Source organism: Crinia signifera, chromosome 8, assembly GCF_055691185.1.
Source record: "Crinia signifera chromosome 8, ASM5569118v1, whole genome shotgun sequence".
NCBI classification, from domain to species: Eukaryota; Metazoa; Chordata; class Amphibia; order Anura; family Myobatrachidae; genus Crinia; species Crinia signifera.
The window spans coordinates 100,035,616-100,179,794 of record NC_139224.1 but is presented as its reverse complement, the minus strand read 5'-3'; the positions used below and the strand labels follow the sequence as shown (position 1 = coordinate 100,179,794).

The 144,179-nt window shown below is 43.6% G+C and overlaps 1 protein-coding gene across 2 annotated transcripts; it reads left to right on the top strand.

Moving 5' to 3' along the window:
• Window positions 1-31,319: 31,319 nt before the first annotated feature.
• On the top strand, window positions 31,320-133,465 carry NEK7 (NIMA related kinase 7). 2 transcript variants are annotated; one of them, XM_083156871.1, is made up of 10 exons: window positions 31,320-31,464; window positions 31,694-31,779; window positions 50,796-50,936; window positions 67,723-67,785; window positions 74,592-74,702; window positions 98,672-98,780; window positions 101,355-101,462; window positions 108,218-108,312; window positions 129,251-129,364; window positions 130,944-133,465. In XM_083156871.1, the coding sequence occupies exons 2-10, from the start codon at window positions 31,723-31,725 to the stop codon at window positions 131,052-131,054; spliced, it is 909 nt and encodes a 302-aa protein (XP_083012997.1). In that variant the 5' UTR covers window positions 31,320-31,464; window positions 31,694-31,722; the 3' UTR covers window positions 131,055-133,465. The 2 variants fall into 2 exon arrangements, with proteins under 2 accessions (XP_083012997.1, XP_083012996.1); XM_083156870.1 differs by lacking the exon at window positions 31,320-31,464 and adding an exon at window positions 31,471-31,613.
• The last annotated feature ends 10,714 nt before the right edge of the window (window positions 133,466-144,179 follow it).

Below are 144,179 nucleotides of genomic sequence, written 5' to 3'. Positions count from 1 at the left end.
TGGTGCTTGTATTCAGAACTCCTGAAAGAGAAGACAATCCATCAGGGAATTATTTCAGGTGCAGGAATCATTGTTGGCGGCTGTGTGGAGTGGATTAATCCGAAAGAGTCAAAAGAAGATCCAGAGACTTTTCAGGTATCTGGTAGCAACTTAAAACTAGGAAAAGCAAAAGCGTAATGCCTACTATGCACTGAGCAGGAAATTGAATTTCCTGATCTCTGAGCATGGAGATGATGGAGAATTCTCCAGAGTGAATTCTCAGATGAAAGAGTTACAGTATAACCGACTCTCTTTTTTAAAGTACTACTCACCTGATTATTACCAGACCTGTAGGAGGATGATTTACAGTAGGGAAGAGAGATAAGGGGTCTGTATAATAAAAAGGGTGTCCTGAAGGTGGGGAGAGAGGGTATTCTGGAAGTCATCAAATCTTGGGGGAGATTCTCTAAACTAAAAATGCGGCAAAAACCCCGTTATCTGGGTTTTTACCTCATTTTGGGGTGCTCTAAGCATCCCCCGCCGGTTTACTGCGGCGGGGGGCATCACCAGAAAAATCTGGGGATGCCTGGTCTTGGGAAACCAGATGCCTCTCTTGTATGTTTAGAGAGCTAGATATTGGTAGAGGAAGTCATAGATATAATTGACAGCTTAACAAAAATAAATCACCAGGCCCAGACGGCTTAATAGCTTAGTCTTATAAAGAATATTGTATTTTCCTGGCCCAGGTGTTTTTGTGTAGGTTTTTAAAACCAGCTTGGCAGAGCGAGAACTCCCGCCCTTCATAAGAGTACCGACCCCTATCTTTCTATCCAAAGTAAAGACACAGCTCCTGTGGAGAACTGGTGCCCCCATAGCCCTTTTCAACTAGGACAAGAAGATTGTGTCAAAAATACTTTACAACAGGCTAAAGGAATTTTCTGATCTGTTGCTCCCGTCTTCTCAGTGCTGGATGGTGAAGGGCCAAAGCACTTTTATTGCTGTCCTAGGTGTCTGGGAGGCTAAGGAGTGGTGTAGGGCTGAGAAGTAAAGCAAATACCCAATGACACTGGATCAATCTAAGGCTATTGACTAAGTCAATCAAGAGTAATTATGGGCTTTGCTGGAAACATAGAATCCCAGTAAGGGTGGTCAATTGGCTTTGTATACACCCAGGATTTTGTACTCGGCTTCAACCTGGCTTGTGACCCCTTTTACATTGCCCTCACCACCAAGCATAATGCCGGGCAAGTGATGTCACTGGAGGCGGGTCCTGGGCCAGCGCTTGAAGACGAGAGCATCTTCCAGCGCCCGCTTTTGCAGTTTACACTGCACAGCGATCTGTGTTGAACCCGTGTTCAACCCTGGTTGAAATGCGGGGTCTCCCTGGTTGAAATGCTGGGCCTATGGGGCATTTAAATGGTATGAGGGTTTTGAGTTGAGCACTATTTTCTTAGCCAGCCTAGCTGTTAGCTATCATACATGGAATGCATATTGTCAGGTTTCTCTGTAAGTTAAAGTCCCATTCCATCTGTCTGTCACCCTCTACTCTCTCCCAGCCACAGGAGGCCCTGCTGGCGCATAGACCCACCAGGGATCTTCCCTGTGGCTTTTATTACCAATCCAACCCTGATGATCAGGCTGTGTGTACAGAATTCTAACTGTTTGGTTCCAGTTCTTGCCAATATTTAATGTTAAAAGATCACCTGAATGGGGACTGTATTTAAAACAGCAATGACAAGCTTCTTCTCTTCTCAATTTTTAGTGTACACTCAAAAGATATTCCCTGGGTCTTTTTAACTTAAAAAAAAAATATCTAATTTCTAGCATTGTTTGGCAACTCTGACAATGGCATGCCGGGATGAAAAAGGGGCATGGATATACATAAAGGGGGTGTTGCCTTGCAGATGCACACTGACATCACTAAAGGAGATTCAGCTTCACGGGGGAAGACCAGAATTACCTAACTATCGGGAAATACACACTGCCCCCATAGACAAGCACTGCCAGCTTGTTTTCAGTGACAGAACTGAGTACTGTAGCTTAATGTCACCACTGCAGTACTCGGCTCCTGTCACTGTGGAGGAGTCAGAATTTTGGTGTCACCCCTGGAAGGGTCATACCCAGGAGCATCCCCCCCCCCCCCCCCCCTCCTGTGATGCCACTGTTATGAATTTCTCTATTATACTTTGTTTTTCCTTTTGTGATTTACTGCAGGCTATTCAATTTTTTGAATATGGTAACATTTAGCAGGGTCTGGTAAGAAGTGGTGGTGGGGGGAGTCACATTAGGAGGTGCATTGGGTATGTTCTAAGTACTGTACAGCTTCAAACTAAAGTAATGCTGCCCATACACTTCTGAGATATTGTATACAATCAAATGATTTCGTCCAATTCTGGCCGATAAATCGAATGATTGTATGCCTTTTTAAGGGACTTTTCGACGGGATGCGCGGGCACGCCGTCGAATGTCGCGTCGACAGATATTATGTGCTGCACATAATATCTATCGAATTGTAGGAGCAGTCGCATGTGGATTTTAACCACATGCGATTGCTCAAATACAATCTGGGGGTGGGGGGCAGAGGGGACGCATTCAGCGTTGTGGGGTTCGCATACCTCCCAACAGTCCCGAAAACCGTGGGAATGTCCCGGTTTTTGGGGACATTCCCGCGTCCCTCCCACGGCCGGCAGTGTCCCGCGGCGAGAGGGGGGGGGGCTGTTGGGAGTTCCCCGTCGGCTGGTGAGCAGCGGTGAATAAACGCTGTGCGCATGCGCACAGTGTCTACTCCCGCGGCCAGAGGGGGCTGGGTGCATGACTAGAGGCTCACAGAGCCTCTGGGTCATGCCCCCATAGCGTCAAAATGTATAGGCCACGCCCCCAAAATTAGGCCCCGCGAGTATAGGCCACGCCCCCAAAATTAGGCAACGTCTCGAAATTTTCTGATGCGCCTGCGGCACGCAGTCCCCTGTCCCTCCTCCGGCTCACAGGAAGTTGGGAGGTATGGGTTTGGTGAGTGGAGGCTCTAGAGACCACTGGCGGCATACCTGCATCTCGTATCAGGGGGCGACGGAGTAGTGTAGCGCTAGCAGTAGCGCTTGCGGGCGGCGGGAGTTAGTGGTGATGTGAGAATTGTTTAAAATACTGGGCTGCCCTGTGATTGGTTGAGAGCTCAGCCAATCACAGGGCAGCCCAGTGTTTTAAACGGTACTCTTTACCTAGCACGGCGCCCACGATTTTGATCGTGGGCATCGCAGGTAAAAAAGTCGCGGGCATCGCGGCCATTGAATGCACTAAAAATCGGGTGCGACGCGACCGACGCGATTTCCCATAGGGATCAATGTTAAATTTCTCAATTGACCCGATTTTACTGTTCAATGCCTCAATTGACCTTCACAGGTAAACGCGTCCCTTCGCGGGCTTCACAGGTATCCGCGTGCGCTCGCCACGCTTCGGGCTCGGTGGCTCGCCACACTATTCTATTCTCAACTCCACGCCGACGTGGATAGTGGGGGTATGAAAAGGTCGTAGGACGCGTAATGCCACCCCTCGCGGGCTCGCTGCGCTCGCCACGCTTCGGGTTGGCGTTGATCGTGGGGTGGCGTTAACAATTGTGGGGGCCATTTCTCACTTTAGGGTGCCTATTTGGCCTCTGTGGGCCATTTAACATTGTTTCCTATGGAAAAATCGGGTCAATTGAGGCATTGAAAAGAAAAATCGGGTCAATTGAGAAATTTAACATTAATCCCTATGGGAAATCGCGGGCATCGCGTCGGTCGCGTCGCACCCGATTTTTTAGTGCATTCAATGCCCGCGATGGGCGCCGTGCTAGGTAAAGAGTACCTTTTAAACAAATCTTCTGCCACTGCTGACTCCCGCCGCCCACAAGTGCTACTGCTAGCATACACTACTCCACCGCCCCCTGCCCGCCGGCCCTCTTTCAGCACCCGATGTGCCATCGGAAGATGGCATTTGACATCGGGTGCTGACTTTTGCACCCAAAAATGTGATCGGATTCGATGGACATCGGTACTTCGATGTTGCATCGAATCCCATCGCATAAGTGTATGGGCAGCATAATTCACAACTTTACACAACTTTATTGCCAGGTCAGACATAAAGCAGCAAGCACATTCTGCTTATTAACAGTCATTACTCCCAATTTTACTCATTGACATTTACAATTTATTTTCTATGAAAGCCTATTCATTTGAGTATTGCGTTCTTATCTTTCTGTGTAGTTATTTTGATATTTCCACTTTGTAATTAAAATGCAATATATAAAAAATATAACAAAGTTATAAATTTATTGTACACAATTTGTCATACAAGACATACAGTACCGTACTGTAAATACAACTATAACACCTGCGATGCAGTGACACCTTTTTGTGTAGAGGAAGGGAGTGCTAGTTGCTAGGTGTTGTATGCACAAACCTGACATTTTGTGTGTTGTGTACACAGAAATGACAATGGAAAGTGGCTTAGATGTCACGCAAGAATGCTGAAAGGCATGCTGCAAGGCTGTAGATAGTGGACTGTGACTTCTGAAAGTAAAAATAAATTATATGTAATCTACAGAATGAGAAGAGAGTTACTGATATATATGGAGGAGGAAGGGAACATATGAGTGGTGATAAAGAAAAGAAAAATATTACGAGTGGCATGATACTGGGATAATGTGGATATCTACATAAGTATAATTGAATGATGTTTGTGTGCGTATGTATGGATGTTTCACAATCACTTTCGAACGCTTTAACGAATCATCTTCAATCTTTGCACACTACCTTATCATCTAAAGGGACAATCTAAAGTCAAAGATGGGTTTATTCGGACGAGCCCTTAAAGTGTGTTCAATCCTGTTATAAAGGCCCCCATACACTAGCCAATTTTGGACATATTTCGGCCAGATCAGTCGGCTAGTTTTGATGTCCCCTCAGATCCGATGCGCGGTCCCGTGCGCATCGGATCTGCGTCGGGTGGTCGGACCTGCTGCACGTCCGACCACCCGACTTGGGACCTAGTGGGGCGGCGCGGCGGTGGAGGGAGCAGGGGGGGCTGGGGACGCTGCGGGGGACACAGGCGGCATAGAGCCGGGCAGGGGGAGCCGGGAGCTGTCAGCACTGATTAAAAAAAAAAAGCCCATACAATGAATGGGCGGCCTGTGATTGGCTGAACGCTCTCTCAGCCAGTCAGCAATTGGCTGAGAGAGCGCTCAGCCAATCACAGGCTGCCCATTCATTGTATAGGCTTTTTTTTCTAGCACTGACAGCTCCCGGCACCCTCTGCCCAGCTCTATGCCGTCTGTGTACCCCGCAGCGTTCCCAGCCCCCCCTGCTCCCACCAGCAGCCCTGCTCTGTAGCCACCCCCCCCCCCCCCGGGTTTTTTACATGTGATAAATCGAGACGATTTATCACATGTAAAAAATGGCACAACAAGTGCCAATCTAATCAAGCTCCCCCGGGGAGCAGCCGGGGAAGCTCAGGGGGAAGTCGGGGGCGACTTGTCCTAAGGACAAGTCGCCCTAGTGTATGGGGGCCTTAAGGGTCCATGCTATTTCTGTTGTTTTCATGCATTGTGATATGTCGCTGGAAAGCTTATAACTTTCTGAATGCAACACAATAAACAGACTCCGTTAAGTGGACCCTTAAAGACCTATAAGGGTCCATTAAATGAAAAACATTTTCACTTCACAAAACTTTTGACAAACTGAAATGAATAAGCGACTCATCTGCAGAGTGGTCTGTGAATAGAACACTGCAGATTTCGTTGTGAAATCCATGTGAGATCGATCCCCAGTCAGTTATTTTGGTACTTGTTTCTTAGAAGGGCGCCCATCGCGGGCATCGCATGTACATCGCATGCCATTATAATGGCATGCGATGCGACCAATGCGATGGCAGCGATTTTACAAAGAAATGCATGGTAAAATGTAAATCGCGTCGGTCGCATCACATGCGGCCAAAAAATCGCATGCGATGCGACCGACGCGATTACCGATTTTACATAGGGAACAATGTTAAATGGCCCAATTGACCCGATTTTACACAGGGAACAATGTTAAATGGCCCACAGACCCCAAATAGCCACCCTGAATTGTGAAATGGCCCCTATAATTGTTAACGGCACCCCACCATCAACGTCAACCCGAAGCGTGGCGAGCGCAGCGAGCCCTGCGAGGGGACGCGGAATACATGTTAAGTAATCCGTGTCCGCTCGCCACGCTTCGGGAGCGTGTTCCGCGTCCACTCGCCACGCTTCGGGCTCGGTGGCTCGCTGCGCTCGCCACACTTTCTATTCTCAACTCCGCGCCTACGTGGATAGTGGGGGTATGAAAAGGTCGGAGGACGCGTACCGCCGCCCCTCGCAGGCTCGCCACGCTTCGGGTTGACGTTGATGGTGGGGTGGCGTTAACAATTGGGGGGGCCATTTCACACTTCAGGGTGGGTATTTGGGGTCTGTGGGCCATTTAACATTGTTCCCTATGTGAAATCGGGTCAATTGGGCCATTTAACATTGTTCCCTATGTAAAATCACGGTAATTGCGTCGGTCACATCGCATGCAATTTTTTGGCCACATGCGATACGACCGACGTGATTTTTTACATTGCGATGCCTAAGATCAAAATCGTGGGCGCCCTTCTAGGAAACAGGTACCGTTATTTTTTCTCTGAATTGTTTGCTTATTCATTGAGGATTCTTGGGATCTTCTGTACCTGCTGCAGCAGCGTCTGCCCTGCTGTGGTTGGTTAGGGAAAGTGGATAGTTGGAGACTTGCTGTGCCTGCTGCAGCAGCTTCTGCTCTGCTTGGATAGGGTAGGTGAATAGTTGGAGACCTGCTCTGACTGCTGCAGCAGCTTCTGCCCTGCTGTAGCTGGAAAGGGTAGGTGGAACAAGAACTACATAAGCTTAACCTTCAACCTTTTCGGCCTTACGATTAGTGTAGAAGAAAGTAATTGTTCAGATAATAACTTTGTATACTTTTGCTTGTTTGGTTACATTAAGTGGAAATGTCTCAATGCAATCTCTGCTTGTGACAATGCAATTAGGAAGCTATGTGCCTAATTCAGACTTGATCACAGGGCAAATTCTCAAAATGTCCAATACCATATCCACTTCAGGTGGGGCAGATCTAAATTGCAGTGTAAACATGATGCAGCCAGTATTTACTCTGCATGTAAACAAAATAACTAATCCAAATCTAACTCTCTGTACATGTTACATCTGCCCCACTTCCAGTGCAGCATGGTTTTGCCCATTTTGAGAATGTGTCATGCGATCAGGTATGAATTAGGCCCTATGTATCATGGAAACACAGCTACTTTCTTAGCCAAATAAACAGTGTCATTTGAAAACCAGCGCCTGAGGTTAGTTTTTGTATTTTAGCAATTAATGTTTTAATATTAAAGAATCTCTGTACTACACAATGGGGGTCATTCTAGTTGACCTGCAAAGCTACCTCTCAGCAACGCCCCACGCCCACACTACTATGTGCGTCCAGACCGGCGAATAAGCAATCCGCCACGGCTGCACATGCACATAAAAGTTTATGCGCATGAGCAGTTGGTAAACATAGCTTGTCCGAACGCGCTGGGGAGCGAAGCAAATAGAATGAGGGCCAATATTTTTCATTAAACGTCTTCCTGCTCCCGTTCTAGTGATCCACCTCTCTCCTTTATTTGCCTTGCTGCCCACCATTTGTATTCTCTGTCCATGAATTACACCCCATTATATGATTATTCCAAATTGGGGCCCAAGTAATATTTGGGAATAAAGTAAGAAAAACCTTGCTGCAAATCCATAGGGTAAGATACATATATTCTTTTGCATTCTGGGTAAATATTGTTTGCTTTTGCGAGTAGCCCACAAATTTTGATTTCAGCTTAGATACACTCCACTGAAATCTAAGGGCATAATTCAGACCTGATCGCTGCTATGTGAATTTACAGTGGACCACGATCAGTTAGTTGCTGCCCAGAATGATATCCCATCTGGCGCACATCTGTGAATGAGTTGCTAATGGATCCCCGATCACATGCCATCTGCAAATCCATTCGCAACTCACCATTTCATGATTTACTGAGTCTTTGCAAGTTTGCTTAAGTCTGACCCTTCCACAACTGTGCGATAGAATCAGGCCGATTAAGGCAAGAGCTGACATCACACACACCCTCCCTGAATATGCCTGGCACGCCTGCAATTATTCTGATAGTACCAGAAAACAGCAGGTGTCCATCCCCAAACCCCGGCTTCCTGTTAGTCAAATTGTGAGGGGATTGGGATTAGCTGTTTTTTGACGTTGTTAGAACTTGCACATTCGAGCTATGATCCATATGCATGCGTTGTCATTCAATAATCGATAGGATTGTGAATTCACAAAACAGCAATCAACTCTGAATAGCCCCCAAAATCACAGGGATGTGTCAGCACTGTGTGCTGAGCGATCTGTCAGGGCCAATGATCTCTGGTGAGAACACTGGCAATGACCAGAAATTAAGTAGATTTATCCAGCATGCTATGGCCCCTACACACTGAGCGATTTCAGGGAATTTTCTAAGCGATCTAGTGAGATTGCTGAGAAAATGGTCCGAAATCACCCCATATGTAGGCCTCATTTCACAGCACTTACAAGCAGGGGCAAATCATTCCAGGGTGAACACATTAGTCGGCCGTGCACAAGGGCTGGATGAGAGGGGGGGGGGGGGGGGGGCGTTTACCTGCTCGCTGGGCTCCAAGCACTTGCAGCCCAGCGAGCCAGGCTGAACCGGGCCCTATATGTAGAGTTAAATCAATTAGGCATAACCTAAGCTCAGGGCCGGATTAACAATGGGCCTGATGGAGCTACAGCTCCAGGCCCACTCTCAAAATAGGCCCATTTTGTAGCTGAGGGTCAGGGCTTTACAACGAGCCTGGCCCTGCATTGCTAGCCTCCGGGAACCGGAGATACCGCTAGGCAAGGCTGGAACGTTTTCCCCATAGGATAACATGGGACCCGCTAATTCCAACCCCACCCTGTTCCAACGGCTGCCAGTTCCCCCTCCGGCATCACAGAAGCTTGAGGTTGATCTCAAATCGCTGGGCCTTCAATCTGATACCAGGCTGGTCCATATTGGTTCATTGGTTCTAGAGATATTGCGGGTAAACCGATTTTTTTCATTTCTGAAATGTAATTTCATGGCTGTTCATGTTGTTTGAGGGCAGATTTCTCTGGAACCAAATGGCCCAGATTCACGGGACCAAAATCATTTGAAGCCCACATGAAAATGGGTCAGTTGGTTCCGAAGATATAGCTGGTTGTTTAAAGGAGGGGTTATCTCCCCCTCACACCAGAAAATGCAGGGACTATGCTGGTATAAAAGGGGCCAGCCCGGGAATGGCCCTGAATGATCGTGGGACCATATTACTGGGTAAGTCCCTGCATTTTATGGTGTGAAAGGGGTATTATTTCAAATAGCCGGGACCTGCAGTGCTCTGAATACAGCCGAGCATCCTCCTGTTCTCTGCCCGGCTGTCCTTTCTGCCCGCAGCGGCTGTCCCCCAGTTACAGCGAGCATGTATTCCCCTTTGGTAATGAGCATGTAATCCCACATGGCAATGAGCATGGAACCCCTGGCAATGAGCATGGAACCCCTGGCAATGAGCATGTAGGTAAGCAGCATTTATGTAGCATCATTTTTAATAGGCATTATGGTGTTTGGCATAATACGTAATGGACATTTTGGTGTGTGGCTTTAACATGTAATGGGCATTATGGTGTAAATTTTTAATGCCCAATGCCCCGTTTGTGGAACATATTGTGCATTATTGCTTAATCTGTTTGGTATAGTGTTATCAATCCATGTGGCAAAATGTGAATTTTGCCTTAATCTGTGTGATATAACGTGAATTTTGACTCAATCCATGTGGCATATTGTGTAAGAGGCAAGTACAGTATAAGGGGGTTACTATTGTGTTGCATGATTAGTATAAGGGGTACAGTATATGGTGTGGTAAACTTAGGTGACCACATAAAAGGTGCTGAAATGTTGTCTACCAAGTTTCAGCTTTCAGTATTTTTTTTATGACTGGAGTGCCGCCTCACCCCACAAGTATCTTAGGACATCGGCATCCTGCGGGTGCACCTTTGGAGGGCACCCTGCAATATATCTCCCTGCATTTTTCCTATGCCAGCAGCCTGCCTTTTCCAGGCATATATTATTAGTTGAAAGTATTTACACAAATAGAGATACACCCATGAGCAGACCACCCAAACAGAACACTGGTCACGTCCCCTACATTATTAGGTGCTGGCCACAACCCCTATCATTACGCATAATAGGCCCTTGATAATTTTCAGCTCCAGGCCCACTTAGACCTTAATCTGGCTCTGCCTAAGCTACATTCAATGTTGCACTAAGGGATTATTATTATTTAATTTTCAGTAACAAAAAACAAATTACATACATACATGCCATCAAATATATAAAAAGTTTGTTTACACCTTTATGACACTAACACGTTCACAGCTCTGAATACCATACCTAAACTTTTAGACCTCTCCTACCTTACCTAAGAAGCTCTTCCTTTCCTACCTACTAGCCGCACATGGCCCCTCCGCTAACGACCCTGCCTTTTCCCTTCCCGCCCCCTATCCCCCGTTCTGGCCCGCTTACCCTTTTGCCTCTTCAATTCTATTTGCTATCCAATCCCATTGAGTTCCCTAGGGCTGTTCCCATTTCCCCTCACTGTTCATGGGGAACCACTGGACTCTGGCATACCGTGCGCTATAAAACATAAACAACTTCGCCGCTGTAAAATTAAAAAATATATAAAAAAAACAACAATGTGCCACTATCTACTTATTAGTGTCTGTATTGCCACACATTAATTTGTGTTTATATTACTGTGATCACTATTGTCTTCTTTATATACAGATACCTCTAAACAGAGAGGATACCTACACGGAGAGAGACAGGAACCCTCTAAATATGGAGTCCCATCTTGTGCCATCTTATCCTATCATGTGCACTATAAGTGCCCAAGAACTATACTATCGGATTTTTAGCCTCCCCTTTGTGCATGAAGGGGGCTCAACCCGGATTCAGTACTGAATCCCGGCGGTCGGGATCCCGGCGTTCAGAATCCCGACGCCGGAATCCCAAAAGCCAAAATCCCGACAAGGGGGGGACGAGGATCGCCCCCCCTTGCGGGCTCGCTGCGCTCGCCACGCAGCGGGCCCGGTGCCTCGCTACGCTCGGCACACTAATTTTTTCTCCCTCCAGGGGTGTCGTGGACACCCCAGGAGGGAGAATGTGTCGGGATTTCAGCGGTCGGGATTCCGGCGTCGGGATTCTGACCGCCGGGATTTTAACTGCATCCCCTCAACCCTCCTTCGTGAAACTCTAAATATAAATGTTTCTACCTTCAATGTGCTTAATTATTTAAACTCAGACTGTTGCGAACTTTATAATTTACTGACCTATTCCAGTGTCCCCATATCCCCTGGTACTTCTGAATCGAGCCCCGGGATGCATATACAAATTTCTCATGTTCACTGGTCTGATTAACCAAATTAATCCATTCAGCAAGGAGCGGGCCCTTGGGAGACATCCACTGACGGGCAATTATTACCTTTGCTAGGGCCGATAAGTTCTTTGCCAGCTGCTTCATCTCCCGGGTGATTACCCCTTCTTCCCAGATCCCCAATACCATATTTAATTTATTCAAAGTTAACCTTGGGAAGCCTATTTGCACTAGAGTTTTGAATATCCCGTCCCAAAACCTGCTTACATTCCTGCAGCTCCATAATAGATGGTCGAATGTGGCCGCCCCTTCTCCGCACTTTGGGCATCTATCGGACTCTGATCCCGTATATTTTTTCATTCTAACCGGCGTTATATAGGTCCTATGCAGGATATGAAATTGGACCTGCTGTGTCCGCATTGAATTAATCGCATACCTGGGGCCTGCCATTGCCACCCTCCACCTAGACTCGTCCAGCTGAGGAATATCCTCTGCCCATTTTGACCATAGAGCCCCCAGCTCCTCAGATTGTATAAATGAATGTACAGATGGAGCAGGTCCCATCCTGGGAGGGGATGGCGCTGGCGACGCCAGCCGCCATCCCCCGCCAGCGCCATATCGATGGCGAGAAGGGGACGCGCGCGCACGAGAGGCGTGCGCCTCCCCTTCCGACGGAGCTTCCATCCGCTTCCACAGCGGCTTGTCGGCGGTAACCCGGGGTCCCCGCCGCCTGCCCGCACCCCCCCCTAACCCTGTCCGTCTCCCTGAGGCGGAGACGGACAGGGTTTCCGTCGCCCCGCCGACGGAGACTGAGACGCGCGTGCGCGTGAGACGCACGCGCGTCTCAGTCTGATGGATGGCGAGGCTGCTGGCGGATCGCCAGCGGGGACGTTCTGGCGATCCGCCAGCCAGGATGTAGCCTGGCCCATCTGTTGTCCCTAGTTGTTTAATAATTTTTTTGCAGGGGGCTTCCTCCATCACCCACAGCTCACCCTTGCAGTATTGGGCCATGGCACTTCTTACTTGTAAATATCTGAAAAACACTTCCTTCTGTATGTTAAACTCAACTTGTAACTGGGAGAATGATTTTAGCACCCCATATTGATACCATTGACCTATTGAGCTAATTCCAAAAGAATTCCACATTTTCCCTCCCTGTTGTTCCTTAAGCTCCTTCATTATTGAAAGGGAGAAAATAAAAGTGTCTGGATCCAGACCGACAAATTTTGTTAATTTACAAGTCCATCTCCACACCTTGACGGCTCTTTTGATAATTGGAGGGAGGTCCTGATGGGGCCCCCTCACAAACAGTCTCTGGAGAGGAGTGATTTCTGGATCCACACCCCCCATGCACAGATTTGAGCCATTTGTGCAGCCATATAATATACTTTAAAGTCTGGGAGGGCAATACCTCCGTTTTCTCAATCCCTGCACATGGTGTCCAATCTTACTCTTGGCCGCTTGTCCCTCCAAATAAATGCAGAAACTAGGCTATTTATCTTCCTAAAATACTCATCTTTAATAAAGACTGGGGAGTGTTGCTCAATGTACAGAAATTTAGGCAATATTGCCATCTTGACCAGATTAATCCGGACAATTTGTGAAATCTGGAGTTTGGACCAACTCCGACATTTGGTCCTTAGTTCTTTAATAAATGGGATTAGATTCTCAGGGATGAAGTCTACTGAGTTTCTGGTAAAGCAGATACCCAAATAGCGAAATTTATCTACCCGTTTTAATTGGACATCAACCGCATGGTCGATCCTATCTTCAATACCTATTTGGATATAGTTTGATTTATTCCAATTCATCGTAAGACCAGAATAAACCCCGAAATCTTGTATGAGTTTCATCTTCGGTAGATCCCTAGGCACTGCAAGACCCACCAGGTCATCCGCATACAATGAGACTAAATTTCTACTGGGGCCCCCTCCATCCCTCTCTCCCCCCAGGGCAGTTTTTAATACACACGCCAGGGGCAAATAACAGTGGGGATAGAGGACATCCCTGGCACGTTCCTCTGGAGAGAGAGAATGAGGGAGATGTAAACCCATTAATGGTTAATCTGGCCTTTGGATTCTGATAAAGCAGCGAAACCTGCTTAATAAACCTTACCCCAAACTCAAAAGCCTGTAACACTCGCCATAAAAATGGCAATTCGACTGAATCGAATGCCTTGTTCGCGTCAAATGACGGGAGCACTGCACCCGATTCCTTTAGCTCCACACTTTGAAGGTAAGAATAAGCCCTTCGGAGATTAATCATTGTGGACTTCCCTGCCATGAAGCCCGTTTGGTCGGGGTGAACTATTTGATCTATTACTTTCTACAATCTATTTGCTAATATTTTAGCATATATCTTTGCGTCAGATGTTATTAGTGATATAGGCCTATAAGAGTCAACCCGAGTCGGATCTTTTCCTCTCTTCGGGATCACAATTATTGCGGCGTCTGTCATTGACTGAGGTACACTCTCCTCCGTCTCCATATACTGAAAAACACTTAGCAACTGCTGGCCCAATTTATTAATGTATTTCTGGTACACCTCCCCTGGAAGACCATCCTGGCCTGGGGCTTTTCCCCCTGGGAATGAATTAATTGCGGTTATCACTTCCTCCAGTGTCAAGGGAACCTCTAAAAGATCTCTTGAGGTGGGTGACTTGGGAGATCTATCCCCCCCAGATACTCCCAAATTTCTTCATTACTACAGTTTAATTTAGATTTGTACACCTCTTCAAAATATGTGGAGAAAAGCTCCGCTATCTCGGGGGTTTTGATCACCATTTCGCCTGATTCTAACTTAATCATGGGGATTATGTTGGATGGTCTCTCCTGTTTCATTATGTGTGCCAAGAATTTCCCAGTTTGATCAGAGTTTGCATACCACCTATGTGCCCCTGAGGCCAGCCTCCAGTAGGTCACATCTTGAAGGTGCTCTACCCACTCATTTTGGGCGGCCTGCCATGTAGATCTAGCTAGATCTGACTTACTAGACAAAAATATATTTTCAAAATTAATCATTTTAGCTTCCAATTTACTCGCCCTCTTACGGTTCGTCTGCTTCAAGAAGGCAATCCTCTTGATAAAAACTCCTCTCCAAAAGGCCTTAAAGGCGTCCCACACAAAGATATTTGGTGATGACCCTTTATTCCCTTAAAAAAACTCTTCTATCATCCCCTCCATTTTTTCCTGTTCCTCCATTTGCGACAGCCAATAGGCCTGCAGTTTCCAATATTTGAAACCTGTCTGGGTCTCTAAGTCAATCTCCATTGTCACCGGAGAGTGATCTGAGATCCCTCAAGATTTATATTCCACATGACTAATTTTAGTAAGGACCTTCTCAGAGACCAGAATCATGTTGATTCTTGAGAAAACTTTATGGGATGAGGAATAACAGGATAACTGTTGAAGGTCTGGGTCCCTCAATCTCCAAGGATCCTTCCATCCTATCTCTATAAAATCTGCAAACCTGTTTCCTTCATTGAGGATTTATTTTTCCGACCTATTCCATCTATCTAAATGGGGCAAAAGTACCTTATTGAAGTCTCCTAGGCAAATTACCAAACTGTCTGGGTATGATGCTGCAAATTCCACCGCCAGTCTCACTACATCATAAGAGAATGGGGGTGGAATATACACTGTAAGTATACAAAAACGTATATGATCAATAGCACATTCCAAAAATATATATCTTCCCCCAGTGTCAATCTTCACTGAACCCACTTCGAACACCACAGATTTCTTAATCAACATTGAAACCCCCCTAGATGATGAGGATAAGGGGGCGTGAAAGATATGACCAATCCAAGGGCGTTTCAGAGAGGCCAAGCATTCGCTAATCAGGTGGGTCTCTTGCAGGCAGATAATATCAGCATCCATGTTCCTACACTGCTCTTTTCATCCTGCAATTCAGGCCTCTAACATTCCAGGTCATAAACCTAACCATGTAAACTACGCATCATTGAGGAACGTATTGTCAACGCAGGCGGGTTTTGTGTTCCCGGCTGTGACCGTGGTGGACCAGTGGAGGGCGCTGGAGAGCCAAAGGCAGAAGGTTTGATGTAGGACATACACGGGGAGATCAGGGCACAGCGAACCAGAGAGTTGACGGAGACCAGGAACAGGGGCGCGGAGTCTAACCTGCCAGCGGTATTCACCAGGGAGCCCCGCAAGGAACTTTGGACTTAGCTGCGTCTGACAGGCAGGTCGCGGCCCCCTGCCCTGGTCCTCTGGACGCAGGCAAGGGAGATGATACTGGAGGTAAATGAAGAAGAGAGGGCAATCTGGAGACTGCGGAGGATTGCACAGGATGTCGACAACTGAGGTAGACTGTGGTGCCGACAATGGTGCCGACGGCTGGTAAATGACTCAGGTATATGCTGGAGCAATAGGACGTAGATGGTAATGTCTCTATAGAGCACAGCAGCTGAATGTCGACGCTGGTGTCGACGGAGCCAGTCGCTAGTTCAGGACAAGATGGAGAATGTCTCTGAAAGGCTTGGAAGCCAATGGTGGTAATGGCGAGGCACCTGTACTCGACTGCAGAGATGGAAAGGCAGGAGTCTTCTGGAGATGGATAACCCAGGTATGAATAGCGGGTGCAGGTAACGCTGGAGAGAATCACAGGGGAGCCTGGAGATCTCTTGAGTCTTGGAACTTCTCTGTCACAGGAGAATACTGAGAGCAGGTAAGCAATTGTTCAAGACAAGGAAGGAAGGCCGCAGGCCGGCTTTATCCCCCTTGCTTGTCTGGGATTGGCTGCCGGCTGCAGCACCAATCAATGCTGGGGAAAGAAGCACACACCTTGATCCAGGTACAGGTGTGTGGGTCAGAGGTGAAGTGAATGGACAGCGGGGATTGGTCTGGGGAATCAGCTGACTTGAGAGTGTCATGGCGGCACCCATGCTGCCCGGGAACGGCGTGCGCTTGGCAGGGAACTATGGCAACGGACCGTGGGGGCACAGGGGACATCGCGCCACACATCGGAAGCCATGCGGATGACAGGCCTCTCACGCAGTACAGACCATCGAGATGGTAATGAGCGATGTTTCCGATGGTGAGATCTGCGGTTTGTGACAGTACCCCCTCCTTTTAGGGTGGGCACCGAACACCCTTTGGGTTTGGAAGGATGTTCCTGATGGAATTTTTCCCTTAGACGAGGAGCATGAACGTCTTCAGCGTTAGTCCAACTTCTCTCCTCAGGACCATATCCCTTCCAGTCAATGAGATACTGAAGGCGTCCATAACGATGGCGAGAATCCACGATCTTTTTTATCTCGAATTCAACTCCTCGCTCAGTTCTGACTTGCGGTGATACTGGGGACGAGGACTGGAAGCGGTTAAGAATTAGAGGTCGTAGCAAAGAGACATGAAAGGAGTTGGGAATGCGCAAAGACTTGGGTAATTTTATTTTGTATGCTACCGGGTTGATCCTCTGTTCGATAATGTATGGACCTATGAATCGAGGTGCAAATTTCATCGAGGGGACCCTCAGTCGTATGTTTCGGGTAGAAAGCCATACTTTGTCACCAGGACGGAATTCTGGTACTGCACGCCTCTTACGATCCGCAAAGAACTTGTAACGAACAGAAGCTTTTTTCAGATTGAAGTGCACTTTCTTCCAGATTTGTGAAAAGTGTCTCAGGGCTGCGGTAGCTGCTGGCACTTCGATGGTTGCTAATGCCTCGAAGGAGGGTGGCCTGGGATGTTGGCCATGAACAATGAAGAAGGGGGAGTGACCTGTGGATGAATGGTACCTGTAATTATGGGCAAACTCAGCCCAATGGAGTAGCTTGGCCCAATCATCTTGTGAGGAAGAGATGTATAGCCGTAGGAATGTCTCGAGGTCCTGATTGACTCTTTCTGTCTGGCCATTGGACTGCGGATGATAAGCAGATGAAAACTTCAATTTAATTTGAAGGGCTGAAGACAGTGCTCTCCAAAAGCGTGCCACAAATTGCACTCCTCGGTCAGAGACGATTTCTGTAGGCAGGCCATGGCTTTTGAAGATATGCTGCACAAATAATTGCGCCAAACTAGGAGCGGAGGGTAACCCGGAGAGGGGTATGAATCGGGCCATCTTCGAAAAACGATCAACTACCACCCAGACGGTGTTGTATTCTTGGGACTTGGGTAACTCTGTGATGAAGTCCATTGAGATGTGCGTCCATGGACGTGTTGGGATAGATAAGGGGCACAGTTTCCCAGCAGGAATTTGACGAGGGGTTTTATGCTGGGTACAAACAGTACACGATGCCACAAAGTCTTTGAAGTCTTTTCTCATCTGGGGCCACCAGTAAGAAAGTTGAAGGATTTCAAAAGTGCCCTGGATGCCAGGGTGTCCGGAGAATAAGGACTTGTGAGCCCAGGACAGCAGTCTTTGGCGGAGCTCAGGGGGTACAAGAGTTTTGCCAGGAGGAGGTACCGGAGACAGTTGCGTGGGAGCAAATGCGATGGGGTCAATGATGGGATGATTCTCGGGTACTAGAGGATCCTCTTCCATGGAACGAGATAAGGCATCGGCCTTTACATTTTGAGAACCAGGACGGTACAAGATCTTGAAAGAGAATCTGGAAAAGAATAACGACCACCGGGCCTGACGAGGATTCATACACTGAGCCGACTGCAAGTACAGGAGATTTTTATGATCAGTGTATATGATGACTGGAAACTTGGCACCTTCCAGGAGATACCTCCATTCTTCGAGTGCTAATTTAATAGCCAGTAACTCCTGGTCGCCTATGGAGTAATTTCTCTCTGCTGGTAAGAATTTGCGTGAGAAAAAACCACAGGGATGCTGTTTCCCATCTTCGGATGTCTGAGACAGTACTGCACCTACCCCTATGTTAGAGGCATCGACTTCTAAGGAGAAAGGTCGTTCCATATCAGGCTGGGACAGGATGGGTGCAGAGATGAATGACTGTTTCAGCAACTGGAATGCCGACAAGGCCTCTGGGGACCAGACAGACGGGTTGCTACCCTTGCGGGTGAGGGCTGTAATAGGAGCAATCAGAGTGGAGAAACCCCGGATGAATTTTCGGTAATAGTTGGCGAAGCCAATAAAGCGTTGTACGGCTTTCAATGTAGTGGGTTGAGACCACCCAGTGATGGCTTCCAATTTCTCGGGATCCATGCTCAATTGTGACCCGGAAATTAGGTATCCTAGAAATGGGACGGAAGGTACCTCAAAGGTGCATTTGGAAATCTTGCCGTAGAGTCGATTTTTTCTGAGACGGAGGAGGACCTCTTTGACTTGGGAACGGTGTAAATGTAAATCTCTGGAGAATATTAGAATGTCGTCCAAGTAGACCACAAGACAGACGTACAGCATGTCCCGGAAGACCTCGTTAACGAATTGTTGAAAGACAGCTGGGGCATTGCAGAGGCCGAAGGGCATCACTAAATACTCGTAGTGACCATCCCTCGTATTGAATGCAGTCTTCCACTCATCACCCTTGCGGATACGTATCAAGTTGTATGCCCCACGGAGGTCCAGCTTGGTGAAGACGGTGGCACCTTTCACTCGATCGAATAATTCTGTAATCAAGGGGAGCGGATAGCTGTTTTTGGCTGTGATGTTATTTAACCCTCTGTAATCAATACAAGGTCGCAGACCACCATCTTTTTTTTTTACAAAAAAGAATCCTGCGCCCGCTGGGGACTTTGAGGGTCTGATGAAGCCTTTCTGTAAATTCTCACGAATATATGTAGACATGGCTTGAGTCTCAGGGACCGATAGGGGGTATGTACGTCCCTTGGGGGGAGTTTTTCCAGGAAGGAGGTCAATTGGACAATCCCACTGACGGTGGGGCGGCAGTGTGTCGGCTGATTGTTCACAGAACACGTCAGCAAAGTCTCTGTAAACTTCGGGGAGGCCAGGCACAGAGGTGGCCACAGCAGAGCGCACAGGTATCACAGGATTAATGCAATGCTGATGACAATGATGACTCCATTGCTCTAATTGTAAAAGCGACCAGTTGATGGTGGGGTTGTGGAGCCTGAGCCAGGGAAGGCCCAATACAATATCATAAGACGCTTTAGGAATGACAAAAAATTTAATGTGCTCTTGATGTAATGTGCCCACTTTCAGCAGAACCGGTTTGGTACAGGCACGTACCTCACTGCCCGGAATTTTACTGCCATCCACTGCTGTGACAATGAGATAAGGATGTAGAGGCATCACGGGAATTTGTAACTTGGTAACAAGATGTTGAGAAATGAAATTTCCTGCCGACCCGGAGTCGACCAAGGCGGAGCTTGATCTGAGTCCAGCAGGGGTCTCTAAGGACACTGGAAGGACAAAGTCAGTACAGGGAGGAGACTTTGAGACATGACCTAACCTAACTCCTCCGTTACAGGTTAGGCCCTGGAGTTTCCCGACCGCTCGGGACAATCATTGATGAAGTGACTGGGAGCAGCACAGTAAATGCAGAGTTTGTTGCGCTGTCGACGGGAACGCTCCTCAGGAGTCAGGCGTGATCTACCTATTTGCAATATACGGCGGAAAGTCTGTAAAAATTTGCCATAGTCTGACAACAGGGGGTCAGATCTCTCCCATAACGGTGATACCCAATTGAGGGCGGAGCCAGTTAGCAACGAAACCATGTAGGCTATTTTAATTCTGGCGGTAGGGAAATTGTGTGGAAGAAGTTCAAACTGGATCTGACACTGGTTGATAAACCCCCGGCAGAGTTTTGGATCGCCGTCATATTTGCTGGGAACAGGTAGCAGGAGACGAGAAGGTAAAGCAGCGGGTGGAGACAGATTCCCCTGGGCAGTTGACACAGGAGTCGGCAAGGACTGCTGCAATGTGTCCAATCGATTGGATACCTCTTGAAGGAATTTTATCACTCGCTGCTGTGTGGCTTCTTGAGTCTCTATTCGGGCGGTAACATTTTGAATGACTGCTGGTCCCACACTGGGGTCTTGAGCCGAGTCCATCGGTCTTGAACAAACTGTCAACGCAGGCGGGTTTTGTGTTCCCGGCTGTGACCGTGGTGGACCAGTGGAGGGCGCTGGAGAGCCAAAGGCAGAAGGTTTGATGTAGGACATACACGGGGAGATCAGGGCACAGCGAACCAGAGAGTTGACGGAGACCAGGAACAGGGGCGCGGAGTCTAACCTGCCAGCGGTATTCACCAGGGAGCCCCGCAAGGAACTTTGGACTTAGCTGCGTCTGACAGGCAGGTCGCGGCCCCCTGCCCTGGTCCTCTGGACGCAGGCAAGGGAGATGATACTGGAGGTAAATGAAGAAGAGAGGGCAATCTGGAGACTGCGGAGGATTGCACAGGATGTCGACAACTGAGGTAGACTGTGGTGCCGACAATGGTGCCGACGGCTGGTAAATGACTCAGGTATATGCTGGAGCAATAGGACGTAGATGGTAATGTCTCTATAGAGCACAGCAGCTGAATGTCGACGCTGGTGTCGACGGAGCCAGTCGCTAGTTCAGGACAAGATGGAGAATGTCTCTGAAAGGCTTGGAAGCCAATGGTGGTAATGGCGAGGCACCTGTACTCGACTGCAGAGATGGAAAGGCAGGAGTCTTCTGGAGATGGATAACCCAGGTATGAATAGCGGGTGCAGGTAACGCTGGAGAGAATCACAGGGGAGCCTGGAGATCTCTTGAGTCTTGGAACTTCTCTGTCACAGGAGAATACTGAGAGCAGGTAAGCAATTGTTCAAGACAAGGAAGGAAGGCCGCAGGCCGGCTTTATCCCCCTTGCTTGTCTGGGATTGGCTGCCGGCTGCAGCACCAATCAATGCTGGGGAAAGGAGCACACACCTTGATCCAGGTACAGGTGTGTGGGTCAGAGGTGAAGTGAATGGACAGCGGGGATTGGTCTGGGGAATCAGCTGACTTGAGAGTGTCATGGCGGCACCCATGCTGCCCGGGAACGGCGTGCGCTTGGCAGGGAACTATGGCAACGGACCGTGGGGGCACAGGGGACATCGCGCCACACATCGGAAGCCATGCGGATGACAGGCCTCTCACGCAGTACAGACCATCGAGATGGTAATGAGCGATGTTTCCGATGGTGAGATCTGCGGTTTGTGACACGTATATTTTACATTTACCCGGCGCTCTACAGGTCGCTTGGCATATATACAGTAGGCGGCTCGTATTACCGAGTGTTTAGAGCTTATCGGGTACATACTGTGGATCGATCTTATCATATTCTTGCTGTGAACATACATAAACAAACACACACACCCCCTCCCTGTATAACCTATTTCCTAAGGCATACCTATTTCCCTGCCCCCCTTTGCCATGAACCCCCCTTCACACTGTCTCCAACTCGGTTGACTCCTGGAGCAATAAACTAATGGCCACCAAAGAGGTCTTCCCCCGCCCTCCCCATGCACCCTCCGCCACCTAACATAAAATGTATTATATCTTGATAACTTCAAATCCCCCCATGTTATACCCATAGGTTTAGTTCCTTCATAGACTTAGAAATCAGTTTACACTGAATACCGCACTTGTCTTAAGGGACACATCAAAACAACAAGGAAAAAGACTAGTCATAACTTCAGAAAAAAGAGAAAGAACCAAAACAAAAAAAGGAAAGAAAAAAAAGGGTCCTTTCAGTTGGACATTTTAACTTAGACACCTGTTTCCTGCCAGGAAATGTGCCGTCTAACCATCTCGCCGCCTCCCCTGGAGTGAAATTTTTTTTCGTAGCCCCGCCCGCCACTAATCTAAGTTTGGACGGATAGAGCATAGAATATTTCAATTCCAACTCCCTAAGGCGGATTTTTATATCCTTGAATTTTGCACGGTCCTTCTGTACGTCTAATGGAAAGTCCGGGAAGGCAGAAATCCTCCTACCATTATAAGCAAAGTCCACCATATCTCTAGCCAACCTCAGCACACAATCCCGGTCTTTAAAATTTTGAAACTTGGCAATTAAGGTGCGCGGTGGGGGAGGGGGCGCACGGCCTGGAATTCGATTGGCTCTCTCAATTACAAACTGTGCGGAGAAGGCTTTATTGCCAAACATCTGGGTTAGCCATTCTTCCAAGAATTTTTCTGGGGCATTTCCCTCTATAGGCTCCTCAAAACCAATAAAACTAATGTTATTCCGTCTAAGCCTTCCTTCCATGTCAGACATTTTTTGGCGCATATCAGTCATTTGACCGCTCAGGGATTTAACCTGTGCTTGAAGAGGGACGACTATATCTTCCACTGCCACAATACGATTTTCAGCCTCTGTTACGCTTTCGCTGATTTTTTGCGCATCATTCCTTAATAATGTAATATCTGACTGTACTTTATTTATTTGTTCAAGGAGGTGGGTTAACAGGTATTAATCGCCTCGAGCACTTGTTGAAGTGTTACCTCTGGGGGTTGCGGATTTTTATTCTCCTTAGTAGGAGTTGATTGAGGGGTGCCTGTCTGGGAGCTACTGCCTGCTTGCGAGCGGGCATATTTCTCCAACCGCCGCAGTGTTTTGGCCTGTTTTGCCCATAGTGTTATATTCACGTGCAGACTTTATAGTAGGAGAAAAAGAGAACAAATAATTCCACTGGCCTGGCAATTCGCAAGTCTTATCTTAATCTGCTGACCACAGCACCTGCTCAGCTTAACCCAGGCTGAATGTACCATGAATGCTTTAGTGCATACAGTTCCTTTTTAGTGCCCACTTGTTTTTTAAGGGACACCGCCAGTCACATACCATATGCCACTGGTTATAAGCTGCATCAGTCTATGTAAAAACAAACAGGACTTTAGTCGGGCTTCGCCCAGCAGGACTCACCCACAGGCACCTGTACTGCGTCTGCTCCTCTGTTAGTTCAGGCTGTCCTCCTCGCTGAAGAAACCTCAGGCTTATATCTTCAATAGCCCTGTACGTGCTGGAGTATTGATGTGTCCTACCCGGCAGCCTGTCTCTCACCCAAGCCCGAGCAGAGTTCAGTATGCACTGGGATCAGCTATATCTGGCGTCTTCTTGAGCTCCTTGCCGCTTCTGTGTGGCTGGCCGGTCACCACCAGTAGGCACACGCTGGAAAGCACCTCCACAATGACAGGCTATTCCGCCTGCCCTGCCGCCTGGCCGCGGGTTGCTGGCGAACATTTTCCCCGGTTGCTTCGTCTCTCACCCGCAGCTACCTGGAGCGCTGTGCCTGCGCCTCGCTGGCGTCTTGGTCCTGCAGGAGTCTTCCGGTCAGGCACTGCTGGAGGCAGCTTCCACGAGGACACCTGCTGCTGCATCTGGACGCCGACTCTCACTCGAACACACCGGGTCTCTCCACAGACTGGCCGCACAAGACAGCAGGGGCACCCGTCAGGTACTCTCAGTAGGGAGCGGCATGTGGAGGCAGTTTTTTGGAGCTTGCATATCTGGGAACACCTGCTAGCACATGGGGAAGAGCTCCATTGGCAGCGATGTGCACGGGGAAGTTAGGACACACACTCTCACTCATGTCCTGCCATGGCCACGCCCCCCAATGTTGGTCTCCAACTATTTATATACACTTTTTTTTGTTTGCATATCTTGTGGCATACTTATCTTATTTCTAAGCCCAGGATTTTGAGGATCAAAAAAATTAGGTTTCAATCCATGCTTTAGGATTTTATAGGTTTTAAAAATGTCAGTTTAGGAATTTATGCATTGTATAAAAATAAAACACAACCACTCAATTCATCATTCATTATGTGTGAAACATTGCACTTTTATTACAGATTTGCTCTGGCATCACCCCTTCCACACCTGTTGGGACAGACTATATAGTTATTATGGCTTCAAGGGATGGGGTGTGGCTACATAGGAGGGGCATGGCTAAGTGGACCTCCCCTCTATGTAAGTCCGGGAGATGCTGGCCCCAGCCTGAGACTGTATGTCTGCAGTGCTGTCTCCTGCACTGTGACATTACGTGCAGCACTCAGCTCCTGTCACTGAGCAGGAGCCGGTATATTGGGGTCACCCATCATTGGATGACACTTGGGTGCAGCCTGCACCCCCCTTGTGATGCCACTGCAGTTGTGTCCTGCAACTGCCTTGCAGTGTTTGCTGCTGTGATGTTTATCACTCTCCAATTTATCACTTTTCAAGCGTACATCTGGTCCTAGATCTCCTGCACGGCCCTGAACCGGCAGCAGGGACATCTCCACCCTGCAGCTGTCAAAGTCGATAGCTGCAGGAGGTGGAACAGTCAGCGCTGCTCACTGTTCATACATTTTCCCCACGGGTTATCTTTTAGATAGCAGTGTCGATATGGACAGTGCGCCCCTGTTATTTAACCTGTGCAACCCCTTCATACATAGGGGAGAAGCGGTACCACTGCACATAACGTGCGCTGTTACCACTTCTCCCCCATACCAAAACTTTATACATCTGTTACAATTAAAGAAAAGGCTAAGAGGGCTGGGTGAGTGGACCAAAAGATTAGATGCATTACATATCACATTAGATCAAGATAGCAAACTAAAAGCATACAGAGTATTATTATCTTGGTTCAGGGCTGGCTTTATCACTAAGCAGCATTAGCAAAATTTCTTGTAGTTCTTGACCAGGTTCTCTTCTGTGCAGATCTTCTCTATATCTGTTTTGGGGCTGTCACCAGGCAACACGGACTTTCAACTCCCTCCACCGATTTTAGATTGAGTTGAGGCCTGGAGACTAGGGCAAGTTGTCCGGGCAGTGTGTTTGGAGTCATTGTCATGCTGGAAGACCCGGCCAAGTTCCATCTTCAATGCTCTTACTGAGGAAAGGAGGTTTTTAAACAAAATCTCATGATACATAGCCCCATTCATCCTCTCCTTAATATGGATCAGTAGTCCTGTCCCCTCTGCAGAAAAGCAGCCCCAAAGCATGATGTTTCCACCCCCATGCTTCACAGTAGGTATGGTGTATTTGGGATGCCAATCATCATTCTTCTCCCTCCAAACACGACGAGTGGAGCTTATTCCAAAAAGTTATATTTTGCTCTCATCTGACCACATGACATTCTCCCAATCCTCATATGGATCATCCAGATGGTCACTGGCAAACTTTAGATGGGACTGGGCATGTGCTGGCTTAAGCAGGGGGACATTTTGTGCGCTGCAGGATTTGAATCCATGACAACGTAGTGTGTTACTATTGGTAACCTTTGTGACTGTGGTCCTAGCTCTCTTGAGCTCATTGACCAGGTCCTCCCGTGTAGTTATGGGCTGATTCTTCACTGTTCTCAAGATCATTGATACCCCACGAGGTGAGATCTTGCATGGAGTCCCAGGTCAAAGGAGATTGTCAGTGATGTTGTATTTCTTCAATTTTTTAATAATTGCGCCAACAGTTGATCTCTTCTCACCAAGCTGCTTTGAATTGAAATAAATGGTTTACATACAATGTGATTTCCTGGTTTCTTTTTTTCTCCCACATTCTGTCTCTCACAGTTGAAGTGTACCTATGATGGAAATTACAGACCTCTCTCGACATTTTAAGTGGGTCAAATTGCACAATCAGTGGTTGTCCAAATACTTTTTTTTTGTCCCACTGTATGTGGAACAAATCCTTGCACTCAATGCAGATGGCAGCAGTGGAACTTCTAATATGCCACCTCCAAACATCACTTGAGGGGTTAGAAAGTAGGTACAGATGGAGCCGGCCTCATTCAACGCCGGTGCCTGCAAGATCCTCTCCTCTGGCGAGCGCCGGTGATAGGGACTGGGACGAACCCCAGTATCACGGCGGCTGGCCAGCGTCTCCCTGCCACGGGGCACGCGAGCTTCTCGAGCCGGCCGCTGCAAAGACTACATTCACCAGCCCCTGCAAAGACTAGCCTGGCACCATCTGTATTGGTGGCAGTATGGGGTTGGGGGGTAGGGGATGTTGGTTGAAGCGTTGCCTAGAGTGCAGTGAGCCTTGAATCAGCCCTATCCTGGTTTATAATACAGGTAAAGAGTAATAAGCAGAGGGCCATTTGAAATGAATCCACTTAATCTATACCAGGGGTAGCCAACTCCAGTCCTCGAGAGCTACCAACAGTTAATGTTTTCCATGTCTCCTCACAGAATCACAAGTGAAGTATTTAGCTCCACCTGTGGATCTTTTAAAATGTGTTAGTCAGTAATGAGTGCACCTGTATATCTGTGAGGTGAGCTGGAAAACGTGAACTGTTGGTAGCTCTCGAGGACTGGAGTTGGCTACCCCTGATCTATTCTATTTACCTTACCTATTGTGCATCTGTTAAGATGTAAACAGGCTGTAATTTATAGGCTTATTTATATAAGGCGACAGGTCCTAAATTCTTAAATAGGGCTATTTAATAGCTTCCCCATGTGAAACATGGCACTGTACAGTATAATTCACAAGCTCACTAATTTCAGTCACCATCTCAGGATGGATATACCTAAAGCACTGGAGGTAGAGAATTTTTGTTTGTATTTTATGCTTTGAATACTTGTTGAATTTGTGACTGATAAGGTGTTATATAAATAAAAAGTAGATTCTGATTGGTTGCCATAGCCACATCCCATGTGAAATAGATCTCCCATCTTAGTAAATCTCCCCCTTAATGCAAAGACCCGGCTTTTAATGCAGTGTGTATGCATTTGCAGAGGGTACCAGGACTGGCAGGTAAAGCAGTGTTGTCTTACCACTGCTAACCAGTATTGCAGAGAAGTATCACTCAAGGGGAAATGTTCATTAGGTCAACATGCATTGGATCGACCACTGAAGGTCGATACATGAAATAGGTCAATATGGCTAAGGTCAACAGGGTTTGAAGGTCTACACAAGCATTAGGTCAACTTCAGTTTTTCATAGTTTTTTGTGCCAACAGATGGTATTTTATGCCCTACCATCCACTAGGGTGTGGAGAGATAATAGAATAGGTTGCCGAGCGCAGCGAGCATGCGAATGCAGTGAGTCATGCAAGATGTGGTTTTATACCAAAATATCTCCCAAGTGATGAACAAATTAAAAGGCCTTAAAAAGCAGTTCACCAAGATCCACGACCAGAACAGGAAGAAGAGTGGTGCCGCATGTGACAACTGGGTCCATTACGAATTGTGCTGTTGTGCATTCTTCAACACAGCAATGACGAATCCTGTGGCAGGGTCATCCTTATTGGCCAACCAGATGGAGAGTAGCCAGGAGGCACCTGACACCTGTCCATGTCAATGTCTCAGTTCGGCCCAGTGTCACTGCTCCTGATATCTGATGATGGAGTCCAAGGCAACCACGGAGCAGGTGCCCCAAAAGCAAACACCATAACTGCGGTATTTATCTGTGGTTAAATACCAACAATTTTTTTTCCATATATCCAAACGGTATATGTTGCACCATCAAGTGAAACCCTCTAGGTGGCCGACCAGCGGTCCTCAGCGGGGATACAGCTTCATCCAATGGCCTCAGAATAGGTTGGATGCGTTCCAACTGGCCGGAAATGACTGACTAATATTGTCAGATGGAACAGAATGTCACTTCCGGTTTCGTAAACCAGGAAGCAAACGGCTGAATGAACGTATCAGCTGTTGTAAGTTTCTAATTGGAGGGGGAATAAAAAGGCCCCGTCCGATGGTGTCCATTAGGGTTCTGAGGAAGGGCTTTACCTGCCCGAAAGCGCGCTTAAGCTGGATGAACACCACCGAACGGACCCTATTCTGAGGCCATTGGAGGAAGCTGTATCCCCGCTGAGGACCGCTAGTCGGCCACCTAGAGGGTTTCACTTGATGCTCCACGGCACAGTCTGAGGATCCTATCACCCTGAGGGGTATTTTGCCTGTTTTTATTAACCACATGTGAGTGTAATAAAGAATTGTTATTTTAAATATAAAAAAAACATTGTTGCACTATATATCTTTCATCGAGTCCATAGGAAATTTATATGTGGAGGATCATGTTGGATTGAAAAGGAAAAAGACCTATTGATATGTGAATTTTATCCTATGGAATGTGAGTGCATTGAATAAATATTATCATTGCTTCACATTTAAAACATTGCTGCACTATGGTCGTCTTTTTTTGTTTGAGTTTCTTTTAGATCCAAAGAGACTCCATTCTAGAGTATATTAATCATTGTGTAAGTGATTTATACATCTTTTTTTGTGAAAACTCGCCAGTGGATTTACAAAACTTTGTTGTATTCTATGTCCTTTTGAGCTTTTTTGGTGAAGGCTTTATTGTATTTCCTGGGCAGAGTGTCACCAATTGCGCTGTGGGTGGCTTGACAAATATGCAGCAATTCCTCAGGTGTGCTGTAAAGAATTTACACTAAAGTATTACAATGTTTCGGTTAATACACTTTTTAGAAGTTGTAAACATTTAAAACTTTGTCACTTTCTACATTTTTATGTGCACTTTCTACATGTTTTGGTGCACCAATGGCTCAGGTATATGGCAAAAAGTTTACACAAAAGTATTAAATGTTTTGTATGAAGACAATTTTTAAAGGTTTCATATTGAATATTTGGAACTAAAATAAAAGCACAAACTTTTTCAACTAAATATTTGTGGTCTATTCTTGTAATGCTTTGTTTGGTACTCTTTACCTAGCACGGCGCCCGCGATCGGCATCGCGGTCATCGGGGGTAAAAAATCGCGGCCATCGCATGCACTAAAAAAACGGATGCGACGCGATGCCCGCGATTTCCCATAGGGATCAATGTTAAAAGTGTCAATGGACGCGATTTTTGTGTTCAATGCCTCAATGCCCGCGATTTTTCCATAGGAAACAATGTTAAATGGGCCACAGAGCCCTAATAGTCCCCCTGAAGTCTGAAATGTCCCCCACAATTCTTAACGCCACCCCACGATCAACGTGAACCCGAAGCGTGGCGAGCGCAGCGAACCCGAAGCGTGGCGAGCGCAGCGAGCCCGCGAGGGGTGGCGGTACGCGTCCTCCGACCTTTTCATACCCCCACTATCCACGTCGGCGTGGAGTTGAGAATAGAATAGTGTGGCGAGCGCAGCGAGCCACCGAGCCCGAAGCGAGCCCCGCGAGGGGACGCGGATACCTATGAAGCCCGCGAAGGGACGCGTTTACCTGTGAAGGTATCCGCGTGCGCTCGCCACGCTTCGGGCTTCGGTGGCTCGCTGCGCTCGCCACACTGTTCTATTCTCAACTCCACGCCGACGTGGATAGTGGGGGTATGAAAAGGTTGGAGGACGTGTACCGCCGCCGCTCGCCACGCTTCGGGTTCACGTTGATCGTGGGGTGGCGTTAAGAATTGTGGGGGACATTTCAGACTTCAGGGGGACTATTAGGGCTCTGTGGCCCATTTAACATTGTTTCCTATGGAAAAATCGCGGGCATTGAACACAAAAATCGCGTCCATTGACACTTTTAACATTGATCCCTATGGGAAATCGCGGGCATCGCGTCGCACCCGGTTTTTTAGTGCATGCGATGGCCGCGATGGGCGCCGTGCTAGGTAAAGAGTACCCTTTGTTTTAATGGTGGCCCTCTTTTTGTGTGCTCCCCCTTGTTATAGCCCTTAAAAAAGGCAATTTATTATGTAATTCATACAAAAGGGTATGTAGCAATTTATTATGTAATTCAATTCAAAAGGGTATGTATCATTGGCTAGACACCAAGTTGACAAGCATTAGGTCGACATGGGTTAGGTCGACACAAACATTAGGTTGACCCCCCCAACAACAGTGAAGCCCCGCCCCCTGTGTTTTGATTGGCCCACAGGCCAATCAATCAAATACAATGGATGACCATCGATATGTAAAAATATCGATGGTAATCCATTGCATAGTTGAGCACTATCAATGGCCAGTTGCAGAATTGCCATCGATGGCAACGGCAACGATGGCCATCCCTTGAAGTCTGACCTGCCAGTAACTCACAGCATCCCATCGGGAGGTGTTCCCTCCCTTCAGGATGCCTCTCTCTGCGCAAATGCACCTCAGCCCCCAAAATGGGTTCTGCGCATGTGCAGTACTGCAGACCACACTGCGCATGCGCCGAACCCGGAATCCCGATCAGCTCTCTGGGGGCTGCTGCAAAGGCAGCCCCCGGCCAGCGCATGCGCAGTATGTATGAAGTTACTGTGCATGTTCTGGCCCCGTACAGGGGTGCGCGGAGTCGGGGACGGCGGCACCTTTGCCGGGGACAGCAGCGGAGGGATGGGGGCCCGCATTGCGGCAGCCCCCCTCCTCCATAATGGTAAGAGCCGCCACTGGTACAGTTCATCAATCTGTGCAACATACTGTAGGTGCCCTGCCCTTGAAAGACATGTTAATGTAATTCCAGGAATTTTCCCACACACAAAAGTTTAATGCAAAACTAGTGGTGTGCTTTAATGGGCAGAACACTCAATGTTGGAGCACCACATATAAATGGGGCTACAAAATGAATCTTGTCAGTGTGAATGCAAATAAACAAACTGGTGTTCACAAATAATGGTCTGTCAATGCAAGTGAGCAATAAACACAATGGGAGAAATTGACTTAAGTTTGGAGTTCTATTTCACATGGAATGTTGCTATGGGCAACCAATCAGAATCTACTTATTTATTTAGCATCTTCTAAAAGATAATAGATAGTACCTGATCAGTTGCCCATAGCAACATCCCAACTGAAATAGTACTCCCATCTTAGTAACATTTCTCCATTGACTGTAGTCTGTAAACAGTATAAAGAAAATAAATTCAACCCCCTGTACAGTTTATTTTTAATGTGAGCTGCTGAAAGGGTATAATGGTGTGTACACACCATAACAGGTCCTAGCAGCATTGACCAGGTACAGGCCAATAGAGTTTTTTGGACACACTATTTGTCTAAACAACGCTAAAATGCGGAACAGCTTATTTCTGGACGCAAATTCTTAGCAGCACCTGGGCACTGCCTCGCTGGCTTTTAGAACACAAGTGGAAGGTCCGGCAGAAGGCGGCGACTGCTGTGAGACTGGTTCTCGGCCACCGGCTCCGGCAGCACACCAAAAACTGCAGAAGCAGCAACAACCTTCCCCTTATTCCGTGGGAGGACTCTTCCCTGCTCTCCTCTCCACTCCAGCCCTACACCGCCTGGCACAGTGACGCAAGCAGTAAGTCGCGCCGCACTGACGTTTCTGTATGAAGCAGGGCAGGCAGCAGCAGCGCAGCGCGACTTTCTTGGGAGCGTCGCAGTGCAGCTCCGGGCGGCAGGGTGCTTCTGCCGGACCGACCGCCGGAGGAGAGCGTGGGGGAAGCGCCGGTGCGTGCCCGCTATTGTGTAGTCACTGTACCTTGTCACCGTATTATTCCCCATAGGCTAATGTGTCTTGTGTCTTGCAGAGCTGTGAGGTGCCCTGGGATCTATCTCCATGGAGGAGCAGTGCCAGGCCATGCAGGGACCGTCTGCCCCTCCGTTCCAGCCGCAGGTATCTGTGCAGTCCCGGCAGTCCTCTGTATTCTGTGTGTAAATGTGAACGGCTCTAGCCCAAACCGGAGGAGTATGGGACATTTGCGTCCTAGGGATATAAATATGTGCTGGGTGAGCCAGGCACACACTGTACCCTTGCTAGCAGCAGCCCCGGGGTAGCGGGGAAGATGGTGCATACTGTACATAACACAACTCGCATGCACACAGGAAATATGGGCTGTCATAAGCCCAGGAAGAGGGACTAAGTAAAAACCGGAACCGGATAAGACACCGGAACGCCGGACCAGACATCAAACTCTGCATTCCGGAGCTTATAGTGTCTGGTCCGAGGGGTGTCCCATGCGGGGGGTGTCTTGTCCGGGGGGATACCTGTGATTGCTCACACCAGGGACATGGGGAAGGGGAGATTACAGCCTCCCCGTGTGGTCTGGAACGTTCCAGTTTTTATTACACCCCCGGACCATGCGGTGAGGCTGTATTCTCCCCCCTCTCCTCTCCCAGGTGACAGGTGCGAGAGCAGCCCCATCAGATGGAGCACCCCCGGACCGGATACTACAAGCTCCGGCATGCAGAGTTTGATGTCCAGTCCGGCATTCCGGTGTCTTATCCGATTCCGGATTTTACCCATACCCCCCAGGAAGACAGGGCAGAGCTAAGGCAAGCAGTGAGTGGGGCTCAGAGCTGGAATTGGGGCAGCAGTACAATTAAGTAGTTACCTGTGTGTGTGTGTGTGTGTGTGTGTGTGTGTGTGTGGTATAGATGGGGGCAGGCTCCATAGAGCATCTGTTGGGAAAAGGGGATTTGGCTTGGTAAGGGAATTATTTTGAAGGCACTGTAGCAGCACAAGAGTTGTGTTGTTGACCTCTATGAGAGGTGGTTACTGTAAAGTTGAACTTGAGGGTTGGTGCAGTTGTCTTAGTGCGCCATATTGCCAGTCACTTTAGTTGCAAAAAAAAATTCAGTTGTGACACCTGTTCCTTTTTCACAATGGTTGTGCCCAAATGGAGCAGGTGGTCATCTTTGCAACCACTGCTTACGCTACGGAACTTATGTAGCGTAATGGTCCCCTCACAGGCTTGCTTCTCTCCCCACAACTTTATTAAAGATAATAGTTGGTGGCGTGGACACAGTGTGGTGAGCAATTGCTTTCAGAATAGCAGCCTAATGTATCTGTCGTAGCTGTGCCCACAAACATGAGGAAGTACCAAACAGGTTTATCAGCTACATTGGTCTAAACTTTTAGATGTGATATGGAAATGTGCAAGAAGCTTGACTTTATATACATTCTTGCATGCCCCTCCTGTGGTGTGGTGTGGTGTGGCGGCGGGGGGGGGGGGGTTACATGTCCCTCCCAGGGGGTTGTCTGATGAACAGAAATGGAAATGTGTGACATAGTGGCTGCCAGACGGAGCAACAATTGGATGGATACATCAGGCACACAGTATCCAAGCAACACATCCCCCTTGAAATGTATCATTTACAGATTTAGGACTAGACAAATATGAGTTTTTCCTTGGCAGTTATGGCTTGTATAAGGGGATGAAATTCCTTGAGCTGTGGAGAGAGGAATTTGTCCTGTTATCTCTGGTGAGAGACGTTCAGCTGAGAGATGGAAGAATAAGTTCTGTAGCACATTAGATTGCATTGTGACAGCTATGTGGAAATAGCAGAGGCCACTGCTGACATGTGACCACTGCAAAGGGAGATGTGTTGGGCTAATTTGTTTACAAAAACATGAGGTGTGCTTTGAGAATGCAGAAGGTCATAAACAGCGTCATGTGCGACTAGATGGTTGGACTAAAGAGAAAGACCTGTTATAGAGATAGACACCTTAAGCAATGGTTCCCAAACTGTGTGCTGTGGTCAACTTTCTTATGGCAAAGTATTACAATACCCTCTAGGAACATCTGCAGCTGATGCTGAAGTTGCTGGAGACTCATAGGAGGCTGATCAATTGGGGCAAGTTCAGCCTGTTGTGGTCTCAGATTCTCCATTTAGGGGCCTTACTGTATTCCAGAGCACAATTGTTTTTTCTACCCAGAGACAAACTTCTGCTGCAGCAGAACATGATTTGTTTTCTTTGACATTGCAGAGTATCAATTCACTTGCTTATGCAGGTGCTAGGTAAGCTGTTATCCACCTTTTGGTATGATAAAATACACCCAGTTTTGATCCATTACATTTTAAACTGCTTCCACTTACAGGTCTACAACAAATATGATCTCCTAGGATTTGCCTTACTCCTTACTGTGGTGGCTCCATACTGTTTGCTTAGAATAGGGATGCTGGGTACTGTACCTTATAGATGTGAGCCTCCGTATTTGGGGTGCAGTGTTACAACATCTTTCAGGGATGTTGGGTAGCTTGGAAAGCTTACCTACCAATAGACATCCTGGACTACTGAGCTCTGTTGAACAAAGCAATAGCACAGAGCAGTGAAAGTTTAGTGAGACACTCCCATGGGCGACTACATAAATCATCAGAGGCACTAGAAGTCAAGGTGTCATTTAACTTTCACATATATCAAGTGAAGCAATCTCATCAAGGTTTCTTTACTGTTCATTAAATGCATGGAATACTATGTATTTAAAAAAAAAAAACTTCAAATGATGAGTTGTTCATCCTTTCAAGGCTTCTTTGGAACAGTATTCATTAGTGACTCGTGCCTCACTTACACACGTATCAAGTGAAGTGTGTGTTGATGAAATGCATACCAGTACTCGCACAATGTTCAATGGTGGTAATCCCATAAAGGTTTTTTTATGACAAACAACTGATGTAGTTTTTGGGAAAAAAGGTGTATTTCAAACATGCAATATACATAAGTCTTATTGGTGGAAGGGACACAGTGACAATATACATAATTTTTACAAATAGGGAAGTAACAGCGCAGGCTGAATAACAACATAAGGCTGTTTTATTAAAATATATATTAGATACCATGCATATTGGCTTAAACCGAAACATTGGGTGGAATTTAATAGAATGAGAGATTTGGTAAGAAATATCAGTTTCTTTTTTTTTAAAAGCGACGATCATTTACACTTCAAAATCAAACTGGTTTTGCAGTGTAAATTATTGCCGCTTTAAAAAAACTGGAGATTTCTTACCAAATCTCTCATCCTATTAAATTTCACCCCATAATATCTTCCAATATGTATGAATTCATTGGCAATAATGTAATGTAGCTATCATAATTAAATTGCCACCTACAAGAACCACAAGAATGTTTTGCCATGTAATGTGATTATTAGTGTTCCCCCTAGGAATTTTTGGGGGCAGGGCGCCGCTGCACGGGGGCAGCGCAATGGGGGCGGACCGGGCCCGCCGCGTCACTAAAGAAGGCGTGCCCGGGCCGCCGCGTCAATAAAGGAGGCGTGCCCGGGCCACCGCGTCAATAAAGGAGGCGTGCCCGGGCCGCCGCGTCAATAAAGGAGGCGTGCCCGGGCCGCCACGTCACTAAAGCGGGCGTGTCCGGGCTTCCTCCGTCACACAAGGGGGCGGACCTGGCCCCCGCCGAAATCAGTGAGCTGCCGGGGAAGCCTAGCGCCGCCGAGATTGCGGTGCCTGGAGCTTCCCCGGGCACAGGCAGCAGGCTCTTTTAGCGGGGCGCTGCTGGAGGGGCAGGGCGCATTTTGCCCTTTAGAAATCGGGCAGGGCGCAGCGCCCCGCTAAAACAGCCTAGCGGGAACACTAGTGATCCCTTAGGACTAGGGCCTCCTCCAATTTGTATAGGTAAATAAGCAGCAACTATAGCATATCTAGTAGGAGTTTATTGGACTCTGTTTTTAATGCGGGGGTCACATTCAGTGGAGAAAACAGATTTTTTTTTTGTTTACACCCTATACATTCACACCCACATCTCCCTAGATCAGTGGTTCCCAACCTGGGGTACTAGTACCCCTGGGGGTACTTTGGAGACCAGTTGTGGGTACTTGTAAATAATATTGGTAATGGCGGAAGAAGAAGTCTCCTGATGGCATAAGAAGTCTCCCAATGCCATGGAGATGAACTATGTTGGGTAACTTCTGGTTCCATCTGCAGCATCATCAGTGAACTCAGACATCAGCGATCTTCTGCTCCACGCTGACATGGGTGGTGGAAGCAGAAGCATCAACCCTACAGATGTTAGCGATACCTCCAGAGACAGTTCACAGAGGGACACAATTCCTGACTGCATACTCTTTCGCTACTCCTTAATATAAGGACACGCATAGCACTCACTTCAACTTCACTCGTAAGTACTGTAGATATTTCAAAGTGATAGGAGGGGGTACTCAAAAATGAAAAGCCTAATCAAGGGGTACAGGATAGAAAAAAGGTTGGGAACCACTGCCCTAGATGAACAACTCAGGGCAGAACAGAAATCATTCATTATTTATTGTATTTCCTTTATTCTTTCTAACAATTATTTTTTAGTTTCACAACAAACATTATTTACAGGTGGTGGCTGCCAGGTTAGCACCAAGCTATGCCAACCTCTATGTGGGTGAGGTAGAGGAGTCCCACATGGTCTTCTATAGCCACTACATACAGTAGATTACTTTATTATTTTGGATGGGGTTTTATCAGCCACTAAATTTGTCAATTCTTAAAATTCTAATCATTATAATTTATCCTTCACTTTCTTATATGATTCACCGTCTATTAACTTTCTGGATGTGAACCACAAAGAAAGTGGGAACAGACTGACCTAGATGTGATGCCATGATTTAACTCTATTTGTGTGTTTATTATATTCTATGTAAGCTTAAAAGATTTCCCTTCCTAGTCACATGACCAAACCATACTAAATCAAATGATTCACAGGAAAAAACCCCACTAAAGGGCTTAATTGGCTTAATTATCTATCTTCTTTATATTTCTGTGTGTGTGTGTGTGTGTGTGTATATATATTATATAGTGGTCCCAAGTGCCCGGCACTCCTGCAGATGTCACTTTTCAATGACCCGGTGCCCTCCTAGTGGACTTGATAAGTCCTTGTAGAATCTGGGATGGAGGTAGGCGGCACTCACAGAATTTCAGTGAAGCAAAGAGAATTTTATTGTGACTCACTGACCTAGATGTGATGCCATGATTTAACTGTTTGTCTGTTTATTATATTCTATGTAAGCTTAACATATTTCCCTTCCTAGTCACATGACCAAACCACACTAAATCCAAATATTCACAGGAAAACCCCCCACTAAAGGGCTTAATTGGCTTAATTATCTAGCTTCTTTATATTTCTGTGTGTGTGTATATATATATATATATATATATATATATATATATATATATATATATATATATATATATATATATATTTTATAGTGGTCCCACGTGCCCGGCACTCCTGCAGATGTCACTTTTCAATGACCCGGTGCCCTCCTAGTGGACTTGATAAGTCCTTGTAGAGTCTGGGATGGAGGTAGGCGGCACTCACGGAATTTCAGTGAAGCAAAATCCCAGTCTCTCTATCTATCTATCTCTATATATTTTTTTTTTTTCATTTTTTTTTTCATTTAAAAAGGACCTAATTATGTCTTTACCTTCATTATATTGGTACATAGGATTGCCTGATATATTGAATTTATTACTAATTAGACAGTTTATTTTTAGTTGATTGATTCCCACAGGTGGAAACTCTCAACATAATTACTTGAGATGTATCTATTGCGCTCAATCTGACCATTTGTACACTTGGTCCTGAGGAAGCTGGGAAGCATTAGCCCAGGGCAAAGCTTGAGCTTATACATTATTCCTATTTGCCACTACACATACCATTCTGCGACTCCCTGCTAAATTATCTGGGACCTTGCTCCATTTGAATATACAACTGACTGCAGCACACTTTATGGATCAGCCCTAGAGCTGTACCTACTGTATTTAAGGAGGATAAGTGCTCATTCTGTTCTGGGGTACAGCAGCGATGCAAGTACCCCCTAGAGCACCATGCGAGGATTGCAAGCTCATTGACATTTTATGGACTGCTACTAGGACCTTGTCCATCAATTGCTGCTTATTATCCCATACAAATGGGAGGAGGCCCCAATCTCACATGGAAAAGCATTACGGTGGGTATTGTTTATTGCAGGGGTTCCCAAAGTTTTTTTGAATCACGGCACCCTTGAGTATCAGAATTTTATTCATTTCACCTCTAGGCCAAAAGTTTCTTATTGAGAAAAAAAAAAAATACTAAATAAGTAAATAATGTTTGTCATCCTTTTGTGGTGAGGAGCAGAATTCACTTTGTCAATATATTTTATGGTTAGAAGCCACAAATATTTGTTTTGTCAGTTATATTGACCACAAATAATTTGAACATCCCAGGGCACCCCTGCAAGTTTATCGAGACAGCCCAGGCTGCTACTACACAGTTTGGGAACCACTGGTTTAGTGGCATTTTTAATTATATCTACATGACATGTCAATGAATTGATGCATATTGGAAGATATTATTTTATTTATTAAGTTGGTACTCTTTACCTAGAACGGCGCCCATCGCGGTGATCGCGACATCGCGGGCAGTACATAAACGGCCGCGACGCGATGCCCGCGATCACCCGATTTTCCCATAGGGAACAATGTTAAAAAGCATAATTGACCGCGATTTTGCATTCAATGCCTCAATGCCCGCGATTTTACCATAGGAATCAATGTTAAATGGGCTACAGAGCCCAAATAGCCCCAATTAACCCTTAAATGTCACCCAAATTTTTTTACGCCACCCCACGATCCACGCCAACCCGAAGCGTGGCGAGCGCAGCGAGCCCGCGAGGGGCGGCGGTACGCGTCCTCCGACCTTTTCATGCCCTACTATCCACGTCGGCGTGGAGTTGAGAATAGAATAGTGTGGCGAGCGCAGCGAGCCACCGAGCCCGAAGCGTGGCGAGCGCACGCGGATACCTTCACAGTTATACGCGTCCCCTCGCGGACTTCACAGGTGTCCGTGGCGACGCGGACACCTGTGAAGCCCGCGAAGGGACGCGTTTACCTGTGAAGGTATCCGCGTCCCCTCGCGGGGCTCGCTGCGCTCGCCACGCTTCGGGCTCGGTGGCTCGCTGCGCTCGCCACACTATTCTATTCTCAACTCCACGCCGACGTGGATAGTAGGGCATGAAAAGGTCGGAGGACGCGTACCGCCGCCCCTCGCGGGCTCGCTGCGCTCGCCACGCTTCGGGTTGGCGTGGATCGTGGGGTGGCGTACAAAAATTGGGGTAACATTTAAGGGTTAATTGGGGCTATTTGGGCTCTGTAGCCCATTTAACATTGATTCCTATGTGAAAATCGCGGGCATTGAGGCATTTTAAAGTAAAATCGCGGCCAATCAGGCTTTTTAACATTGTTCCCTATGGGAAAATCGCGGTAATCGCGGGTACCCGATTTTGATGTACCCGCGATTTACCCGCGATGACCGCGATTTTTTACCCCCGACGCCCGCGATTCTGATCGCGGGCGCCGTTCTAGGTAAAGAGTACCATTAAGTTTCTTATATAGCGCACACATATTCCTCAGCGTTTTACAGAGAATATTTGAACATTCACATCAGTCCCTGCCCCATTGGAGCTTACAATCTATATTCCCTACCACATGTACACGCACACACATGCATTCTAGGGTGTATTTGTTGGGAGCCAATTAATTTACCAGTTTATTTTTGTATTGGAGGAAACCGGAGTACCCGGAGGAAATAAATATAAATATTATGTGTGTTTTAGATACAGTATGTATGGTATATACAGGTTGAGTATCCCGTATCCGTATATCTCTTATCCGAATTATTCCAAAAACCGTGGTTTTTGGAATCATTCGAATTTTTTTTTTTTTTTTGTACCCCCCCTAACCCTCTTTTCATACTTACCAAGTCCCAGGGCGTCCACAGCAGGCCTCCGGCATCTTCTCCAGGGTCTCCAGCGGTCCCATGAATGCATTGTGCGAGTGTGCGCGTGCGCCGGTGACGTCACCGGTGCGCGCGCACACTCGCGCAATGCATTCCTGGGACCGCTGGAGACCCGGAGAAGATGCCGGAGGCCTGCTGTGGACGCCGAGGGACCACCGGACACCATCAGGGGACAGGTAAGTATGGCTAAAACAATTTATTCCAAAAACCGGAATATTCCCCTATCCGGAATGCTTGTGGTCCCGAGCATTTCGGATAGGGGATACTCAACCTGTATTTGTTTTAGAAAAAAACAAGTCTTGTATTGTTTATTCAGACAAGGCTAGTACCTCCCTATTTTTATAACATTGTATCTATGTTGTCTGTATTTAAATAAATCTCTTTATGACATACAGCTGCTGTAGTTTTTGTAAAGAAATCTTCATGGGATTACCACCGCTCAATATATTGTGAGTACTGCTGTATGCATTTTATGAACCTGCATTAGAGACTTCTCACTTAATATATGCATAAGTGAGGTACGAGCCAATAATAAATATTGCCCAAAGAAACCTTGATATTGGGTTGTCCCCCATCAATGTAAGTGAGGTACACCACCTCATTAACATTTGAAAGTTTAGATATACATGTTATTCCATCCAGTCCTTTTTCCTTGTACACTTCTTCTTATGAATACGCATTAAAGAAACTTTTATGAGATTAACTAACTTTATATGTGTGTAATTGAGGTACGTGCTGCTAATGAATATCTACTAAAGAAAAAGCTTTTTGTTGATAACATTTATATATACATGTCCTCACTATACACATTATTTTATTTATATTTTTATATTGTAACACTAGTTTTTACAACGAGGAGGATTAAACCGAAGACTGAGAACCTTAAAACACTTCACTCTCCCCTAAGGATAAGTCTAGTTGGTCAATAGCGCCATGGTTTCAGCACACTTCTACACTCTAAACAATTGTTCGCGATCAAAGGAATTGAACCTATAGTGCTTGGAAATGCAGCTGTAGTCTACAGACTTGTTAATGGCTGCATGAGGCACTAATACGAAGACCTTAAACATTTAGAATTATCCAATGTTTTTTTTTTTTAAACCTATAATAAAACAGTAGGTGGAAATGAAGACAGATTAAAGAATTGAGGGAGTCTGCTTCGTCAGGTAAGGAAACCAAGGGAAAAGTAAAGGCAGAGAGAGAAAGAGGAAAGTAGAACCAGAAAAGAGCAAAAAAAAAGAGAAAAAGAAAGAAGGGCGGATCCTCTGCAAAAATTTCCACCTGGGAACCACAGCTAGTGGAAATATAAAGTAAAAATTTAAAAGAAAAGATTATGTAGAAGGACCTAGTCTGTTGTATTATCCGTTACATATGGAAGGAAGAAGAAAGTTGCTGGGTGGTCAACCAAGGAACACAGATTTTGTGAAAGAACTTAGAGGATTTGTTGATGATGCTGGTTATTACTTATTTTTAATCCAAGTACCTCTATTCTTGGCATATGACCGGGATACATTCCTAAGGTTTTGTTCAGACTTTTTATCAATCAAGAAATCATAGTTCCCTCTATTTGGGTGCTGGTGACTTCATACTGACAGCCCTCTCTTGCCTCCCTAGATGTCATTTAAGCCATCTGTACTTATGTGAAAAGGACCTAAGTAGCAACTCTAATACTGCTTTCACATTGCAGAAATGGGTAATGACACGGTATTCTTAAATGGGACTTTAAAACGGGTCTGAGCCTTGAGACCTTTCACATTGCAGGTGAAAACCGTTTTAAAAATCATTTAATACCATTCAAACATTCAACCCGTTTAACCCCCAAGGGACACGTTTCAAGCCATTGAAATAGAGCTGTTCAAACTGCCAAAAAAACGGCTTTGAACCGTGTTGAAATACCGGTTAACTTTAACCGGTAAATCAACTCTGGCACTTTCACATTGCAGCCTTAAACGTTTTAAATTGGGAAAAAAAACGGCAATATACCGTTTTAAAAGTGCGACGTGAAAGGGGTATAAGGCAGCAATGTCGTACACTGGCCACACTTTCATCAAATTTATAGCTTTGATACCTTAACCTCAAAAGGAAATGGCAACACTCAAACTTATTAAAACAAGTTTTAGCATGATAGGTAAAATTTAATTGCACATAAAATATAAATGTCAAAGGATAAAAACAAGATGGAACTGGGAAACTGATGGGTAATTGGGTGTGGGTGAAGATATGACCTGCTTGTTTTTATCCTTTGACATTTATATTTTATGTGCAATAAAATTTTACCTATCATGCTAAAATGATAAAAACAAGATGGAACTGGGAAACTGATGGGTAATTGGGGATGGGTGAAGATATATCCTGCCGTGGAAGATTAATACATTCCCATGATGAAGTCTGGGTGGATGGACAATATCAGTCGCTGGAGGTGTCCTGGTGAAACCCCTGGGACCTGACTATTTGCATTGGACTTCTACCTTCACACTTCTCTGAACCATTTCTGCCTTCTTTCCCTTAATTTGGAGCACCTTTTATTCCTGGAGCACGTCTTCACTTTAGAGACAATTAACATCATCCAGTCCATCATTAGACCAGGACACCTACAGCGACTGATACTGTACATTCACCCGGACTCCATCATGGGAATGTATTGATCTTCCAGGGCAGGTCATATCTTTACCCACACCCAATTACCCATCAGGTTCCCAGTGCCATCTTGATTTTATCCTTTTGACGTTTATATTTATTTATGTGCAATAAAACTTTACCTTTCATGCTAACATTTGTTGTTTTAATCATTTTGAACGCTGATATTTCCTTTTTTGTGTTTTTTTTTCTTCTTCTGACTAATCCCATAAGCAGCTGCTCCTATTGAGCATTCAGCCCTGACAAGCACTCTACACAGTGTATATTTTTTTTGTCTTGATACCTTAACCTCCACTAATGCTGGTTTTGGGCATAGGGTCTTCCAGCACAGGTGTGTTCTCTCCTTTTCTGTGTGGGGGAACACAACTCCTATCTGGCTGAGGGTTTTATCTGTTATGGCACTTAGCTCAGAAGCCGTGTTGATCCTTCTAGTATGCTGGTAGGGCACCGGTGTGGGCCCAGGTCACTTGGCGCCACTATTAAAGGCAAGATGACTGGCATCATTAAGGATGTGCCCAGCTGACAACGTCACTGATTGGGGTGTGCCAGCATGTAAGGAGGTGCCGCACTTCCACCAAACTTTCAGCTTAATGCAAATAGATGCCATACGCATAGCAACTATTCACGTGGCATGGGCAGGCTGTTTTGGTAGGACCAATATGGCCCATTAAATATTCGGCAGGGTGCTGCTCCCTGCTAAAACAGCCTAGGTCTAAGACTAAGCAGGTTCTATGTAGGTTTTTTTTTTATTTATTTGTTTTTAAACTCTCCTCCTTCCTGCCAGTTAATCTTTACTGGCTGCTGGATGGAGGAGAGGAGGAGCTTGTACTCTCTGCAATGTAGCTATCTATTTTTGATGGCTAGGACTCCTCCTGCTTCACCATTCCAATGGTGCCATTATCCCACATGGAGTCCAAATAAAGATTTTACAAGTAAGGGGAGGAAGAGTGTTTGTGGGTAAAGTGGTCCCTGCTTCTGAGTTTTTCCTCCTTTCTAAAATCTTTAATGCTTTTATACCTGAAATGCAAGCTTACATTTGGGGTTGAATTATTAATAAAAATTACACTCCTTAAACTTTTACAGTCAATAATGCATACATACGGTTCTAATAGTAAAATGGCGTATAAAAAGTATTCCATTCCTCTATGCCTTGCACGTCATGCCTTAGGCCTTAGCTGTTAATGTGGGTTGTTTTATGTGACCCTAATCTCTTATGAGCATTTAAAGCCAAACAGAAGCCTTTCAGACTTCCTATAGTTTGGTTTCATAGAAAGCGGCACAGTGAGCATGCTCTTTCTTGTGAATGAGATGTTCATGATCTCATTAATACTCATAAATATTTAATACCTGCTGAGAAGATGGATCACTTCATGCAGACACATAAAAATAGGTGACTATAGAGGAACTTACATGGCTAGCACAGTAACTGTAATGTTTATTCATGTTATCTTTTTAGATATATGTTGAACTGCTTCCTATTCAGAGGTTCCCACTTAAATGAGCAATTTATATTTTGGTTATCATCATTTACATTTTTGCATTCCCTGCAGTGCTTTATAACTATGAGTATGGAGGTATACTGTACACGCGGGCCGATTTATTATTATTTTTTTTTCTTTCTCTTTCTAAGCACTCTTGTTAAGTTCACTAAGAAACGAAGCACATATCGCCACGGGTGTAATCCTCATAGCAATAGTGATGCGCCGTCCTGCGCATCGCCATTGCCCGCTCAGATATATAGATCATGCACAAAATATCTAGTCCCATAGCTGGGGCTAGATTGCTTAGCCCGGATCACTAAACTCACGGTCGCCCCGTACACATCAGATATCAACAGTGGGCCTTTGTTTGCAGACATACTCTGGTCACTTGCTTTAATGGTTTTTATGGACCGGTATACAAAAGTAGGGCTTTCTGTGAAAGCACTTAAAAATTGTTTGCCTTTAATACTCTTACCCAATTGGTGCAGTTCCAATTATTTCCTAAAATTATATTCTAGCCTTCCTAAAACCACACAGCAGTATTAAGCAACAGTCTATAAATGGACTGATGTAAGTTACAGGGTAGTTTTTATTTTATTTATTTTTTCTCTAATAAGATTTGCATGTGTCTGCAATGTAAAAACATTTTTACGTGCAAAGAAAGACCTGTTTCATGCTGGAATAAGTTTGAAAATTTGGGGCTGAGTATCATTGAGATGACCGTTAAGGTATTCTTACTGATTTGTATTCATTTACCAAAAAAATGCCAGTTGCATAAAATAGAAACAGGAATTTTTATGATTACACTACTTTGATAGGTTTAATGAGGAATTTAATTGTAATTCTACTCAGTAACCAGCAGTCATTTTTTCCATATAAGTATAAAACAATCCTTGAAAAGTTAGGGTTAATGTGAACTATGACCATCTTAACGCGCAAATCTGATCTTTTAGTGGTTTCTGTGAGTTGGCACCCATTAACCTCTTTTAACCACTTGCACAGAAAAGAGCTGCACTGCTGGCATGAGCTCTCCCGGGAATATTTCCAGACATACCACTGGAAAGTAGGGGTGCGCTTATCGATTTCGCCTGATTCTGATGCCTCTGGCTGAGACATAAATTTAAATCTGGCAGATTGTATGTGTTTTAGATTCTAAACAATGCACAGCCCTGTGCACATCAGAACGGATCCCCAAGATAGCAAGTGCTGCAAGTAGGATTACGGCTTGGACATCCTCTGGCAGCACTTGTTAGGATTGCAGGCAATATATCACGTACAAAAAAAACCACATGCAATCCTGCCGGCCTGATTCAAGGGGGATTTGCGTTGACTTTTCACCTTGGAGAAGTCTCAGTAATGTATGGGGGTCTTTAGAAGTATAACAGAGGAGCATTCTCTCGTTCACATAATGTTTTCAATGTAGTTAGACTATAGTAATTTTTGGGTCCCCTCTCCCCTAATTTATATTCCAAGCCATAATGTTGGGTCAACATGCTAATTACCCCCCAAAAAAATAAAAATAAAACCGTTATGGGCCTGAAATGTCATTTTCCTTTTTCTATCCAGGGAGCGGTTCTACATAACAACAATTAGTGCTAGTGCTGTAATATCATGGCATATTGTACAGTTGCCATTGGTTGACTTTTATATTGTCTTGATTTTTTTTTTTTAACGAGTTGAGTGCAATCTACCTACAACAAAATAAAGCATTCAGCCATGTGTAGGACTCTTTCTTCAGAAACCCTGTGACAGTGCAGATGCGACAGATTGTTAATTCACTGACCCTTTTGCCCTTTGTGAGGAAGTTGAGTTGAGGGGAAGGCAAAAAATGGGAACATTACAGTTGGACTGTGAAGTTTGCATGCACTGCCCACTGTTAAACAGATTACCTCTAATGAAGTGTCTAATGCTCAGGGCTCGTCAACTTAATCAACAAAGGCAGCTTCACCCCATCTCACAAAGCAAACCCATGGCCCTCTGGCCCTGGACAGCCACTCTCGTCCCCTCTCTCAGGGAGGTGCCTAGCCCTAACCAAGCCAGACAGTGTGTGATCTGACATGCAAATATAGGTCATTGCATATGTAAATGTGTGATTACAAACTCGCATGCCAAAACACATTAGCCAGAGTTTGGACTCAGCATGCGGCTGTCACTGTGTCTTAGAGACTCACGCTAATCTTTGTCAAGTTCAAATGCGTTCTCAAAGTGGAGAAAGGAGCTATTTATTGTCTAATCACATTTTGTCTCATTTACTGCATATGTCTTTGTGATTGCATATGCAGATTTGCTGTTTTATCTTTGGAGTACCAGAATAGGTGTATATAGCACTTTAGCTAACACAGAGTAGCATTAACAAAATAGATCACAATGAAGTATTTTCATTGATTAAAGATCAATGCGAATCCGAATCTGTTATATGAACCTTTTTATAAACCAGATAAATTGAAAATATTGTTACATTTTTTTTATTTTTACTTATTTTTTATGCATGATTTCAATGCGAGCATTAGATATTGAGCTTAACATTCCATAACTTAGTAAGCTTGGTCATCAAGATAATAATAATAATAATAATAATAATAATAATAATAGTTCCCATGTTCCTTGTATGGGTTTCCACTGCATGCCTTGATTTCCTCCTACAGTTTGAAACCATATCGCTAGGTCCATTAGTTTCTGACTGAAATGGACTGTTCACTTTTGTGTATGTGTTTTCATAAGAAATGTATACCTTAATGTTCTTCGTATAACCATGCAGAGTGTGGTAACGGGACTGTACGATCAATGTCTGTGATGAACACAACATTTGCAAACAGCTAGCAGAATTAGCTTGGAAGGTCAACTGTGGATATAGGGAAGAAGTTACTGATGACTCCACCAGCCGGTTCTTAACCTTGTTCGTGTCTAGATCTCTCTTATAGTCTGGTGTCTGACTCCATGGCACAGAGTTTCAGGTGCAGGGAGGTGTCTTGCGCCAGTATCCAGGCACCCAGTAGGTTTCTAACATCACCCCTACTACCCCTGTTCTTAGTCTATGTGAAATCTGTATGTGGCTGCTTATTATACTGCAGTTTGTTCTACAATTTTTATAATAGCCACACGGTTGACAGCAAATACTATCTATCCTGTGACAGTGATAACTACTTGACCGGAATGAATCCTGGTGGATCTGGTATTTTTAATGACCTGGTTCCTTGCACTATTATGGAGTAAACATTTCTGTTTATTACAGTCTTCAGAATGTACATATAAAAAACATCTCTCTCCTTTATATACAGAAGATACCACCCAGTGTATGTAAACGCAGATATATATTTTTATTCACTCAGATATAATAGGAAAACGTTTTATTGAAAGATTAAAACATTTTTTTGAAACCCTAATAGCTGTAGATTGTTCATGTTTAAAAGCATTAAAACATGGTTGTCCAAGTGGGATACAGTTGTTCGGTCGACACCTAAAAAAGGTCAACATGCCAAAGGTCGACAGGGGCTATAACATAGAAACATAGAATTTGACGGCAGATAAGAACCACTTGGCCCATCTAGTCTGCCCCTTTTTTTTAAACATGTTACCTCAAACCATATTTGTTCCTTATTTTTTTGTAAGGATATCAATATGCTTATCCCAAGCATGTTTAAATTGTACTACTGTATTTGCCTCTACCACCTCTGATGGGAGGCTATTTCACTTATATACTACTCTTTCTGTGAACTAATTCTTCCTCACATTTCCCCTGAATCTTCCTCCCTCTAGTTTCAGTGCATGTCCTCGTGTTCTGTTGCTCCTCTTCCTGTGAAGAATGTCTCCTACCTGTACCTTGTTAAAACCCTTGATATATTTGAAAGTTTCTATCATGCCCCCCGTTTCCCTTCTCTGCTCTAAAGTATACATATTTAGATCTTTTAGTCTTTCCTGGTACGTTTTGTGATGTAGGCCATGCACCATTTTAGTTGCCCTTCTTTGTACAGTCTCTAATGTATTTATATCCTTCTGGAGATATGGCCTCCAGAACTGAACACAATACTCTAGGTGAGGTAGTACCAATGACCTATACAGTGGCATTATTACTTCTTTCTTTCTACTGCTGATACCTCTCCCTATGCAACCAAGCATCTGACTTGCCTTCTTCATTGCTTTGTTACATTGCCTACCTGCTTTTAAGTCCCCTGAAATAGTGACACCTAGATCCCTCTCTTCCTCAGTACTTTCCATTATAGTGCCATTTATACTATATTTAGTCTTTGGATTTCTGAGACCCAAGTGCATGATTTTGCATTTTTTGGCATTAAACTGTAGTTGCCATGCTCTTGACCATTTCTCTAATCTACCTAGATCCTCAGTCATTTGTTTTACCCCTCCTGGTGTGTCTACCCTGTTGCATACCTTTGTGTCATCTGCAAAAAGGCACATTTTACCCTCAATTCCATTTGCAATATCACCAATAAAGATATTTAAAAAGCACCGGTCCAAGTACAGCTCCCTGGGGTGCTCCACTTGTAACATTTCCCTCCTTTGACTGTACTCCGTTTACTACAACTCTCTGTTTTATGTCCTGCAACCACGCTCTTATCCATTCAACTATCTTAAGACCCCCATACACTAGCCGATTTTGGTCAGATTTCAGCCAGATCAGTCGGATCTGGCCGAAATCGGACCAAAATCGGCTAGTTTTGATGTCCACTCAGATCCGATGCGCGGTCCCGTGCGCATCGGATCTGCGTCGGGTGGTCGGACCTGCTGCACGTCCGACCACCCGACTTGGGACCTAGTGGGGCGGCGAGGCGGTAGAGGGAGCCCCCTGCTCCCTCTATGGGGTGATCTTGTTATCTGGCGTTAATGGGGTAGGTTTGTATATTATACCCTGTATGGTGTATAAGAATCCTCCGATACACAAATATTATTCCACTGTGGATAATGGCGGCAGCCGGGATAGATGTGGTGGTGACTAGCATTGGTACGTCCCGGAGACATGGTCACACGGCACCATACCCACCAATCAGAGACTGCTGCCCAGAGCAGAAGCACTTCCTGGTGGTACGTTCCTTCCCCTGCGTCCATGTCCTATCTGGTCCCGATCCTTTTGGCTAAATGTGACATCACTCAATGTTCCTCTGATGTCATGGAGGTCTGCTCAGATGGCCGCTTCCATAGTCTATACGGGCTGGAGACTCTGCGGGGGACACAGGCGGCATAGAGCCGGGCAGGGGGAGCCGGCGGGAGCTGTCAGTATTGAATAAAAAAAAAAAAAGCCCATACAATGCATGGGCGGCCTGTGATTGGCTGAGCGCTCTCTCAGCCAGTCAGCAATTGGCTGAGAGAGCGCTCAGCCAATCACAGGCTGCCCATTCATTGTATGGGCTTTTTTTTTTTTTTATTCAATACTGACAGCTCCCGCCGGCTCCCCCTGCCCGGCTCTATGCCGCCTGTGTCCGCCGCAGCGTCTGTGTCCCCCGCAGCGTCCCCAACAGCGGGGGACACAGACGCTGTCCCCCGCAGGGTCCCCAGCAGCGGGGGACACAGACGTGTCCCCTGCAGCGTCCCCAGCCCCCCTGCTCCCACCAGCTCCCACCTCTGTAGCCCACCCCCCCTGCTCCCCGGGTTTTTTACATGTGATAAATCGAGACGATTTATCACATGTAAAAAATGGCACATCAAGTGCCAATCTAATCAAGCTCCCCCGGGGAGCAGCCGGGGAAGCTCAGGGGGAAGTCGGGGGCGACTTGTCCTAAGGACAAGTCGCCCTAGTGTATGGGGGCCTTTAGAATCCAATCCCAAGCTTTCAAGTTTATTTAACAGTCTGCGATGTGGGACAGTGTCAAAAGCTTTACTAAAATCTAGATAAGCTACATCTACAGCCCCACCTTGATCTATTACTTTAGTCACCCAGTCAAAAAAGTCAATAAGATTTGTTTGACATGATCTTCCCCCAGTAAACCCATGCTGTTTTGGATCCTGTAAATTGCTGGTTTTGAGATATTCTACAACTTTGATTTAAGAGTGTTTCCATCAATTTCCCAACTACTGATGTAAGGCTTCCTTGCTTCCACTTTTGTGCAGTGGGACTACATTCGCTGTTTTCCAGTCTCTGGGATTACTCCAGTAGCTAGTGACTGGTTGAATAATTCTGTTATTGGTTTTACCAGTAAAATAGGTTTTTTTAAAGCCGTTTTTTCATACCCTACCATCCACTAGGGCGTGAAGGGAGAATAAAAAAAAAAGTGTGCCAAATGTATCGAGGCACCGTTCCTGAATCATGGCAATTGAAGCGGTAGACTTATACGGTGTCCATGTCGACACACAATTTTTTCTCCCCTTGTCGACCTTTGGCATGGCGACCTAAAGTCACTTTTGACACAAGCCATGTTGACCATTAAAAGGGTCAAACTATGGGGGTCGACCCAATGTATGTTGAACTACATTGGGCAGACCCAGTGACCCATACCCATCCAAGGTTTCTTATACATAGCAATGTTTCACAGTAATATAATAATAATCAAAATTCTATTTTTCATTAAAATTTTCAAGCAAAAACTCAAGAATTGAAAGCAAAAATAGTCCCCCCCCCACCCCTGTTTATTTATTAACAGTTTATAGTTGAACATTCACATCAGTCCCTGCTCCAGTGGAGCTTACAATCTATATTCCCTACCACATGTACATGCGCACACAGACATTCTTGGGTTCATTTTGTTAGTAGCCAAATAACCTACCAGTATTTTTTTGGAATGTGGATGGAAACCGGAGTACCCGGAGGAAACCCACCCAAGTACGGGGAGAATATACAAACTCTGCACAGTTAGAGCCATGGTGGGAATCGAACCCATGACGCTGTGATGCATTAATGCTAACCATTACACCATCCGTACTGTTAAGTAGCTATTTAAGTAGCAAGGTCATTGATCTTGATATTCAACTTATTTGTTTTATTAGCTGTCCTAACTTATTTCAATGCATTTTACTATACTGTGTATTAGTCTATCTAAATTTATCTTAATTTTTCCACATGCACAGAAAACACTAAGACCAGATATGGGTTATAACACGCTGGCCAATTTCCAGATTGAGAAGAAAATTGGACGGGGCCAGTTCAGCGAAGTATACAGAGCCACTTGCCTCTTAGATCGTGTACCTGTTGCCTTAAAGAAGGTTCAAGTAAGTAAAATTGGTATTGGATTATTGTGTGTGGTTTTTAATTTTTATGTTCTGCGGGTTTTATTTTTATTTTTTTAAATGCATGCCAAATTTATTGTGCCATCACATTCTTATCCTGCTAAATTTCTTTATATGTCTAAAACGGGAGAACTTGGGCCCTATTATTCAAGATTTTTAGAGGAAGGTTGAATGCAAACGTGTATTTCTTTTGTTTAAAAGGCCAATATGTCATCCAAAAATGTTCTGTACAGAGCTAAGAAAATGTAATTTTTAAACAATGGAACTACTGTAACTCTAGGGCACAAGGCCCAAGCTCTCTTATGTATATCCGATCTTTGGTGGAGACATTCTATCCCAATTCCAGTGTTTCACCATTATAGGGAAACACAGAATTAGTGCTGCTACTTTGCAGAACTCTGTGTAAAGCTGGTTACACACACATAGCAATTCTTGCAGCTGTTGATAGACTATATCGACGGTACCGCAGGAGAACGATACAGAGCAGTGGTCAGGGAACTCGGTTCTCATTACCCCACGCAGTGCATGTTTTGCAGGTCTCCTCACAGAATCACAAGTGAAATAATTAACTCCACCTGCGGACCTTATAAAATGTGTCTGTGAGTAATTAGTACACCTGTGCACCTGCTGGGTTACCAGCAAAACATGCACTGTGCGGGGTAATGAGGACCGAGTTCCCTGACCACTGGTATAGAGCATATACACTGACTGATGTTGTTCACAATATCGGTCAGTGATGTCATTCCCTCCCCTCCATTCTTGCAGTTGCTCACAATGTCAGATTGAGCTACATGTACAGATGATGGAGGGTCATTAACAATGGGCAAGACCATGCATCATTAAGTATATTGAGCTTACACACCGTTTGCGATGTATTGTTAACAATATGTTGCCCAGTGTGTACCCAGCTTAATAGTAGAAAATAAACTATACACAAAATGCTGCATGTGCAGCTGTTATTCTGCAGGAGCTGTCCTAAAAGTTCTGTAATGTAACCTGATTAGATGAGCCTATTGTGGATTTACATGCGCTTGGTTAACTGAAAACTGGTGGGCCCCTGTCGCTGTAGGGTAGCAGTACTCACTGGGCGGTAAATGTTATGTGCAAGGAGATAATGCTCCAGCCAATCAGCTCCAATATGTAAACTGACAATTATGAGCTGATTGGCTGGAGAATTATAACCTTGCACTTCACGTTCTTTATGGGGATAGATACCACTCCTCCAAGCTTCATATACTTACCCCTGAATCTGAACACTACCAAATGTAGAGTTGGTGAAGGCCTGTTTTATTGTGGTAGGATGCTGGTAAGAAAAAAATAATGAATATGTGGGTCCTGTTTTGAATATATAAAAATGTTCTATTTCTATAACAGTTGAAAAATATTGTTAAACTTGGTGCACTGTAGACTATGTGTGTACCCTGCAAAATCAGCAGTGACGGCACCTGGCACTGGCAAAGTGCAAACATGCTAGCTGATGCCAAGAGCGTCTGAGGCGGCCATGCGGCATTCGGCAACATGACCCTAGCTAGAGATGTCTTCTGTCTGCCCTGCATGTATGGCTGATGTAAGATGTGGTCGATGATGAGCAGGAGTGTGCACAGTCTGTGATACAGCAGGGACACCCTAGATATGTTCGTAAGAGCCACTGGATTGTATGACACATGGGCTAATATATATGTGTGTACCCAGCTTTACTTTCACTGGCAGTTGGTGACCTCTTGTAAGATTCTTTGTGTGGCATAGTTTGCTAGGCATATCTTTATATTGGTCTTATTATAGTAGTTTTACACTTTTGTCACCTCTAATGCTGTGTACACACGGTGCATGTTCTCAAGCATTTCAAATAAGGGATACTCAACCAAATTTATATACCGTATATACTCGAGTATAAGCCGAGTTTTTCAGCCTTCTTTTTAGCTGAAAAAGCCCCCACTCGGCTTATACTCGAGTCAGTGCGTCCAGCCATCCATTTCAATGCCCCGGCTCCACTTTGAACACAGGCGCGGCTACGGCAACATGGCCGCTGGCCTCCTACACTATACATGTCCTCAGTGCAGGAGGCCGGCGGCCATGTTGCCGTAGCCGCGTCTTTGTTCAAAGTGGAGCCGGGCAGCGAAGTGGACGGCAGGGCAATGGCGGCGGCCGTGTACCAGTGGAGCAGTTAGCGGCGCACACCAAACCCCCTGGAATCGGAAGCTGGAGGAGGTAAGGGGCGGTTGCTCCCTCCCCCCTCCGTGTGTGGTGTCCCAGGGGTGAGCAGGGGGATCAGCCTGTGGTGTCCCAGCCTGAGCAGCCTGTGTTGTCCCAGCCTGAGGTGTATTGTGCAGGGGGAGCCACCTGTGGTGTCCTGCTATTAGGCAGGGGGAGCTGCCTGTGGTGTCCCAGCCTGAGCAGCCTGTGTTGTCCCAAGGTGTATTGTGCAGGGGGAGCCACCTGTGGTGTCCTGCTATTAGGCAGGGGGAGCTGCCTGTGGTGTCCTGCTATTAGGCAGGGGGAGCAGCCTGTGGTGTCCTGCTATTAGGCAGGGGGAGCTGCCTGTGGTGTCCCAGCCTGAGCAGCCTGTGTTGTCCCAAGGTGTATTGTGCAGGGGGAGCCACCTGTGGTGTCCTGCTATTAGGCAGGGGGAGCTGCCTGTGGTGTCCTGCTATTAGGCAGGGGGAGCAGCCTGTGGTGTCATGCTATTATTATACAGGGAAATGTACCATTGCTGCATTTCCCACCCTAGGCTTATACTCGGGTCAATAAGTTTTCCCAGCTTTTTGTGGTAAAATTAGGTGCCTCGGCTTATATTCGGGTCGGCTTATACTCGAGTATATACGGTGTATGTATATATATATATATATATATAACGACCTAGGTTAGGCTACGTTGTTGTCAGCGTAGCATAGAGCTGCCACCGTGAAACTAATCGCATACCAAATATTTTCTTTTACACAGATACCATCGTAAATAGAGCTGTATCCACATAAACCTTTCCTAAAAATCAAGCCGCATGGCCCAATTTGGAGTGCCATGGACTTGCGATGCTTTTTTCAGAATATATTCTACTTTAATCTGCTACTTGATACAAATTCTTTTGATACAAAACTAAATTTAGGAGTCCATCCAATCGCTACTTGTGATGGAGAGTCTTTAAGCTAGGTACATGCCCAAATATTTCTGCCCACTCTGTCAAGCAGGAACAAAAACCTGTACAGATGTGTTCAAATGTGTGAATAGGATTCACAAGCAGCTTAAGCTGATTAAAATGATATGCAGCGTGGCTGTATCTGCTACATGTTCCATTTGTATGCAAAAACATTAGTGATTCTTGGAAAACACTGTAGCGTATCATTTTGTATCTAGATACAGCTGTGGCCACACTTAGAAGATAGGCATTTTGCATATCACTTTAAGCAGCATTCACTTTTGTGAATTGTGCATGCTAACATTGTCGCACCACGGCATTATGCAATGAAAACAGGATGCTTATAGCACAAGAAAGATAGATGTTTGTGAACCATATGTCTGGTAAAATTGAAAATCTGATAATTTGAGGGAGAAAATGACAATCAACCATTTGCTACCAATGCTGGAAAATCCGGTACATAATTAGGTCTAGCCAGACGTCGTGCTAAGCATCTCATGCCAAATCATACATAAAGGAAAGGTGTTTGTAGACCTATCTGTACAGTTGTCTATTTATCATTTAAAATTGCAAGCGAGAAAAACCTAGTAAAATAAATGTTCTAATTTAAAGTGGTGTGTTATTAAAGTGCAGTTTGTACAAGAGTTACTGATTTCACAGTATTATTTTTTGTGTTTTTTTATACATAACAATTAACTTATACACTTGGGTGGCTATGGGTCAATAAAAACACAGCCTAGTATCCATTTATTATGAATAATGAGCTGTGACTTATTCCACATCTGACTAGACCTGTTAAGCAAGGTCTGGTCTCCTAGGAGTTCTAGCCAGGCGCACATAGGGAATCCTACATTACTCAACAGGTCCCTTGTGCTCTGTCTATAGCTGCATCCGCTTAGAATCTCCCAAGCCTAAATCGATAACCAGAGGACCATCATTTGAGAATTATAAAAAGCCTTTTGGCTAGTATACATGAAGCTTTCCTAGGTCATAGGACCTTTTGATATGTGCGTTCCATTTTACTATATCTGAAGACTTCACAGCTATCCACGTCATAGCAATTGTGACTTTTTCTAATGGTGTCAAGTGATATACCTATTTACAGTATACACATTTTTAATTATTCCATTGAGATACTAAATAACCATTGTTAACCCTTGCCAACGTTGCTGTGAGAGATCCTCGATCTATCTGTTAAAAATGCCGCTCACAGCGACTGTTCTTTTTTGGGTGCAATATTTAACTAAGCTTCAGTTAATTGGCTTGGCTGTATCTGTATTTATACTATAAGAGCAGTCATGGTGAGCGATGCTGCCATTTTTTGCGGATATTTTGAGGTTCACACACAGCAATGTTGGCAATCAGAGGGTTAATGTATTGAGCGGAAGTACTGGCAGTGTAGTTCCAATTCCATTCCCGCTTCTATAACCAAAAACTGGACACCATAAATATCATATTGAGTAGTTTGTGACTGCACAGTTTTGGACTTTAGATGCTATATATACACCTTTTCATAAGACTTCGGGAGTATGGATAAATATATTTGCTGTTAAATGTAAGAAATTATTTTATATTCTGAAATAGTGAAGTCTTAAACAACTATTTTTGTATGGGATTTTATGGGCATGTGGCTTAAGGGTGGATAAATGTAAGATACTAAAACTTCTATTGATAGCTTTTCTTTTAAACGAGGATGAGGAACATTTGGTCCTCCAGCTGGTGTTCAACTACACACCCAACATGCCCTGCTACAGTTTTGCTATTTCGAAAACTGTTGCAGGGTATGCTGGGATGCATAGTTCAACAGCTGGAGGGCCAAATGTTCCCCATCCCTGCTTTAAAACAATCCTTAGGTAAATATGTGTGTTTGTTTATAATTCGACTTTTCATTGCTGATCATACTGATATGAACAAATGTAGGTACCTTAATGTGCTTTGCTGCATGCTTCCGGAGTCTGGGTAAGTGTTACAAAATCGGTGCCATTCACCTGGTAAAACTGGCATTTATCATAGCTCTTGGGCGCTTTGGAGTTGGTTCTGTGGATCAATGATTAGTGTTGTAGTTTACTTAAGTATCCTTTTAAAGTATCAGTTGGTGGTAGTTTGAGACTTTGAAAAATAGAACGCAAAGGCCCATACACACTGGGTGACTTTTATTTGAAAGCAGCTCAGTTTTGTCTTTAGAGCTGCTTTCAGCCGACTAAAGGCCCATACACACTAGAAGATTTTCATTTCAAAAGACTTTGCCAAAATCTCTGACAGATTTATCTTTCACCAAAGTAGTGTGTACACACTGAGCTATTTTCCTCAAAGAGCGAGAGATTTTTTAGGAGGCGAAAGACTTTGCTGAAAATCTTTCATATAAAAGGCAATTTACATAATGGGCGGGTTTGAATTCCAAGGGTGGGAGCAGCGGCCATTTTATTCAGTGCATTTCTGTTCTAGGGGCCTGATTCAGAACTGATCACTGGGCTGTGTATATTTGGAGCCCAGCGAACAGGTAAATCCCACCTCACTCTGCTCCGACTGGTCAAAATCCCGCCCATGTGCACAACTACGATTACTGGCTTCAATGTAACATTGGTGGCCAGTGGTGCCAGTAATATATACATTGCTGGCATGTGTCAACAATGTATATAATTATTACTGGCTTGTAAGTAACATTGGTGGGCAGTGATAATTGGCTAATTCATAATTATTTGTGGGCAGCAAGCAAATTAATAATCATTGGTGCCCAGTGGTGCCAATAATATAATCATTGCTGGCCTGTGCCAGCAATGTATATATTACTGGCTTCTAAGTAACATTACATTGGTGCCCAGTGGTGCCAGCAATATATACATTGCTAACCTGTGCTAGCAATGTATATATTACTGGCTTATAAGTAAAATTATATTGGTGGCCAGTGGTGCCAGAAATATATACATTGCCGGCATATGCCAGCAATGTATATATTACTGCCTTAAACATTTAACATTGGTGGCCAGCAGTACTCCCTGCTCTGTGTTAACCAGAGCAGGGGGGGCGGGGCCAGCAGAGTGTGTTGCCGGGTGCCTGGAGAGAGATGTGCTCTGTGGTGAGCAGGGCAAGGGGGCGGGGCAAGCAAGCAGGAAGTGTTGCTGGGGACTCACATCAGGACGCGTGGAGCCGGCGCACTCGGACAGGGTGAGTATTATGACAGGCGTGGGTGGGGCAGCGGGGTGGTCCGCCGGGCTGAAAGTGGTTAATCTTTCAGCCCGGCAGCGTACACACACAGCGATGATGGATGGTAAACCATCCATCATTGCTACATCTGCTGGTTAAAACCAGCAGATGAACAACCTTGCTAACGAGGATGCGGGAGCGCGCATCATCGCTAGTCGGCATTTTCAGCTGAAAATCGGCAAATGTGTATGGGCCGTAGCCCCGCTGCTCATCTGCTGGTATTACCAGCAGATGAGTGACTGGGTGGACAGCTTTCCATAGCGTCCTGCTATAGAACGTCATCAACCCCAGGAAAATCACTAAAACTGACAAAAGGCGCTCAGTGTGTGTGCACTGAGTGATTTTCAGCACAGCTAATTTCCCCATCATCGCAAGATCACCCAGTGTGTATGGACCTTAATGCAATTCAAAGCAGATATTAAGGTGCCCATACAAGGTACAATTATTGTATGCAATTTGGACAAGATTGTATCTCATCACATTGCAAAACAAATGCGATGCAATCTAGTCCAAATTGCATACAATATTTGTACAGTGTATGGGTACCTATAGTGTAAAGTAAATAGTGAAAACGGAGCTCTTTTTGGCAAGCAGAAGTGACGATCCACTGAGGCAGTTATGCATCGTGGCGAAACACCATCCGTTAGGGACACAAGAACACTTACAACCGTTTCGGCTATGTCCAGATTATCTAAACAAAGTATTCCCAACCTGCAAAACCAGCCTAATGTTATGCTGCCATGCTGTATATAAAATGAACATGTTTGCTTAAATTTGTGTGGCGGTACACTGGATGCCAAATGTATTAAAATAACGGCTACGTTTTGAAAACAGACTATGAAAGTGGTATCCTCTTATTATAGCATAATGGTTCACAAAACCGCTAATATGAAATGTATGCATAGGAAAAGGCATGTGGTGTATCTGCATACTGACTAGGCTGTATTAGAATATTAAAACTTGCTTTCCAGCACTCCACACCACTAAACCGTCTCATTTATTAGAGCATCTTGGGCTTTAAATCCCATTTCCCTCTTAATCTGCATAACATCTGCATATGTTTGTGGGCGCCCTGCTTTTTCTGTATTTGCAATGAGTGGCAGCTGCCAGCAGCTCACTGAATGATATTACAATATGCAAAGCTAACTGTTTAAAAGAGCTGTGGTTTTGTTTCAACTACTCTGCAGGTGATTTATGGCCATCAGAACACGATCTTTCAAAGCTGCCTTTGTGGTTATTCTAATGTACTGCTATTCAGACATTGACCCGTAGAACATGTCTGGAGGACACCTTGTGCTTCTTGAATTAACAATCATCATTTAAGCTGCAATTAATTTGGGACTATTGTTCCTTTTTTGATTTCTGAAAAAACCTGCGTGAAAGAAAGCAGTATGTCCAAAATAAACCCCATGGGGGGTATTAATTGTATGACGATATTTCCAACTACATTAAAGGCATGCAGAATTTACTTTTTAAAAAGTCAAATCTGCATAGTCAAAAAACAGCCGCTGGAAGGTAAGGTCCAACGCTCAGTATCCCGACATCGGGATCCTAACTGCCATGGCTCCAACAGGGGGGCGAGCGCAAAGATGACCCTTGTTTGTTCGCTGCGCTCACACTGCAGGCTCAGTGGCTCGCTTTGCTTGCCATAGGTTCTATTCTCCCTCTATGGGGGTCATGGACCCCCACAAGGGAGAATAGCCCCTGTCAGTCGGGATCCCATTTAAAGAGTCGCAATTTTGATGTCTGATTACTGACTGTCTGACAGTCGGGATACTGACAGTCATCCGGCACCCGCCGCTGGATTGTCTAATGCTTTGCTTTTTAAGATTGCATTTCAACTGTTGAATCGGAAACGGACGATATTCTTACTGTTGGAAACCAGAATACCCACCATTTCAAAAAAATGCTTATTACATAAATTTCTATACACCAGCTTAATTGCTCTCTCCTAAACTGTCGACCATAAGTGCCTCCCTTGGAAAACTTCCCAAATTAAATGTTGGCTCTTTCCTTAACGTTATTTTATATGGCAGTTCCACACAGTGGGTGCTCTGGCTAGTGAAATGTCATGTGTAATGGTTTAGGGCAGTGGTTCTCAGGAGCCCAAACAGTTTGCATTTTCCAGATCACCAAGCAGCTGTATATATTACTCGCTGATACATTTTAAACCATTCACATGTGGAAGGTGTGAGGGCCTTATTCAGACCTGAACACTAATCAGATAGCCCCCGGCACATGCAAGTCTCTGAATGGCTTGCTAATTTTTGCTTAACTGCAAATCAATTTGCAAAACACTAACCATCAAATGTTTCACCGGTCTGTGCAAGTGTGCGCAACCCTTCCACAACTGTGCTCGAGACAGGCTAATCGGGGCCTGAGCTGATGTCACATCCTGCATAAAAATGACTGGGCACGCCTGCGCTCTTTACACCTGAAAACTTTGTGTTACCACCAACTAACTGCAACTTCCTGTCAATCAAACTGCGGCCAGATTTTGTGGCGTTGATAGTCAATCAGCTTGCAAATTCATGAACAGTGGTCAAGTCTGAATAACCCCCTAAGTTTAAGAACCTATGGTTAAAGGTAGAGTTTCAGAAATTTCAGTCCAGGTTTTAAAAAAGTACATGCTTGAGCACAAGTGATTAATTAGTACATCCGTTAATTTGATTTCACCATCTTCTCTCAAGCATGAATATCCTTTAAACCCTGTACTGTAGTAGAGTTTGGGAAAGGTAGTGTGCCACTATCTTCTGGGGTAGAATAGATCTATCCAGAGTCTGCGGGGGTGAGCTGCCGGAGAAGGGAGATGTGGTCTGAGCTATTTGTTCTGCTACAAGGTGGGGGAAGTATGGGGGTAAGGGAGTTTAGAGAGGTTTCTTCCTCGCTCTCCATGGCAGCCATTACTCTGGGTATTCCCTCTCTATCTCCAGGTTTAGACAGGTATATTTTGAAACTCCTCCCACCTTGGGTATATGTCTGCCTCCTCCCCTTCCTCTCCAATCTTTTTTCCTGTCTCTAAGTTAGACTAGGTAGGATAGGTTTGTTATGTTTTGTGTGTTAATGCACCTCAGTAGGTACAGCCAGACGTCCCTGCGTGGCCGGGCTGAGATGGGTGTTCTTTACCCAGGGAGAAGAGGGTGCTCATCAGGCAGCGCCCTGCTCTGAGTTACCTGTAGGATGGCCGCGGCACATGGCAGTAGTATGTGGATTCCGTCATCCCCCTGAAGGTCCGAGACGCGAGCGTCTGCGGGAAGCCGGCTGTCGGGTCAGGGCTGGTGGACGCGTACGCGGTGACAAGGCGGAAGTGACGCGAGGGTCCCTCCGCCGAAGGGAACAGTAGCAGACAGCCGGAAGAAGGGCTGTTTCCACTTCAGCGAAGGGCGGAAGTGATCAGACGGCGTCCGGAAGGACGCAATGCGCAGCTGCAGCCGGCGGGCGCTGGATTTAAAAGCCACTGGGTTTTTGGACGCTGTACTCACCAGAGCAGCGATACCTGCAGTCATGGACCTGGAAGCTGATCCTTCTCCCCTAATACCTGAAACTGCCATGGAGAGGTAAGACCTCACTGAGGTGCGATTCAGTAGCATGTTGTTAGAACAGTTAGTGATAGGTTTTTTCTCTACTCAAATTTCCATAGTGTGTCTAAAGCCCCTGCAAAAAAGAAAGCGAAGACTAAGAATATCATGAGTAACTGCATGTCATGTGATACAGAGTTCACCCCAGAGAAAGGCATTAATCTTTGCAAGAAATGCAGACAAACCACAGTCCCACAGGCTGTGGATCTAACTCAGATACTATTGTGGATGAAGAGTTCACTAGTCACTAAGGAAGACCTTAAGGAGATTCAGGGAACTAAGAGGTCCAGGGCCCAAGCTAGCCTGGAGGGTGATGCGGATTCGGATCAGCCCATACTAAACGTGGATGACACGGACACATCAGAACCAGAGTCAGGTGAAATACCTGAAAAGGAGAGGTCATTCAATTTAGACCTGGTAGAAAGCCTATTAAAATACATTTACAAGGCTATGGATTATAAGGAGAAGGAGGAAGAGGCACCTGACTCCTTATTCGAGGATAGAGCCTCTAAAAGCAGAAGCTTTCCTGTGCACAAGGTGCTTAAGGATTTAATGCTGGATCAATGGCAGAATATTGATAAAAAATTTAGTAATTACAAGAGAGTGGAAAGGATGTTCCCCTTTAAGGATGAGCTACTGGAGAAATACTGCAAATTGCCCAAAGTGGATGCAGCGGTATCCGAAGTGGTCTCCAAAACCACAATATTGTTAGAAGACGGGGCTAATCTGAGAGACAGCATGGATAAGAAGGTGGAAATGGGCCTAAAGAAGTTGCATAATACTTCTACGGTCTCTCTAAAAGCAGGAGTCGCTATGGCTTCAACCTCTAGAGCGCTTAGAGTCTGGGGCACTAACATGGCGACGGACATAGATGAGAAGATATCAAGGCAATATCTGATCAAGAACCTTAATATCATGATGAAGGCCATAGACTTCCTCTGCGAGGCATCACTTGACGTGGTGGAATACTCGGCCAAATCAATGGCAGCAGGGATAGCAGCCAGAAGGGCTATATGGCTGCGAAGCTGGGCCGCAGACGCTAATTCGAAGAATCGGCTTATAGCACTGCCCTATGAGGGTAACCTATTATTCGGGAGTAAGTTAGACTCCATTATTCAGAGGATGTCAGGAGGGAAGTCTGCAAAACTACCGCAGGACAGGAGACAGAAGTTCCGAGGTCAATCCCCCAAGCAACACTTCAGGGAGGCTAAGAGCTACAGGCCTGGAAGACAGTATGGGAGGTTCAATTCCGGCAGCACGAGACAGTCCTTTCGCCAATCCGCGAGAAGGGGCTACCGGAGGTTCTGACAATTACTGCCTACAAGAGCCTGTCACGGTAGGAGGGAGGCTGACCATGTTCGTGGACAGATGGAGGTTATCAACACAAGACAGATGGGTTCTGTCAATTCTTACCCAGGGCTACAGCCTGGAGTTCCTGAAGATTCCGTTAGGAAGGAAATTCATAAAATCAAGAACGCCTACGACGACGACAGAAATAGAAGCATTAGAGCTTATAGTACAAGAAATGCTGGAAGCAAGAGCAATAGAAAGAGTTCCAGTGGGCGAAAGAGGGAGAGGCTTCTACTCCAAGCTATTTCTAGTAAAAAAGTCATCAGGGAAGTACCGTGCAATACTAGATCTAAGGGATCTGAACCTAAACATGCAAGCAAGAAAGTTCCATATGGATACCCTACAGGTAATCCTCCTAGGAATAAACCGCACGGACTTCATGTGTTCGATAGATCTGAAGGATGCGTACTTCCATGTCCCGATAGCTGTAGGAGATCGAAAGTTCCTCAGACTCATGGTCCTAAAACAACACTTCCAATTCAGGTGTCTCCCATTCGGTTTATCAGCCTCCCCAAGAGTATTCACAAAGATACTAACAAGTCTCATAGCATTCATAAGAATACAGGGGGTTGCAATCTGGTCCTACCTGGACGATTTACTCATTTGCGGAAAAACAGAAGAAGAAGTGAGACAAGCAGCCCAGACTACAATCGCTATACTTCAGAGTCACGGGTGGCTGATAAACGAAGGGAAAAGTCAACTGGAACCTCGTCAAAAGATTCAATTCCTAGGGGTTACTATAGATACAGTAGAGCACGCGGTATACTTGTCAAAAGAAAGATGCGAAAGAATTCTAAACCTGACAGGTACAGTCCCAGAAGAAGACAACGTTGAGGCAAATCCTCCGGTTGCTGGGGATGATGTCATCCACCATAGGGGTGATACCCTGGGCGAGGTGGCATATGAGGATTCTGCAGAGAGAAGTAAGACCCCTCACGAGAAGAGAAGTGGATCTGGAGTACGAAGTAGAACTAAGTCAGGAAAGCAGGCGGTCACTAGATTGGTGGCTGGATCCTCAACTAAACCTGAGAAGTACATCGTTAAGCCAGCCCCTGTACCAGGTCATAACCACGGACGCAAGCGCGACAGGATGGGGGGCTCACTGTCAAGACGCAAGGTGCCAAGGCCTGTGGTCCCAAGGGGAGAGAGCAATGTCCTCAAATCAGAGGGAGATGAGTAGTAAGGGCGTTAAGATTCTTTCAAGAACACATCAGAAACACCCATGTCAGGATCAGGTCGGACAACATGACGGTGGTAGCATATGTGCTCCGACAAGGAGGGACCAGAAGTGTAAGACTCTGGGAAGAGGTGTCCAACATTATGCCGTGGGCAGAAAGAAACCTATACTCCATATCCGCGCTCCATGTCCCAGGGAAGGAGAACGGCCTTGCGGACTTCCTAAGCAGAAGACAAGTAGTGCCAGGCGAGTGGGAGTTGAACCAGGGAGTGTTCCTAGAAGTCACAAGGAGGTTTGGTTACCCACAAATCGACCTCATGGCAGCAAAGAACAACAGGAAAGTGAAGAGGTTCATGTCAAGAGAAGAGGTGACAGGGACAGAAGGAGTAGACGTATTTGCTCAAAGATGGAGGTTCAATCTCGGGTACATGTTCCCCCCTTTCCCCATGATTGCAAGAATACTGAGGAAGATAAGGGAGGAGAAGGCCTCAGTCATCATCATACTCCCATTCTGGCCAAGAAGAAGCTGGTTTCCTACAGTACTGAGGATGGCAGCCAAACATCCTTGGAGACTACCTCTCATACCAAATCTACTCCAGCAGGGGCCAGTGGTACACCCAGACATCAAGACCCTGAGTCTGTCGGCACGGAGGCTGAACGGTTAATCCTAGTGCGAAAGGGATTATCCCACCAAGTGGCGCAGTTCCTGCTGAAGGCAAGAAAAAGGGTTTCATCCAGAATTTACTATAGAGTGTGGAGTAAGTTCACGGAGTGGTCAAAATCATATCCAGAGAGTATAAGGACTGGTGTCCCCTGTGTACTCCAATTTCTTTTCGAAGGACTCTCCAAGGGCCTGGCGGCATCAACTCTAAGGGTACAAATCTCAGCCCTGTCAGTCATGCTGGACAACAGATTGTCGGATGAACCGCTCATAAAGAAGGTTCTATCAAGCAATTAAGAGAGAGCGTCCCAGAATTAAAGAACCAGTGGCCCCGTGGGACCTAAATTTGGTGCTTAATGCCCTTATGAGGGCCCCCTTCGAACCTTTGGAAGAAGTGCATATGAAGTTTGTTACGTGGAAAGTAGTTTTCCTTACAGCAATCACGTCCGCACGTAGGGTGAGTGAGCTACAAGCCCTCTGGGCGGAGCAACCGTACCTGAACATCATGCACGATAGGGTCATACTCAGAACGAACTCTAAATTCCTTCCTAAAGTGGTTTCCAACACTACTCTCAACCAGCAGATCATTCTGCCAGCCTTTTGTCCAGAGCCAAGGACTGAGGAGGAGAAGAGACTGCACACGCTCGATATGCCTAGGGCTATTACCCTATATCTGAAAAGAACAGAAGAAAATAGGAAAACCAAACAGCTATTTGTCCTACACGCAGGGGCAAGAAGGGGCGGAGCAGCCTCCAGAGTGACTATAGCACGATGGATAACAGAGACCATAGCGTTCACCTATAAGGACGGAGGTTTGGAGGTTCCCAAGGAGCTGAGGGCACACTCTACCAGGGCCATATCTACATCGTGGGCCAACAAGGCGAGACTCTCAGCAAAGGATATCTGTGCAGCAGCCACGTGGAATTCTCTACATACCTTTGTTAAACATTATAATGTTAACGTATCTCCGGCCCAGTTTGGGAAGGTGGTGCTAGAACATGCTGTAAGGCAATAATTCAATACATATATACTTAAGCATCATCTTGGTTATGTCTGTTTATTACTGATCCCCCCCATGTTTTTATGCTTTGGTACATCCCAGAGTAATGGCTGCCATGGAGAGCGAGGAAGAAAGGATTCAATTATACTTACGATAATTCCGTTTCTTCTGAGCTTCTCCATGGCAGCCTATAATTTCCCTCCCTGTTTAAGATATATATTAGAGACACTCAAAAGACTGGAGAGGAAGGGGAGGAGGCAGACATATACCCAAGGTGGGAGGAGTTTCAAAATATACCTGTCTAAACCTGGAGATAGAGAGGGAATACCCAGAGTAATGGCTGCCATGGAGAAGCTCAGAAGAAACGGAATTATCGTAAGTATAATTGAATCCTTTTTGGTCCTCACTGGTCAGTGGTAATCAGCCACTGAAGGTTTGTACAGGTGTGATATAAGGTCTGTGAAAGACTGGCGACAGGTCCTATAGTGGACAAATGGGTCCAGAACACCAATAATTTGATTATGTGGTGTTCTTTGTGTTGGACCGCCAGTGGTGCTCCCCTGAGTATATAATGTATTAGCTGAACATTAATTCCAAGAGAGGAGGAGAAAAAAGAAGTACTCCGGGTGGGGGCACCCTTGTATCACAAACAATGAGAATTGCTGGTATTGCTTATTTTTTAAAACATAGGTTTTTTATTTGGGATATTATTAAAAACGGGGTATGGGTGGTATAATTCCTTGTCACAGAAAAAAGCGCTCTGCAAAAATATGAGTGGATAGTGAGGCTAGTAATAGCCTAGCAGCTAATTACACACTTATTGGTGTAATTCTGTGATCCTCATATATCCCCAATTGGCCATGCCAACAAACAGGTAAATTGTATTGGGGGATTATAATCATTGGTCACACTGAGAGTACGGAGTGGTGGGGCAGCCCATAGCACGTTTATCATGCAGTGTAACTTTCCCTATCTCACTGCTGTTTGACCTGCAGCAGATTGGAGTATAGATCTGCTAGTGTGTATTGCTAAGTGTACTGCGTGTAAGCTGGCTGGTACAGGTACAGCGGTTACCTTATCCTGCTGTGGTGGTATGTGCACGGAGTCTCTGGCCGCTACGCTGCTCGCTTCCGTCCCACTGTCTCTCAGCTGCGCGCCGGTCACGTGTGTACATCACGTGGTCGGCGATCCCGACGCTGATGGCGCTTGGTCACGGGAGGTTCTGCTACCAGAAAGATAAATATAAAAGTGTTTAATTTGAGGGGTGCAGGGGGCTGCGTGGCTGGTGTTGGCGACTTGCCCACCTTCCCGGAGTGGGGGACCCAAATTTCGGAATTCTGGGAGGGTAGGCAAGCCTGCTTTAAATACTAGGTTCCTTTTTAGAGGTTTGCAGCTGACCAATAACTAGAATATGATGATAAAACTGTATATCTCCCTCCTTTTATCCCTGTAGTAAAATATCCTACTAAAACTGAGAATACTGGCAGAAAACATCACACAGAAAATCAGTCGACTCCTACAGCGGGGTCGTGAGCAGGCAAATCGAGGGGTGTCTTAGCATAAAACTGTAACTGTCAGATTTCTCATACATTTAGCCCAGAGCTGGTTTTGGTGGGAATATGCATTACAGCTTGAACTATATCTTTTGAATCCGTCTGGATCTTTTTGTTTTGAAGTGTGCACATTAATGTTTTTTCACTTTAAAAATGTATTTAAATATAATCTTTTGAAAACATTACAGATGCAGCACTATTGCCATGTGATGTGGCAACAGTACGGTATTCATAATAGGATGTGTGGACTCTCTCCGGGGCTAAAATACCAGTAATACAAGTCTGAGCCATATTTTGGTCACTCGCTCCCTCACCCTTGCCACATCTAAAATCTGTGCTGAAATTATGTCACCAATGTCTGCCTACAAGATGTCGAAGTGGACAGTATTGCTTGCTGGCATATTGTGAAACGGTCATACATCTAGGAAGATCTCAAAAAGGTCAAACAGGCCTGTGAGCTGCACTTTGACTACTGGTATATTAAAAAGTAAAATGGACACAATAATTGGAGAAAAACAAACAAGCAGATCCCCAGCTTCATGCAGTGTCCAGACAGATCGCGGTGTGAGTGGCTACAATGACAAGTCACAATGTGTCCTCATATTTCTCAGCACATCCTGCTAGGGAGGGAGCTGTCACACCATAGAAGAGATTTGATTGCAACTCTGAGCATCTCTCCCCAAGGGCAGCTTGCAAGCTTAATCTCCTTGAAAGGCCCACAGTGGATGTTTCGTGTATCCAGCACAAATTTGTGATGTATGAAATGCAGAAAGCCGGAATCAAAGAATTTTACCACACGTTGTCATCAGAGAAAAGGATTAAGCAGCATAAATCTGTGGGAGCACTAGGGTCACAATAGGACAATATCTAAGTGATAAAATTTGCTTGTCTCTCTTTTTTTTTTTTTTTGCTGTTTGTACACATTTTTTTATGGTTAACCATTTCACAGTATTGTGAGTTTAACATTTTGGTGCGAGTGAATAAGTGGTTACATAACCTCAATACGTACATGATCATAATCCGTAGTGTTGCAGAATGCAGGCACCTCTTCTGTGCACCTACATTTATAATGTCTTGGTAAATAACCATGTTCATCTTTATTTAATCCTGTGCAGATTTTTGATTTGATGGATGCAAAGGCAAGAGCAGACTGTATCAAAGAGATTGACCTCCTTAAGGTAAACACTTTTTGAAACACCCTATGATTTGTTTGTAGAGTGTGTTTTCTGTATGAAATCTGATGCTTTGATGATTTAGTTGCTACTTTCGTCTAGCTAGTCCCTTTTTTTTTTTCCAGTATGCCGCATGAAGGCTTTGAACCACTTATTTTTAACATATCTTGTGAACTTGGCATCTTTAAATAAGTAAATAAAGATGTTTACATCTTGGGATAAAACTGCATTAAAGTCACTTTGCTCTTTTGCGTAAAACATATTCAGCAGCATTATATGTTGCTCTTGGGTACTGTTCTGAAGTTAGGATTGCACTTTCATTGTTCAGTTTCTATATATGTTGGTTGATTTAAATAGGGTATGCTAGAGATAAGTGATGCAATGTCTTTCGCAATTTACACAAACCTAGTAACCGTATGTAACGCCACAGTTGCAAGTAGTACCAGTTGAAAATAATGTGCTTTATATAAAGCATCGTAAATCAGTGGATGTAACCTTTTGTGCTGCTCTGACTGTATAGCAAGACCAAGAGTAACCATAGTCTGTCTTAAAGAGAGAGGAATGTAGTAGCACTATAATAACCAATGAGGAGATTAAAGATCGGAACATTTTAATAATACAATGAAAACACCACCTCTCAAAATAAAAGCTAAATTATAACACTCAATTGTATATAACAATCTGTACCTATAAAGCAATCACAAGTGTTAGGTGGGAATTCCTGCCATAGGTAGGAAGTCCCCTTAGTGGTATAGTTACCATAATTTAAATGCAAGAACCAGAACCAATGCTTTATTGGCCAGGTATACTAGTAATTAGTTTTCGGTTATTAATGCACCGTCCAGCTATGTAACAAGTAAACAAGTGGGGGAACACGTCATACAGATAGATATACCATATGGCGCATAGTGTAAATTACATGCAATGGATTTGTACATCTAGTCATTCAATTGTTCAGGTCTTAGTGTGCAGCAGGTGTATTGATTGCTTCTGGTAGACCTGGCAGGAATGGTATCCAGCTTGAGAATGCACCATTTACAACCATACTCTGTTCTCTATCCGGCAGCCAGTGAATAATGTGAACTATCTGGACCAGGTTTTAGAGTAGCAGCAGCAGGATAATTAGATCCAGTCCAGGTTTCCTAGGCTCATGTGATCAGGGTTTGGTTGATTAGCAACCCCTGTGGATTTCTATTAAATTATGGCGTGTTATCACTACCAGTGAGAAATATACGGCTTTTCCCCGGCAGTAAAATGCCGGGAACTGCAGGGACGGACCCTCGTTCTCACTGCAAGGAAAATTCCCAGGTGAAGAAGTTCTACCCAGCAATTTGCATTTTAACACTGATTTTTCTGCAGTGTGAATGGGTCAACCCGTGTCTGCATACCCAGATTTCAAACACGGGTAAAAAGAAGGTTTTTACCCGTGTATGAGATCCGGGTATGCGACCCGTTCACACTGCAGAAAAACCCATGTTAAAAGGCAAATTCCCGGGTCGACATGATAGACCGGGAATTTGCCTGCAGTGAGAGCGGGGTATTAATGTCCAGGGCAGAGGGTCATTGCTCCTGATGGTAGAATAGCTGCCCAGGTGATAGGCTGGGGGTGTTTGCTATGATAAGGCCATTGGAAGCTGTGAGGAGTGTAGTGAACTGTGCTGCTGGCACCTGATTGCTGCTTTACAGTGACCCTGTGAATCTACTGGAATGCTATTGCATGCTACAAATAAAGACTCCAACTGCATCTGTGTCCAGTGTATGTGATTCCTTTTAATATAATTTTTTTTATTATTAAATAGCGGCAATTTAACTGGCGTGCTATTGCCAGCACACTCAATTGTTTTTCTTATACACATAAGAAAAAAAACACAATGGCCTTTATTCAGATCTGATCGCAGTACAAGTTTGTTTGGAAAATGGGCAGAACCATGTGCACTGCAGGTGGGACAGATGTAACGGGATGCAGTTAAAATCCCGGCGTTCAGAATCCCGACGCCGGAATCCCGACCGCCGAAATGCCGACACATTCTCCCTCCTGGGGTGTCCACGACACCCCTGGAGGGAGAATAAATTAGTGTGCCGAGCGTAGCGAGGCACCGGGCCCGCTGCGTGGCGAGCGCAGCGAGCCCGCAAGGGTGGGCGATCCACGTCCCCCCCCCTTGTCGGCATTTCGGCTGTCGGGAATCCGGCGCCGGGATCCCGACCGCCGGGATTCAATACTGAATCCGATGTAACGTGCAGAGAGAGTTAGATTTGTGTGAGTTATTTGGTTTCTGTGCAGGGTAAACACTGGCTGCATTATTTTTACACTGCAATTTAGATTTCAGTTTCAACACACCCCGCCCAAATTTAACTCTCTGCACATGTTACATCTGCCCCACCTGCAGTGCACATGGTTTTGCACATTTTCAAAACAAATTTGTACTGCAATCAGATCTGAATAAGGGCTAATGTGTATATTTAGACTGGTGGTGCACTTGTAGTCCCTGTAGAATCATTTGTTGTTGCTGAAAGAAATGGGTTGTGATCAGCATCCTAGCATCAGGGATGCCGGCGTTTGCAATACCAATGCCAGCATCATGACTACTGCCACTAGAACACCAAAATCACTGAGGAAGCTGGAATTCTGACTGGAATTTAAGAATGCAGGCCGGGTAATGGAGGGCAGGGAAGAGGCTATGTTTAATCAAATTTGTAAATCTTTCTGGTCTTAATGCATTAATAAAAAATCAGTTTGCTAATCTTTGTGGCAGAGGTTTGGAATATCTACTGTGCTAAGTTTAATACATATATAAAAAAAAAAAATGAACAAGTAAAGTGCAGTTTTCATGAAAATAGCGTTGATACATCTGCCCCTTAATCTTTTCCTTTGTAGTCCCTCGCTCTTGTAAAGATCCAGGATGAGAGAGATTCTTGTAACTCAGAATCATTCTTTTTATCCAACAAATAAAATGAGATAGATTTAAACGGCTTCAAATATGTCCACCAAAGGTTACGATTTCTCTGATTGTGAAGTCAGTGTTTTCTTCTGGGGGTGGCAGGCTTCTTAAATTGTTTCCAGCTGATCCAGTCCAAAAGAAGAAAAAATATATGAATAACTGGAGCACCCAGTGAACCAATGAATTGTGAGAGTGCCTTTTAGATGAAAGAAATAGATAAAAAATGTGGGGTATTACTCCTTGCATATGGGTTGTAGTGCGCAATTTTTAGTTTTTTTGTAATCCCCTCGTAACTAGATTGGCAGGAAGCTTGTGTTTGGGAGGTTGTAACCGGACATTTTCTTGGAGTGTCATAAAAAATGCAGGGGTGCCCAGGCGATTTCAGGATGACATCTGCTTCACCAGCCTGTCCACAGACAGAGGTTGTGAAATGGTCAGTTATGCACTATTGCACAGACTGAGATCATTGAGTGAGTGGTGAATATATTTGCAAGTCACTTGCAGACTGGCACAAGGCAGAATTTTACTACGGCCATCGGCTATCTTATCGTAGTCCTCTGCAAATTCGCACAGCAGCGATCAGGTCTGAGTCTGGTACATAAGCAACACTGTTCACTTCCTTTGCAAGCTTGTTATGGAGCTTAACGAAGGTCATTGGAGAGCCATGATCTTTTACAACAGCAGAAGAGTTTTGATACACCCGAGTGATGGAATGATTCCCCCCTGGCTTCGGCAAGTGTGTATGCACAATGTAAAAAGTACCCACCCCTTTCTTGACGGCACTGAATACAACACTTTAAACAGACTCCATTAAGTGGACCTTTAACTCCTTGAGGGGTAGATTTATTAAGCTTGGTGAAGTGATAGTGTCTGGTTTTTATCACCTGCCAATCAACTCCTACCTGTGAAGTTACAGGCTTGATTTGAAAAATGACAGGTAGGAACTGATTGGCCGGTGATAAAAACCAGACACTTTATCACTTCACCAAGTTTTATAAATCTACACCTGAGTGTGGTGGGAATTCTTGAGGCAGGACAAACCTACCAGGGTTTGTCCTGCCCAATAAATACTCACCATAGAAGGGGCAGCAGCTGCCTTCTGCAGCAGCCCCTGCTCCTCTGGTGCTGTTGCTTTCGGCAATGGCTATTTGTGGCCGCTTGGATAAGTTTGGGGCCGCTTCTGGAGTGTTCTGATGTTCAGGCACTAAGCCGCTCGTCTCTTTGGGCAGTCCTGTGTTTGACCGCCCAAACACACAAACCTTCCGAGCGGCCCTGATCCTCCCTGAGTGGTGATGGGAGGATCAGTGGCGGGGGTGGTGATGGGGAGGATCAGCAATTGGGGGGGGGGGGGGGGGGGTTGGGTGGACCAGCTGCATGCACCACCAGCACACCCTTTCTTTACAGTAGCATTCACAGAAATGTCTTGGAAGATCCCACTCCTGCAGTGCAGCTCAGCCCAAGAATTTTCTGGCCATACCACCAAAGGGGTTAAAGGCATGTAAGGGTCCATTAAATTAAAAACCTTTTCACTTTATATAACTTTTGAGAATTGCATACGCATAAACTTTCGCTTCTCAGTCAGATGGGCCTTAAGACTAATTGGTAATAATTACAATAATACAGAGGTAACATTGTTAAATAAATGTAACTGCTTGATACAAGCCTGCTACCCCCATACCTGCCACCCCCATACTGTATGTTCAGTTGCTCGTTGTGATAGTTAACTTTACAACTTACATGAAATGTTGCTTTCTGTAAAATTGCATCGCTTTCCTTTGTCAACTGCACAAAGTGCCTGTACCAGTATGGCCTCATGATGAAATGTCACCTTGACAGACTCCAGTCAGTTGGGTGAAGGATCATAAGTACATGCCAGGCACGATGAGTGGAAATGCGCAAGCTACACAGAAAACTCTTGAAGTTTTTATTTTTATACTCAAGTGAGTGGTCTCCCTCTGCCTTTCCCCTTATTTAACCAGCCAGTTTCCCCAAAGTTTCAGTAGCAACAAATGTTCTTTGACATTGGTGGATTGTGATGAACTGCAAAATGTACGCATTGTGTTGCGAGTTTCCATCTTGTGAACAACTGAGGCTAGGGCTGCTGGTGCACTAGGAGAGTCCTCTTGTGGTTCTCAATTGAAACTGTGTGCAGATTTTTAGATTATTTTTCCATTTTAAAGAGCATGTCAAAACAACTCTGCTGAATATCTGACAATCCGTTTTATTAAATACTTAATTTAACAATTTATTACATTAATAAATTGAAACTGGTGTTTCTCAACCCTTTGAGTGCCGACATCTCTGTGAGAGATATGCAAAATACCAATGTCTCACATTTGTTATATGAATTCAAATAAATGTTGTGTAAAAAAAGAGATTATATTTCCTATAAACATTACAGGTAATTGTGATGAATAAACATGTTTGTTCATTTTGACAACAATTTTGTTGGCAAATTCACTTGGCACTCAAAGGGTTAAGGAATCCTCACGAAATTTGGACCCCTTAGGTAACTTTAGTTCATGAATCCATAAGTCCAAAACAAACTACTTTAACTGCCCTACGTTTTGCATTAAGACAAAAAGAAGCTACGTTAAATGGCATTTAGACAGCCCAATTTTTTCAGATGTTTACAAAAGGTATACATAACAACCACAGGAAAAAAGTAGCATCATACTCTGTTTCATGGTCGTGAAAAAAAAATCATGAAGTTGACATTTGGTTACTGTTGTACCACTTACATAATTAACAAAAGAAACCATGACATTTAAAAAGAAAATCTTCAACATAACTTGAGTCCAGAACTTAAATGAGTCCACAAGTCTCTTTATCCCTTGCTTGGAACCTGTTATAATTCTGTAATTTGACTTATACTCCTTTTATACAGCCTGAATATCCCGGGTTTTTGCACAGGATCGTACAAACGCTCTTACTGTATTTGAATTGTCCCAGCATTTCAATCCAGGTAGTGAGCAGGGTTGATGCATTCACTGCATTCTATCATCTCCCAGCGCCGGCTCAGGACCCGCCCCCTTGTTACGTCATTATGCCGGGTGGGAGGCAGGTGTAAAAGCGGTCACAAGCTGGATCGCCCCTGGGTTGGAGCCTGATACAAAATTATGGCTTGTAGATATACAAGGGGTAAGACTTTCAGCATAAAGTGTATTCTACCTTCAAGTACTTTTTTTTTTTTCCTCTAGGCATGTCAACTGCTCATTTGTTAAACATTTTCTAGTTGTTTGCATCTATAGCCCCTTTCTGTAAATGTATCAACCATATACGCATTGTTTCCTCTACTTGCCCAGAATCTGAATTAATGTCTGGACTCTTAATTGTTGTAAATAGAGAAGCCCTCAGTGTGGGGTAAAGAGTGAAATTTATCATTACAATGTATGGTATTTTGATCCATACTTTTGGTGTACAATGATTTTGTAATGGCCGCTGCTTTTAAACTGATATAACCTAAAAAATTTTTATAAAAACATGCATATGCTAATTGTTACAAAGATGTTTAAATTGTTTACCAACCTCACTAGTTAATATGTTATGTTTAGACTTTTTATTGATGTGCAGTTACATTTTCAGAATTGACTGTGATAATCCATTACGTGTATATCATTTGGTTTGGGTGTTGGACGGGATCCCGACGGCCACCGGCTCTTCTCCCTCGTGGGGGTCCACGACCCCCATAGAGGGAGAATAGAATAGATGGTGAGCGTAGAGAGCCACCGTGCCCGCAAGGGGCTTTATTGCGCTTGCCATACTGTCTGAGTCCGGCCAGTCGGGATCCCGACGTCAGGCTAATGACTGTCGGAACCCTATTCCACACCCATTTGGTTTATGCAAATAATATATATATTTTTTTTTTTCCAGCAACTGAACCATCCAAATGTCATTAAATATTATGCTTCGTTCATTGAAGAAAACGAATTGAACATAGTCTTGGAACTGGCAGATGCTGGGGACCTATCTAGGATGATAAAGGTGTGTGCTGAAGACATTATCGGAAAGAGATTTCACAACCTCTTTTACATTTAGTTTTTTAAATTTTAATATAGGGTACATAAAGGGTAATAAAAACATGCCTTTTACTCTCCCCTCCACGTTCTGCATCATTGCGGGGGGGGGGGGGGGCAAATCTACAGCTCTACTATAGATGGCAGCAGAACACATTTTTGTTGCTGGATCTCTGCTTTTAAGTCCATAGAGTTGGGCGTTTGATATCCACCTTACAGTATCTTTAAACAATGTGTGTGTATTAATGTATATGTATATTATATTTTTTACTTACAGTTACTTATAGCGCAGCAGATTCCGTCACGCTTTACAACTGATAACACTGAAAGAACAAACTGGGTAAAACAGACAGACATAGAGGTTGGAGAGCCCTCCTGCAAGCTTACAATCTAGGGAATTAAGAGGGAAACACAAGGACAGGCACTAAGTAATAGCATAGCATTCCCACCAAGTTGCAAGTCCAGAAGGGAAGCTATATAATACAGGAGTGCCGATATAGATATATCTAATATAGATATCTCTTTATCTATATCAGGCGGCACTCACGGATTTCAATGGTGTGTGTGTGTGTGTGTGAGTGTGTGTACATATATGTATATATTTATATATACTATATATACTCGAGTATAAGCTGACTTTTTCAGCACATTTTTTATGCTAAAAAAGTACCCCCTCAGCTTATACTCGGGTGTATACGGTAATTGGTCCTTCAGTCAGCCTGGCGGAGGCTGATGATTTTGCAGCCTCTGTGCTGCTGTCGCGCTTGCCAGAAACTAGCATGGAGGCCGAAACGGAGGATGCGCCATGTGCCGCCGGGCAGGAGAGAAAGGAGCAGCCGGTATCGGGAAGCAAGGGCTTCGGCACTGGGGCTTATGAGCTGCCATGGTGAGTGCGGAATACATGCAGTGCATCCATACCCCATGCAGCGTCAACTCTGCAGCATTCACGCAGCCCCAATTACCTGGGACCCTCTCATCTCTTCCTTATTAGTGCCTCCCTCTATATGGACTGTAATTACACATTACAGCTTCCCTTCCTGTCACACGCTGTACTTGGCTGCTCATCCTGTAAGATTCCTGCCAGCTTGGGAACTAAAATGACAGTGTGTCTCAGTGTGCCCCTAGACCCTTTGCATTTCCCACCCTAGGCTTTTACTTGGGTCAATTAGTTTTCCCAATTTTTGTGGAAAATTTAGGTGCCTCGGCTTATATTCGGGTCGACTAATACTAGAGTATATACGGTATATATGTGTGTGTGTGTGTGTATATATATATATATATATATATATATATATATATATATATATATATATACATTTTTAAACTTTTAACTGCCTTATTCTGCAACATGCTTCATATAATTATCATGTATATGTATGCTATAATTATTCTTAAGAATAATTGCGGTGGCCTGAGCGGAGGAGAGGAAAGTTGCATAGATCTAGTGCTCCTGCTCCCTATCCCCTAAAAGTGCCTTCAATCACCCCTTCCAGACCCACTTTCCCCCCCTCTGTCCTCACAACAACCCCCTGTCAACCGGGGGACATGTTCTAGAACAGCCACGGAACCGGGAGGCCCCATATACCGGTCCCTGCAGATTGAGGCCTAGCACCCTCAAAAGCCGGGACCTCAATTTGGGTATCAACCCGCCGCTTGAGCTCCGCATCGGAGATCGCGGGCAGACGACTCCAGAGCCTGCTCCCAGACGCAGGCTACCTGCCCGGGGGACTCCTAGGACGGCCGGATCCCACCCGACCCCACAACAAGCTCACCTGCATGGTAAGCAGCACCTCAAGAGCCGGCCCAGGTCCCGCATAGTGATGGCGGCGGCCATCTTGGAATTTCAGGGCAGCATCAGACACGCTCCCAGACTGCCCCCAGCCGCATCTCCAATCCCCGGATACCGGGTAGATCATCAAACCGCCGCACTACCCCTCAAATGGGTCAGTCCTGGCAGCCCAGGCTGCTTCTTTCTGTGAAAGACGGGGAAGGTGAGCGGCGGCCATATTGCTTGTGGCAGCTCACACAATATTACCAGGGAACTGGGGACTCTGAAGGTGTCGGCCATATTGGTTGGGGCATTGGTCTCTGCCTGCACTCTACCAGCACACGTTGGGGCATACAAACCTCATCCTGCTTGTGCCTAAGTCCCCCCTTTAGTCGTCAGTTGGCCATATATTATGCAATATGCGCTTATGATATATTTCAGGTGCAGTCGGTACCTAGTATCTACTTCTCAAGTCTGCTCTCTGTTGGTCCTGGCTAGGGAGCTCCACCTGGTGGACAGTTGCTTTAGTACACCTCTATGCAATTTATGGAACCTCGGAATTTGCCACTGATTAAGTTTGGACACTTTGCCATGCACGAATAGTTTGTTTCCATCATCTCCTACCTCCCATATACATTACGGAATGACTTGAGTGCAACTCTCCCTGTGGCTCCGTACGTTTACCACGTGATTCACATCAATCAGCATATGCTCTTGTAATGCTTATTATGCCTTCTAGGAGAAACAAAACTCCTCAGCCTATACCCCAGACTCCTTTCTTCAAGGTAACACCCCACACTTCTCGTTCAAAGAATTCAGATACGCCCTCGGAAGCTCCAGAACCCACAGTTACCCTCAAGATGGCAGCGCCTCCCACTGCTACTTCTGGTAAAGAAACTCCCGATCCTGCTAAAGACTCGGACGCTCTCACCGTTGGTACCCTGAAACTCCTCTTTACAGAATTTAAAAACGAAGTTACAGCAGAAATTCGGGCCGCAGTTCAAAACTGCCAGCACGCTGTAGATGAACTGGGTGGTCGCACGGAGCAACTTGAGACCAAGATGGAAGAGATTGTGGGTTCTCACAATGGGTTAATTGACTCGCATGATACCCTTGAAGCAGAAGTCAAATCGCTTCGCGATAAGATTGCAGATTTGGAGGACAGGTCCCGTCGCTCTAATCTCAAGCTGCGGGGAATTCCTGAAAACATCTCAAACAGCAGCCTGCATGATTACGCCATGGACCTGTTCAAGAAGCTCCTTCCTCAGGCCTCAACTGCAGACCTTCTTATTGACAGAATACACAGACTGCCTAAAGCTAGAGCAGCCCCAGCTACTGCTCCTAGAGACGTATTGATGAAAATGCATTACTATCATATCAAGGAAGCTCTTCTGAAGGCTGCTAGACCATCTGCCGAATCATCTGCCTTGCTAAGCGGACTCCAACTCTTTGGTGACTTATCTGCAGCCACTTTACTCAAAAGACGCTCCTTTCTACCCATCACCTCCGCTCTTAGAAAGGCAAACGTCCCTTATCGGTGGGGCTTCCCTACAAAGCTTCTGGTCTCTAGAGAAGGATCCACTGTTGTAGTCCTTAACCCTGAGGATGGACAGAATCTTTTAGCTTCATGGAATATTCTCAAACCCGGGCCCGGCTCTCCTTCCCCACGTCGACTTCAGCAGGACTGGTCTACGGTGGGTTGAGGCCTGGCTGGGTAAATAATTCTGCATCTAATGCTATAATTATAATTGTGCATTTAATGCTATGTTTTATTCTGTAGGCCTGGTTGGGTAACAAAATGTGTCTAATTCTTTACTGCCTGTTGAGCTCTGTCCAGTCTCCTTGCTGTCGCTACTGCTCAAAGTTTCAGTTTCTCGCATTTATTGAGAAGTTTGCTCCATGTTAAGGCGCAGCTTTGGATACTGGATAGACTTGTTTAAGGTATTATGTTGTGTTTCATGATTTCCATTTGTTTAGAGCTTACCAGGCTGCCATTAACTCAGAAATAGTCTATTCCATTTTCCTCTAACTCTTCTCTCCACGAGGATTGGGCTCTGCCCTCTTTTTTATAAGTATTAGAGTTGCATTTACATGTTCCGTATATAAGTATAAATATAGGTTCCCTACAAGATATCATAACTAGGCATATGGCCCTTGCCCGTTGGCTATGGGTAGTGCACCTTTTATGAAGGGAACCCTACCTTCCCCCCTGTCCTGGGAGGTAGGAGATTGGCCGCTACCCCCACACTTTCACTATACCCAGCCGCCTGTTAGAGCTGGCTGGTTTAGGTCCCATGTGGGATCATCTTTTGTCTTTTTATTATTTTGCTCTGTTTCTAATAATGTTTTGTATTTTATGGTCTATTTTTTTGTACTTAATCACAAGTTCTATGTCAGATATATACTACCCTCTCCTTAACATGCCCTTTACTAAATTCCCTTTTGTGCTAGATTATGGTTAAAGTAGTTTCCTTAAATGCTAAGGGTTTAAACTCCCCCCAGAAGCGAAAATTAGCCCTGAATTATTTTCACAAGATTAAAGCGCAAATTGTTGCACTTCAGGAGACTCACTTCCAAAAACATAACCCTCCCCTTTTTACAGATCACAGATACCCCCATTGCTTTACTGCCAATGGACCACATAAAAAAGCTGGTGTGGCTCTCCTCTTTTCTCGGCATTGTCCCTTTGTTCTGTCCTCCCAGCACGCAGACCCTGATGGGAGATTCTTGATTCTGACGGGACATTTGGACAATGTGGAAGTGACCCTAGCCGCCTGCTACGTCCCTAATACCAAGCAAGTATCCTTTTGCAGGAAGTTCTTTGATATCCTACAGAAACAAGTTAAAGGGGCCCTTCTTATCTTAGGGGACTTTAATATGGTTCTTGATCCCACCCTTGACAAGTCTAAACCATTACATTCCTCTAGTTTTGTTAGACAGCGAGATTGTTCGGCCAGCTTCCGCAAGGTACTAGCGGAGTATGAGCTTTTTGACCTGTGGAGAGCTAAACACCCCTCCGAAAGGGACTACACTTTCTACTCTCATGTCCATCGCTCATATTCTCGCATAGATTTAGCGTTAGTTGATAAATGGACGTTACCCTCGGTACGCAGAGTTGACATTCTGCCAATTACCTGGTCTGACCACTCTCCTTTGATTGTGTGGGAAGTAGATAAACGCAGAGTCACCCCAGGTCCATGGAGAATGAGTGCCTTTCTTTTGGCTCAGCCAGAGGCCCAACAAGCTATACAGTCATCCCTAGATTTATATGTCGACACCAACCACGCCGAGGATACATCTGTTTTTGTTCACTGGTGTGCTTTGAAAGCCGTACTGCGTGGTTCATCGATACAAATAGCAGCTAAGCTCAAAAAACAATATAAGCAGTGGTTTAATGATGCGGAACTGGAGGCGACTGCACTGGAATCTGCCCATAAGGCTGATCCCTCAAATAGAGCTTTATATAACAAACTATTAGCCGCCAGAGATAAGGTCAACTCATTTTCTCTTGCTGAAGTTCAGCGTAACTTGCACCGACTTAACCAAAAGTATTATTTACTAGGAAATAGGGCAGGACGTCTTCTGGCTCGCAAACTCCGTGGCCGTAGAGCTATGGAGCGCATTCATGCCATCCATACCCCTCGGGGAGTCAAAGTCACCGACCCTACAGAAATAGCTGAAGCTTTCGCTGAGTACTACTCACACCTTTATAACTTAAAAAATGATCCTGACACGCCCCAGCCCTCCCTACCTGATATCAATGATTTCTTGCAGGACATGTCCCTTCCCTCTCTAGACCCGGCTGCCTGCGACCTTCTTAACATGCCATGGGCGCTGGGTGAAGTTGAGTTGGCTATCGATTCTATGCCCTCAGATAAGGCCCCAGGCCCGGATGGCTATCCCTCTAATTTTTATAAGAAATTTAAAGCCAAGGTGGCCCCTATATTGGTTTCAGTTGGCTTCCTCAACCACTTCTTTCCCTAAAGAGATGCTGGAGGCGCGTATAATAACCATTCCTAAACCTGGAAAACCTACTACCAATGTCCAAAACTATCGTCCCATTGCCCTTCTTAATGTTGACATCAAATTGTATGCCAAAATGATAGCCAACAGGATATCCCCCTTATTACCCAATTTAATCAACCCTGACCAAGTGGGTTTTGTACTGGGCAGGCAAGCATCCGACAATACTCGCAGGGTTATCGACATCATAGAATTCTGCCAGACACGTGGGCGACCCCTTTTGGTCTTGTCACTTGATGCTGAAAAAGCATTCGACAGGCTACATTGGGCTTACTTACGCTCTACATTACAGCGTTTTGGCTTCTCTGGAAGAATACTTGGCTCCCTTTGTATTCTTCCCCAGGTGCAAGGGTATTTGCAAATGGGTGCTCTTCCTCACACTTTGACATAACAAACGGCACTCGTCAGGGATGCCCGCTCTCCCCTTTGATTTTTGCTCTGGCAATTGAGCCTCTGGCTGAGTCTATTCGCTCCCAAGAACTCATCTATGGTCCTGTCATAGGAGGTATCTCACACAAGATCAGCTTGTTCGCGGACGATGTCCTGTTGTGTATCGAGGATCCAATGTCTTCTCTTCCCCACCTGCACAATATACTAGATGCTTATTCTAAAATATCATACTACAAGCTAAATACTACTAAAACGGAAGCTCTTCCATTAGACTTGCCAGATAATATGCTAACCTGCTTAAAAGATAAATATAAATATATATGGAAAACTAAGTCGATTAAATATTTAGGTATTAATTTAGCTAGAGACTGTGATATTCTGGATTCTAATTATGACCCTTTGCTCCGGGCTTTTGATATCCTCACTAAAGAGTGGATGATGCAGGAGGTGTCCTGGGTGGGCCGTGTTGCGGCAGCTAAAATGGTGCTTTTGCCCAAGCTGATGTATATATTTCGCACTATTCCTAGACCCCTCCCATCTGCCATTTGTAACAAATTTAACAAGTTGTTGTCCGCTTATATTTGGAAGGGTGCTAGACCCAAAATAGCGAAAACCACCCTGTCTTTTGCTAAAGACGAGGGGGGGTTGGCATACCCTAATCTAGAAAAATACCACTCAGCTTGTATATTAAGCCAATCGAGAGATTGGTTTGCGACAGACATTATTAAACCCTGGGTTGCAATAGAACGAGCTCTCCTATCCCCCCTTCTCCTCCCAGATTTAATGAGATTACCCCCAGCAGTTTCCACACCCCAATCCAAGTCCTGTAGAGCGGTCCTCACAACTCTCTTGGTTTGGCATAGGTTAGCCTCTATAGACACAGATATAAGTTTACCCGCCCCACAACTCTCCTTAACATCCTTAGCAGCCCTAATCCCTGATTTAAACATAGATAACTGGGCCTCCCTAGGTCTACTGTCGATACAAGACTTTCTTTCCGATGGAATCGTAGTCCCTTTTTCCCAACTCCAACAGCAGCATCAGGTCCCGAAACGGGACTTCTACAAATATTTACAAATTAGACACTGGCTTTGTAGTTTCCTCCCTAAACCTCCCGCCAAGCTTTCCATGCCTAAGTTGTTACATTCATTCTTTGTCGCTACAACTGCAAAAGGAGGTATCTCTCGCTGGTATAGATACTTGATCTCTATTGGTTTGAATAAGAGGTTCTCCTCTCAGCTTCAATGGGAGAGGGATTTGCCAAATGTTTTCTCCGAAGAGGTGTGGAGGCGCATCTTTCGCACTTGTTTTAAAATCTCAAAGTGTGTTAATCACTCGGAGATGTATTTAAAGCTGGTCCACAGGGCCTACCTTACCCCAGACAGACTCCATAAGTTTTGGCCCTCGGTTTCCTCGCAATGCTGGAGGCATTAGGGTGGGAAATATTTTGCATGTATTCTGGTCCTGTCCAGCCCTGAGCTCCCTATGGAGAAAAGTTTTTCTCCTCATATCCAAAGTACTAAATCAGTCCATACCTATGGACCCCCTTGTTGCACTTTTCCACTACTACCCAGGGGATCTACCAGCTGGGGACAGATACCTCCTCGGCCATATACTGGTAGCGGCTAAAGCTTCTATTGCCCAATTTTGGAAGTCCCCAGATATCCCAAGTATTCAAATGATTGAAAATAAGATACATAAGCACTTTCTATTTGAAACCTCTGATGTTGCCTATTCCTCTAAAGCATCCTCTATTCACATTAAATGGTTCAAATGGACTGAATACAGGGAAAAGGAAGGCCATGCGGGTACCCTTAGCACCTATACAGATTTATCTTTATCATTGTTGAACTCGCCTAGCAGAACCACAGGTCCTAACAGTTTTACAATGTAATTTTATCAAAGTGGGGTTCATACCTTCTTTACCTGCATTGTTTATCATTGGACATGTTTAATTTCTGGCTTTAATCTGATCTACCTGACATATTCAACATGTGTATTATCTGTGGTTATATTTCAGCTGTTTTTATTTTATTATTTTTATGTATATTTTTTTTCTTTTTTTATTTTTTTTTCCTCTCTTCCCCTTTCCCTTTTGTCGTTATTATTGCTGCTTTTTTTTCCATCTGTGTCTTGTGTTGTTTCAAATTATAACACCAATAAAAAACTAATTTAAAAAAAAAAAAAAGAATAATTGCACGCTAATTTCATGTAAATTAGCTTGTTAAAAAAAATGGCAATTCTCCTATACTCTGAGCTACATAAAGAGCAGGACAGTGAAGTCATTTGTAAACTGTACCTGTTCGTTTGCGACTTGCTTCTACTTGGTGAGGAACAGCAAGAACATAAATGGCGGGAATTCAGAGGTACTGCTGCTTGAATGGACTATGGGGAAGCCAGAGGCAAATACTGTTATTTTACTATGTGCTGCCTATGGGCAATATATAGTGCGTTTTTTACTTTTTCAGGGATAACGATATAAAAAGGCTTTTGTGACATAGATTCCCTTCATATTTAATGGTTTACAATACTATTATTTTTAAAGCTGACCAATTAAAAAAAAGCGAAAGTATAAAAGTTATGTAGAACATACATTTTGATTCTGATTGAATACATTCTGGCGCATGTGGGCATATATAGGCAGTAGATGGATGTTGTAATGAGCTGATCTCATTTCATATGTAACAAGCAATATGTTAACAAGCTGATCTCCATCTTATTGACATCAAACATCCTCTGATGTGTAAATCCGGTTTAGGGAATCCGGCTTGTTGTATGGCAGCGGTGAAGGGATTACAAGTTACATATCTATTTAATTTTCATGTCATGCATTGGAACATTTTTTACTGCAGTATAATAAAACGTGAACGTGTCAACGACACAGAACCGTAGGGATTTTCTAGGAATATATTTTGGCTCACCTGGTATCACAAAAGGCTTTGAAAATTTTTAGGTAAAGAAACAAAAACAAAAATCTATACAAATGTATAGCGCGACCGATATTTCTTTCCTAAGCAATGATGGTAAAATTACCCAACATGAAATTAAACCTTCTAGAAATGACGGGTGACCAATTTTTTTTATTTTATTAGGGTCATTTTTTTTTGTAAACCTAATGTTCAAGGCCTAAGGGACAGTTTGCAAATGTAAAGTTACAAAGTAATCAGTTTTTGATTTGTTTTGTTTAACCCCTTACCGCCGCAGCCTGTTTTTGCCTTTCTGACAGAGCCCTTTTTTCAAATCTGACATGTATCACTTTATGTGGGGATAACTTTTTATTGCTTTTACTTATCCCAGTGATTTTGAGATTGTTTTCTCGTGACACATTGTACTTCAAGTTAGTGGTAAATTTTGGTCGATACAGTCTGTGTTTTTTTGTGAAAAATACCAAAATGTCGTAAAAAATTGAAAATTTAGCAATTTGCAAAATGTTAAATTTTCTGCTTGTGAGACAAATAATCATACCACTCAAAATAGTTAATAACTAACAAAGACCATATGTCTACTTTATGTTGCCATCATTATTTCAACCTCCTTTTTGTTTTAAATTCATCTTTATTTGTATAAATTTCATTTTTATATATAAAAAGAACAGGGGAGTACAGTTTCATCTTTTTTGTTGAACATCTCTTACATCATTCATTTTTAAGTACATACATCTTATTTTTACTTTTGTTTTTTCCCTCCGTTCCTCGGCGCCACGCAGATGACCTCCGCCTATTAACTACCATCGTGTCTATCCCTCTGTGTAAGCGTTTAATCTACTTCTTCATTGTGTAAATGATATGTGTCTATTCTTGTGTGGTGCCGTCGTGATTCTTGCGCCCTCAACCTATAATCTACTATATGTCTGTTTGTTTTATTAACTCTTGTAGTGTATGTATTATAAATTACCTAGTGTCTAGGAAAATGTGAATTTTTTTTTATTTATTTTTTTATTTAATATAAATTTGGCGTGTTGCCGTGCTAGTTTCCCTTCCTCTTACTTCTATGGGCCTTATTCAGATCTGAGCTAAGTACAAGTTTGTTCGGAGAATGGTCAAAACCACGTGCACTGCAGGTGGAGCAGATGTAACGTGCAGAGAGAGTTAAATTTGGGTGGGTAGTGCTGAAACTGAAATCTAAATTGCAGTGTAAAAATAATGCAGCCAGTATTTACCCTGCACAGAAACAAAATAACTCACACAAATCTAACTCTCTCTCTCTACATGTTACATTTGCTCCACCTGCAGTGCACATGGTTTTGCCCATTTTCAGAACAAATTTGTACTGAGCTCAGATCTGAATAAGGCCCTATGTACGGGCGGGTGTCCCCGTGTAGCGCCGAGTTTCGGACGTACTCAACTCACAATTATTTAGTACATATTTTAATCTGCCATTTCTACTGTTCGATCTTCTGTCACTCGTCCTCCCCCCCCCCCCCCCCTCCATATCCCTTCTATCCCCCCTCCCTTACTAAAGTTGGCTGTGTGTTTTTTTTTTTTTTATTATTATTTGTTGTTATTATTATTTCTTTATCTTAATCCAGTGTTAGATATACAAAATTTGATACTTAAGTTCTTATTTATTTCACCATTTATTCCAGATCGCATGGAACTTATTTTCAATGCCCCTCTTCACAAAAACGTATCTCTCATGGACAATAGTCTCATCAACCAGTGCCTTCCACATGCCCACTTCCGGACCATCCTCTGCCAGCCATTTCCTGGCAATGCATACCTTGGCCAACGTGCACAGGCTCATGAGAAATTGTCTCTCATTTCTATCCAGTTGGTCATTCCCAATTATTGAGAGGATACAGGCTTTAGGTGTACAGCAATGTACCGGGATACCTTTTGAGCCGATAATATTAATGACTTTTACCCAGAATTCCGTCACCCTTGGGCATGCCCAAATTAAATGCCAAAATGTTCCCTTGGGGTCCTTGCACTTAGGGCAGTTTGTGTCAGATCTACCTCCGAATTTGTACAGTCGTTCGGGTGTCATGTAGCTCCTATGTAACAGGTACAGTTGAATCTGTTGAAATCTTATTTGATTAGTGGCCAACTTTACATTATTCAGGGCTTTACTCCATCCCTCCTCTGAAATTTGTCCCAGATCTTTTTCCCATTTATTTTTTATGTTAACAAGCCCGTCTTTATGTCTAATTTGGGAGAGGGCCTTATAACAAAATGACATTTCATGTCTTATCGGAATTCTTTTTATTAATTGTTTTGTCCTTGAATCACATATATCTGGTTTCCCCCCCTCAAACTGTTTCTCCAGGCCATGGCCCACTTGGATATATCTAAACAGAAATTTATTAGGGAGGTGATATTCAGTTTTTAATAGTTGGAATGAGCATAGCGCTCCCTCCTTGTATATTTGACCTACTTCTCTAATCCCTCTTTCTCCCCAGACTTTCTCCATTTGCAATTCTTTCAGTTCTCTTAGGGGGTGTGCATTGTGTAACGGTGTTTCTGGGTCGATCCCTTGAGTCCCAAGCATAATGTCCACCTGTCTCCATATTAGTATACCCTGTCTTATTATTGGTGGCCATTTTCCCCTCAGGTTCCCGCATAGGAGTATATGTAAGGGGGTATGTCCCGGTGACACCAATCCCACCAATCCAGACACTAAATCATACTCTCCTCCCAACTGTATCCAATTTTTTATATGGGATATTTGTGATGATAAATAGTATAACCAGAAGTCCGGTAGAGATAGTCCTCCCTCTCCTTTGCGTTTAATTAACACCTCCTTTCGAAGTCTGGCTTTTTTACTGCCCCATATTAGTGAAGATATTAAACCATCAATTAGCTGGAAGATTCTTCGAGGGAGATAGAGTGGTGAATGATTAAGTATATATACCAGTTTGGGTTGTATAATCATTTTTACCAGATTAACTCGTCCTGTCAGGGATAAAGGTAATTTGCCCCATGGTATTATTCTGGATTTTATATAATCCATTTGGGGTCTCAGGTTAAGTGATTCAAACCTAGCTGTCTCTCTTGAGATCCATATGCCCAAATACTGGAACTTATCCACCCATTTCAGAGGAGTGTAGTTTGTCTGTTCTGGGTCGATGATATCACTTAAAGGGAGTACGCATGACTTGGCCCAATTAATTTTAAGCCCTGAGTGTCTCCCAAAGGTTTCAATTGTATCCAAGACTTCCGGAATTACTCTCTGGTGGTCCCTAATAAACAGTAGTATATCATCGGCGTAGAGTGCAATTCGATCTTCTTTTTCTCCTATTTTTAGGCCCTGCATCACCCTACTGTCCCGGATTAAGCAAGCTAGTGGTTCTATAGCTATTGCGAATAACCCCGGTGACAACGGGCACCCCTGTCTTGTACCCCTTTCTATGTCGAATTTTGGTGTTATAAAGCCATTGACGGAGACCCTTGCCACCGGGGTCATGTACAACATCTTAATCCATTTAATAAAAACTGGTCCTATCCCCACCCATTCTAAGGCTTCCCACAAGAACCCCCATTCTATAGAGTCGAACGCCTTAGCTGCGTCAAGAGAAATAACCACCGCGTCCTCCTTATTTTCTTGCGGGGTCTGAAGATGGCAGTATAATCGTCTTAGATTAGTAGTAGTCGATCTTCCTGGCATAAAGCCAGTCTGGTCTGGGTGGATTATTTCACTTATAACTAAATTAAGCCTTTTTGCCAATATTTTGGCTAAGATTTTGCTATCGTTTGTCAGAAGTGAAATAGGCCGATAGGATTCCACTAAGCTTGGGTCCTTGTCCTACTTTGGGAGTACTACAATTAATGCCTCGGACATGGACGCTGATATTACCTGGCCGTTATATAAACCAGAGAATAATTCCATGAATTTTTGGGAGAAAAACTCCTTATGTCTTTTATACAATTCCTGAGGGATCCCGTCCAGTCCTGGGGCTTTACCTCCAGGAATGTCCGTTATCGCTGATTCAATCTCTTGTTGTGTTATTGGGCCGTCCAACATACTTCTAGATTCATCAGATAATATAGGGTGTGAAATTCCTCCCAAGTATCCATGTGTTTCCTCGGGGGTATGGATCTTTTGTGATGTATATAATTCCTTAAAAAATTGTCTGAATCTTCCAGCTATTTCAGGTGTTTGCCTGATTATATCCCCTCCCTCCTCCCTTATTTCTGTTACGATATTCCTGGATTGATCTGCTTTTACTAATCCGGCAAACTCCCTGGTCTATCTCCTTCCGCATATCTATTATGACCTGCGAATATTTCTCTATGCATCACCTTATCTTTTAGGCATTTATGCCAGTCCTCCTGGGCTTTTACCCATGCCTCCCTATCAGATTGTGTTTTTCCCCTTAGGTACTGTTGCTCTAACATGTCACATTTTAGTTCCATTTGCTGTTCCTTTTTTTTATGGTTTGTTTTTAGCCATGCTATTTCCTTTATTAGTTGGCCTCTAAGGTTAGCCTTGAATGTATCCCATATGACTTCTGCCGGAGCTGACCCTTGATTAATATCGAAGAATTCCTGCCATTGGGGTTCTAGTGTCTCCCCCACTTTAAAATGTGTTAGCCAGTGTGCATTTAGCTTCCAGGCGGTAAACCCTCTCTCCTCTCCTAGATTTACTCTAATTTCCAGGGGGGAGTGATCCGATATGCCTCTTGTCAGGTATTTTATATTCTGGATTCGGGGCATCCAGTCCCTTGTGTCAAGAGCCATATCTATTCTTGAAAATGAGGCATGGGAGCTGGAGAAACAGGAGAATTTTTGTTCAGTCGGGTACCTTGTTCTCCAGGCATCCAATAACCCCATTTCCCTGACCATATCTGAGAAACCATTTCCCTGGGTACTTCGACTAGGATTTAATATGCTTTTTCTGTCCATTACTGGGTCCATTGTATTATTGAAGTCCCCCATTATCACGGCCGGGGTATCAGGGGATAAGGCCATGAATTCGGCTGCCTTTTTCATTACCTCGTAATTAAAAGGAGGTGGTATATATACCGACATTATTAGGCATTCTAGAGGCCCTAGTTTACATTTAATAAAAACAAATCTCCCCCCTGGGTCGATCTGGGATGTTATAGGAGTAAATGGTATGCCCTTCCGTATCAGTACTGATACACCTCTAGAGGCATTTGAGAAGGGCGAATGGAAAGCCCATCCTATCCATGCCTTTTTTAAAGAGAGTAGTTTATTCCCCACCAGATGCGTTTCTTGTAGGCATATAATGTCTGCAGTGTATTGCCGAATTTGTCGCATAATCAATGATCTTTTAATTTTATCGTTTAGTCCCCTCACATTCCAAGTGAGAAAGCTATACTTAATTGCCACCATGGATCAAGTTTTGTATTTCCACATAATAGAACATATGACGTAAGTTATCAGTACACTGGATATGCACTTTGCCAACTTAGTTCCTACCCATCCCTTTCCCACACCCCCCCCCACCCCCCCACCCTGCATGCCCACCCTCTCTTTTATCCATGACATGCCTCAATCCCACCCCTCCCCTAAATATCCTAATCCCTTTCTTATCTAAAAGAAGCAACATTGTTGGGGCAATTAATATAATAACTACGAGCTGGGGGCTCTCTCCTGCTCCCAATGCCGTCATATATTACAGTACCCCCCTTTGAAGTGCTGCGAATATTTCCCTATGACCCTGAGGATTCAGGTCAATTTCCATTCCCTCTAAATCGACGTCAGTGGAGGGAAGACAAGAAAAAAAAAAAAAAAAAAGGGGGGGGGGGGGGGAAATGGAGGAGAGGAGAACGACAATTCATTTTATATGATATTCCTATTACGTATGTTCTAATTTATCCAATAATCATATTTCATCTGATTCCTTCAAATATCTATACATATGACATTCCTATTAGGTATGTTCTGATTTATCCAGTAATCAAATTTCCTCTGAATCATTCAAATATCTATAATGTTACCAGTTCTCTCCTCCTAACCCCTCCAAGGGGGAAAGAGGGAGGAAAAAAAAAAAAAAAGGGGGGAGGGGAGGGGGGAAAGTAGAGGAGAGAAAAAAAATTACAATACATTTTATATGACATTCCTGTTACGTATGCTCTGATTTATCCAATAATCACATTTCATTGGAGTCATTCAAATATCTATAAATGACATTCCTGTTACATATATTCTAATTTATCCAATAATCATGTTTCATCTGAGTCATTCAAATATTTATAGTGTTACTAGTTCTCTCCTCTTAACCCCTCCTAGGGAAGAGGGAGAGAGAAAAAAAAAAAAAAAAAAGAGGAAAAGTTTAAATGCACTTATATTCCCTATGCAGAGATCTTGTATATCATGGCCAAGACCTATTAATTTTGCTGATCCGATCAAGTCCCTTTTTTTCTTTTTTCCCTCCCTCCCCCTGAGGCTGTAAGTCAGTTAGTATTCATTGAGCGTTTGCCTGGAAATTTAGAGTCCAACCAAGCTTCTTTTGGGGTTAGGAAAAATTTGGTGTTGCCTTCATGTACCACCCGAAGTTTGGCTGGGAACATAACTGAATATTGGAGCTCCAGCTCTCTTAGCCGTTTCTTAATTTCGAAATATTGGGCCCTTTCCCGTTGCACTCCCACTGCATAATCTGGGAACACTGCCACCTTCACATTGTCCCATAACAGTGGGCCTTTGGCTCTGTTTAGTTTCAGGATTGTGTCCCGATCTGAGAAATGCAAGATTCTGGCAATAAATGTACGGGCCGGTGCTCCCGGAGGGGGTGTTCTCATAGGGACTAGGTGTGCTCTCTCCACCGAGAAATATTTAGAAAAGGCCTCTTGCCCATATATTTTTATTAACCAGTTTTCCAGAAACAGCTCTGGGTTTGTGCCCTCTGTTTTCTCAGGTAAACCAACAAATCTTAAGTTGTTTCTTCTAAACCTCCCCTCCATATCAGTCATCTTTATATTAATTCATTTTATCTGACTGGCCATGTCCTCCATTTGTGCCACCAATGGGGTGACTGTATCCTCCAGGGATGAGGTACGGTTTTCTACCTCCTTGACCCGTTCCTTAACTTTTTGGACTGATTGCCTAATCACATCCAGATCTCCTTGTACCTTATCAATTTTATTAGTCAATCGACCCTCACTTGCTGATAAGGCATCAAGTACTTTTTGTATAGCAGAGGCGCTTAACTCCGTATCCGGAGGGGTAGCAGGGGGAGAAGTCTCTTCTCTGGTAGGGGGGGTTGGAGTAGTGGGTTGCCTCGAGTATTTTGCAAGCCGGTTAGCTGCAGCTGCGGCAGCTGCATTTTGAGTTTTCCCCATATATACAGAGGGGAGATTATATTATTCTGAGGGGAAGAGAGTGAAAGAGCTCAGTTTATGCAGTCTCCGTTTTTTGTATAGATGCAATTATCCCTGTGTCCAATCTGTGAAGTGGCTATAAGCAATAAAAATAGGGATCAGTAATTCTCACTTTTTTGCAGGCCTCACAGTTTAACAGACACAGACAGCACTGCTCCTGGTGCCGCTCAAATACCTCTTGCCCTCCATTAAGCAGGACTTGCTACGCTCCCACTCTCTTTTTATCCCCCTTTTTCAGGGCACCTCAGCCCTTCTTTCCTCTGTAATCCTCCGATCTCCAGCCTCCGCTTGCTTCCTCCTCGTTATGCAGGTGCGCCCAGCTCTCAGCCCCGGGGCTCTCTGACCCTCACAGCAGCTTTCCGGATCGCTCCCCCGGCTCTCCGACTCCTGATTCTACTCCTTATTCGCCTCTGTTGGGGCGCTGCGTCCGGCTCTCACCCGGCTCGCAGCGTCTCAGTCCCCTGTCTCCAGATCAGGCGATTGGCCTCGCGCGCTTCTCCTGTCTCCCGGCGTCCCTCTCTCAGTCACGTGGGAGATACGTCACAGGGTCTGCGCCGCTGGGTTCTGTATCTGCGTCCTCGGGTAATCACTGGGACCCGTGTGAGACACCCCCATAAATGATGCCATTTCAAAAACTGCACCCCTCACAGTATTCAAAACAGCATTTTGGAAGTTTGTTAACCCTTTAGGTGTTTCACAGGAATTAAAACAAAGTGTAGGTGAAATTTCAAAATTTCATTTTTTTTGCAGATTTTCAAATTTAATACATTTTTCTAAGGAACACAGTAGATTTTACTAGAGAAATGTGACTAAAAATTGATTCCCCCAATTCTTTTGTTTTCATAAATATCCTATATGTGGCCCTAGTGTGCACGTTGACCAAACCACAGGCTTCATAATAGAAGGAGCACCTACTTGATTTTGGAGCCTCCTTTTTATGAGATTATTTTTTAGGCACCATGTAGGTTTCTAGGCACCATAAGATGCTAAAAGTTAGTAACCCCCCCCCCCCCCCACAAGTGACCCCATTTTGCAAACTACACCCCTCAGGGAATTCATCTAGGGGTGTACATTTCAAACCCCCAGGGGTTTCACCAATTTTGGTACAACTGGGCTGTGAAAATGAAAGATTACATTTTTTTTTACACAAAAATGCAGTTCTGGCTCAATTTTTCATTTTCACAAGGAATGAAGGAGACAAAGCACCCCAAAATCTGTGCCGCAATTTCTTCCGAGTACGGCAATGCCTCATATGTGACCAAAAAATACCATTTGGGTGCATGGCAGGACTTCGAAGGGAAGGAGTGATATTTGGATTTTGCAGCACAGATTCTGGTGGAATGAATGGTGGGTGCTATGTCGCATTAGCAAGACCCCCGAAGCACCAATACAGTGGAACCCCCCCACAAGTGACCCCATTTTGCAAACTACACCCCTCAGGGAATTCATCTAGGGGTATAGTGTACATTTCAAACCCCCAGGGGTTTCACCAATTTTGGTACAACTGGGCTGTGAAAATGAAAAATTACATTTTTTTACACAAAAATGCAGTTCTGGCTCAAAATTTTTCATTTTCACAAGGAATGAAGGAGACCAAGCACCCCAAAATCTGTGCCGCAATTTCTCCCGAGTACGGCAATGCCTCATATGTGACCAAAAAATACCATTTGGGTGCATGGCAGGACTCAGAAGGGAAGGAGTGATATTTGGATTTTGCAGCACAGATTCTGGTGGAATGAATGGTGGGTGCTATGTCGCATTAGCAAGACCCCCGAAGCACGGTGAAATGATGAACCTAATAATCCATACTGTAGATGTGTGGTATATTTTAAAACACTCCTTCATACATAGGCCGGGTTTGTCGGGGCAAGTTTCACAGTGGAAAATAGTTTGCTTTCTTATTCCCTTTTTATAGCAAACTTTGCACCTTTTTTGTGTCCTGCCCTTTTTTCCAGTGGAGGGGTTTTCGTTCGGAAAATGCTGCCCTGATACAATACGGGGGCCAGTACTAGAAGTACTGGGGCCCTCTGCCTGCTGGTTCCCAAATATTAGGCCCTTTATGACTTCCTCTTGAAAGTGCATAAATGTCCCCGTCTGGCTGGTAGAACGGAATAGTACGTAAGCGTTATACAGTGCCATCTGGATGATATACACGGCCAGCTTCTTATACCATATTTTTGTTTTCCGCAGGGCACTGTACGGCTTCAGTACCTGATCTGAAAGATCCACTCCGCCCATGTACTTATTGTAATCTGGGATACAAATAGGTTTTGAGGTGTGAGTACTGGTACCTCGTACAGGGACGGAGGTGGTACTGTCTCCGTGAATTGTTGTCAGTATAAGGACATCCCTCTTGTCCTTATATTTGACCAACAACATATTTTCGGTGGATTGTGCCCTGCTTTCACCCTTTCTCAGTAATTGGGCAACGTGCGTTTTTGGGAGGCCTCTTTGGTTCTTGCGCACAGTACCGCAAGCTGCTGTACCTCTTGAACCAAGGGCCTTAAACAGGGGGATGCTGGTGTAAAAGTTATCCACATAGAGGTGATAACCTTTATCCAGGAAGGGGTGCACTAAATACCAGACAATCTTTCCACTAACACCTACGAGGGAGGGGGGGCATTCTGGCGGTTCAATTCTTGTGTCCTTCCCTTCATATACCCTAAACCTGTGGGTGTACCCTGAGGTACTTTCGCACAGCTTATACATTTTTATGCCATACCTTGCCCTCTTATTGGGAAGGTACTGGCGGAATTTAACCCTTCCTTTAAAATGTATAAGTGACTCGTCTACACAAATGAATTTTTCGGGGATGTACATCTCAGCAAATTTGGCGCTGAAATGATCAATGACCGGCCTGACTTTGAATAGCCGGTCAAAGGTGGGATCATCTCTGGGTGGGCACTGTGCATTATCGTTGTAATGCAAAAATTTAAGGATCGTCTCAAAACGAGTCCGGGTCATGGCCATACGATGAAGTGGGGTGCTGTACAGAACATCTGTACTCCAATATTGTCTAATTTCTGGCTTTTTAACTATGCCCATATGTAACACCAGACCCCAAAACGTCATCATCTCTAATGCATCTACAGGGGTCCACCTAGCAAATGATGACGTGGGGTTTTGAGCAAAAAAACTGCTGGGCATATAAATTACTTTGGTCCACCATTAAATTTATAAAATCATCAGAGAAAAATACTTTGAAAAAGTCAATTTCTTTGAGGCCTGTTAGTATCAAATTGGATTCCTGGGTTGTCCAAAAACTCAGGAACCTGGGGCTCAAAATTGTCTGGTGGTGGGGTCCATACGGGATCAATCATTTGGGGGGGGTCTCAGCTGCTCTACGGGGGCGTCTTTGAGGGGGTCCCTCATCACTAGAGGAGGAAGAGGAGCTTAAGACGAATGCAAATTCATCGCTTACATCACTGGCTGTGTCAGTGTCAGAGGCAATAAGGGCATATGCCTCCTCTGCTGAAAACAGTCTTTGGGATGATTGGGACATTTTTATTATTTTTGTGTAGGGGGGGTACAAACTTTATTTCAACACGGGGGGTATGTAGTGCTTTAACACGTGTAAGTGCACTTAAGGGGCAGCAGCTTCAAGGCAGCTTTTGGTACAACCTTGAAGGGGTTAAAAGAAAAAAAAAAAAAAGCTCCTGCGCCAAAAATTGAGCACAGATGTTGGTCAGTAACGTCCGTCACTGATCAGCGCTCAGCGGCCACAGGACACCCACAAAATCACCGTGGGTGTAAAAAAAATAAAAAAAAAAGACCCGACAGCACCCTCCAAAATTTTTTTAAAAAACTGCTGATCAGTCAAAGGCAACAGGAATTTGATTAAAAAAAAAAAATTAGATCAACCCTGTGCCAAAAATGCTGATCAGTGATGTACGTCACTGATCAGCGCTCAGCGGCCACAGGACACCCACAAAATCACCGTGGGTGTAAAAATTTTTTTTAAAAAGACCCCACAGCACCCTCCAAAAAAAAAAAAATTTAAAAAAACTGCTGATCAGTGATGCAACACTGATTAGCAGTGAGGGGCAGCAGGCGCACAACTTTTGGTGCAACCTGACGGGGTCTATATAAAAAAAAAAAAAACCTGCACCCCAAAAAAGTTGCTGATCAGTTAATTTATACTGATCAGCACAAAAGGGGGGCAGCAGGGGGCAGCAGAGACAAAATTATATTACACAATGACGCTGCAGCAGCAGCAGCACAAAATTATATTACACAATGACGCTGCAGCAGCAGCACAACAACAACCAGGAAGCAGCAGGCAGCACGGATGCCACCACACCACCAACGCTGATCAGGTCAGTATAAGAGGACAGATGGGCACGGAGACCGCTCTGCACGCTGTTCCTGACCGGAATGGCGGCTGCAGGGCTGTCTCCGTTATTTTCTCTGAGGTGTAATGGCTGTGATTGGTCCGTCGGTCCGACGGACCAATCACAGCCTTGGGGGGAGGTGGGGTGACCACCAGTGACCCCTTTACACCCGGTGGTGATTGGTGCTGTACTTAACAGCACCAATCACCACCGATCCCTGTGTTACCGAGCACCGTTATTCGCCGGTACACAGAAAACGCTGCAATTGGCTGTTCACATTTGAACAGCCAATCGCAGCGATCGCCGATGGGGGGGGGGGGCATCGCTGCCCCCCCTGGGCAATGAGGGAAGATGTCTGCTGTCAGGGACAGCAGCCATCTCCCCTCTGTCACCGCGTCTATAGACGCGGTGACACTTTAAATGCATGACGTACATTTATGCCATGCGTCGGGAAGTACATCCCGACCATGACGTAAATGTACGGCAAATGTTGGGAAGGGGTTAATTGACATTTAATTGAATAAACGCAAGATATCTTTTTAAGATTTCTCACTTAGGGGTCAGTTAGTTTGCAAAAGGAAGTTTGTTGCATGACTTTACTACAAACTTCAACCTGGGAGAAGTGCATGAAAATGTGGTGCAACTATCCTGGCCCCCCCAATAAATGATCATCATGAAGTTTTTTAAAAGGTGTCACATGAATTATTTGTGCATATTTTATAAATGGTTGTAAAATGATAAGCATCCATCAGTTTTTCCATCAAATGAAAGTCTTTCCAGTATTTTGAGCTCATACCCCCACTATCCATGTCGGCATGGAGTTGACTTTATATAGAGTGGCGAGTGCAGCGAGCCACCGAGCCCGAAGCGTGGCGAGCGGATGCGGAAAACTAAGTAAATAGCTTAGTGGGCGCCCAACTAACATATAAGTACCGAAAAATGTTTTATAGTAACTAGTGAGTGCTTTTAGGAAATCTTTTATAAAATGTTGGAATATACACGAAAAAAACCCTCTGCCATCAGTATGCCTCAATGTACCCAGATAATTTATCTCCTTATTGAGGGACTAGAGAAAGTCACCTAAAAACGGACATGTCTTGATTGGCCAAATATGCTGTATGACTTCATTAGGAAGAGTGTACCAGAGGCTTTGCACTGTGTACCGAATTCAAATAATCTAATGTCCTTGACATATGCAAACCACAGCTGCTGCGGACAAACAAAAGCACTAAACTGTCCACCACCACCACCACCACAAAATGTTTGCAGTAAGAAACATTTGGCCTAGGGGGTACCATTAACTATAATTCTGATTCTCTGGGGCAGCAATTCTCAACCTCGGTCCTCAAGTATCCCCAACAGTGCATGTTTTCCAGGTCTCCACACAGAATCACAAGTGAAAAAAATGTGGATCTTTTAAAATGTGTTAGTGACTCTGTGCACCTACTGAGTGACCTCAAAATCTGTTGTGGGGGTACTGGAGGACCGACGTTGATAACCACTGCTCTAGGGCACCGTGATTAATAAAGTTTGGGAACAATTGCCTTAAATAAAGATTTTCCCAACTTTTTCAACTGCTCAATGCAATTTTGGAATTAGATTGCTATTCACAGTGGGAGTTCATAGTGAGAATGGCTTGCAGGACACATAGCCCCCACCTATTTGGATTGACCTCTATATGTGCATTTATTTTCTGCAGGTTCTGCTCTTCATTTTTGAATCACAATCAGAAACCAGTGTTCATTCTAGCATCCGCTATCTTTGAAAACCCATGCAGTTCCTGTTCCCTGCCTGGGGTGTCGCTGTCTGCTGTGGTGTTTCTAGCACAGGTCTGGTTTGCATATCAGTGCTGATATACAGACCACACTGTGTGAGAAGCACTACAGCAGACAGCAACACCCCAGGCAGGGAGGAGGAACTGCATGGGTTTTCAAAGATAGCGGGTGCTAGAATGAACACTAAGAAACTACTCATACTACTCATACCTTGACTCAAGTGTGTGAGTCACTGGTAGTGGCTATACACAGAATGAGATGATGCTTTTTTTACCTGAGTCAAGCAAAATGATAATTGTTAAATTGCTCTTAGCAGCCTGTTTGTGCAGATATTTTCCAAACGTTCCCTCAGCCAACCTTCAATTACTGCATATCTTGCTCCACCATTCTCAGTAATGATCCTGTGGCCAGCTCAATTTGAACCAACTTTTTTTTTTTTTCCTTTTGAAAATCTTTGTATGGTAAAGAACAAACTGCATCCATGCCCTCTAATCCACTATCCGGGTAGTGATACTTCTATAGAGATGAACAGATAAAAATGAATACCTTTGTGGAACGGCTATAATAGATTAACCATTTATATAGTATGTTTTGCAGCATTTTAAGGAGCATATATTATCATTTTTATTTGGCTTTGTTCCAGTGAAAAGTGCCCAAATCGTATGTGCCTAACCTCTGATTCAGATCTGAGTATTGTAGCCAGAAATCGCAAGGGCTGCAAGAAGGATTTGTCAGATCCCAGAGCCCATGTTGGGATCGCATTCAATTGTGTGTTTTCAGCCATTTTTTAGAAATGTTGTGCCGATGCAGTTTCACCTTTTTTTTTTTTAATTGATGGAAACATGACAACATTAGTTGAAAAAGGATGCAGTATTGACAAAATCACATGGTTCAGCGAGTTATTCGCTGATCCATGCGTTTTCCGACTGCACTGGATTTTTCTACATTTGATATATCAGCACCTTAATTGAATAGGTCGAATTTAAATATGGGCCAGAATTGAATACTCCCCTAAAGGGTAAATTTACTAACGTTTCTAAAAATGAAGATGTGATGTTGACCATAGCAACCAATCAGATTATGTCCATCGTTTTTCTATTGTATCCTAGAAAAATGATAGACTTAGTCAAGCTTTATTAGTTTTGACAACTTTAATAAAAAACAAATTGGCACATGTCTAAAAAACATTGACACCCCAAGTGCCCCCCCCCCCCCCAACCCATCCCCTTTTTTTTGCCTCAAAGTACGTGGTTTGGAGCCTCTGGCATAAGTGTTTTACTGCTGACAATTTTCACTGTAGACTAGCAATTGTCTTTAGTACATTTAATACCCATGAAGTACTGTTTAACACTTTTATTTTGGTTCCAGCACTTTAAGAAACAAAAGCGGTTAATCCCTGAAAGGACAGTGTGGAAATATTTTGTACAGCTTTGCAGTGCCCTGGAACATATGCATTCCCGCCGTGTCATGCACAGAGGTAACTACTCAGCTTTTCATATTCTCTAACAATAAAAGTTCTATGGGCCTGAATCAGTAAGGATGGCATATGCTAAGCTGCTCGCATGTGCATACCATCTCCGACCTGTATTTGTGATTGCATAAAACTGGGATGCGACAATAGTTTGAACGGAATTCCTGTGTATACTTCTCTGCTACTGCAAGTAAGTCTAATCATATTCTGGCGGCTTGCGAGGCAAAGTAAACTTCCCATTGCGGCACATTTCTTGGCATGACCACTCCCAAAAAACGGTGGTGACATAAGTCTCCTTTGAAGATTAGTTTACAATAGAACTATGTAGATCTGCTCTACTAAAGGTTCCAAAAGGTTGTCCTCAAGGCTTCCTAACAGTGGATGAATATGGAGCACAATTCTGGGCCCGCACTACAAAAAAAGACATCATAGAACTGGAAACAGTCCAAAGAAGAGAAACAAAGTTAATAAAAGGGTTAGAGATATTGAATTATGAAGACCGATCGGAAATTTTCACGCTAGAAAAGAGACGTTTAAAGTAGACATGCTTAACATGTACAAATATATCAGGGGCCAATATAACAATTTGTCAGGCAACCTTTTTAATTTGATGAAACACACGTGGGCATGATTTTAGACTAGAGGAGAGAAGATTACATACCCTCAAAGGAAAAAAAAAATTTTACGTTCAGGGCAGTAAAATTGTGGCACTATCTTGGAGGAGTGGTGTTGGCAGAGACAATAAATTTATTTAATATAAGGTTGGACAATAATCTAGTGGGCAAAAATATCCAGGGGTACGTATATCTATCATCTGTACATAGTTAAATCAGATTTTTAGTTTTGCTGCCACCTGCCGACAGAAGGGCCCGCACAAGGCGCTTGTGAGCCCCATTCTGTTTGAGGCTGTAGCAGCCCTCCGCTCTGCCCCAGCTCCCCCCGATCTCCTGCCCATCTCCCTGAAGCTGAGACGTGCAGGGAAGCCACTCCCCAACGCCTTGCTGAAGGGGCTCCACCCGGGACCTCTGATATATCGCATGCAAGTCCTTTTGCATGTGATGTATAACATGCGACACAGTTCCCCACCGCTGGAGAACATCGGGGGTCGGATGTGCAGGCAGGTATGTAAAACGTGCAATTTTGCCCGATTTCACCCAATTTTATCTTGCCTTATCAGTCTGGTTTGAGTGAAATCGCCCCAAATTGCATACCTATATTGGAGGTCTTTGGGCTGAATGTTTCTTATTGAGAAATGCAGGAAAAAACTAAATTAAGGAAATTGTATTTATATTCTCCGGAGGGTCCGTTATGTGGTAAGAGTCAGGATCTGGTTCTGTCTGTCCACATTGATTATGATTGGAAGACCTAAGCACTTGTTTTACCTGTTAGATTGGCCATATATAATTTGAATTGGTCTTGGGTCATAAACCCAGGGCACCCCTGCAAATGTGCCACGGCACACAGTTTGGGAACCTCTGGTCTATGGAATATATGATTTGTGTACGCCCATTGGGCATGGTTTTTCAGTCAAAATGTGCTTTTTCTTCGCTCAAATTAAACTACTGGAAGCGTCAAAGCTGTGTAGCTACTGTAGACAGACCACTGTGCATTGCGTTATTTATAAATGTGTGGTTGACTGAGACTGAATTTATGCAAACTGACTCTGAATGCAGCAGAAGCTTTCTTCACTCCAAGTTCTGTTGTTCTTTGTGTGCAAATCTATATACTTTATGTGGTTTGATTTGCAGCCTATCCTCTCTAGTGCATAGAGTAGAGAGAAAACTTGGAGCGCTAAATAATGAACTGTAGATCAAATAGGTATCACATTCATTTGAATATTAGCTTATTAAATAAATAAGATTAATAAATTATAAAAGGTTAAAATGATGCTTAAGCAATTTAATATTGACTCAGATTAATTAAAAGAAATCTCATTGAGTTGTCTGATTAGAGACTTGGGATATTAATTCAAAGAAATTATACTTAGTAGTGGTCCTGATTGTTTCTAAGTTTGCTTCCTTAATGGTGATGACAGTCCCCACAGATGGCGTCCATAATCGATATCTGATGCTGGAATAAAGAGGGTGTCCATAAACCTGGCTGGGTTGCTTGCCTGTGATGTCTTATCCAAATTATAGATCTAGGCTCTGCAAGTGGCTGAAGTACCAATAATAAGCAGGTGGTGGTGTCCAAAAGTAAGATGGTTCCAATTGCACCGCAAGGACTGGGTAGTTTGTAAAGGAAGCTGGTCCAAGTCAGGTTAGATGTTTGTATATCCCAAGATCTGTCAGAGAGTGTGTCCTAATGCATTTTGGTGTCTCTTGACAACTTTTTAGTTATGCTACCTTTAGAAGAGTTGTCAGGAGACATATTTATGCTAGGTGCATGAAACCACCTCTATATATAAATACACACACACACGCGATTGTTGTCTTAGCAATTTCTCAGAGAAGTGCTTTGGTTTTGGTATGTAACAGTATCTAATTATTTCCAGCATTGGGGGAACTGACTATATGGTTTAATGTCATTCCATACACTCTATTGTTGTCTCCCTAAACTTACACTTTTTTTGTCTCCTAGATATTAAGCCGGCCAATGTGTTTATAACAGCCACAGGCGTGGTGAAGCTGGGGGATTTAGGTTTGGGACGCTTCTTCAGCTCAAAAACCACAGCTGCACATTCTTTAGGTAAGCCGTCCTGAGAGGCATAGGTACTGAGCCGGTGTTTTACTGCCCTATCTGATGCCATGTGTCAACTGTGAAACCCACAGCCCCCTCCGGAAAGCCTTATTAACCTGCGTCGGGGCACACACTATTAATTTCACGTAGCTTTCAGAAGTTTCCTGTTATGATGACCTTTGACTCTGCCACTGACTTTAAAAGAACCCGCTGCCACAATAACCACCGATTATTTATTTTATGGCTGTGTTGTTAAAATTTAAAGAGTAGGAAAAAAAATCATGAGACTAGCCTACGGAGGAAGAACATTTTACCAGCATTACAATAAAATAATTACAAGTGCTTAATAAAAAAGAAACCTTTTTACATGGTCAAAAAATGTGACCACTGTAATCAGCCTGGCTATGGTTCTCCTTGTTATAGAGTGTGTCTGTTCTAGAAAGACCAATGCAAGTACATTGGGTTTGTGCTTTTATTTGCAAGTTTTTACTTTTCTTCTAAGGAGATAGTCTAAGCAACCCTAGAAACACACTGCCTTCACTGAATGTAACTTTAGCAGGGTATACCACACTGTTTTCTCCATTTTATTTTTTTATTAAAACCACCGCAGACTATATATGTAGGACTGGTTGAGAGAGAGGCAGAATTCCAATATTAATTCATGATTTGCCTCCTTTAAAATACTGCACCCAATCCATCAGCTTAATGTCGTACTGTGGGGTACAAGATGGCCTCTCCAAATGCTCTTGCCCCTTTACAATAATTTTGCTCCAAAGAAAGCGATGTCCTTTTACTACTCCATAATATAAGATGCACCAGCGTGACTTCCATGCTTCCGCCCCCCCCCCCCCCCCCCCCCTCCCTTTTGCCTGTTAATTTGCAAATTCATGAGGGGTGTGAAAAAGCCTTTCAATGAAATACTGTACTCTATTACAACATAAGGCGATGCAAATGTTATTTTTCTTTTGAACTGTAGAGGCAAATGGTTGTTCTTTTGCTAGTTGTTTTTACAATGGCAGACCTCACATTGCTGTTTTCCTTTGCCAAGTGATCATTTCCATAGGCTAGTTAGTAATCAAATATATTTGGTAGCCTTAGTACTTGGTATTTATAAAAAATTACATAAACAGCATGGCTATTGAGGCAATTAGAATTATCAGTAACAATCCCACCTCAATGTCTGCCCACCTGTTCTGGAGCTGCAAGTCCCAGCATGCCTGAAAGTCTCCTCAGTGGACACACACCTGGCAGCCAAATTGCTTGTAATCCAGCATGGATGGGTTCTCTGAAGGTGGATACATATTAGATGATGGTATTTTCTTTTTCACACAATGTGACCGATTCTGACTGATTGGGACTTTCAAATCATATACATCATGTAGTGTAAAATATCCACCTGTAAAATACCCACCAACCGGTTGAGATATGAGCCCAACTGCCTGAAGTTGACTTTTTTTGTGACCGGCAATTTTTTTATCTGCACATATGGGTTAAAATCACAATAATTTGATTCACACAATACACATGTTGCGTATTTTTAGCTAATTTGACATGTATGATTTTGTTGTTCAGTATGTTTTCTTAAAGCACTAATGACCACATTATCTACATTTCTCAGTTTATGCAGCAGGGAACACTGGAGAGTCAGGGTTTTAGAGCTGAAATGCTGGGAGCTAGGAATACTTCATTTCTTTAAGGAAGGCCGGCTCCTCCCCTCTAATACCCATCAGCCCTCAGAACATTGTGCCAAGGGAGCTGGTCACAGTTTTGCCTGCTCCTGCAGGTCCCTTGTGCTTTTTCTATTTTCAGGCTACAAACTATTCTGTCAGCTATTTCACATTCCGCCTTCCCAGCTTCACTCAAAAGCTTTGGCCTTGGTGTACTGTGCCCCTGGCTTCCGGACCAGGTCCGTCGGTCAGGTCCTCATTAAAGGCTCCTGCCCTGACGCAAGGGCAGGAGGCCGTCTGACACCAACAGCAGCTCCCTCCGGGGTGAGTACTCTTTTTCCCCACATCGACACCCTGCTCCTTTATGTCTCCTAATGCCCTCCACTGTAGCCGGTGGGGAGAGGGGGGGGGGCAGACCGCGCACTCACATACTTCGCCGCTCCCCGCAGCAGTAGGGGATGTAGGTTTATTAGCACATTTAATTACTTGTGCTGGGGACAAAACTATTTAGAAGCACAATGAATAAACTTTTGGTTTTAATGAACAAGATCGCAGGTTAACTCCTGAAAATTTAAGCTTACATAGTAAAGTTGTCTCAGTGTTTTTGATTACCAATTGGCGGCATCAGACTAGAGATGATTGCTTGGCATTCAAGGTCAGTGCCTGAGCGAGTACACAAACTGTTTCATCTTTTGAAACCTTGGGGTAGATTTATTATCCGGCACAGTGGGGCATCTGCGCTATCCGCCAGCGCTAAAGCAGGGGATAGCGCTTCACTAAATCTATAACACCCGCTGGCCGGGTACTTTAACGGCAGCAGTGTAAGGCAGGAGGCATAGTGCAGCTGTGATATTTTGTGCTGCGCGCCTGCCTAATTTATGAACGGTGAGCATCGCTGACCGTTCCGCCACCTGCAGCTATCGACTTTGACAGCTGCAGGTGGCGATGCCCAATGCAGTCCCTGCTGCTGGCTCTGAGCTGCGCTGGGGATCTTGCGAGAGTAGCGAGATCCCGCGCATGCGCAGTCAGCCGGCTGGGGGGAAAGGAGACGGCGCATCAGTATTAATTGATGCGCTGTCTCCAGGAGGGACATCGCCGGAGGGGGGAGTTAGTGCTCCTCCGCTTCGGCCGGCAAGATGTTGATACATCATGTCGGTGTCCCCTCCTGCTTCACCTCACTAATGAGGCGAAGCAGGAACTGTTATAATCTACCCCCTTGTTTCATGCACATCTCAGGCGCTGAATTAGAATGCTAAGCAATCATTGTCTTGCACATATTTAGTGGCAGTTACATATCATGTCCCCAGTAGTGCCAGTTGCAGAAAAAGTACATTCTGGAAAGTACGGTTTTCTGAATAATTTGGATAACCGATATCTAGATAAGAGATACTCAACCTGTATTAGATACAGTGGTGTGGCATGTTATGGGCTGTTTGTAATGTGTGAGTACTATCACAAATATGCCAGTATATGAATTATGCAAGGAAAGATCAATTGAAATGTGCAAAATGTACAGATATTTTTGTAAAAATATTAGCATTATGGGGGGGAAAAAAGCATCTTATTCGTGAAAGGTGCAAAGAGCATGAAGACTTGTCAACATTGCTGTCAGACTTAAGTATACTACAGTAGTGATCATAGGGCCAGATTCTTAAGCTTCAAAAGTGATAAAATGGAGAGTGATAAACAGCCAGCCAATCAGCTCCTTCCTGCCATGTCACAGACTGTGTTTGAAAAATGTCAGACAGGAGCTGATTGGCTGGTTGTTTATCACTTTCCATTTTATCACTTTTGAAGCTCAGATAATCTGGCCCAGTGTGCAAAAAATACTGTTCAGTTGCAGATCCTTAGCACAAGATCTGGTAGCACTCACACGGAGCACAAAGCTGATTAACAACTCATCTTTACCTGTTAATTTTCATAATTTTCTCTGTCACCCTAATTCCTGCTGGTGATACAGTATTATGCAGTATTGCAGCTGATCTCTCTGTATATGTTTGAGAGATTCTAAAACCACTGTAAGAAGGGTGGATCTGGCCTTGTTTCCCGCCTCGCCTTCATTAATACCCAAAATGAACCCATTAGAACATTTACAGGAATCAAGGAAATTAATATAACAGGCAGAATTATCCCATATATGAGGCAATCATAATAGAAAGCACAGCTGACTTAATTTATTGGGAGTCAGAATAGGCATATCAGTAAGGCTGGGTACATACTATGCGATCGGCGATGACAACATAGCGGCCACTTTGGTAAGCACACACACACTAATCAGCCACTTTGTGTCGCAAAACTAGGTTTGGCATTTGAATTTGCCTCGCCACTTGTGACATCCTTCCCTGTAGCCAGTGTAAAGGCATTTGGCAGGCCAATCATGCACCCAGGCACACATGTCTGTGTCCGATTTCGTGCAGACATATCGGATGTACACACCCACTGGCTTGCCACCGGCCCTCCAGATGTTGATGAACTACACATCCCAGCATGCCTTGCATCAGTTTCAGCATGGCCACATAGCAAAACTAATGCAAAGCATCCTGGGATGTGTAGTTCACTAACATCTGGAGGGCCGGTGTTGCCCAGCCCTGATCTAGTGTATACCCAGCCTAAAGTTATGGGGTATATTTACTTTATTTAATATGGTACTTGTTTCCTAGCACGGCGCCCCCGATTTTGATCGTATACAATCGCATCACATGCAATATAGCGGCATGTGATGCGATTCGATTTTTAATTGTACAAGCACCTTGATGGGTGCTTACAATGTTAAATGCACCCTCATTGTCAACGCCACCCCCACTATCAACGCTAACCCAAAGCGTGGCAAACGCAGCGGTACGTGTCCTCCGACTTTTTCATACCCCCACTATCCACGTTGGCGTGGAGTTGATTTTAGATAGTGTGGCGAGCGCAGCGAGCCCGAAGCGTGGGGAGCGGCCACTGATTACTTAACGTGTATACCGCGACCCCTCGCTGGGCTCGCTGCCCTCGCCACGCTTCGGGCTCGTATTCCGCGTCCCCTCATGGGGCTCTACGGGCTCGGTGGCTCGCTGCGCTCACCACACTATCTAAAGTCGACTCCATCCCAACGTGGATAGTGGGTGTATAAAAAGGTTGGATGATGCTTACCGTTGCTTGCACAATTAAAAATCGCATTGCATGCCATTTGCTGGCATGCAATGCTATGCGATATTTCATTGTACAAGCACTCCTGTTAATTTTACGGGAATATCGCATCTCACACCACTAAGTACGGTATGTGATGGGCGCCATGGTAGGAAACAAGTACCTTTTAATATTATTGCTGTTTTAAAAACCACAGCCAGAACTGCAGTCTGCGTAGTAATACTGTATGCATCAGAAAGGCGTTTTCTCTCTAAACCAGTAAACACATGGCTTAAGGTGGCTGATGCCATTAGGGGTACTGAATTTTTCTACTTGAAGCTATGCAAGATGGCTTATTGCTTATCAAATACAGACAAGGGTACTTTATATTGCTTTTTTAAAGCCGCACCTCATTCTTTTAATCAGAGTGGGGAAGAGCTCCTGAAGAGGGGAGTCCTGGAGGTGTGGCGGCTGCGCAAAAAAGCTTAAAGGCAGCAACTCTCAGAGGGAAGATGTCTGGGAAGCCCCAGAGGTGGCAGTGCCTGCAAATAAGCTTAACAGACTCCCGCCAAAGACTCCGTGGATGCCTTGGCTTGGCGGCAGATGCAGCTTGCTGTGTGAAATCTTTAAGGAAGCCTCGGAAGGGTTGCTATGCCAGGGAGATGTCGACGATCATTTAAAAATTGAAAAGGCCTACTCCTCCCTTTAGGGGGGGGGGGGGGTTTGCCATGCGTGCGTTGCACCTGCCAATTGGCTGGCGGCAGCAGTGGCTAACAATCTGACTGGAAGAGTAACTCGAGCCCTCAGCCTGCAGGTGCCAACTGCAGAGGTGTAACTCATTGAAATGCCCTATTTTTAAAATGGGGCATTTAACAGTGTAAAAAAAATTCCCTAATAAAACAAACCCCAGGTATTTATTCACACTCTACCCTGAGTTATGCCTTTTAAAAAATTCCCCATAGGCTACAACAGGAACATGTGTGATTTTGACTTAACAGGAGGTGATTGAAAAAGTGACAGTTGAAAATTTGGATTATTCTCAACTGTTAATTTTTTTATCTCCCCCCCCCCCCCCCACACACACACACACACACACACACACACACACACACACACACACACTGAAATTTAGCATGCATTACTGAGCGACCGTTCTACGTGCTCCTGCCAAATTTCAGCTCCGTACATCCAACCACTTTTGAATTTCAGCCCCTCAAACATTATGCCCCATCTCAGGAATTCCCTATAGACGAATTCAGTTTATTCATAACTGTCACGGCTGTGCCCTTATAATATACATGTATGGCCTTGATGAAAGGGCTTGGGCTCTGAAACATCAATCCAGCTTTCCACTCAGGTCTTTCATTTATTCATGTTGATAGTCTTTGAGTGCTGCCCACAGTATCTACTGTATTTTTGTTTGTCACACAGTGAGTGCTGGACCACTTGTCTACTAATAGACCAGTACAATATAGCATACCTGCAGCCGGTGCCCTTCCGTAATCAGGGAGTTCTCACCAACCTGGTGGGTCTTCACTATGTAGAAGTGGAGCGTGGCGGCAGCACTCGGCTTCAATAAAACCGCAAAGACTACATTCCTTTGTGTGTGTATGTATATGTGTGTGTATGTATGTGTATATGTATATATATATATATATATATATATATATATATATATTCATTCACCCTACGCTCCTATTAAAGCCTATGCATAGTGCTATTCTACTGTATATAGATAGCATAAAGCCATGATTGCCTTCAAGGTAATGTGTTGTACAGGAATATGAATGCACATTGTATCATAGTGGCACAAAATTGAGGAAAATTAACAGTGGTAATAACCAAGATTGATAAAGTATAATGTTGTGAATATAATGAACTATGCCTATTTGTCACCTTGGCTACAATGCGTTAAAGGTTAGAGTCTGTTAATTTAAATGCATAAAAAGAGAAAATATGTTCCTCATTGAGTTTAATTCTTGTTTTCAGTCGGTACCCCTTATTATATGTCACCAGAGAGGATACATGAAAATGGATACAACTTCAAGTCTGATATATGGTCATTAGGATGCCTACTTTATGAGGTAACCGGATAAAATAGGCTTGCTTGCAGTGCTATTTTTCTGCTTTACAGCTGACTAATCCAATGCTGGTTCTTTCACTGAAGGCCCCCATATACTATTTCAATATGGCCAGATTTCCCCTGATTCCAACGCATTGGGCCAAGAAATCATGCCAATTGCATGAGTCTAACGTTTGCTCCAACCCGATGCGTGATCCCATGCCCATCGGGTCGGAAACGTACGATAAATCATATGTGCGCCGGTATGGCAAGTGCTTTTTAGCACCAGCAATGTATCGCACCTGACTTCTATTGAACTTCTCCGGCAGATCCCTGGGAGTCCGCGGGTGCTCAAGGTAAATCTGTACCGACTTGCCCTTAAAGGGAGGTACACACCTAAAGATTCAGTTTTTGGAGAAAATTATTTAACCAGTGTCATACATTACCAGATTATTGATCACACTAGACAGATTGGACAGATCTAGCTATAGGTGTGTATATATTAAGGCACATACACACTAGATGATTATCTTTCCAATCTGGCTGATTGGAATGAAAATCTGACAATTTCTGGGAACCAGTTGCAATCAACGGTTTGCTCCCAAACGCTGGAAAATGGACAAAAGTAGTCATCTGCATAAATTGGTTTAGCCAATTTGTCTGAAGGTTTGTTTTCCATGTTTAGGAGCAAATTGTCAATTGTCATTTGCTCCCAAAAATGTACATATTTTCATTCTAACCAGCTAGATTGGAAAGATAATTTTTTTAGTGTGTATTGGCCTTAAACAAGTTGGATTAATGTGTAGAGGGCTTAAGGTTTCATATTGAAGCTTTACTCACAGTGCAATATTTTCTTGTTTTACTATTATCCCTTTTGCATCCACTTTTGTAATCTTTTTATTAATTTTTGTTTAAGAAACTTAAACACAAAGGGTTTTGGTTTTCTTTTCTTTTTTTCTCCCCATTTATTTGTTTTGGTAATCCATACCAAAATATATGATCTTATCCATGAGGATTTTAGAGTTTTGTGCCTTGTTATACCTGTTCTAATACCACCATAAAAAGAAGTTTTTGTGCAGCCATGTCCATCATATAGAGATGTATGAGGTAATACTATTTTAGGTACTGTATGTTGTATTTTTATATTTTGAGTGCCATGTTAAATGCATGTTGTTACTGTTTTATTTAGTGAGTACTATTTATTAAATTATAGACCTGAGCAATGCTGAAGTGTTCTGAATGATTATTATGTATTTTTTTTTTTTTTTTTTCAAAATTCAAAATGTTGGTAATGTATGAAAGAGTTAACATGTCCTGTGAGTAGATAGAAGAGACGCTATACAGGACTATAAATGTACCTGGCAATTCCTTGACATTGAGCAGTGGACTTCAATGATTAGGGATCTGTAGGGAATCTACAAAATACAGCATATTAAAAATCCCCTGACTCTGCAATTTTAGATTTTTGGGGTGGTCTGACTCAGCGACGCAAGAATTTCACACTATGGGGGTTATTCAAGTTTGTTTGGTTCTTTGCACACAGTACCGATGTTTGGTGGGTTTCTGCGCATGTGCAGACTTATGGTGCGTGCACCTACGGCGAACTTTCGGTTCACCTGGTGTATGCACCCATGTCGGCGGGGGGCGCCGGGCTGCCTCATTACCATATGAGAATTCCCAGCGGGCACCTGATATCACCGGATGTCAACTGCCCGCCCATATCCGTGCCAGCGTGCACGTATATGTAAGTGGACTCGCAGGCATACAAATGGTTGTTTATGCTAATCATCCATTTGCAGCCTGCAGGCGGGGGGGGGGCGTTAATTCGCCGGGCGGGGTTTGGTGGATTTGCAAGGCTGCCAGATGCAATAAGCTTCAACAGTGATAAAATGGAGAGTGAGAAACAGCCACCAATCAGCTCCTGTCTGACCTTTTTTCAAACATAGTCTGTGACCTGGCAGGTAGGAGCTGATTGGTTGGCTGTTTATCACTCTTCATTCTTTCACTTTTGAAGCTTAGTGCATCTGGCCCATTGTCTTCCTAGCCATTTGCAAACTTTCCTGAATTAATTGTAGATGTACAGTATGGGCCCCATTAGTCAATTCTCTGGAGTATCTAATTGCTACATTTTAATTGTGTTAAGGACAAACAAAATGACTATACAAAAACTCTAATTTCTTGTTCAACAGTGTTTTGTGGCCGTAACTGAAGCTACAAGATTTTGACTGCTAATCACACATTTGTAAATAGACAATTTACATAATGAAATGGGATTATCGTTCTCAAAGTGCAAAAAAAGCCATATGCCAATATATTATAGTTTAATATATGGGTGAGAATGGAATATAAAATCAGTATGTGACATGACTCAGTAACGTACTGATTTGTCCGCCTACATTTTTGCTGCATCCATGCCAAATGGCCCCTCTTAGCACACCAAATCCCGTGAGACTCTGCTAATGTCAGGGCATCTTTTTGGTGAATAAATACACCTTTGTTATAATGCAATGTGACTACAGTGCATCTGGAGACTGTGCTGATGAATTTGATATTCACACTTGTATATCTGTGTGCAACAGAATCGCTGAATACAAAGTGCTACAATGTACATGGCAACCACAGCTTATTTCCAATACAAGTACATATAAAAACTCTGTCTCACACAGTATACAAGTGACACCCATCATATAATTCAGCACAGTCTCCTGCTGCATCCAAGTCTCATACATAGACACTCAGCACTAACAGAGTTCCACAGGACCATGCGGCTTACTCACGTCATGCAACTCGCGTACGAATTACTAGAATAAGCAAATTATATTACACCAACTCCCCCCCCCCCCCCCTGGCTGTAAGTGACACCATCGTGCAGGTCACAGCAGCTGTGAAGTTGGGGTTACCACCATTTGAAAATGTTGTAACATCAGTGTAATCACCAGACTTATATCCCTGCAGTACAATATAAATCATGGAGGTATACCTCCTCCAAACTGGCATCCTAAAATTATGGTTCATCCATATTAGAAAGATGTAGGGACCCCTCCTTTTTTTAACACAATTTTATTGCTGTTTTGTGTCGTAAATACAAGATAAATGAATAAAACAATTATTACAACAGAGTTGTCACATTTTGTTAATTTCAATGCATCAACATTGGGTTATTAAAGATGACCGTGTACTTGTGGTATGCGTGTTATCGGGCAACACTGGTAACAGGTCAACTTAGCCACGAATCTAGATGAATCACACCTTGCGCTGATCTATTGGTGGGCTAGTTAATCAGAGCAGACCTATTTGGTTGTTAGCATATCCCAAGTCCTTAGTCTTCCTTAAAAGCGTCAGGTCAGGAGCATGTAGTATAATCCTCGAACATTTTTGTTCGGTAGTAATTCAAAGTATGTCAGAAAAGTCCTTGCTACATGATGACATTTCCATATCAAACAAACAATTGTAGTAGAAAGAGAAAAGGGAGCGAAAAGGAGGGGGGGGGTGGTAGATGGGGAAGGGGTGTAAAACGACAGTGGGGACAATACATCAGTAAACTACCAGTATTTAAATATTGTAAACTTCAATCTTAGGTGGTATGTAGGTTCCCAGGGAAGTTGAGAAGTGATCGTTATATTGTGTGCTGGGAGCAGTATGGCACAGGATCTTTGGTCAGCATATTTTTGGGCGGGTCGGGGTGAAGTGTGAGTTGGCAGAGCATGAACCAGGTAGTGTTCTCCAATATCTTTTGTATAGCAGTTTGAACAGTAGTGTCCAAGGTTTGTATATATAGGTCCCATTTTGCATAGAATCGTGCTACTCCTTTTTCAATGTCAAATAAGGCCGCTTGGCGCTCATGGAATAATATATTGAGGGGGGGAATTTTTCAGTTCGGTCAAGGAGGGGGGTGTCTTATGGATCCAATGCGTCGGGATCAATTTTTAAGGGAGAACAAAATCAGTGTGATTATTGGAATAATCTTTTTCCAGTCACAAAAATAGAGGATGAGAGCGGGGTATAAGTTAGTTGGATGGAAAACAGTGTGATCAAAAAACCCAGCAATTTTCTCCAGAAAGTCTTAACAGGCCACATTCTCATAAATTATGGTAGAAAGTGGCTCCTCTCATTTTACATTTGGGGCAGAGGCCTGTGTCACCTGGGATAAAATATCTCAGCAGCAGAGAAGACATGTAGGCTCTGTTGAGAAATTTGAGGTGGATTTCCTGAAGTGAGGCAGCTTGTAAATATTTTTTTTAGTAAAGTTTGGACTGGGGGTAGGGAAGGAATATATACTTTCCACTTCAGTTCTAGGTTTTGTAGTAGTTTGTCTTTTGGGATCATAACTAGTAACTGGTATAGATTTCTGATTCTGTATCCTAATATGTTGTGTGGTGCCAGTAGGGATAGAATTGGGTCTTGGTCTACTGGGGTGGCAAATGGTTTAGGTTGGGATTGAGCAAAATGGCGTGCCTGTAGATACATATAGAATTGAGAGTTATGTAGGTGGAATTTAGATTTAAGATCATCAAAAGATATAACGGTGCGTCCAGGGTCAAAGATATTGCGTATAGTTGATATACCCATCTGCTTCCAATCCAAATATGAGCGGTTTTCCAGTCCTGGTTGGAAATCTGGGTTGCCCCAGAATGTGGTGTAGGGTGTGCTGGTAGGAAAGATGCAGCTGGAGCAGGGCTTGAGAATGGTTTTGTTACATTGGGAGCAAATGGTTGATTGTCATATGCTCCCATGCATTACCAGATTTTTGTTTCCACCAGTCAGATAGGACAGATAAACCTTAAGGTGTGTACCCAGCTAAGAAGTGCAGATTGATCAGATTGATCAGATTGAAGGGAGGGTCGGAGTAGGGAGATTTTGAGACAAGTGGGTGGGTATACTGTATGTATACTTTCCAGGTGGAATTCTATGAACCTAGTATGCTCTTTAGCATAGGGAGAATGCACACTGGGATGCGGAATGACTGTGTTATGGTGGGCATAGCGTTTTTACAAGAATTTTTGGTACTTGTGTAGTTTTACGGTACCATCTAACACTAAACTGTCAGCGTAGCCCAACAGCAGCCTAGCAAAGTTAGCGTAGTCACCGTACTGTCCCCGCGAGCTGCAGCTCTGTCACTGGCAAGCCTAGTAAGTGCCTCTCACACAGCACCAGTATCTGTCAGATCCCCTGCACTGGCGGAGAGGCGATCATGCGGGTGCCGGTGGAGAGGCACTCCATCTGCCTGAGATGCACGAGCGTCTCATATGCTTGTGCGTCTCAGTAATTCATGCAGTAGGGTACGGCAACCCTGTCTGTGTCTGCTTCAGGGAGATGGTCAGGGTTAGGTCTTTGGTAGCACGTGCATCTCGTGCACAAAGGGGGGGGGGCGCGGGCGCAAGTGCGTCTCATGCACAATAAAGGCTGCATTTGCCAGTGCTCCATGTTACATACTGGCAAATGCCTCCATTTCAAACCCACGCTATCCACACCAGCCCGAAGTGTGGCGAGCAGACGTCTTCATGACTTGTTAATACCCCCACTATCCACGTGTGGCAAGCGCAGCGTGCCACCAGGCCCGAAGCGTGGCAAGGGTGACGCGGAATACACGTCAAGTAATCTGCATCCCCTCGCAGGGCTTGCCATGCTTCGGCCTCGTTTTATGTGTCTGCTCGCCACACTTATAAAATTAGGACGCTGGCTGCGGGAACACTACGTTGAAGCGTGACAGGGACACTATGCTGACTACGTAAGTGGAGCTGTGAAACTACACAAGTACCAAATTTTATTTTCTGTTCTATTCATTGGAATGGTTCCCAAATCAGTATGAACTTACTAAAAACTGGACAGAACAGATAGTGATGTAACAACGGCAAATGTTTTGGGAGGAAATTAAGTTTAGCCCCTGCATTCAAAATGGACTGTATGAGTGAAAGGCTAGCCAAGGGAAGACCAGTTACAGTGCAATAGCAATATTCTAGAGACAGTCGGTGAATAAACAAAACCTATGCATTGTCTCCTGTTGGCTACATGTGTTGTTTTTTTAAATTGTCTCTAATGTAATTATATACAGATTGTGGGGCATAAATAACAGTTTAACTTCTGAGTCTAAGATGTCACCTAGGGTTTATTGTGTTGCGAACAGATAGATGCATGGTGGGTAGCTACTGTTGTCTGGTGCAAAGATTATTCACTGCTGTTGTCAAAGAGGAGTTTGAGATGGCAAGATGAAATGATAACGAACAGACAGACAGATAAATCTTTTATATAATAAGACATCCAGAGGGTTAAGATACATGTGTGCTATCCACATAGAGATGATACAGAAGTGCAAGATAGCGGCACTGTCAGAATCAGCGTAGTGTTCCCCGTCCCCTCACGGGACTCGCTGCGCTCGCCATGCTTCGGGCTCACTGCGCGCACCACACTTTATGAAATCAACTAAACGCCGACATAGATATTGGGGGTATGAACAGGTCGGGTGGACACGTAACGCACCCCCTCACTGGCCTCGCTGCGCTCACCACTCTTCGGGCTGGAGTGGATAGTGGGGGTTTGAAAATGCCTCCTTTTATTGTGCATAGGATGTACTTCCGCATGCATACCCCCTTTATGCATGAGGCGCACGTGCTAATAATTACTGAGACGCATAGCGTCTGAGATGCACCTGCGGCTCCGCCGGCGCCAGCATGATCCCCTCTCCGCCGGAGTCCGCAAGCACTGGGCTTGGCATGGACTCCGGGGACAGAGCCGGGCTGCAGCGGACTCACTACGCTAGGCAGCCGTTGGACTACGCAGACAGCGTAGCTTACCCTACGCCAGTATGCTAATTGGACTAAATGTCACATTTTCAAACATGTGCTGCATTCATTCCTAAAAGCCCCATATACTAACTCGATTTGGGACGATTTCACCTGCAGTAGTGTATGTCCAGCTTAACTGACACATTCTACAGATCCACAGGTGGACTGAAAAATATGAACTGTTAGTAGATCTCGGGGAATGCTTTAGCCACCCCTGAGTTCAGGGCATTTTCGAAGCAATCTGACTTAATTTGACTAGATCGCTTAGAAAATGCCCCTACTTCGCTCCATGTGTAGGAGCAATAGCTATAGCGATGCATGGCCCTGTGCTCCGCCATTGTCCTGTGATTTAATATCCAGCATGCTGGATAAATCCAATTAGATCGCTGGTTGGGGCCAGTGATCTCACTGGAGAACACTGGCCCTGACCGATAACTCAGCGGACATCGCTGTGCAGCGCTGTTTGCGGAGTGATCTAGCATCGCTCAGATCCCTCAGCAAAATCTCCATGTGTGTAAACCCCATTAGTGTGTATGGCGCTTTATTTGCGCATATTTAGTATTTATATTAGTTTTTAGTTTGTAGTTTTTGTAAATGGCGTAAGGGTGCATATAACACAGCAATTATTTTTACAGTTTATAGATAATTCAGAAATCCAATATCAGTGGGGATTTTCAAATTAATCAGTGTTTTTTTTTTTTTTTTTTTTTAAACAGACTTGATACTTGATACTAATCTGCCATATGCATCTTATTATATTTTATTGTGATACAAAATGTTAAACTAATCGTTGTAGATAGACTTTAATCGGGAGCAAGTATAACTATACTGTACATAAATAAGGCATTTTATACTGATTGCTGCCAGAAATACTTACTTTAAAGTTCACTTACAGATGTGTCCTTGTAAATGTAGCTTCAATATGCAGCGCGAGACCCCTAGCGTGAGTGAGCCTCCAAGTCCCGTACAACTCTGCTAATGTTGGCCGTCTCTTTTTGCCAAAAATGTATCTCCGTTGGAACACGATGCAACTAATGTGCACACTGTGACTGTGCTGATTAATCTGATATGACACTTGTATATATACAGTGCAGAACAGAGCTTGCATTGTAAACAAAGTTGCCGCTACTACAATGTAGTACCTTGTTTACAGTTTCAGAGACTCACTCGCACACAGATATGTGTCCTATATGAAATTAATCAGTGCAGGCTCCTTGTGCGTCCTAGTCACATTGTGGTGTGACAGAAATGCATTTTTTTGTCAAAATAAAAAAGACGCTAGGCACAAGAAGATTCTCATGTGACCTGGCGTGATTGCAGCAAAGATGTATGAGGACAGATCTGTATTATTTTTAAACTTTTTAGGATAACTTCTTTCCCCACTAAATCATATCAGCTTGATACATGTGCTCACATAATAACAACCCAATGAATATTTAACTTAAAATAAACTAATGTCAAATGTTCTAAATGCTATTCCCACATCATGCCTAAGTATGCTCAGCATCCACATAGAAGTCCTTTTTGTCTTTATCAGCATATGATTATCAGCCTATAATTGCCCAGTATAGTGCGCGGACAGTCGCCCATTCTGGATACCATTGAAGAACACTGCTTATTACAGTGTGTAGAGATATTGTGATAATTGGAAGCAGCGGATGACCGTAGCTTTCCCTAGAGCACCTGTTAGACATGCCTGCGATAGATATATGGATAGGTCTGTGTATGTATTACTGGTCACTTTACAAAGTGCTTCCATCTACAGAAGTGGTAATATTTAACTTCCCAATTGTTCTCTAATTGACCTGTGTACTGGAGTGCCTCCGCTTTTAAGCTCACTTTAATCTTCATTAATTGGCCGTTCTTGCATTAGGGATTCAGCAGAGTTTAGTTTATTGTTTTGCTTGTATTACAACATACTAGCGCTCTGCCTGATCTTTTTATTCCTAATTTAATCATGCATAATATCCAGCGTACAAACCGGGTCACAATTTTTAAAATTGCACTTTGCACTCAGGCAAATTATGATACACCTTTAAAATGTAATAAAATCCGTTTTAATTTTTTTTTTTACTTTGTGCAAAGATAGATTTAATGAGGATCAAAACATTAAGAAGAAATTGCAGCCTGATTTTCTGTGCAGTTTAAATAAGGCCTAGTCATTCTTTGTTTTTAATTGATATGCAAACAAGATCAGCTCAATTAATATGAAGCCAAGTCGCTTAATACACAGACCTTTACATGCCAAAATAGGTATTACATGCTATTTTTTCCCTTTGTCTTATTGTTAAGCACAGCAAGTGGATTCTTGACAAGGTTGTAAGTTGGTGGCTTTTCAACACAGCATGGGGAGAGAAAGCAAAAGAGAGGGAGAAAGACTGCCACCAGCCTAAAAGACAGTGGGATCCTGTCCTTCCGAGACACCCCAGGAATACTAATCAGGCCGCGAGGTCAGGAGAGCAAGTCAATCATTCCCCAAGATCGGCTCAGTGTGCAAGATCAAATTAGCCTGAAAAATTCAGCTGCCGAGAGGAGAAATAAAAGGGGGGGATGAGGTGGAGAGGAGGGAGGGTGGCAGATAGAGGGAGAGAGCAGCTGTCAGAGAGAAGTCGGGAAGATACACTAATGAAGCAGATGAATAGTGCATAAAGCTTCAAAATAAAAACAGGACAGTTGACATTTTTCATCTGTCAAAGCAGGAGATGCATGAAAATATACTAGTCGCGGTTGGCTCCTCCAGGGGACGTTCTTCGTGTTATTTTATTTTTTATTTTTTTTCCCCTTCCCACCTACAATGTGTGACATTAACCTGTTCGCTGACAGAAGCGCCCTGTGAGGCATTATTTGGCAGAGGCTTTTCGGGAATTTCAAGTCAGCATTAGCAAAGGATAACATTAAATGTGCTGTAATAGGCAGCAAAATGAGAACACTTTCTATTAAAGTTGAGTTTTTTTTTTTTTAATATAGTGGTAGCAGCTACAAGTTTGTTTTGATGTTTGTGGGTGGTTTTTACTTATATATATATATATATATATATATATATATATATATATATATGTGTGTGTATATATATATATATATATGTGTGTGTATATATATATGTGTGTGTGTGTGTCTGTGTGTGTGTGTGTATTTAAAGCCTTATTTTCTTGTGTTTCTGTATTTTATTGTAGCAGAGAATTCCATAAGGAAGTTAGCATTAAGGCTGTTGTCCTTTCATGTCTACACCACAATTTGCAATCGCTTGGTCATTGAGATATTTTCCTAGCTGTATAATGCTACACAGGGAATTGTTTTTTTTTTTTTTTACATTGTATATAAAGTAACATTTATGTATTTTGTCACTCTTTGTTGGGTTTTTTTTTAAGCCCCAGCTACAATAAGATAATCAGATGACTATTATGTAAAACCAACACCTGTAAATCGAAATATTAAAAGATGGATTGTGCAAAATGGACGTTTAGTAGTGTCCTATGTTGTTAATTATCTGTTATGTATTCTTAATTATTAACTATTTTCATTATATTTAATACTGTGCACGAGCATGGCATTTTTTTTCTTCTCTCACTTTTTATTTGCATTTAAATAAAATAGAATGCATTTTTATGTAATCACATGTCAAAATATCTTGGATGGGTTTTGACTTCTAGATTAGATTAGAATTTGGATGTTTTCTACACACTCTAGTATCTAAGATAGTGACAAAATGTGTAGGTACAGCAGAAAAACATTTAAAATAACTTTTTTTTTTTTATTTAATTTGGCTTTAGCAGATGAAACTTTCCATGATTTCCTGTAGTGCAATTTAGTATTGAATGATGACCGTAATTTCGCACCCCTATGAAAAGGCCTAATACTTATGTACAACAGTATCAAATACTGTGTTGCCCACAATATTCCCTTAATGTTTACTACATACTACCTTTTTTAACTTTGTTGTGACCTGTATTTACTATTTATGCCACAAGATGTTACATTTTTCAGAGAGAAAAATTATTTAATCTAGAACTTCTCTCTGTGAACTTGTGTCTCTAAAACTGAAAGTGTAAAACCTAAATTACTATGAAAGGGTTAATAGGTGAAGTATATAAACGTTAAAAAGAAGGGACAAAGCAAACGCACATAAACTTCCAGTTCCTTCAGAACGGAAATAACTAATCACTTTAATAAAGACGCCTTAATGCCTGTTGCATTTTTTTATTCAGTTTGAACTTTTGTGTTTCTTTAATGTTAAAATAGTTTTTCTGTTTTGCTTTTAGTCTACCTCAAACTTCTGCTCTTATTTTAATATAGTTTGGTGGTATTTTATTCTATGAGCACTGCCACATTGTATTGCCTTATACATTTACACAAGAATAAGTGGAATGAGTATGTGTAGAGTTCTATGAAGCCTACTGTCGTGTGCTATAAAAGGCCACAGGAATAAGAGTGCTGAATTTTTAATTCCTACCCACACATAATATTGTGGAAGCCACTTTATAAGTCTCGTTAAAACATGAAAAACACACTGTGAAATTGGTTCTTTAGTTTACAGTAGTACATTCCCAATCTGCCTTTTTATCCATCAGCAGTGTAGTAGTCTGCTACTATATTTGTCATACCTCAAAATCCTCCTGGAGTTGTATGGCAATGTTATTTACCCACCTGGCACTGTTCCAAACCAGATTCATACCATTGTACTGCAGAGGATAGAGCCGCAATGATACAATTCATAGTGATTATTCTGAAAAACTTGGTTACAATAAGTAAACAATCTCTAGTCCTCTGACATACTGTAAGTAGCTTGGGTCTTGGCTTAGTTTCAGCATGTAATGCACATAAATGATGATGATAAATGCCATCTGTGTCTATTGCCATTTTTTGAACTGTAACACACATTGAGTTTTAAGTCTTAAGAACAAAAGGAACTTTCCGTCTGACATGGATGGATGAAAGACCAAACACTGAACCCTCCTTACAGAATTTCCTACTTCCAAAACATACATGAATGTTTACCCAACTGTCCAAAAGAAAACATACCTGGTCATATTTGTAGAGTGAAGCTATAAGAGGGAGAACCAAATATCAGACAAACCAGGTGATTGATATAAATACTATAGTTGTGTTTCCCTTATAAATAAAAAAAAAATCATTCATTACGTTATAAGGTCATAAAAAAACTAATTCTGCACACCTAAAATGGTATGATTTGTTTGGGCTTCAAATTTTTTGAGAAATTGTATGTCTTATACAATTACTTGAATGTAAAGTTACAAACAATCATGTAAGCCAGTAAAGTGCTACTTTTTATTATTATTATAATTATTGTTTATATGGTGCCACAAGGGTTCCGCAGCACCTAACAACAATACATAAATGAGCAAAAAAATCTATAAAACAAATAACGAATTACAGTACAAGGCAATTTGGCACAAATACTTGGTAAATAAAGACCGTTCCCTCAGTGGACAGGACACTGAAGCAATTAATAATATATATATATATATATATATATATATATATATATATATATATATATATATATATCTTTTTCTTTTTTTTTTTTTTTAGAAAAGCATATGCTGAAAGAGGTCCCTGCTCATGTGATCTTATATTCTAAAGGGGAGGGGCAACAGACAGGAGTGACAAAAGGGGTAGAAGTCAGTGTAAATGGAAGGTTAGGATGAGAAATGGCTGGGTTTAATGCAGAAGTGGGTCTTGAGAGCCTGTCTAAAGTTTTGTAGACAGGTGAAGTGTCTGATAGGGAAAAATAGAGAATTCCAGAGGTAAGGGAGCACAATGGCCAACTTCTTGAAAGCGGGAATGGGAGGAAGTAACAAGTTGGCAGAAGAGTGGCGTGCGTTTGTGGAGCAAAGAGAGTCGGAGGCAGTGTAAAGATAGATAAGGTCAGATATGATGGCTTTGTAAATGTGTGTGAGGATCTTGAATTGTATTTTGAATGGGAAGGAGAGCCAGTGTAGGCTTGTAAGAGAGGGGAGGTGGACATAGTACAATGCTGGGCAGAAGCATTGGAGATGGATTGGAGTGGAGAAAGGTGTTTGTCAGGAAGGCCAAGAAAGGAGAGATTACAGTAATCCAATCTGGAGAGGACACACTCCTGTTGACTGATATTGAAAAAAAATTTTTTGATCACTCCACTCCTATTCTTTTCTCTATATATTATTTTGTTGGAGAGTGACCTTCCCTTGTGTTTGAGCAGCTGACACAACACTCCATTCTATTGGCGCCCACTTTTTTTTACCCACGGGTGATTTTATTCCTCCATCTGGAGAGTGGATGAGGGTCTTTGTAGCATCCTCTTTGGGAAAGGTCTTTTTCAGTGTGCCAGGTCCTGTGCAACTTGGCCTGCAGTGTCTTTTACACTTCTTTTTCACTCCAAATGTGCATCCTCACCACTTCATAAGACTGCACTGATTAATTTGATATGCCCCACTGATGCAGCCATTCTGAAAATATTATATTGGAGGGACCCCTGCACCCATGGCTCGACTCCTAATGTGTCCCGATCACTGTGGCCGCCAGCACCCTGATCTCTTCTGGCCACAATGATCGGGAAGTTTTAGTGTAAGAAACAGTAGAGCAGTTAATGGTACTGTAGCTTCGGCTTCTCTCACTCTGTGTCCCTCTCACTGTTGCTGGCAGTAGTTGGGCAGAACACTGGCACCACCTCCTGTAGGCTTCAGTGCAGCGGAGTCTGCACTAGATGCAACAACCCTTTCTCAGTCTGTCCCAACTGTGTCACAGTCTCTGCCAACTTTTTGCCCCGGTCACATTCTCTCCTCTATATTGCCTCACCCTCTGCGTTCAGGGCTCTCACTAACTTTCATCACCCATTATGTCCCGTCAGTTGTCCATCGAACAGTTTTTTGCTTTTAAAAGTATAACACTTTTATCTGTACTTATACAGTATGTTAGTTGGGTGCCCACTATAGTTAGTACGCTCATACCCCCACTATCCATGTTAGCATGGAGTTGATTTTATATAGTGTGGCGAGCGCAGCGAGCCACCGAGCCCAAAGCGTGGCGAGCGTACACGGAAAACTAAGCAAATAGCTTAGTGGGCGCCAAACTAACATATAAGTACCCTTTTATCAAATGTCTCCAGATTTGTAGATATTTTTTTTAATTCTCATTTAAATAATAGCTGTTTTTTTGTTTTTAATTTGATCTTTATTATATTTTTCCTTAAACTCTTATACAAGCATAAAACATTCTGGTCCAGCAATCTGCCCAACAAAATGTAGTATTGCAAAGATAGCATACTCTGGCTGCTTTTCCAGTTAAACAAACACATGTACACAGCATATGGATCAGGCGAGTATGCAGTGGCGGTCCCCCGGGTGCCTTTTCTCAATACAAGTAGTCTACCTAGGTCTGTAGGTGGTTACATCGTGTGGAAAATGCAGTGATTATTGACCTCCTGTCGATGGCAGATCTTATTTTTAATCAAGCTTGTCCACTACCGAAAAGCTCCATGTCAAGAAACAGGGAGGAGAAGCAGAACTTATTTATGTGTAATTTATTGCTAGCCTATATTTAAATTCATTTAATTGATAATTACAATGTTGTGATTTGAATTAACCCCTTCCTGACACAGCCAGTTTTTGCCTTCCTGACAGAGCCATTTTTTTCAAATCTGACATGTTTCACTTAAGTGGGGATAACTTTTTTTTGCTTTTACTTATCCCAGTGATTTTGAGATTGTTTTCTCGTGACACATTGTACTTCAAGTTAGTGGTAAATTTGGGTCGATACAGTCTGTGTTTTTTTGTGAAAAATACCAAAATATCGTGAAAAAATGGAAAATTTTGCAATTTGCAAAATGTCACATTTTCTGCTTGTGAGACAAATAAACATACCACTCAAAATAGTTAATAACTAACAAAGACCATATGTCTACTTTATGTTGCCATCATTATTTCAACCTCCTTTTCATTTTTTTGGACACTAGGAGGCTTCAAATATGAATAGCAAATTCTCAAATTTTCAAGAAAATTTCAAACACTGATTTTTTTAGGGACCAGTTCAGTTCTGATGTGACTTTGAGGGACTTGTATGTGAGACACCCCCATAAATGATGCCATTTCAAAAACTGCACCCCTCACAGTATTCAAAACAGCATTTTGGAAGTTTGTTAACCCTTTAGGTGTTTCACAGGAATTAAAACAAAGTGTAGGTGAAATTTCAAAATTTCTTTTTTTTTGCAGAGTTTCAATTTTAATACATTTTTCTAACGAATACAGTAGATTTTACTAGAGAAATGTGACTAAAAATTGATTCCCCCAATTCTTTTGTTTTCATAAATATCCTATATGTGGCCCTAGTGTGCACGTTGACCAAACCACAGGCTTCATAATAGAAGGAGCACCTACTTGATTTTGGAGCCTCCTTTTTATGAGATTTTTTTTTAGGCACCATGTAGGTTTCTAGGCACCATAAGTGCTAAAAGTTAGGAACCTCCCCCACAAGTCACCCCATTTTGCAAACTACACCCTTCAGGGAATTCATTTAGGGGTATAGTGTACATTTCAAACCCCCAGGGGTTTCACCAATTTTGATACAACTGGGCTGTGAAAATGAAAAAATTTAATTTTTCATTTTCACAGCTCAGTTGTATCAAAATTGGTGAAACCCCTGGGGGTTTGAAATGTACACTATACCCCCTGATGAATTCCCTGAAGGGTGTAGTTTGCAAAATGGGGTCACTTGTGGGGGGGTTCCACTGTATGGGTGCTTCAGGGGTCATTCAAAATGTAATTTTTTACACAAAAATGCAGTTCTGGCTCAAAATTTTTCATTTTCGCAAGGAATGAAGGAGACAAAGCACCCCAAAATCTGTGCCCCAATTTCTCCCGAGTACGGCAATGCCTCATATGTGACCCAAAAATACCATTTGGGTGCATGGCAGGACTCAGAAGGGAAGGAGTGATTTTTGGAGGTGGAATGAAAGGTGGGTGCTATGTCGCATTAGCAAGACCCCCGAAGCACCAATACAGTGGAACCCCCCCACATGTGACCCCATTTTGCTCACCAGCTTTGGGAGGGGGGCTGGCGCTGCGGCTGGTGGGGGCGTGGGAGGGGTGCTGGCGCTGCGGCAGCCGGGTGGGTGGGAGGGGGGGCTGCCGGGTGGGAGGGGGGGGGGCTGGCGATCGGTGGTGATCGGTGCTGTACTTAACAGCACCGATCACTGTGTATATATATATATATATATATATATATATATATATATATATATATATATATATATATATATATATATATATATATATATATATATATATATATATATATATATATATATATATGTGTGTGTGTGTGTGTGTGTGTGTGTGTGTGTGTGTGCGTGTGTGTGTGTGTGTATATATGTATATATATATATATATATATATATATATGTATATATATATATATATATATATGTGTATATATATAGGGGTACCCCCCTTCCCAAGATCAGGAAGGTGGAATAAGGCGGCACTCACAGGACTCACAGTGCCGCCTTATTCCACCTTCCTGATCTTGGGAAGGGGGGTACCCCTATATATCATTGCATTCGAGGAAGGCAACCAGGCAATATCCTCTATCTTCAGAGTGCCAGACTATACAGACTATGTGTATATATATATATATATATACATATATACACATATATATATATATTTATATATATATATATATATATATATATATATATATATAGGTCATATAAATGAATTAACCCCAAATCAATTTAACTGTGCTGCTGCTGGCGGGGGGGTGGGAGGGGGGCTGGCGCTGCGGCTGCTGGCTGGGTGGGAGGGAGGGCTGGAGGGAGGCTGCCGGGAGGGAGGGCGGGCTGCCGGGCGGGTGGAAGGGCGGGTGGGAGGGCGGTTAACAGCACCGATCACCACCGATCTCTGTGTTACCGAGCGGCTTAGCCGCCGGTAACACAGAAAACGCTGCAATTGGCTGTTCACTTTTGAACAGCCAATCGCAGCGATCGCCGACCGGGGGGGGCACCCCTGCCCCCCCTGGGCGGCGAGGGGGGATGTCTGCTGTCAGGGACAGCAGACATCTCCAAACTGTCACCGCGTCTATAGACTTCCCGACCGAAGTACTTCCCGACCATGACGTATATATACGTCAAATGTCGGGAAGGGGTTAATTTTCTCAAGTTTTTATCATGTTATTTAATTACTTTTTACATGTGGCCAAAATAGCTGTTTAAGCTTTATTTTACACTTTTGTTACAAGACTTATTTATAATCAAGTTTACATAGCTCTTATTTACATAATTTATTATTTTTTTTAATTGATGTTTTGGAGACCTTTTTGGGAAAAAAAATATTAGCCAGTTATATTGCTAACCTCAATCAAACTAAAGCTAAAATACAGATTCTAAACACAGGCCTTTCTATTACAATCTTCACCTGAATGTCTAATGCAGGCATGTCCAACCAACGGCCCTTCAGCTGTTGTGAAACTACACATCCCACCATCCCTGAACCCGGTTTTGCTATTAGGGAATGCTAAAGTTAATAAAAGGCAAGCTGGGATGTGTAGTTTCACACAGCTGGCGGGCCGCAGATTGGACATGCCTGGTCTAATGCATTTTGTGTGGGAATAATATGGTAGCTCAACATGACCTAACCATTTCAAAAACTAGAAAACCTAGTGCTGTATATGAGGCAACCGCTGTGTTTATTTTGCTCAAGATGTATGTTGGAACTTCCCCATCTCTGAAATATTTCGTATTGGATGTATTTGTGTGACAAATAAGAATAAAGTGACAAACTGTGTTAAAACAGAAATATGTATGCTTCCATATACATACATGTCACTTAGAGCCTTCCCCTATCTATGGGAAAGTAAACTAGTTATTCTTTAATGTAGTTTATTGAAACCATGATGGTGTAGAACTTCCCTATCCACTGACCTCCTAATGTTTTCTTCAGTGTAGTGGATAACGTCTGGTTATAACACTTGATCACAGCAGCTTTTAAGTAGGGGGCGAACCTGCATGTTAGGTGACAGAATGTGGGAAATGAGAGAGTCCCCATACTCTACACTTCAGAGGGTTTTTCTTCCTATAGTGGAGGGTAAGCCATGATCCCTCATGACAGCTGTGACCCCATTACAACCCATTCCTCTCCCCTTCTCTCCATTATCCGTAGCTACTGATGGGGTCTAGAGGAGTATGTATATTACTTTAGTATGTACATTAACTAACAATATTCCAATAAAATAATAGCATACCCTACTTTTTTTGGCACTGCAGAACAAGTTGTTATCTTATAAATATAGTATGAGGGGTATACTGTACATAAGTTTCCAGATGCTCAAAAAGTATTACATTTGCAAACCGTGACCATCAAAAAAATTTTTTTTTACGTATTTGCTAGAGAAGTATATGCAGATTTGCATGCATTCAAACCACTTGATGAAGAAACTGGTCAGTTTTGAATTGGATATGTCGGTACTTGTTTCCTAGCATGGCGCCCACTAAGCAATTTGCTTAGTGGGCTATTCTGCGTAGTGAAATCGCATTGCATCGCATGGGCATTTTAGGGCCATGCGATGTGCGATGCGATTTTTCCTATGTAATTTATTTACTGCTCTCTCAGCCCCGGGCCATCGCATTGCATCGCATCTGCCGCAAAATCGCATGCGATTGCATGCGATTTTTAATCGCATGTCATTTTATAGGGTGTGTGATGCCATGACGTTACGTATACAATCATATGATTGTATATCCCAAAAAATAGGTTTAACAGGTCGGGAAGCGTGGCCAACCCAAAGCTTGGGTTCACGCCAACCTGAAGCGTGCCGAGCTCAACGGAACGCATCCTACGACTTTTTCATTACCCCACTATCCACGTCGGCGTGGAGTTTATTTTATATAGCGTGGCGAGCGCAGCGAGCCACCAAGCCTGAAGTGTGGCGAGCGCAGCGGCAGCAGATTACTTTACATGTATTCCACATCCCCTCGCCACGCTTCGGGCTCGCTGCGCTCTCCACACTATATAAATTCAACTCCACGCCGACGTGGATAGTGGGGTAATGAAAAAGTCGTAGGACGCGTTCCGCTGTGCTCGCCACGCTTCGGGTTGACCACACTTCCCGACCTGTTAAACCTATTTTTTGAGACATACAATCATATGATTGTATACGTAATGTCATGGCATCACACATCCTATAAAATGACATGCGATTAAAAATCGCATGCAATTTTGCGGCAGATGCGATGCAATGCGATGGCCCGGGGCTGAGAGAGCAGTGAATAAATTACAAAGGAAAATCGCATCGGATCGCACATCTCATGGCCCTAAAATGGCCCATGGGATGCAATGCAATTTCACTACGCAGAATAGCCCACTAAGCAAATTGCTTGGTGGGCGCCGTGCTAGGAAACAAGTACCGACATATTCAGAATGGACCAGTTGCTTTACCAAGTGGTTTGAATGCATGCAAATCTGCATATACTTCTCTAGCAAATACTTAAAAAAATAAAAATGTAATGGTGGCGTGGCGAGGGGATGCGGAATACATGTAAAGTAATCCGCTGCTGCTGCGCTCGCCACGCTTCGGGCTTGGTGGCTCGCTGCGCTTGCCACACTATCTAAAATCTACTCCACGCCGACGTGGATAGTGGGGTAATGAAAAAGTTGGAGGAGCTTTTCATGGTCACCATGGCATACAGCCAGGTGTGAATTACTATTGCTTGATTGGTGCCTTAACTGCCAATACCCTTGGACACCTAAATGTGCTAATGTTATACAGTTGTTGTTTGTAGAACAGATTTGTCACCAGCGAAAGGGAAACTCCAAAGGGCGGTAGATATTTATGTTTTATGCAGTATATTACCACTGTTATCAATTTAATATTTTTGGTAAAAAAAAATGGTACTTGTGTATTTGCCGCACGCCCAGTACTTAGTTAGCGTCAGAATCAACGTACTGTTCCCGCGGCCAGCGTAGTTAGCGTGGTCAGTCAGAGCCAGCGTAGTCAGTCAGAAGTAGCGTAGTGTTCCCGCGAGCGTCACTGTCAGAATCAGTATAGCGCGGCCGCGTAGGCAGCGTCTGTCAGAATCAGCGTAGTGTTCCCGCTGTGATCTTTTCTCCTTTATTATTAACTAAAATCCAGTTGACACATGTTGTCATTACTGTCTCAGATGTATTATATGGCAGGTGTGAATGTGTTCCTGAGACACCCCCACTATCCACTCCAGCCTGAAGCGTGGCGAGCGGATGCGTTACGCGTCCTTCCGTCCTGTTCCTACCCCCACTATCCACTTCGGCGTGGAGTTGATCTTAAAAAGTGTGGCGAGGGGACGCGGATTACTTCACATGTGTCCCGTGGCCCCTCGCTGGGCTCGTTGCGCTTGCTTTGCTCCGGGCTCAGTGGCTCGCTATTCTCGCCACACTTTATAAAATAAACTCCATGCCGACGTGGATAGTGGGGGTATGAACAGGTCGGGAGGACACGGAACTCACGGGGCTCGCCTCGCTTACGGCTGGGATGGATAGTGGGGATTTGAAAATGCCTCCTTTATTGTGCATAGGACGCACTTGCGCCCGCATACACCCTTTATGCATGTGCTAATAATTACTGAGACGCAAGAGCATCTGAGATGCACCTGCGTCTCAGACAGCTTGAGCGCCTCCGCCGGTGTCCGCCAGCGCAGGGGATCTGGCAGTTACCGGTACTGTGTGAGAGGCGCTCTCTAGACTTGACATGGACGCCGGGGACAGAGCCGCGCTGCCTTGGAGTGACTACACTAACTACGCTAGGCAGCCGTTGGGCTGCCGCAGAGTCACTACGCTAGGCAGCCGTTGGGCTGCCGCAGAGTCACTACACTAGGCAGCCGTTGGGCTGCCGCAGAGTCACTACGCTAGGCAGCCGTTGGGCTGCCGCAGAGTAACTACGCTAGGCAGCCGTAGGACTACGCTGACAGCATAGCTAGACTAAGCCAGCATACATATGCTATTTGGGCGCCCGGCTAATACACAAGTACCAAAAAAATTTACTATAAATTATCTCAGTTATAGAACTAGTATACACATTACCAATGTAGTAATTTCTACAATACTGACTTGCAAACAAAGTGACATCAATATTAGCTGCTGTTATTTCTTTATCGGTATTAGCTTGCACACTGTTTAGGTTTGTTAATGTATATAGGTATTTTTTCAATTTCAGATGGCAGCTTTGCAAAGTCCATTTTATGGAGACAAAATGAACCTATACTCTTTGTGTAAGAAGATAGAGCAATGTGACTATCCTCCTCTACCATCTGACCACTATTCAGAGGAGGTAAGTTAACTATTTGCCCTTCTGTGATGCTCTTTATTAAGTAGGCCAAAGTCGCTCACTAAAAATGGTTCAGTCTTTCTACAGCTTTGATATTGCTAAAATATAGATGGTCCTGTTTCTATTTCTCAAAATTGGTGTCTGGAACAAAATATTTTGCTATCCGACAATTTTTTTCTATTTAAATGCACAAAAATACTGTGAAAAGTTTCTGGCAGATGCTAGAGTATCACAATACCGAATTAGAACAAATCACAGTTTTGGTGTGTGAGCTTCAATGCTTTATGTACTAAAAATGAAAATTAACAAACCAAAGTTTTGGGTGTTTACTTAGGGCCTCATTTGTCATCACTGGGATACAACGGGAACATGCAGTGGGTTATAAACAGTTAAATAAAAATCAACAATTAGCTTCTGTGCGTGTATATAGATATTCAACTTATTGGTCCTATACCATACCTATGTAGCTATATGTGTACACAAAACCACTTGTATTTATTCCTAATTACTGATCTAACTATATTGTATGTCTTCTTAAGAAGTGTAAATTCTTCAATATGTGAGCATAGGTTATTTTGCATGCTTCTAAAATCATATACATCTATAAGCACAGTGACCATATACATAGAGGTTTTTTTGCTCCTGTCTCTCTGTAGCCCTAATGTACAATAATAGTATGAATGTCAGGGGCTGCCTTTTGTTCTGACACTCACATTATCTCCTCCTTCCCTTTCCTTCTCGATCTCTTTTCACCCCCTCCCTTGCACATGAATATTTCACATATCTGCATCCTCATTGCCTATTCTCCTTGACTAATTTTCAGACTGTCTGCATTTGCATTTCACATGGTAGCTTATTAGGAAGGTACAGGGATGCTCCAGGATGGCAGTTGCTATGGCGACCTGCAGGGGGATTATAATGAGGGTACCACTCAGCGGAGCGGCTGTGCCGGTCCTGCCTGCAGGGCTGCGAATCTGCAGCTAAGTGTGAATCCAGAGTCACAGCCCAGGGGCACAAATAAAAAATAAAAAAATAAACTATGCCCTACAGAGGATCTCCCAGTTAGTGAGAGACTTTTTTTTATTTATTTTTTTTATTTTAATTCAAAGCTCCATCTAGAAAAACACTTACCTTACCTTAACTCCTTCACGGCTGTTATCCACAGTGCAATTTTAGACTTTAGCATCCTATAAGATTTTTAATGGAAAAGGTACTTACAGAATAGTCTTATCTGCAGAAAAGGGTGTTATCTAATAATATCTGTGATGTTCTGCCATCTAGAATGAAAATGTTAAATTTTTATTAGAATTCAGTAACGGATAATTCATGTTAACTTATTTAAACTTGTATTGTAAGCTGTGTGGTCTAATCACTGCATATTACACCTACAGTAATTTGTTAGCCCCCTCTTCCATCTCAGCAATTTGGCAGGAATTAATTATGTGTAAAAGAGCAATAATGTTGATCAGAGTTAAGTTTATTGGGAGGGTTCAAAGTTTCTGTGTTTTGAGTATTTGAAATAACATTATATCTGCTAAGAATAAACTATTAACAAGTTCTTTCTTTTATTTCTTCAACGAAGCTGCGTATGTTGGTAAATACCTGCATAAATCCAGACCCAGAGAAGAGACCAGATGTAACCTATGTGTATGAGGTTGCAAAGCGTATGCATGCCTTGACCGCCACCAGCTAGATTAGAAGTTGATCCAGGGCTCCTACCCTACGTCCATCAATTTCAAAAAATCTTACAGTATACATAGTAGAAGTGGACACGTTTCCAGCTCTCCTCAGCTACTTTATTGGGTCTGTGGGACATTTCCGACCCCATCCATTCATGGAAGCAATGCAGATCTTTTCAAGTCATCAGCTGAGGGAGTACTTGCACTTTCAAGACCTAGTCCTCATTCTGCAATCACTATTTTATGTCTTCAGTTTGATTGTAGTAAATCCATGGTGGGTATCTCTAATCCGTTTACAAATCCTGTCTCTCCAGCTTTCAGGAGTATATTAATGAGAGTTGTTTTTATCTTTCTCCTGATGTAGGTTAGCAATGAAAGTTCTGCATAGGGAGGGGCCATAACTGCTTTTAAATCTACAGATCGGTGATTTATTGCGCCTCCTTAGTACCCAAGACTGTAGAAGGTCATTGTAGGTTACAGCAGAGTATAGGTATATCACACTCATTCAATTTATGGTGAATCCCAGCCTTATTTAGACTTTCAACAGGACTTGTCACTTAACCCTGGGTGGGCCTTCAGTGCCTTTGACATTAACCCTTTCATTACCAGGCTGCTTATTTGCGCTCTTTCATGGTAATGAAAGCTGTACTTTGTGCATTTTTTTTATTCTAAAAAAAAAATTAAGATGAACTTTAGTGCAATGCAATGTTTTATTTGGTACTTATGTATTATCTGGGCTCCCATGTTAAATGCACCCCATTTTTTCATACCCCTACTATCCAACTACGCATGGAGTTGAATTTATATAGTGTGGCGAGCGCAGCGAGCCACCGTGCCCGAAGCGTGGCGAGCGGACGCGGTCTCATAAGAAAAACGGGAGCCCAGATATTACATAAGTACCTTTTATTTTGCTTCTTTCCTCCAGTAAATATATATATATATATATATTTTTATGTGTAAAATAATCAAATTAATATTTTGGTGTATTCTACCACAACAGTAAAATATTTCTTCAAAAGACAGAATTCTGTTCTTTCAATTCATCTGTATATTTTGTACCAACTGTTTTGTTCTGTATACAACATCTCTTAAGTTCTTCTTCCACTTATACATGCCGGAAGCCTGCTTCACTTTTTGTAACTTAAGAACTGTTTTTACTTTAAGGAAAGATAGCAAATAGGACCAAAATCAAGAATTGGCTGGAAATTGTACAAGTACAAGCAATATCTAATTGTGTATTTGACCAGTAAAGTAACTGCTGCAAATTAATTAATGTAATATCAGGCATTATATATTTTCTATAGACCTGCAGAATAGATATGACATTTTTTTCATTCTCCAAAGCATTCACTCCTACTTAAATAATGTCACATACACCATTTTTGTTCTGAGATATTTGTGCAGTGCCTTCTGAATTTTTGTTTTTGTACTTGCAAATTTTTCTGCACACATATAAAATTGCCAATCTAAATTATCCCTAGAAATTTGTTAAACTGTGGATTTTGACAGGTTATAGGTAATTGCACAACTATTTTTTTTTTTAATAGTCGTTTAACCAAGCGCTGTTTTACTTATTTTGATACTATTTGATAAATCGTTGGTTTGAAGCTTTCGACCCATAATAAATCCAGCTTGCTTCTATCAACAAATGTTTTAAGGAATTTTAGGGTTATTTCTTTTGTCCACCTTTTGTTATAACCTTTTTTATGCTGATGAAAAATTTGATCCGCTGGCGCATCTATACGTGGGCTCCATTCCAGTGGCAAACCACAGCAATTCACGGTTCTCTTTGGCAACAACTGAGATACAGTATGTGTTATTGGTCATTCTTATCTCACTACTCAGACAATGTATTTTCGTTACATCCAATATTTACTCCTTCCTAAATCACCGTTCCTGTGCTTGGATACATTTTTTTCAGCTTCGTGTTTTAGGTTTTATTTTAGTACAAGTGTCATCAATTCAACATTTATGTCTTGGCCCCAAAGGCAAACTTATTATTTTAATAAACCTCATTCTTTGTTTGGGGGGTGGGTTTGTGTGGCCTCCCATCTCCCTGTATATAAAGTATTTTTGTGAGGGTCTATCTCTTTTTATCTGTATATCTACTAGTAGTATCTGCAGCATATATCTCCACCCAGCTGATGGCAGAGGTTGAATAATGGTTTGTACATACAGTAATAGGATGTCACTGCTCACCTTACATATTTATTTGAATTTTTGCATTATATGCTTCCTTTGTAGAATGCATATCCTGAGATTATAATACTGCATAGTAGTCATTGTTTTTTGTGCCTTATGTTTAAATCATGCTGTAAACTTTTTCCAATTTGTGCCTTGTTATATACAACAAGCGTTGCAGAGCCTTAAACAGAATAAATAAATTTGTTATGCAATCTTTAATCCATATAAATAAAAATGAATTTATAAGGTAAATATTTTATGTGGTTGTAGATATTTCTTTGGTTATCTTTTAAGACCAATACTTGTCATTAACATACATACATACATACATACATACATTCTATTAATAGAAGACTATGTAGGGGAGGCTTTAAATGGTGTAAGCAGATCATTTTGGAGAACTGTACAGTAGGTGGGTTTTGAGATGTTTGAACAATAGTTGTAAAAAGACTGCTGTTATGTTGGAAATGGCTTTAGCATGAATTTCTGAGGTAATCCGCAAATGTAACCCAGGTTGTCGTTCTAATCTTAATATTGAACAAAACAAGGTCTACCTACTGTACGATGTAGTACTTCACGACCAAGCTGACACCCCCCTCCCTTCACATAGCAGCGTTCCCTCTCTCCTCACCCTCCCGTTGGACAGAAAAGTTTGAGTGCCACCCGCTACCCCCTTACCCTCACAGGCCCACAGACAGACACTCTACCAGACCAAACCCTTCAACCCCCACCTGCACAGATAGTCACTCGTTTTCCTGTATACACTGCAGAGAGGAGCCTTGGAACAGCAAAATGAAGGGAAGAAAGGTGAACAGGAGGAGACAGAAGAACAGAGATGAGGTGTGGGGCAAATGACGGGTAATAAAAGTTGCTGGTGGATCACCTAGATTGTGGAGTTGTATTAATATAAATAGGAATAGAAAGTGGGAGAGGAGGAGACCGTTATAAGAGGGTGATACATAAGAGAGGCAAGACAATGAGGAAGAGGACGTGGTAGCCCAAGTGGAAGTGGAAAAATTAGTTGTAGGGCTAGGGTTAGCATCCTGTATTCTGCAGATGAGTTGGAGGAGGAAAATGAAGCCACCGCCAAATGGTAAGTCGCACAGTATACTCTCCCTCATCGAACAGTGTAGCAGATGTATTAAGCCTGGTAAGGAGATAATGTGCCAACCAATCAACTATCAACTGTCATTTTGCAAAAAGTTGATTGGTGCTTTATCTCCTATTTTATCTCCACTTTATCTCATTACCAGGCTTAATACATCTACCCCACTGTGTGCTGCCTAAAATGGATATAGTGGGCAGGTGGAGGTGGGGCAGGATGGCTGTGGACTTCAGCCGTGCCATGGAGATGTCAATTACTTAAGCAGTAGCCAATTATAGTGGAGTGGGTGCATGGGTAGAATCCCAGGTTCTAATTTTCAGGTAAATACGTGCCATAGTGTGTATTTGTGATCCCTGCATCTGCATATATATATATATATATATATATATATATATATATATATATATATATATATATATATATATATAACAATTTCTCTAGAAATTGTGCTAAGCACAAGATCACTAGATCCCCTACTAGAGGGACCAAACAATCCAATGTCACAAACAATAGTGTGATACAGCGCCCAAATAATAGAACAAATAACGTCTTTCCTTTTTCTTAACCAACTGTAACCAACAAGGACTTTATCTTAAATATAAAACATTTATTAAAAAACAAGCATTAAAACCAGCTTTTTCTTGGATTTACATCAGTAGTATGTTCTTGAGATTGTGGATCATAACTAGTACCCAACGCATTTTGTCTCTTTATGAGACTTCATCAGGGGTGCAACACTTTTATATGAATCTACAAAATTAGGACATAATTGTAAGTATACATCATATGGTAAGAAAACATCAGTGCATAAGCAATTTCTAATTTCCAAAAGGAAGGTGACCACAATAGGAATAGAGTAGTTCACTCCACTGCAGAGCTTGCAGTGGAGTGAATTACTCTATTCCTGATTAATTTTATATATGTATAAAATATTTGTTGGTATATGTGATTTTTGGTGTGTATTTAGATTACTTGTAAAGTGCTGCTTAATGTGAGTTCTGGTGCTTTTACAAATTGATAAGTTACGAGAAATCTCAATTGTAGCATTAATATGGCCCCCGTAGTGTATGGAGACCAGATCTTCAAAAAAAAATGTCCGCCATAACTAGTGTTTAATGGAATGATATGTGATAATTCAGGGCATAATATGTCCGTTAATCAGTAGATCCGAGCCCAGCACTCCCATAGAGCAATGCTGTTAATGATTGACTTAATTAAATCACCAATTAGAACTGCTATATATGTGCACATTGACTGAACACACCCACTGACGAAGTCCTGTAGGACAAAACGCGTTTGAGCGGAGCTGAAGGGCGCAAGCCGAGACGCGGTGGGGTCCAGGAGCCAGGCTGAAAAGTACAGCTTTTGAAAGGTGATATACCTTGTTCTTATGCGTAATCGTGTTATTTGATTATAACACGTACTTGTGTGAGTTTTATCTCTTCAAAGAAGTTTTGTCTTTTAAACTTAAATACTACACTATGTTGCGCCTCCTTTATTTCATATATATATATATATTTCAGTGTGATTATGGTAGAAGAAGAAGAAAAAGTGTCTCCACCTTTATCAAGAACATAATCAATAATACATGAACATAACTTCAATACAGCAATTGGTGAAATGCACAGCAAATCCCTACATATCTGAGGCCACCAACATGCTGACATCACCAGACAAGGTCACATTCCACAGGCATCAGCACACATAGGACCTTATTCAGATTTGTGCGGTAGTGCATATGTGTTCACACGGAGGTGGAAATTAGCGTCTGCGCAGACATTGGGTGCATGTGCCCACGGCGAACACACTGTTCGCTAGGTGCGTGCACCAAACCTTGTGGGGGCGGCGGATAGAGATAACGCTGGGCATTCCCATGATGATCTCCTGGTGACATGGGCGCCGGGGGCTGGCAGCTGACAGCAACCAGATGTCAGCTGCCCACCCATTTCACCGAGAACATACATGCATATAAAAGTAACCTGAGAGCCCATGCCTTGCGACCGTACGCACCGTGCAAATGGTAGGCCGGCGTAACACCATTTGCAGGGTGGCTTCTGGTTGACTTGCAAGGATGCGAATTCGCATCCGAACAAATAAACCAGAATAACCCCCATATTTCAGTGACTTCATTAGAGTTGTGCCTGGGATCCACCAGTCAAACCGCTGAGGTGGGAGTGACTGGCTTTTTTCTTGTATTGTTGCCATGGAGATGCCAAGTGAAGCCAAAAGTTCACGTAAAGTTAAACTGACATTTTTCATCTCCACATCTTTGGCAATATTGACATCTGCAACTGCGGTGGATGGTGTCCCGTCATTAGTCACTCACGCATTACTCTCTTTGAAGTGAAATTCCACAGCATGGTATAAACATTAAGTTTATAAAAATCAGTCACACATCTCATAGATCTCATAGACCTGGGGTAGCCAACCCTAGTCCTCAAGAGCTACCAACAGTGCATGTTTTGCAGGTCTCCTCACAGAATCACAAGTGAGCTAATTAGCTCCATTTGTGTATCTTTTAAAATGTGTCAGTGATTAATGAGTGCAGCTGTGCAGCAGCTAGGTTGTCTGGAAAATGTGAACTGTTGGTAGCTCTCGAGGGCTAGGGTTGGCTACCACTGTCATAGACCATCTTCCACTCGCTGTGACTAAACAAACACGACATGGCAGTCCAAGCACAGGTTCAGACACATCAGTGTATAAGATAAAAAAAAAAAAAAACAGCATATCGCTGCAACGTCTACCAATGAGACAAAAAAATAGAGGCAATCTCATTACTTTTCAATCAGCCCTCGTCTACAGATGTGGTCTCATACACTTGTAGTCCTGCCAAAATATCCTTTCCAGGAGCCATGAACCTATGCTTGTGCTGAGTCAGTAATAATATGTATCAAATCAACTTCAGATGATTTTTGTCATTTTGCTATGTGACAGTGTATCTGTATACAAATTCTGAATCTGTATATGAAGTTCTACAGCAGTTTTTTTTTACAAACGCAGTTGCACACGTGCCAGTAATGCATGTCAAATAATGTGATCTCATGGATATTACATTGCAGCTTCCACACAAGACCTTGGGCCAAATGTAATAGGATGAGATTTTCAGAAAGTGAGAGATTTTGGGAGAGTCTTCCCTTTTTTTAAAGTGGCAATCAGTGACAATGCAAAACCAGGTTGATTTTGCCATGTATGAATTTGGGGTTCAGGATTTTTCTCAGGCGCTCACAGGGTTGCAGCTGGGATGTGTCAACTAGGTCTAACCTTTAAGACCTAAAGTTATCGAACATGGAAGTGAAAGGGGGTGATACACCACAAAATAGCGCTACCCTTGTTGGGACACCACCGTGACTGAATATAAATGATAATAATACTCCCCTTCCTTTGGCTTAATTTTGTGTGTGTCTTCTTTGTGTTTTCCGGAAGGGTTAATCCTATTGATGGACTCAAATAGTTGTTTCCAGATGCATATATGGAAATAAAGAAAGAAACACTGGTTGTATATCTGTCGACGTATTTCTCTTTTCATATATATATTATGTTTGCAAGGTTTTGAATGAGTGCGTACCTCACTTACATAATATCAGGCATGGTAAATCATGTAAAGGTATCTTTCAAAATTAATGGGTAGCGTACCCGTACTCACGATGTAACGGCAGGGTCGACTCGTATCAAGGTATTTCCAGATTCTTGTGCAAAAATGTATTATTGATTCAAATACAATACAAGATAAAAAGTAGAGCGTAAAAAATATGGTGCTGGAGCGTGGCAGGTTCCTGAGGTGGCTGACCGTGTAAACGGCAAAGCTTAGTCCGGACAAGACAATACCGGTCTATAAGTCAGACACTCTGCAGTTCTTACCTCCGGTGCACACCAGTGCAATAGATAAAAGGTGGTTTCAAGCTCCTAAACCAACATGTTTCGGGACAACACGTCCCTTTTTCAAGGTGGGAGCTTGTACCACACTATGATGCCTTTAAATACCCTTCTCTAAAGGGACTTCCGGTTTCCGGGAGTGTGACTTCCGGTGATCTCCGTGAAATGAGTGAGACTTCTCAGTCTATATACTGAGACTATAAGACAAAGCTATCGGATACTTAATATGCATGTGGCATCGCTGTGTTCTTACATAGGAATGCATTTAACAAAGCGCTATATTACTGTCTGAATGTCCGGCGCTTCCGGAAGTGCGGTCTTCTGATTACCCGGAAGTCGTCATCTATCCTGGAGCGCATAGCTTGCGTTCCAGAGACCGGATGTTAGGTTCTTCTGTATACGCTGTGGATTCCTCCCGCTGTGCTTAACTACACAGCGTTGCGGTTGCTATGGGAACCCGTGCAGGAGCCAAGTTTCCCCCTGTCTGTTGTTATGGCGGTGCATTCATCATTGGCAGTGACGGCTTAAGCCAAATATTTGCGGGGGGATATTAGATCATCCTGGCTGTGTCATACCTTAGTAATATAAATATAAATAAATAGCTTTTAGAATATGGTATTTAAAAACTGGATGCTTTGGAATAAACATATAAAAAGACCATTTCTGCTTATGTGGTTATAGTACATGTGCAATAAGAAAATACTTATACTGGTGTTAATAATGGTTAAAAAGTGAAGATTAAAAAATGGGAATGAAAAAGATGGGAATAAAAAAGGTCTGTAAAGAGAGATTATTTTATAGGAACCATTTCAGTTCGAAATCTTGATTCAAACCCTTAGGGTTCAAGGTTTTGAGTGTGTGGATAAGCTTCATCTCCGCTTTAGCAAGATTAGTCTCCACATTTCGATCTTTCCATGTGGATACTATTTTTTTGATTCCTATAAAACATTTAAGGTGCTTCGTGGAGCATGAATGGGTGCTTTTGAAGTGGTTCGAGAGGTGATGGGTTTGTAGGCCTCGTCTGATGTTTCTTAGATGTTCGGCTATGCGGGTTTTGAGGGGTTTTGTGGTTCGTCCTATATAGAAGAGGCCACACGAGCATTCTATAGCGTAAACTACATTGGAGGTTTGACATGTGATGAATTCTTGTATTTTGACATCTGTTCCATTTATGCAAATAGTGGTTGTTTTTGATTCTGTACTTGTTATCCATTTACATCCTTGGCATAAACCACAGCGATGGAATCCTCTCGTTCTGATGGTTGTCTGTCTTTCTTCTAAAAGTGTGCTTTTTACCAAAAGATCTTTCAAATTTTTTGATTTCCTATATATGAATTTTGGCTTGGATGGTAGCAATTCTCTTAGGATCGGATCCCTCTAGGATGTGCCAGTTTTTCTTAAAGATGCTTTCCAATTTTTTGTGATTTTTGTCGAACCTTGATATAAATGCAAATTGATAGTTTTTTTTGTTGTTGCAGTTGTTCTTTATTTCCTTCCCCTGTTTTTGCCATGTAGTTTATTGCTGCTTTAAAAAAAAATGGGAAAACTCGCCCAAAATCTCTCACTTCCCGAAACTCTCACCCTATTGTTGAAGTGGAAACTTTAAAGTGGGGGTATGGAAAAGTGAAGCTGTATTTCTGTGCACGTGCTCTGGAAAAGGGTGTGGCATGTTCATTACTGTAGTGTTACAGTACATACATTATACACATAATGCAACACAATAGTTGACCCCATTATATTATCTAGTACTAGTACCCCTTATACATTATGCCACAATGTCAACATTCACATTATGCCACATAAGGCTTAAAATATCGAAGACTAAGCTGACCTCTTCCCACCCTCCAGCATAAAACCTGACATCTCTCATCCTAACCTGTTTATGCTCACTTCATCCCCTTCTGTGTCACCCCTGTCTGTCTAACCCTCTCCTTTTAGAATGTAAGCTCTCACGGGCAGGGCCCTCTCTCCTCATGTGCCTTTCTTAGAATATATAAACCACTGCCACCCTGATGATTGCTTCAGTGTCCTGTCTCCTGATGCAACTATCCGTATTAATCATGTACTTGTCCTAAACTGTCTTGTAATGTAATTTGGTATGTGTATTTGCTCATAACTTTGCTCTGTAAAGCGCTGCATAATATGTGTGCGCTATATAAGAAACTGTTAATAAATAAATAATAAACATAAAATGAGCCAACATTCACATTATGCTACCCAGAATAAGCCAAAATTAACATGAAATGATCCGGAATTCACATTACGCCACATGGAATGAGCCAAAATCCACGGTATGCCACACAGAATGAGCCAAAATTCACATTATGCCACATGGATTGAGACCAAATTTAGGAACCGGAAGAGTGACATGGCTTCTACAGTAACTGCCATTTTCAAACCCAGCCTCTAACTTGACAGTTAAGAGCTTATTGACCGGTAATAAAGGGCCTTATTCTAGTTCACTCTTTCTGACAAAATCCTTCTAAAGCCCCGTACACACGGGGGGATATATCGCTCGTGATGAGTGATATATCGCTCAGTGTCCCGTTTGCATAGCAACCAGAGATGGTCGCTGATGAAAAAGAAACTGCCGGGGGGAGCCCGGCAGTGGAAATCAGCTGGTCACAGGAGCATGTTCCTGCGACCAGCGATCACTACGGGGGAGAAAACGGGAGCGCGCACCCGGCGATATATCGCCAGTGCACACTCCCATTGCAGGCAATATTAGACAAAATCTCCCCCATGTGTACACAGCCTTAGATGGACAAAACCATGTGCACTGCAGGTGGGGCAGATGTAACTTGTGCAGACAGAATTAGGTTTGGGTGGGGTTTTACTTCAAAGTGAGATCTTTATTGCAGTGTAAAAATAAAGCAGCCAGTATTTACCCTGCACAGAAACAAAATAACTCGCCCGAATCTAATTCTCCCTGCACATTTTACATCAGCTCCACCTGCAGTGCACATGGTTTTGTCCATCTAAGGCTGTGTACACATGGGGGCGATTTTGTCTAATATCGTGGGCAATATGGTCGCTGAGCAACCATATTGCCTGCGATGGAAGTGTGCACTGGCGATATATCGCCGGGTGCGCGCTCCCGTTTTCTCCCCCCGTAGTGATCGCTGGTCGCAGGAACATGCTCCTGTGACCAGCTGATGTCAGAAAGTGTGAACTAGAATAAGGCCCAAAGTACTTTGGGGGGAATTTACTAAAGGAAATTAGTAAAAAAAAATAGGTGTATTTGTATCCAGAAATACACTTATTTTTGACATTTACTATCCCGAAAATACGGCAATTCGTAGTCGTATTGATGTGCTATCAATACGACTACGAATTGCCGTATTTTCGGGATTGTAAATGTCAAAAATAAGTGTATTTCTGGATACAAATACATTTATTTTTTACAAATTTCCTTTAGTAAATTCCCCCCTTTATCACTCTAACTGGCTTAATAAATCTTCCACAGAATCTGCGATAAGATCCTGGAATCTATTTGGCATGCCTCATGAAAACGGTCCGGGTTGCACATGGAGCCGGGTTGAAATGCCGGCTCATTTCAAATTGGAGAGTTTACACTGCCTTCAAACCCATGTTTCTTAGGCTAGTGGAAAAGAGGTATAACAAAGTTTTTTTTTTTTCTCAATTATGTTCGTTAACATTCTTTTTCCCCAAAACCGTCCGGAAAGTGGTGTTTTTTATATAGTGATATATTTAAATATTTTACCCCTCTCACCACAGAAAGGCATAATCCCCTCCATCACATGCAAAGTGCAGCAGAACATGTGTTAGGGGAGACTGATGAACGGTCCCCAGTGCTAACGACTTCCCTGGCATGAGGGGATATGGGGGGTTATTCTGTTTGGTACGGTGGGACAGTATATGGTCGGATCGGGCTTTTTTTTCATCTACGCATGCGTATCTTTCGCAATGCGCATGTGCGGCGACCTCACACCGCTCACGGACGGGTCTCTCCGCGCGAAAAAACCTGTCCGCAAGAGCACGGTCATTGTGGGCGGCATGTGGGCATTTTTATAGGTGCGGCCGGAATAATGAGGAAAGCTGGGCATACACGGGGGTGTGCACACAAAATGCACGGTGCCACAACCGCCTTGATCGGCAAACGCACCGTGCATTTTTGCCCAAAAACAGGCAGACGCTCAATTTCTACTTGCAATGGTGGAGCAATGTCCTAAGGCCATGGCCACTATTTTGCACACAATCTGTATATTTTTTTTCCCAAGAACATACATTATGCACTTTCATATATGCTATGAACTTTATGTAGCACACTCTGTATGTAAGATGCCACCAAGCACATTATTGCAATCACATATCTCTAACAAAGGATCCCAACATCTGCCTATCACACTCTAAAGTCTTATTTTGAACAATATTAGAACATGTTTGCATGTGGCGTACTCTCAGATATACGGAAGGTGTTGGTGGAAAAACGGACGAGATCCGTCCGTGCACTGTGGCGTACGCTCAGATGTACGCCAGGTATCGGTGGCTAAGAGGGAGATCTGTCCATGCACGGTGGTGTACGTTCCAGTGTATGCCACTCCCCATTGTCGGTGTCTGTGACCGTCCGTGTGCGGCTGTTCTGCGGGCGGACTTACGCTCACCGTGAGCGTACGGAAAACGCACGGTGTGATGGACCGTACGCACTTTCACCATGCCAAACAGAATAACCCCTATGGTCACTAGGTCTACAGCAATTAGGTCGATATGCATTAAGGTCGACATGACTGAAGGTCAACAGGGTCATTAGGTCGACACAAGCATTAGGTCAACATTTGGAAGGTCGACAGTCAAAAGGTCAACATGGGGTTTTTCACTTTTTTTGAGCCAACATGTGCCGACAGGCGGTATTTCATGCCCTACCATTGAGAGAATAAAATTGTGTCCGAAGCATGGCGATTGCCCCGAGCCATGAGAGGGTAAGCAGTGCTACGTTTAAGTGTCCATGTAGACTGTGTCGAAATTCAGGACAAATAAAAGTGAAAAACCCCATGTCGACCTAATGACCCTGTCAACCTAACCCATTTCCACCATCATTCATGTCGACGTTCCTGCATGTCTACTTTGAGTCATGTCGACCTACATGCTGTCTACCCAATGATCCATACCCGGCATGAGCTGCTCTCTGCAGCTGCCAGGTATATACACAAGGGAAGCACTGGATTCCCCAATGCTGGTTGATCTCTGCATATGCAGAGAAGAAAAGCCTCTGGGTGGGGGGTACCAGACCACTGCTGGCCACAGTGATCGGGCTAAATTGGGGTGAAAGCGGGTGCAGAAGGGGCCAAGAGTTCCCTCTGAGATTGGCAGCTACAGGAAGATTATCTTCCATAGCTGTAAAGTGGATGTTTCTGACTAGTCACATCAGATGTGATTAGGGTTGCCAATCCCGGGGCATTTTTTCAATCCCGGAATTCGGGATTGAAAAATGCCTAATCCCGGGATCCCGGGATTGGCTTCCCTAGCGTGGTCCCATGTGCATTCTGATCGGATCTGGAGATGGTCACTACCACCTACCCGCCCCGGCCGCCCGCCCGCATATTTACTTACAGGTGCGGTGCGGTGCGGCCGGGCGGGTGATGAGAATGCAGGCTGGGTGGGAAGGAGGGCGGGCGGCGGGAGGTCAGCGCAGGAGTGAGAATGAGGGTAGTGTCTAGATGAGGCGGCGGCTGTTGTCAGTTGTGTGCCCTGCGCAGCGTGACCTCTGACGTCGTCACGCTGCGCAGAGCTGCACTGCCCGGGACGGGAGAAGCCGGGCAGCGTCTGAGCACTAGCTCAGACGCTGCCCGGCATTAGACTGCGCATGCGCAGTCTAATCCCGAAATCCCGGGATTGGAAACTCCAATCCCGGGATTGAAATCCCGGAGTTTTAGGGGCCAAATCCCGGGATCCCGCCGATCCCGATCCCGGGATTGGCCACCCTAGATGTGATCATGTCAAGTAAAGCCCAGCCTGG

Coding starts and splice junctions, on each gene's coding strand:
- NEK7 (XM_083156871.1), top strand. CDS start 31,723: ATGGAGGAGCAGTGCCAGGCCATGCAGGGACCGTCTGCCCCTCCGTTC. Junction 74,703..98,671: donor ACCTATCTAGGATGATAAAG/GTGTGTGCTGAA, acceptor TTTTGGTTCCAG/CACTTTAAGAAACAAAAGCG. Junction 129,365..130,943: donor CTGACCACTATTCAGAGGAG/GTAAGTTAACTA, acceptor TCTTCAACGAAG/CTGCGTATGTTGGTAAATAC.